Source organism: Psittacula echo (assembly GCF_963264785.1).
Source record: "Psittacula echo genome assembly, chromosome: 4".
Taxonomy (NCBI): domain Eukaryota; kingdom Metazoa; phylum Chordata; class Aves; order Psittaciformes; family Psittacidae; genus Psittacula; species Psittacula echo.
In genome coordinates this window covers 29,970,429-30,114,607 of record NC_137738.1, presented here as the reverse complement: position 1 = coordinate 30,114,607, position 144,179 = coordinate 29,970,429, and the positions used below count along the sequence as shown (strand labels likewise).

The window sequence follows — 144,179 nt, the reverse complement described above, 5'->3', positions numbered from 1 at the left end:
AGCTTAAACATAATTTCAAATAGCAGGTGGTAAAACAGGAGATGTTTATGTCTAACACAGGCATAGAGCTGAGTTTGGCCATATTTCTGATGAAAGGGGTATCCATGTCCTAGAAAGAACTGGTGTAGGAGGAACAAAACAACTCTTACAGCAAATCAAAAAGGTTGTCAAGTAAGAAGTATGGCCCTGGGCTTTCTCTGCTTTCCCTCCATCTTTACCTCCTCCAACACTGAGCTGTGGACTTCAGTCCAAGAAGAAACCTGTGATACCAGCCCCTTTGATATCACAGCACAGAACCTGATGAAGGAACTGGATGGTTCTTGCACCTACAGCTTGTGCTCCTGCATGATTCAGAGAGCAGTCTTGTGCTCATGCTGATGATACACACAGTGGGGAGAGCTACTAGTAACAGGGCTGGGTGGACCACATAAAATATCTGGGCCTGCAGCTCCCTGGGTGGTAAACTGGTTTCACACAAGGAGCAGATCTATTTAATTACAGACACCAGGCACCCTTGGTCACTTCATACGTAGCTGTCATTACCCAGGCAGGCCTGGAAGAGCATCTGTTCTAATCAAAACTGAAAGGGGCATATTCTCGTTTTGCTGCTCGCTTTGGTGCATGATCCAAAATCAGCCAAAAAATTTGCTGGAGTTCGATTCCTCTGAGCTAGTTGCCCTCTGCTCACTTTATACACTGTGGGAAGAAAGAGACATGTTAGGTTAGATACGCTTCCTCTGCTCCCGCTTGTTGACACGTGTGAAACAAACCATTGGTGACAGGCTGCTGCTTTAATTGCCACCTTTAAAATGGGAAAATAGTGTTGCCTGTCTCCACCTCCCAAAGGTTATGTAAGATTTAATTCATCCATTCATCTGCTCACTCCTCGTGTAAATGGCTTTAGATTCCAGAAGGGAAGGAAATTAGTGGGTATGCATAAGTTCAGGATAGCTCACCCACCCTTTGTTATGATGCAGCTCTTTGTGATCATCTTTTAGAGGAAATCTTGTGCTCAAATCTGTGCTAAACTCAGCAGGAGTGAAAAATCTTGCATCACCTAAAAAATAATATGCTCATTCCTCATAAGTGTTCATGTTGTTAGCTCTGCTTGCCTTGAGATCTCAGCTGTAAGTAAAAACACTGCAAGAAGAAAAACGAAAGACCTTTTTGGACTCATCTGTCATTTGCATTTTCGGTGTTGCACTCTGTGTGCATTGAAGCTTAGATATTTTCCCTGAAAGTCTATTTTGCTCTGGGGAGTATGCTTTTTTCCTGCTATGTCTTCATCTTTACAGCTTGTTGTGCTCTTCCACTGCCAGTCCAGGGACTGCCTGAGTTCCAGCAACACCGAAGTGGTGCTTTTGCTCTAGCAGCCTCCCAAGGGCCTGGTGCTGTCAGGAGGTTGGCACTGGTAGGACACCTCCAGCAATTCCCCAGAGGAAGTGTTCATGTCAGGAAGCATTTGCAAATGTTTCTTTTTCTGCTGCAGCTGGTGGTAAGTTCACAGGCACACTGGCAACTGGTGAAGCCAGGGGAGGCACTCGCTTCAGTCACACCAGCTCATGCCCCTTTCTCTGTCTTCCAGTCTGGGTGTTTTCTCTGCCAATACAGGAAATATGGCTTAAGCTGCCATGTGGGGAACTGCAGGGTGCCAGTGGTTGCCCATCTTCCCAGCTGCCCTGCAGATGCCAGCCGGGATGCGCTGAACCTGAACCCATGCATCTGCTCAGTCCTGAGGTCTCCCAAGGGAGCCAAGGCATGGGGACAACATGTGCCTTCTGTGAGATGTCCAGGCCCCTTGCTCCGTGACAGCAGGTGAGTGATGTATATGTACCCAGGTACATATACTTCACAGGGTTTCTTTGGACCTTTGTGCAAGGTGCAGCTCCTTCCTCCTCTCCCAGCACTTAAAAAGAAGGAAAATAACAGCATCATGCTTTTAATCGAGGCAATTCTGCATTTGTGTCAAGTTTTACTGTCATTCCTGTTCTTAGTTCCTTATGATAGTCACCAAGCTAGACCCTTCACCACACACATACAGAATCCCACTGTCTTCACCAGGACCCTGGCTGGTGCTCTGGGTATCGGTGCTATCAGAAACACAGCAAGGATGCAGTCACAAGCCTTTACCCTATTATAATTCCATGATATGGAAAGTTTATAACCACTATTTGAAAATGCAGTGGTAACATTATGCTACTTCTGAGGGTATCGTTAGGCTTTTCTTCTAGCAGGTCCCACACAGTGTAGTTAAATTAACTGCAGCGAGGAGAGGAAGCACATACAGGGTCACAAAAAATGGCCGGATGTGGGCTCAGGTAGACTGTGGGTCTTTTGGCTTCCTGTGTATATGACTGACTGTGCCTCTCTGACAGGATCCACTTCTCTGTGAGAGGAGGTATGTACTGCTTGGGCACAACTTGCCTTTTATAGGGCTGGGTTTTGGCTCTTGGCAGAGCTCCTAGAGTTTGTCTTGCTCCTGCAGAGCAAGCTCAGGGAGCACTGCTAATGCACTGAGTTTTCAGGAAACCAAAATCTTTTCAGCTGAAATTACCACTGAGGAACTTCCACTACCAGGCAATATAGGTTTATATGCATGTGTATTTAAGGTACCACTGAAAGGAAGTATATTGACATGAGGAAAATGTCCCAGGAAATTATGATGCACACTAACAATGTTCCAATTAATTAATGATAAGTGACATAGGAAGGAAACGTTTGGTGAGGGACCATCTGCTCAGAGCTGTGGCAGTTCTGCAGCATGGGGTGAGCCGGAGCACAGGAGCTGTGAGTAAGCGAGGGCTCCCCACTGCACTTTGACGCAGGTGGCTCTGTAGCTGTGAAAGGAGGCTTTTGAAGGACATGGGAGTTTACTAATTAAAAAGATAAATCTCTTGAATTGCACTCCTATAATTACATTGTCATTACAGCAAAAGCAGCTAAATTAACTTACAAGAACATGGCTTTTTCCTTGCCCCACTATGTTTACATACACATCCCTTCATGTAGCAACCCTTTGACTGCTTTTCTGGCTTGCTTAGTACCATATGTTTCATCCTGTACACTCCAATGGGCAAATCTAGTCATTTTAATAATCCCAATAACTACATCACAAAGTCCAGAACATTGATTTTGGTCATATGGTGCTGTGTCTCCCCAGTGACTCGGGAGTCTGACTCACTGCCTGAGCTCAGATCACCTGTCAGAACTCATCTTTTCTCCTTAAGTCATTGCATTTGGTATTCTTCTGCCACAGCAACACACTCAGACCTTTACTTCTTTCAAAGCTCAGCCCTGATTCCCCACAACTCTGCAGTGTGCCTTGGAATTGTGGTGCACGGCTTTTTGTGACAGTGATTTAAGTGAGGCTGGTTTGCACCATGGGAAGCAATGCTGGTTTGTACTGAAGCTGGGGAGGGAGGAAAGGGAGGAAAATGTTCAAACTGGGAGCAGAGGAAAGGAACAGTAATACTAAAGCTCCAGGCTTGGTATTACTTTGAGAAATGCAAGCATAGTTAATAAAAGCCCGGTTTCTCCTCCTGTGCCATTTGAGTGGTGTCCTCACTGCTGTCAACCTGTGAGCTGGCAGGAATGTGAAGGGGCTGTGCCACAAAGAGCAGTGTGTGGGATGGAGAAATGTGTTTAATATCAAGTGCTAGGAAAAAAGCAACTGACTTCCACTGAAAAATATACTTGAGACAATCAACAGCACATTTCTAGTCCTCTTCCCTGCAAAGATAACTTTGAAAAGCTTGATAGGCTTAAACCATTATTTCGTGCCACAAAATGGTGCTAAACTAGGCTTGGCCCAGGATTTTCCTGTAAAGTAAGGTTCTGCTGGACGATGCCAAACCCATGCAATCTCTGGAAGAGCTGGTTTAGCAGTGGGCTGCCAGCTCACCTAGCGTCTCCCTGCAAGCCTATGGTTTCCCAAGGCAACATCTTCAAATTTCCCCCACTGGAAAAGACCCCCTGCACTGCGGGTCTGGGGTTTGGCCATGAAATAAAAGAGCCCCATGGACCATGGCTGAGGCTGAGGCTCTGAGGTCCAGTTGGCTTCGGCCAGCTAAGGCAACTGTTTATTGTTCCTGCACTGAACCAACATTTTTCTCCTCAAGGCTGTGCAATTTACTGTGACCTCAAAACTCAAACCAGGCACCAAATTTATTTGACACAAGGCACAACCATCACTGGTTGTCCAACAAGGGACAGGCTTCAGTGTGCCTAAGCACACTGGGAGGCACACACGCTTGCACTCCCTAGACCACAGGCACAGGTACTGATACCCAGCGGTTGCTGCTGTGATGAAGCCAAGAAGAAAGCTGCTAGAAGGAGAAAAATGAACGGAAATCATCCATTTTCCTCCCCTCCCTCCTTCACATCACACCAGTAGCACCTCAGTCCTCATGTCTGCTGAGCATGATGAGGAAGTGTGCTGCAGCAAGCTGAGTCAGATGAGGCCTCAAGGGGAGAAGGAAGATGCCAAACCAAAGCAGAATAAAATGCAGAGGAAAGGGAGAAGAAGACATGGCTGGTCCAAAGACATGTATGTACTCCCTTCCCTTGAGGCACATAGAGGGAGACTCCCCAGGCAACGGATAGCTGGTGGTGGGGCTCTGCCTGAGCAGGACACCTGTATCCAAGTTGCCCCTCTTTCTCAGCAGGAGCAAGCCCTCCAATTCATACTCACTCAGCAGAATGGTGCTGCCTGCCCCTACTTTCCAGGGCTGCCGGTGTGATCCCACAGTGGATGCAGCATCTGTGGATGCTCAGCATGGTTCAACTGCATCCCTCAAGCCAGGAGAAGGGAGCTCCCAGCAGTTATGGAGCCATGGGGAGGGTGGACACAATACCTTGGAGGCTCAGCCACTGTGGAGCAGTGTTTCACGGATGCTGATGGTTGTCTGGCCAGAGCTGAGCTGGAAGAGACAAGCACTGCCCCGGCAGAGCCAAGTAGTACCTCCCAGGCAGCCAGGCAGCCCTGAGAACAGCAGCTCCAGCTGTCTGCCACTGCCATTGACAGCAAATGAGAGGCTTGGGATTGAATCCTGCCTCCTTATCTCCTATGAGCAGCCTTCTGATGCAGTGGAGAGAGGAGCCCTTTCAAAGCCTTATTAAACTACCCGGGGTCACAGCCTGTAACAACATGAGGGGTTAAGAGTCACATAAATTTCCAATTGCAAGGCTTTTAGAAGCCTGGCACTAAGGAGGAGCCCTTCATTTCATGTAGCTTCGTGAAATAAAACATCAGTGCACCAACAGCTCCAAGCTCTTGGGACATTTTTGCAATTCTTCCTTTTCTTTCATGAAGCAAAGCAAAAGGAAGGTGACTCCTTTTGGTGCTATTTGGCTGGCTCAACATCCAGCTGTGTGTCAGAAATATCCATAGGTCAGCCAAGTCATGCTCATACAGAGGAGACACCCTCACTGGCTACGCTCTTTTATAGGCATAGGATCTTGGTCCCAGAAGGCAGGATTTTATCCCTTGCATAACATGCTGTTAATAATCAACAAGGTCAAATGCTCCACTGGGATGGGGCTGTGGGTTAATCGTGGCCTTTGGTAGCCAGGTTTCAAGAGGAGCAACACCACTTTGTGCCCCACATGTTTGTCTGCAGGAAATGTGGGTGGATGGAGAGGAGAGAACACAAGGGAGGAGAACAAGGCAGGCATCAAGAGGTCACAGTTCAGAAGGGATCTGAACCTACCACACATTTTTTGTCATATACCCAGCTCCAAAAAAAACCATGGGCAAGTTTGATACTGTCATTCATCAGTTTGTTCTTCAGAGGATTCATCTGCTGCGAGCCACCCTGGGAGCTTCCTTCAGATGGTTTTATTCCTGACTTCAGGATAAGAAACAAAAGCTGAGTGTTCAGCTCCGCAACTGATGGCAGCAAAGGCATTTTGTCTTGAGTGATTTTTACCTAGCCCACTGTCTGCCAGAGCTTCACTTTGTGTTCAAGGATGGCAACTGCAAATAATTTCTTCTTCCTTGCAGTTTCTTCCTACTCAGGGAACAGGATTATCATAAAGAAGAGGAGAGGGATCACCACCTTTCCTTTTAACTGGTGGTGTCGTGGTTTAAGCCCAGGCCGTAAACCAGAACCACGAAGTCCACTTCCCCCCCCACCTTTCTTCCCTCCGCTCCTGGAGGGACGGGGAGGAGAATCGAAAGAATGCAGCTCCCACAGGTTGAGATAAGAACAGTTTAATAACTAAGGTATAACACAAATCACTACTGCTACCACTAATAGTAATAATGATAAAGGAAATAACAAGCAAGAGAATACAACCGCTCACCAACCGGTACCTCACCCCCACCCTGCCATGTTCCAGCCCTTCCGGGCCACTCTCCGTTCTACCTCCTAGGCATGACGTGCTGTGGTATGGAATACCTCTTTGGCTATTTTGGGTCAGGTGTCCTGTCCCTGCTTCCTCCCGGCTTCTCCTCCTCCCTGGCAGAGCAGGAGACTCACAAAGTCCTTGGTCAGGGTAAACATTCTGACCCACAACTGAAAACATCAGCTTTATCATATTATTCTCAGGTCGAAAGTCAAAACACAGCACTGCACCAGTAGAAAAACTGACTGCTACTGCTAAACCAGGACAGGTGGCAAAGTCTACACGTTGCACACTTCATTGTCCTTCAGTGCCCATGATGAAAATAGATGTATGGTAGAGGTATGAAGCTTTTCAGCACTGGAGGTGTACAGGTATCACAAACTAGGTACTTGTTAGCACAAATTTCAGTACCCCTGTTTTCAGGAACCACATAAAGAAATCAAACAATAGCTGTGTGAGCCTGTCTTCATATTTCTTCTCCATAAGTGCATCTGAACAGGTTAGCAACATAGACCAGCACAAGGCTTTCAGCACTACCTATAAGTAACCCGGAAATGCAAAATGGTTCTGCTCTACTTGTTCCCTACCTGGCAAAGCAGAGAACTTCATAGTTCCTCACTCTGCCACTACGACATACTTGTATGCAGTCATTGTATCTCTGAATTGCTGGTCAGCTCTCTTCATGAATCCCACATTGTTAGCACATATGGATACAAAATAAAAGATGGTCTGGCATACAGGTGGAAGTAAAAGAGGCAATCATAGGTGAAAAGTCTGCTGTATGAATAGAATGGAAATAGGATACTGGGCTGAAAGCTGTCACTGAAGGCATCATTCTTACAGATTCTTCGTTCCTGCTACCAGGTGTGAGCCATGCTCCTGATTCCAATGGGCTGGGGGGAAAATAAGGTGCTATTCAGAATGATAAAGTGCCCCAAGGCACAGTCTGCTCCCTCGTTACCTCTGATCCTTAGAAGACCCGCTCTGCAGCTGTCTTTGGCCTGGTGGTGATGCTTTCCCGTCTGCTTAGCTCTGCTACCAAGCTCAGCTACCAAGCCCAGCTACCAAGCTCAGCACTGCTGATTGCTGTAGGCAGTGTCAACACCTCAGTCAACACATCCCCACCCTTTCCCAGCTGCTCCCCCTACCCACCTGTGTGGAAGGCTCAGGAGCCAGGAATCAGAAGTCAAGCAGTTCTAGTAAAGTCATCCTTCAGGGATGTCCCAGTCCCATCACATAAGAGAGCTGCAGAACTAACCACAGTGCCTGGTGGTTTGCACAGTGGCTGAAACCAGATTCACCCCTGTCACAGACTAAGGTGAAGGAACTCTTTTCTAAGGGAAGTGCCCATGTACTGAGGTATGTGTATGCTTCTGTCAATACTCAGACAATGTTGTTACTGTCAGTCACAAAGACTGAAAAAAAGGAGGAGAAACAAAGGTGAGCCCTTCCATGCCCAGCACCATTCAGTGAAGCAAGCCATGCATTTAAATATAGCTTCAGGCCTGCATATTCTCAAAATAGATTTTTACTTAGAGCATTCCTTCTCCATTTTTACTTCATGTATTTTTTTCCCAGTAACCCTGGCAAAGGTGAAGGAGTGATGAGTTCACGTGCCTGTCATGCTATTCTGAGCTGTTTCAGGGACCTCTTGGAGAGAACACCTACACTAAACCTTTGCTTTTTATCCTATTGTTCTTGTGGGTTTATTCCTGAAATGTGTTTATGGGTTACTCCTAAAGTAAGAGTGTGTCTGCATTGCTGTTGTGCAATAGACTTCCCTATGGGCTGATTTGGCCAGCACCAAGCTACACAGTTTTCATTCTGTATGGTCACAGATCACGAACATCTTGATAAGCCATTGTGCCTTCTCTCATTAAGGTTTTTTAAAGACAGAGTACAAAAGAGTCTGGGATGTGTTGGAGACCTATGTCATAACTGGCATCTTGGGAAATAAAAGGCTGGAGGCAGAACTGGTAAAGTTTCTCTGTCTTGAGTTTGTGAAGGCAGAACCACACAGAGCTGTCAGGCCTTCACCTAGACAGCAGCAGCAAGCTGGAAAACTTTTTACTTTTAATATGTTTGCTGCAGATGTGCAGAGCTCAATAATTAAGAACAATGCCATAGTCGAGATATATCCACCAAACCTTGGTTATTATAGGTGCTTTTCCTCAATTTAAATTCAGGTGGATCTATATTTAACAGGTTTTTGTATTATTGCTATTGTCACACAGAAGTTCTTGGCAGCTGCAGGGATGAAGGAGAGCTGGCTGACTGAAAGCAAGAAGGTGTCTAGCTCTACTTCTGCTTCCTTTCCTCCTAGCTCTTGCTTCCCCTCCTGCCAGAAACCCACACACTTCTCTCTGGGGTGAAGTACACTAGTATTGTAAAAACTCAATCTAGCAGAGAATACTAGGCCTTATAAAATATATTTTAGATATATTCTAAGCTGAACTTGTAGTGTCACTTATTCCTGAGATCACCTCATGCTTCATGGTATAAGCACTTTTTGACTGCTGATTATAATTTTGACAAATACTTTAAGGCTTTACATCCTGAAATTTTCCATGCTCCCGTGTCCCTTCCACAGTGAAGGAGAGCTTCAGCTAGAAAATCTTATCTGTTTTTGGAAAAGAAACCCAAAACCCAAAACAGCATAGCCAAGCATAAATATTCCACTGAAAATTACCTATTTTTGGTTTGGTTTAAAGAACCACAGCAGCATAGTCCAAAGTCAAAGCCTAAAACCTGCAGCAGGAGTTGCCTTTTGTCAGGGACAATTTTCATTTTATCATTCCCCTTAAAAGCTGCCTCAGTTTGACCATAATGTCAGCTTGACAAAGCTCATTAAAGACTGCTAGCTGCTTGGTTAGTTGTGGGCAGGGTCTGGCCCAGGGGGAGGGTGACATTCCCACTGTGGTGGGTCTGTGCTCACAGCAGCTTTGGCAACCAGTGGCGAGCCCTGTCCTCCACAACATCTGGCTGCCTTACGCCACCATTGTGCCCCGTGTTGAGTCCCCTGCCCTTCACCCTGAGGCCCCAGCAGGGCAGATGGGACAGAGCTCCTGCACAGCAGGCTTGGGGGCAGAGCCCCTGTACCTCTGAGACTCTGGAAGAGCTTAGGAGGCCCTGCAGTGCCTCACAGACCACAACATGTCCTTGGTGCTGTGAGGGGAAACAGGGGGCTGGGCTGTGCCAGATGACCCTCAACTTCTACGAGCCCCATCCTCCCCCTTACCTCTCCAGTTACATCCTTCTTTGTGTCATTGCCACTAAAAATGAGAAGTTTGCCTCTCCTGGTCTCTCCAGCTACCTTAATGCTAGTGTATGAAACAAGGCCAGGGTGCGGGCTCAAATACCTGCCTTTAATCATCTGTACACAAAGAATTTGCATGCTTCTTGGTCCATGGCCAACAGTACCTGTGCACAGTTCAATGACATATGTCAGGGATGGCTCTTCACAGGCAAAACATGCCCAGAGACAGGAGAAAGCTTTGGTGGGCAATTCAAGCTGTGCTGTATCTCTCAGAGCAGGGAGACATCCCCAGGCTGCATAGCTAAAACTTCAGTGGTGTCACAGCTGGGTGTAGGCAAGGAGAGGCTGGGATGGTGCTGCCCAACTCCAAGCAAAATGAGCAAGGAGAGATACTTGGGATCAGGAGCAAGCGAGAAAGGAAAATTAAAGATTGCACACTGCACCACGTACATCTGTCAGTGCAGAGAAAGGGAGTCGGAGCATAAATTCCAGGTACTCAAAGTCCACAACATGCCTGCGTGCTGGTTTTTCTGTTTTTATTCCCCCCTTATTAATTGAATGCAGTCTTTGGAGCCATTCACTCAGGCCCTGTATATGGACATCTTGTGTGTGCATCATGGCTGGGTAAAGAGGGAGTCTCTTGGTGAAGAAGCTGTGTAGTGGATGAGTGAGAGAAGGGACTTGAGGAGGAGGACCAGTTTCATGGGGGTTAACTGATCTCAGTACTGCCCAGGAGCATTAGATGTTAATGCAACCTTTGGTGCAAGATTCCTGTGCAAAGCTGGGTAAATCAGCCTAAAGGTCATTATAGTTTCTTGTTTTCTGTTCACCTAACTTGAAATTGGGGCTTGGTTTGCAGCAGAGATAAGCCCCCAGAGCTACAAAGCTTTTCCTCTTGTTTCCTCTTCCTCAGTCTCACACGGTTGCTCTGGAAAGAATCTAATTGATGTCTGAAGTCCTCCCAAGTCATAGTGACAGGTCCGATAAAAAACCCCTGGGGAAACAAACAGCTTCCACTTAACAACAGTGCTTACACAGCAAACTGCAAATAAGGCAAGGGGGCACATTCTGAACAAAACACCAGCCAGCTCCTTCTGAAGCCACTTCTGTGTTTTCTGTGCACTCAAGCAGGCAGGTGGATGTAAAAGCAATTTAAAACTTCTCTTCCTTGCAATGCCTGCAGGAAATTTGACAGCGATAAGGAGGCTGGTGCTCTAGGCTCCTGGCTTGCCTTGTTGATGGATGCTTTCTTCCTCCACTCCCTCGTGTATTCAGATCCATTGTTTGCCTCATCTACCACTTTGGGGCTGGGACTCGTCAGGGGATGGCTTGTGTTGATACCACTCTGAGCACAGCAGGAGCCCCAGCCAAAAGCAGGTTTCAGAGGTTTCAGTGTATCCTAAATGACTGGGACAGTATAAACATGTATACAAACCTCATGCCAGTCTTCTCTCACTCTTGTGTAGCTTCTCTTCTCCTCCTGTTTTCCTTCTTTGTTAATGAGGCTGCAGTTCTGCAATGTTGTAACTCGAATCATCTCAGCACTCTGGCTTATAGCCAGTCTGGAAAAGAGCTGTGATGGGAGAGCTGGCAGGGCATGGGGCTGCAGCAGGGCAGGGTGGGCTCGGGAACAGGGGGCAGATCCTTGTGCTGCTCACAAGCAGCATGTCGTAAATTCCTGCAGTGAGATTCATGTCTGACAGCTCAAGGAAGATTACATGTGGGCCTCAGATCTTGGCCCAGTAAAACTTAACATCTCTTTTTATCTTCAAAGCACTTCATAAACGGCAATGAGTTCACCCTTATAATACCATCCAGAGCCGGGTGGGGAAGTTTAAGGCTCAGTAGGGACAGAGCTGGGCACTTGTAATTCAGGCTAAGGTTCCTACAGCATTCGGTTGCCCCTGAAATGCCTCAGTGTGAAACAGATTTTCAGATGGGAGCTGAAAGTAGCTCCAGTTCTGCAACGGGGCTTTGGCAGTGCCTCCTCCCCTCTGCTGGAAGATGACTTCTGGGGCTATTTGTCTCCAGCTCAGATTTGCACAAGGAGGCAGCTTTGCTGCCTCTCACAGGGGCCGCCTGTCCCTTCTCAGGGACAACTCCTAAGGCATTTTCCCCTGTAGTCTTCCCCAGCTCTCAAACTGGGAACCTCTTACCTACCCCCCCACTGAGAGGCACTGACCCAGCTGTTCTGTGAAGAACTTTATTATGCGAGTGCAGTGCTGACACCAAAAAGTCCTCACAGCATGAAAAATGTGCCCTCTGGCCTCTGCCTCACCCTGCCTTTGTCACTTTAGTGAAAGAGCGTTTCCTCTCTGCCACTCATCAAGCTGTTGCACCAGCAAGGCAGAACCTCATTGTTTCTTCCAGTTTCCTGCAGCCTATCTGCCTTATGCACGAAAAGGACTGTCACCCGCAGCAGCCAGGTACACAAAAGGGCCCATGGTCGTCATGGGAGCTGCATTCCCACCTCTGTCCCCTCTTTCAGCTGACAGGACACTGGCAGCAGGAACATCTCCATGCCAGAAACATCCAAGTTAGGGCATCAAGTGCTCTGCAACCCCTCTCCAGCTTGCTTGCACCCCGAGGAGGCGCTTTGGATTTTCTGCCCTGCGCTGCTTGCTGTTCGCTGAGTTAACTTCTGTCTCTTTCAACAACCTGTTCTTTTTCCCACTGCCTATGTGAGTGTGTTTCTACAAGCGTATTTCCCTTCACAGGCTTTAGAGCTTCCTTTCCCCCTACTTCTGCCTTCCTGCCCACTCCTGCCAAGTGCTCCCCCAGCCTGCCTGTTGCCAGCACTCTTCTGGTAGAGCTGCAGGTGGCACAAGGATTAGCTTTCTTTGCTGAAGAAGATGCCATGTAGCAGAGACATTCCCAACCCGTGCTCCCCGGGATGCTCACTCAGGCAGCGTGGGATGTCACGCTCTGTTCACTTTGCACTGAACGGTTATGGGAAGGAGAACCGTGTCTTCCGCTGCCCACACACCCAGCACAGGGCAGCATGTTCAGGATAAGCCTTTCTGCTCTCAAGTAGCTCATGGGGAAACTTTGCCTTTCCTTAGCAAGAAGAGCAGGATGTGTCTTGCAGTGGCTTTGCACTTCAGACCAGGAAAAAACCCACAGCTGAGGGATGTCAGTGGCAACTCATCCCTCTACAGAAAGTGGCTGGAGACCTGCTGGCCTGGAAGAGCTCTCAGAGGCCCAGGCTCTTACAACAGTGCTCTCATCTGAATCAGTGCTTCCCCTTCCAGGATGTAAAAATCTTGCTGGCTGTGCTTAAATAGGGCACCTGGTTTTCTCCCTCGTCCCCACGCTGACCTAATGGCGGTGAAGCAATTTCTCTTCCACTCAGTATCAAGACTCCTTCCCCTCAGTGTACAGCTTGGCAGCTGCTTACCAGTGCTGAGTACAGTATTTTTGCCTTTGGGAATGATAATAACTTCCAAATTATTTTCCATTTTCGGAGTGCATCCTGAGTGTGCAGCCCATCTCAAGGCTCCCCACGTAACACCTGGGGCCATTATTTCCTCCCTTGCTCCCCAGACATCCCAAGAGCCTCCTCCGAACAAAACCCCAGACAAACAACCAGGGAGGCTTTTCAAGAGCCTGTGCGTGCTCTGAAGTGGAAACTACATTTTTGCCTGCAGTTCCCAGGGGGTCAGGGCATGAGAGCTTTTGCAGTAAAGAGGAGAGTAAGCTAGGGCACACAAGGGTCTGCTGGCCCTTCCCAAGAGAGAAAGGAAGGGAAGACATCACCAGCAGCTAAGCTTCAGTGGGACACAGCAGGTGGGATGGGATTTGGGAATATTGCAGTATGGGCACAGGTACAAAGCAAAAGGGGAGAGAGAATGCCAAGCATCACAGCTTCAGTAGCAATACATGGGTCCAGCAGCTGGAGAGGGTCCCATATTTTTTGGGCTGCATAAAGTAACCATGCTGTAGATTTGGGAGGAATGGGACTGCCAGGTGGAGAGACCTGCTTTCCCACCACAGCAAGACCAGGGAAACAGCGGCAGGAGGCAGGGTCCCCCTCCCCTTGCAGGGATCTCAGTGATGCTCTCAAGCAACCACCTACAGACAGCTGTACTTACTCTGCTAAGGCACCAGCTTAATTGGTGAACTGGTTGTTTATCTTTAAGAACACACAGTTGCCCTTCCTCTCCAGCCTTATGTGAAGAAACGCAACAGCTCTGATCTGACCCAAAACACTTTCCCCCTTTTATCAACAAAAAGCCCTCCCTTCGCAGTTCCTCTCTCTCTGCCTGCCTTAGTTTGGTGCTTTGTCCTGGCAAGCCAAAGCAAAAGTCATCTGTGCATAGCCCCACAGGGAAAAAATTTTGCTGGTGTGCCTCATGGTACTGCATTCAGGCATCACAGAGACCTCTGCCGATGCCTGTCATGACGGCTCTGCTTTCATTCAGCCCATGACTTAGGGACAGACAGATTTTGAGAAATATTTAAAACTGCAGATAAGAAGTGCAAGTTTTCTTGACAATGCCCTAGGCACCCTCCTGCTCCAAATCCTTGGGTTTCTAAGTGCATTTGAAAATACTGGCTCAGAGATGTTTAAACAACAGCAGTAATCCCCCCTGCCCTAACCAGCTTCCAGGCGTTTCTCAAAGTGACCCTTGGCAGCTCCCAAATGGACTGAAATGCCATGCCCAGGCTCAGATTTTTAAGGAAACAAAACAGCAGCTGAGAACATCAGTCACAGCAAAGTCTGTTTTGGCAACACAGAGAAACTCTGGGTTAGGTCATGTGCAAATGGCACATGTGCAATTAATCCTTTAGTTACAGGCTGAAATTTGTGTATCATCTCATGGAAAGAAGACATATTCCTCCCTCCACCTCCCCACCCCAAATATTTTAAGAGCTTTTAAGTTAAAACAGAAGAAGGGGAGAGCTGATGTGAAAGGGTTATCACCATGTAATAAAGTGGCAGTCCTTTCATGTGTCACATGTCCCATGTGAGAGGGTGGGGAGGAGAAGGGGAACACGGTACAAAAAGTCTCCAGCAGGAGCCTACATCCCCAGACACAGCCAGGAACACACGCATGTGTGTCTATACCTGTGCATAAAACAGTGGCAGGATCCAGCCTGTGCTTACTGTTCCTCCCAGAGGTACTGTTACAGCAGCACTTGTAACCAGGAAAACTCCATGGCTTTAAGCCAACAGAGAGACGGGTGGTAGTGGAAGTCAGGCAGGAGGAGTGGGATCCCGTAACAGGGGAAATGGTAGTTTTGTTTTTCTCTGTCTTTGCAGAAAGGCTAGCCTTGCACAATGCAATGAGGTTTTCCACCTCTTTCCTTTTTCTTTCCAGTTTTGCTAGGGCAATGGCAGGACCACATTACATTTACGGGAATGTCTATTACGTAGCCCCTTGTGCAATCAGGGAGGCCAGTGAAACTGCTGATCCATCACTTCTCCTATGTGAGGCTGACACCTATACACTGTCATCAACATTTTCATGGACAACGAGGCCACTGCAAGGAGCTGGACTGTGCCAGGAGTTCACTGCATCCCCACATCTCTTCTTCTTGAACACTGAGAGACTGCTGATAAAGACGCTGGTTTTGCTGGGAAAAATATTCAGGTCACAGTGTCTTTGAGAGTCCTGCTGCAGACCCTCTACTCCGAGGTCCCACCATTGCCCTATGTGATGGGCTCAGCAGTGCTGTGCTGTCTGGGTCTTGCTCCACTCATAGCTTGATAGCAGCACAGGGGGTGGGCAGGTTCATCCCGCCACATCCCTCAAGGTGTTCATCTGTCGGAGGCTGCAGCTGTAGCCAGCCTCACGAGTGGGCCCCTGGCCAACACCATGGTTTTGGTGAGATCACTGCCTCAGCAGGATCAAAATAAAGTGGCTGGAGGAGAAGCATAGAAAACTGTAAGATTTGCTTCCAAGAATAATCTCCTTTTATGGCTCTTCTTTTTTCTTTTTTCTCTCTTCCTTTTTAACAGAAGGCAAATATCTATTAATGGCCAGTATCTATTAAACTATTGTAGCAGATGTGAGCCAAATATACATGAGAAATCCGCATCACAAGACTATTACGAACAAATGCTACTTCTGTCTTGCTGTTCATGAAAGGTACACATCAATGTTCCTGCATTATCTTTCTGCTATTCAGGTGGGAACCCTGTTTTTCACCCCCAGAGCACTCAAATACACAGCATGGCAAAGGATCAGGCCTGTGGGAAGTGCTGAGAGGTAGGGAGGGAGCAGGGAAACAGGGTTTCCGAACCCCATGGGATCTGCTGCATGAAAAATGTGTCTCTTCCAGTCCTGGCAGGACAAGGACAAAGGAATTGGATTGTTCTATGGGAGAATGTAAGAGAAAAATTCTGAGTAAAATCAGTGCTCTGTCATGGCACATCCTTAAGGTGAGTTTTCTGTTTCATTTTTTACTTATTTATTTTTCACTATTCAAGTTTAATTTGTGTTTCACACCTACTATATGGCCCCAGCGGTGCCATTGCTCTTCCTGCTGCAGGGATCTGGCTTCCAGCACCCACACACCTACAGACTTGTCCATCCTAAGAGCCACATGCCTCTATGGCCCCACTCATGCACAGGGCTCCTGGGAAAGATTGTAAGTCACCAAGCACCCCATGGGGCCACCAAGTTCCCCACCAGGGAATTGGAAGCTGAGTTGAGTAGGGACCTAGAACAAGCCCAAGGCCAAATGCCTGATAGGCAGAATAGTGACTCAGCAAATATCTGATGTGCATAACTCAATAACTGCTGTTTGGATAATGATGGCTCATCCTTGCGGTCTCAAACAAAACACCACTGAAGCCTCACAGAATCAAATTAGTGTCTAGCTTTTCTAGTGCCCAGCTACAAAAAGATCCAAGACTGCTGAAGGCTGGAAGGACATGGTACTGCAGCCCAGAACTCCTTGACTGAGTAGTTATGTGTGTTTAACAGTGATTTCTGCCATGTGATTCCCATCAGAGGAACAGGCCCCTTGGGCTGAAAGGTTCCCAAACACTAGGCTTCTAAGGTACATCTCCCATGAGACTACATGATCAGTAGTACAGCAAAGGGAGGCGTGGTAGTGTCATCAAAAGGGGGCAGAAGAATAAGAGATGGGAAAAGCACCAGTCCCCCACCAGCTCTGACAATATCTATATTCCCTCCTGTGCCTTGGAGGTAGCACCGCCTTGGGCCAGCAGTAACACTCAGATTTGAGCACTTAAGGTTGGAACTCACCTGTCTCATTTTAGGGGTCTAAGTTTTAGTCTTAGCTAATCTGCATGGGTGCCCTTAACAGCTGCAGGAGAACAACAGGCATTGAATTCTAGAAGTCAATATATGCCACCCGTTTTGGTGACCTGTTCTATGAAGATGACCCTGGGTGGGCTGGTGAGAGGCCAAGAAGAAAAATTTTATTTAGAAAGAAAGATTATTAGTCATAAAATAAGTCCAAGAAGCTAAGAGGGCCTCCATAGGTAAAAGAAAATCAAGCATGGGCTGTGTCTCTGAGACCTCCATTTGTCACTACCAGCAGTGTCATGAGAATGTGAGTACCTAGTGACAAAGTAAGCTCTAAATATTGGACTCTTCTTCATCTCCTCTAAGTTAAGGAAAAACACCTAAATCACTGCAAAATCAAATTAATAACATGGAAAAGAGAAAAGTTTTCCGTTTGTTCTGCTTGCTAAAACCCTGGTGATACCTGCTGGGTTAGTGACAGACCAAAATGCTCTCTGTCTTGGGAAAATGGCATCACACAGCAGCCAGACTTAAAGAGAGCAACATCTGTAGGCTTAGGATTGCCACTGCAGTCACACAAAAATGCACAAGAGAAGAAAGCCATCAGTAAGTCTTCTTAAGGGGAGAAAGGCATAATCCAGGCCAGCTTCTGAGGTAGCTCAGAAAACCTGGCAGCTGTACAAGGAAAGTGAAGAAATTAAGAGAAACACCAGACTGCAAGGGATCAGCTGCAAGAAACACAAACCGCTACGAAAATCTTCTCAATCCTTCTCTAAATAAGACCTTGGGAACAGAGTTAATCTGTATAATATTGATCTAATGTAATAGTGTTGCTGCTCCTGAGTCTATAGGCAGAGAGGACTATGCATGGGACCATAAAAGAGCTGTTGTGAGTCCATAGCTGAACCCAGGACATAGCTTAAACCACGACAATAGCTGTCACAAGGCAGAACATGGAGCATCTCCTGATCTGCACACCACTGAGATGCTCCTTGAAAGAGCTGGCTCAAGAACTGGAGATGAGAAAAGTAAGGCTTTGAGTACAGAGATGGAGCAATTTCTTGTCACCTTGAAGGTGGTAAGGCAGCAAAAGCTACTCCTTAATATTCCTCCCTGAGTATGGACTACTAATACTCACTTTATAGCACAATTTGGCTACATTAGCTTTGCCCTCAATGGACTGCTGCTTGAGTGTGGACATCTAGGCAGAACAGGCCACCTGCCTTTTTCAGTGGTGACATGGTCTTCTCTCCTTTTACTGAGAGCTTCCTTTGTCTGCACCCTTCTAAGGATTTGTGGTACAGGATATATGGGCTTTCACTCCAATGGGAGGAGCAACAGGTGCTCACCACCCTCCATGGGGCTGCACTCACTTGCGCCTCCTATGTCCTGGATGTTTCTCCTCCAAACCCCTCCATAAGATGCTCAAGTACAACACAGCGACTTTAAAGGGTGACAGGGAACAAATAAGCTTTTGATTAAGACAGACAAGTCGAAACAAGCGAAGCCAAGAAAGGAAGAGCTGATGGGTGAACAAAACCAGTGGAATAGAAAAGCGTAGGTAAAGCTCATGCTGTAGTCAGACACCACCTGACTTGTACACCTTTTGTTCCCATGCTGCCCAGAAAAGGCCATTCCCTGGCACGTCACAGCTACCTGAAGGCTGCTGTAATTTATTGTGGGCTGCCAAAAGCCCAGTGAAGCAGCTGCAGCAGCTATTACTGCAAAAGAAAATGAAACCCTGTGAGTGATGTTCCCACTGTCAGGCAGAAAGAGCAGGGTAGGGAACCAGTGCCTGCTCTGTGGCTTTATGGGAACCAGTGTGGCATTTTGCCATGACTGCAGTGATAACCATGAGCTGTTGTCTGCGTTTCAGTTTTTAAAATAGCAGATATTCAGCTTCTGGGCTGTTATATCACTTCGAATGCTCTCACGCTTGGAGGATGCTGGGCTGCAGCATCTAGCCAGAGACAGGTCCTTCACACTACTTACTTACCCCAGCATGTCAGCACAAGTGGCATAAGGAGATATGACTCATACTGAAATTGAGGTGTTTACCTTAGGGGAAACTGTAAGGACAAAAAAACCTCAAACCAACAATAACAGCAACAAAAAAACCCCCCAGATTTAGAAAGCTTTTAACACCATAAATGAAAGGCAAGCTCACCACAACAGAGCTGAGGGTTAAGTGCTGGCTGTGGGAATGTCCCTGGAGGGGAGGATGGTGTGGCAAAGGCAGTGTTTGGAAGGACAGGTGCGGTGTTTCCCCACCAGCCCCGCAGCAGGCAGACCCAGGCAGGATGCAGCTCTGAGCATACAGCTCTGGCTCCCAGCAGGCTTCTCCCACCCTGGGGATGAGTGAGGCAAACTGCATAAACAGTTTCTTGGGTGGAGCAGTCAGCTAGTGATGATTTCAGAGTAACTCAGAAAGCTTTACCTTTTTTCTGCTGTTCCCAGGATGTCAAGGATCACAGAGCCAAAGTTTTACTTGCCGTGACTGTGTTAACTCTGGCCAAGGAAGCTTGTCTGTACCTCTGGCTCTGGATATTAGCAGCTCCTTCAAGTGCTCCAAGGATGCCCTGCAGAGCTCCCACTGATGCTCACCTGCTCCTCACCACTGGTGCGGAGGTTAAATGCAGAGAACCTGCCCATGTCCCTGAACTCTGCTGAATAGTGCTTGGTTTTATCCCTTTCCTGAGAACTTTCTTTGCTGCCATTAGAAGTGCTGTTTTCCCATGAGCACAAACAACTTCTGTTCTTTCTGCAGGAGAGCAACAAGCCGTGCCTGGCAGCTCTCCAGGGCCAAGAGTTGCTTCACAGAAGAGAGGCAGGCAAGACAGCAAAGGTATGAGTGACACTCCAGCCATCACACCCAAGGAGGAGAGGTCCCTCTGGGCCTCGCTTCGAAGAAATAGCTCAGAAAACACCATAGAAGAGCACGACCAGTGCCCTAGAAGGTGCCTGGCATCTCTGCAGAGGCAACGTCAATAGGAAGGAGAGGATGGCTCGGGAAGAGCAGAAAGTTTTTCACACTGTGTTTAGATGGTACTTGATGCCTCTATAGCGCCACATTTAAAATGTTCAGGTCTCTGCAAGCTGTTAATGAGCTTTATGCCATTCATTATTGCAGCTTTCCTTTACAGCCAAACAAACACTGTTGTGAGTGGGCTGCATGCGGCACCTGAGGAAGGTGATGTGCAGAACCATGTTGGCTCCTGATGTGGGTTGAGCCCACGGACATGGCAGTACCTGTGTGGAATCATTGTGCCAGAGCAGTGTGGCAGATTTCAGGCTTGCATTCCTGGCCCTCAGACATCAGTATCTATCTCTCCTTTCTGGCAAAGACTCAAGGCTTGCTCAGGGAAAGCCTGGGATGAACTTAATGCTGCCATAAGTGCCACCACTTTCTTCCCCACAGGTTTTGAACTCTGCTGAGGCTCAAAGCTCCCCAGCAGCTGGGGTAGCCAGCTATGGAGGACTGCCTGACGATCTTCCTCTTTCAGTGCTTGCTTTTATTTGTGTATTTATGCGCATTTTCATCCCATACTGGGTAAAAGTTGAGGTGTCTTTGTCATCAATTGAGAGAGGGTGAGGCTTTGTACAGATGCTGAGAGAGAAGGAAGCACAGTTAGACTGAAGGACAGTCAATAGCAATTTTGAAGAAAAACAATAACAATTTCAACCATAGCTGACATCCTGTTTGGAAAGACAGCAGGAATATTCATTATGTTTTCTGCCAGAATGGCCAGGTCCTGGTTTATTGATGTTATTTTGAAGATGACAGAAGAGCATATTAATGAAATGAGAATACCTGAAATGAGAATCTGGGCTTTAAGAACAGCAGTTGACACATTCTGAGGGACAGAGTGATTGAAATCAATCATATTTTATAACTCACAGCAATCTCTGTAAGCAACTCGAAGATCCACCTGCCCTACTACCATCAGTTTTCCCTCAATGGCTGCAATCCAGCTGCCAAAGGCAGCTCATCTCAAGTTATCCTTGAAGTAATGGTGGCAAATGAACAAAACCATATGACCACTCCACCCCATCATCCTGGCTGTTGATGTTGATGCTAAATAGTATAAATAGTATAAGCCTCAATATCAATCCTTGAAGACAACTGCTCGTAACAAGTTGCCAGTTATACTTTCAGTGGTTGACCCTTTCACCCTAATGACCCAACCAGAGGAAGCTGTCTTGATGCTCTCCTCTCTTCTTTTCCAATTTCTGTTTTCTTCCATGCATAGTTTTTTACCTGGTTACTATTGCATGTGAAGGTGGGGAAAACGACTGACAGAATGTGCAAATGTATCCCAACATCACAGGTTTTTCCTTTAAAGTAATATCTCCATTTGTATGTCTGGCAGCACTGCCTGTGCAATTCCCTTCTGGTTTATTAACACCATCAGCAGGAGACATCAAAAATTCCTAAGAAATACAAAAAACATGACAGTTATCTCAGCAGGTACCAGCCTCACATGCAAGGCACATATTCTTCTCTATTGCTAAAGCCAGGAAGAGGCTGATTAGTTCTTACCAATTTATTTGCATAAATACACACAAAGATCCCACTCAAGAGACTCAACAAATTACATTGTTGTTTACCAGTGGTCCAAGGGCAGGAGAACACCACCCCCCCCCAGCACAGCATAACTGAGCTCTGACACACAGAGGCCGTCTAAAGCATTCAGCTCCATGCCACGCAGGGTCCCACGCTTCCACTGAGGTCATTAATCAGTGCTTTGCTGTCATGGTGATGTGGGACAGAGCTGAGGGGAGAAAGTGTGAGATCAAAGGTGCCGATTAGTGCACGAGCATGGGGTACGAGCTCCTTCCCACTGTGATAGGGACTGGGGCTTCATTCTTGCTTGTCTGTTTAAAATGTTGACTTGTGCTACCCATTCATGCAACACATGTCTTACCAGATGCACTGGTGGAGCTGATGGTGATCTGAGCTGCCTGCTGTCAGGTGTACAGCCACAGCCTGAGCTGTGGCACCGATACTCCACCTGTGACTCCTTTTGTCAGCAAAAAGTGACAAGGACAGCATCTTTCTAAATCCAGAGAGATAAGAACCACCTCTGTAGTCTCATGTATTTGTGTATGGCAGCTTTTTACCATATACAGTTACCATGCCTGCACTTATGAAGTGCAAAACATACAAGTATTAAGCACAAGCATTTTGTTATTTCCACAATTTTTTTCTCAGCAAAGATACACCCATCTTATATCAGGATGAAGTCAGAGACTTGAAGGAATTAATTTTCAGTCCACACTGTGCTCTGAATCAGTTTTGAATAAGCAAAGGCTTCTTATCCAAGGTCCTCACTCTGGGCATGCAAAGAATCATGCGGAATACAGGGATGAAAGTCTCACCATGCCTGGGCTGGTGTATGCTCTTCATCCAATGTGGTCAAACACAACCATCTCCTCAGCTGTGTCGGCTTTAGTTGGCTTTGAGGCAGCATATTGGAATGTGAAAGTACTGGGATCAGGAGAAGATACGTGCAGGGATGTGAGGAAAGTAATGCAGACATCAGCACGCTGCTGCAGCTGCCGCAGTTCAAACCTCAGCCAGCTCAAATGCACACGCCAGCTTGCTCACATACTCAGCCTGAGAGCTCATCTGAGAGAGGTGTGTAATTAATTAATTAGTCAATAAAAATATACACTTGGTTATTGTTTGTTGGTCTGCAGTCATCATACAGAGCTGTATTTACCCAACACCACTAGAAAGCCACCACCAGAAGACCTGACTCCACCCTGCTGACTGCCAGCCTCAGCAGAGATGGCATCAGCTGTAGGGACTTCTGCACACTTGCATGACCAGCTGCTCTGCCTTTTGGGAACTGTTGAACCTGTCCAGACCTTTGCTTTACAAAGATACTTCTTTAAGACATAGATCTGTTTTTTTCAAGCAAATGGATGCCTTGAAAACCACCTGGAAAAGTAGTGCTCAGTCCATTCTTCCTCTTGCTGTATTGGCAGAGGGATGGCAGATCATCTTTTTCCATCAGCAAGAGTTTAGCAAAGTGGAGCTAATCACTCCTCTGCCCAGTGCTCCTTTTCCCACCTGCACAGGAGGATCAGCTGAACTGATGAGCCTGGAAGCTCCTTGGAAGATACAGAAAAACACGTTACTTCTGTGTCCCCATGCTTCACAACTGAGGCTGCAGTAACAAAACCTTTTTAATCCTTCCCATTATCTTTACCTTGAAGAATGTTGTAATATTCCTTAATAAGTTTTAATTTAGATAGGAACATGCTCCTGAATGGAGTTCTTCTGATGCTTTAATGTACTCACTCAACTGTAATATTTAGGAAACTGGGTTTTATATATCAGCAACATATACCTCTAATTCAAACTTAGTGGAAAGGGGATCTAAAGTGAGTTTCTGAAGCTGTTCAATAAATGCAGTTAGGACCAAAAAGAAGTTGTTAGCTTGCTGCGAAATAGCCAGCCCAGAACTTGTCCTTAGAAGTTCTGAGTTCCCTTTATCAAACCCCTCAGCGAACAGGAATTTGTTGCATCTTTCCAGAGCAACAATGGTCATCACCTGTGCTCAGTGTTTTCTGACGATTTTATTACGCCCATGGTAGCATTTTTAATATATGACTCAATGTTTTCCATGACTTTGCTTCTGCCTCATCAAATGGAGTTGGAGTTGATTATATTATTTACGGTTCAAATCCAGCCAGAGTTTTCAGTGTGTATTGCATGAACTTGGTACACATGATTTCCCCAGTAATGAACTAATTGCTTTGGATGGGGCATGCCTTCAAGCATAATTCTTGGAGTGTCTCTGCCCTCTTTGCAAGCCTCGTCATACATAAATGTGCCTTGTCATACAGATGAGAAATTGAAGATGTTTGTACAAATTTGGAAGAGAGATGGCAAGCTGCCATATCATCTCTGGCTGTAAAGCACAGCAGAGGCTTAAACTGACCACAAGTCATCGGACCTGAGGCAAGAGAAACTCCTTGGCCCTGTTTGACACTGGAGGTCAAACTGGAGACAGCAGCTGTGCTTAATTTGAGCCCGATCATTTATGAATCATCTAACTTACCCTAAGGAGAGCCAGACCTGGTCAGTCTGCAGAGGGAGAGTCTTTATAGACCAACATGAGTGACTTGTGGGAGATGACTCTCTCCTGCTGAGAATGCAGATGTCCTGGTGGAGATGCAGGCAGCACTGTACTGAAGAAAACACTAAGTTCAGCAGACCTAGTTGTCTGTACAGTCCTAAGGAGAAATACTAGACCTTACGGTGTATTTAGATCTACAATGTCTTCTGCCTCTGTAACACCAAGGTAGGACTAAATCAGAGCCCAAGTCTAGCACAGCTGATCTTAATATATGTTTATGTTGGGGTCACCACTTCCATTCTGAAAATAAAACAAGTATCGTTTAGCCAGTGTACATTTTCCAACATGCCCATTTTGTGTGTCCATTACACCAGGTGGCTAAGGAGCGTGGCCAGCAGTGCCCTGCAAACAGTCTCCTGCTTTTATTTTGGAGTGCTTCAGGTTCTAAGATGGTGGCTTAAAGTTTTTAAGTCTGCATACCTACTAACTCCACCCTGACTCCTGTTTCAAACATCAAACCAAATCCTACTCTCTACCCTTCCCTCTCTTTTAAAAGGATGATTGAGAAGATCCTGTACAAGCTGAAATGGATGGAGTTTTCCTGGGAGAGTTTTCCTGGGAGAGTTTTCCTGGGACAGTTTTCCCAGCATCTCAAGGGACCTAGTTCCTGAGAGCTGGCCGGCCTGAGAGGCAGCAGTCTGCAAGGGTGAATAAATCCTCATAGATTAAGAGAATAATATTCTGAATCAGTGAAAGAACAAAAAGAAGGCCTTTAAATTTATTAAGTTGCATGATAAATTGTACCTGTAAGGGATTCACAGTGATTATAGCTATTATCTCACTGGTATCTCTTCAGGTATTATGCAGGAAGCTACTTTATTAGGAAGAGAGATGATTATTTTTTGAGGTTATTCTGTTTGTTTCATCCACTTCACATACTGCATGCTGGTAAGCCATGTTGAAGAAAATTGTTAGTGTTGTACCACAAAGTCATTAAAAGTTAAAACAAGACACAGAGCAGCCTGTCCTTATCTGTGTTATTTCTGCACTTCTACTTGGCCTACCACTGCACTGTGGGAGGAAAAGATCCTGGGACAAAACCGTGTGTGACCAGACCACAACACACCCACATCTCCAACAGGGCTGAAGCAACCAGAACTGGTCAGTCCTTTCTTCTGGGAACCCTATTAGGTTAAACATGCAGTTTTCTACATTTTTAAACAGAAAAGGCTTCAAGCAATTCATTTGATTAGACAGCAGTGAGCCTCCCCTCCCATGCCCCCCATCTGCCTCTGTGGGGCTGAGCTCCTGTATTTGGAGCCAGAGTGATGGTCTCCGGACCAGAACACTGACAACAATGCCCTACTGCAGCAAAGACTGCTACCTCTAAAAGGCAACTCAGATGCTCAAACCACAACCCAGCTACCTGGAAGGTTTGAGAGTTGTGAGCAGGCTTAGCTCTCTCTTCATCCTTCACCATCCCTTGTGCCTGCAGGTGCTGAAACCTGCACCTTGCAATGGCCATGTTTACTTATTATTTTGGGATGCTGCCAACTTTGGAGAAGGTTAATGAAGGAAAATAACATCCATAGCAATTTATAAGTGAGCTAATTCTAGAACAGATTTTTGTGGGTGAAGACCAGGTATATCTGTAGATCAGCATCTCTCCAGATGTCAAATTCTAACCATCTGCTATTGGCAATGGCAGAAAAAAAAAAAAAACCATCCTTAAAAAAGTAATCTCTTGTACAGGAAAGCACATAGCAGCCCAACTATATAGGGAGATATCAGCTGTACTGTCTAAACCAAAACTTAGGAAACTGACTGGAAAAGCACCTCACAAAGCTCTTGTTTTATTTGAGTTTCTGTGTATCAAGTACCAGGCAGAAGAATGATATGAAAACCTGTCATTGAAAAGTTACTTGTTCATTTTTAAGAACATGCAAGTCAAGCTGGTGAATGTCTTTGCTGGAATACAGACATTAATCCAGGGCATTGTCATGTAGATTTAAATCTTTTTATTGCAGCCCACTGGCTCTTTTCAGTAGCCTTCTTTTGAATTACCTCTGTAGCAGTGCACTAAGTGCCAGTCAGCTATGTCACCTAAACCCTGAATAGGCAGTACTCCCACTTGAGTGGCAGCAAAACCCTCATGTGGTCTAAAGGGATTTTGCTGCTGCAAAGATGTCTGAGGACTGAGTCCACACATCTGAAATAGAAAACTGGAAATGAACTCTTCAGGCTGACAGTGAAGAAAAGAAAAAAAAAAAAATAGGAAAAAGAAGGAAAAAAATGTTCCTGTGAACTGTACATCGCTGAGCATTCAACTGTATTTTTAGCAAGGATTCCTATGACTTTTGTGGCCAGACATACCTTTGTGCATGTTCTCCCCCAACACATACATACACAGATACTCAACAGCATGCTGTATTTTTCTGTAGTTGTCAGATCCCACAGATTACAAATAACTTTACTAATGTATTATTACTGCCATTATTCAAGCAGCTCCTTCTTTAGAAGTTATGAAATATGGATCATGAGAAGAATCTGAATAAGCACATATTTTCTTTGTTATGTTAATGGCCTGGCTGGAGTCCATCAAAACAGGCTTGTGTGTGCGGCTGATTGTTTCATTTCAGAACTCTGGATACTTTATACATACAGGCTAGAAAGAGGGAACTCAGTGTAGATCTGTTCATTTGGTGCTACCTCAGCCAGGACAAGAGCCTTGTCTGAAAACTGTTCTTTAATCAAGACATTCTTGCACTAATGAAAATAATTTCATAATTGGCACTTGGAGAAAAATTCTCCAAGCAACAGGCAATGGGAGAGGTGTCTTGGGATTTTTCTATAAAATAGCGTATTTCTTATGTTTATCAAAGCCTAATCCAGTGATAAGAGATGATTCAGTAAAGTTACAAGATCACATGGATGAGCCAGTTACTCTAAAAAGTTCTAGTTCCTGTGATGTGAAAACTTACCCAGACAATGAAAACACAGTTAAAGCACAATCTAAAGAGATGGGTCACATTGCTAAAGGTTGCTCACTAAATCCTTTCCAGGGATGCCCACCACCTTGGTTTATGAAAACTGATGTAAATAGAATTTCCTCCAAGATTCAGAGCATTTTTGGCCTGATTTGAATAACACAGCAGAATCATTTTTCACACCTCCTGTTTTGGTGACCTCACTTGGTCTGCATCCAGGACTGTAACTGTGTTTTCTCAGACCCTAAACTGTTATGAATCTGGTAAAAAGACCACCATGAACAATTTTTTCCCAATAGGGAGCTGGGCAGACTCTACAGCTGAGGCCCATGAGATGCTGGTTGCATTCATCTGGATTAGTAAAAGAAACTACCTCAGACAATCTCTGTTGACACACGTGATGTTCACCTCTTCACGTGCACTTGCAATGAACCATAATAAACATCTGATCAGAGCCTCCTGTTCCCAGTGCTACGGGAATTTAGGCTGGTAAGCACACCAGCAGCCTCCACTTCTTCGTTTTACTGACATGGATTGGAGCTTGTGAGAGCCTCCCCACTGCCAGCCCTGACACAGCAGCACTGTGCACAATCACACAGGATGCATGGAGCTTGAGCAGCCAGAGCACTGAGCTCCCTCACTCTGTGCAGTGATCACATTTCACATCTGAACTGGACAAAGTGCATTTGGGTTGAGTCTCCTGTCTGTAACTCCGCCTTTTGCATCTCTTCCAAAACTGACAACAAAAGTGCCCACTAACATTAGTTGTGATATTAATACCTCTTAGAGACTAAGTACCTAATTGGAGTATGTCAACATATTGCCTCACCACATCTAGGCTACCAAAAAACTTGCTGCTCAGGGAGGAGTTCAGGGAGGAGGAGGAGGGAGGACTGCTGCTCTAAGCATGTAAGGTACAAACAAACCCCTGAATCCTCTTTCCCTGTCCTGTCCTTTATTCTTAAGCCAGAAGTAGTTTCTGTCTTTCTGAGCACAATGCTAAGTCATCAAAGCTCTTATGCCTGCCAAACTGCTCACTGAAGATGGAGTTCCTTTGAGCAGTGCTCCTCTGGAGCCATTGCCTGCGCAAAGCACAGTGCTGACACTACACCTGGTAACCACACAGGAGAACTTGATCCCAAGGATTTACAAGCTGTGGGATCTGGCTTTATACCCCTGTCTGATGTCTGAATGTGAGTGACCTTAGATCCAGGATCCCAAAAGGAGGCATTCCACCTTGGCACCTAAGATAAGCAGACACAAACCCTTGAGCTATAATAGTGCAAACCAACTGATGAATTCTCTCACACAAAAGTTTCAGAAGACATAAATACAAAACTTTTGTATTTACTCACTTTGGGGCTGGCCAGAACTCATGTGTTTAAGGGAGGCACCTGGAAGTAACAAGGGAGAGAAGAATTGAACCCAAGTTAGACCTTTTACCCAAAGTAAATGCTGTCTGCTATGCCAAGACTGCAGCTTCACCTGCCACATCCTGCCTGCCTGCCTGCCTGCCCTTTTCTTCTTGCAAGATCCCAGGCTGGAGCTGGCAGAGGCAATCGAAACTCTCTGTCTGAGCCATCCTAAGGGTGAGGAGCTCTCTTCAAGGGAGTTATCCTACTCAGGGAATCTGGTAGTCCATAATCACCAGACTAATGTTTATTGTAAATTAAGGCAGAATCAGCCAGGCAGAAAACTCTGGTGGCTGAACATTCCATGCATTATAAATAGGAGTTGCCTCATACAACATGAAATAACCAGGAAACAATAGGATGTTCCCTGCATTGTAGGATGTTCCCTATGAAGACTCATTCCATGCACCTGAAGGAAGCACACACAGTAATAGTATCATATAGTTTACGATCAATGTTTGGGCTTCAAAGACAAATTCAGCTCCTTATTCTTGGCTGCTCTTGGGTGAAATTGAGCTTGGTTTTCACTTCCTGCACTAGAGAAGGAACAAAGCCTCATGCATTGTTCATTTTTTATCAGTGGGGAAGAAAAATAAACAGATTTCAATTTAACATTTCCCTGGGTCCCATTCATATCAAAATGCCATTGAGCCTGTTAACAGATTGAGACTTAATGACATACTCAGACCAATGGAACCACACAAATCTGACTCAAGGTTTCTCCAGGGTCAAAAGAGAGTCCCAAGGACCAGGCTGTCAGCAGAATGTATGATGGGGATGACAGTGATTTTGGTTTCCAGGGTGGTCTCCCCATCTTCTGCTCAATTTCACCCAAGTCCGTCTCCCAGATCTGCCTGTCCAGGGTTCAGGCACAAGCAGATAAAACACTAAGACAAAACTCACTTGAAGACCACTGCTACCCCAGCTGTCTGCAGCTTAAAGCAGCAGAAATCAGCTGCTAAGGGAAGAGGTATACCTCTGGAGACAAGTCAGATGCCTGACATTAATGAGTTCTGTCACTGGTTTTTAATACTTACAACAGAAAACTGTGTTGTAACCACCACCGCGGTGCTTGAGTCACATCTGGACATAGCGATCTGCAGGTTGGGTACTCCTGGGAGATATAACATCCTGCCCCACCTGGGATGGGAAGCCACACAGGATCACCAGCAGATGTGAAAACACATCAGTCCAGAGCTCCAGGAGGGATAACTGAACAGAGCCTGTCACTTGCATGCTCTCCCTCACCTCCCTGTTGCTGTAGCTGACATCATGCCTCCCTAAGCACTCTCCCCCCAGCTTTTAAAAAAGCTCTAGGCATTCACAGCCAACTGTCTTTGAAGCTCCCCTGACCTTCCCATGCATGTACAACACTTGCAGGTGTCTGAAGTGATGAAGTGAGTGGTCTGCAAGTGTGAGCAGCCAGGTCAGGAGTCTTCACTGCAGCAGTTCTACTTAAGTGGTATGAAAATGGCATTCCTGCCAGTAAATACCATTCTTCCTCGTTCTCCACAGGGAGATCACAGTCTCATCACATTTCTAAGGATTCTTCATATTTTTTCCTCACTTCTCTTTACGTCCCAGGTATCCAACCTTTGCTCATTCATAAAAAACACTGAGCAAAATCACACTCAAGGTAATGAGTATGAAGCTTTGCTCTCCCTATTTGCTACAGTCTATAACTTTCTAATTCCTCCTGAATGACAGCAACAAGAGAGGGTCTCATTTTATTTGCAGCCATGTGTGGGGTAACCCACATTCCCTGCCAACCATTGGGGTCTTCACAAAATGCCCTTTAGTGTCTTCAATCCCTGGCCTAAGGACAGAGTTCATCCAAGTCATAAGCAAACACAGCATCAGCTCAGCTAAAAAACAGATAAGCACCTTCCAGACAGGCAAACTGGAGGCAGATCGCATTGCAGAACATCCAGTGGACACATAACCATGACTCTGTGCTGAGGAATCTGCTATCATTGCCCATCACTGGCTCTACTGGTTTATATCACTTGCCAGCTTGACACCATATCTCAAGAACTGATGTGGTGTATGAAGAACCTCAAAGTCATAGCAAACAAGGATGTACCCAACTCTACCACACTTGGTGGGAGTTAGGCAGGAAGGACCAGACAGTTCAAATGCTCCTGCTGTACCATGTGCTACATGGCTTCACATTACCTCTCAGGATCAGCACAGGGCCCCTCAGATCTGGAGATGACAAATGTGGCAAATTTAGCCACTCAGGACGTGTGGCTGCAACTGCAGCATGAGAAGCGCATGGGACCCTGCCCCCTCCCTCAAGATATTAATGGCAAATGTGAAGATTACACCTCAGTAAATCTGTCTGATCATTCACAGATTCATAGAGCAGGGATTATTTTTTCAGTTTGTACTCTCCTTTATCTTTGAGTGTCCTATTTCTATTGTCAGTGGTGCTATCCATGAGCATTTTTAAGGCCTCAGGAGATAAAGTCATTCTATAATATCCTACACTCTTTAAATCTAAAAGGACGTTTTATATATGGCTAGGGATTATTATGAAACATACACGTCTGGTCTCAAACCTAGTCTTGGAAAACTCTCGTATACCTCCCCTAAAGAGTAATAATCAGCTATAGACTGGAAGTTGGGGACAGAGTGTTTTTTCATTCTGAAAACAGGTCTCTTCCGTGAGACTAGCAATGTGTATTCCTACTTAACAACAAAATCTGTTGTGGTTTTTTTTATTTCACTGTGAAGCCAAAAGATAGCATTCAGGCTTCAGCTGGTTTGGTTTTCTTCCACAGCACAGTCTGAAACAGTGTTCTGAAAAATGGAAATGGACATTTTCTCAGTGATAATCAAAGGAACTCATAATTTCACAGAGACCTTGTGACTTTGTCATCTGTGTATAACGAAGAAGCAATAGAAACAGCATGTATTCTGCTACTGATGCTTTCAGTGTGTCAACCTACTCACCTATATGTACACCTAACATTATCCTGTGCATTTTGGATCAAACAATATTATTTAGCAAATCTATGGGAAAAGTGTGGGACAGAAAAACTGAAACGTGGTATAATCCTAATAACTCAGTAATCTCACATAGTTCTTATCACAGTCTCTCCACTCATTTGATTTTGCTGCTAAATCCTGCACGCTTTCTCAGGCTACTTATCCTTGCAGGCTGGAGGTCAGTTTGCAATCAGAATGGCAGATTCTTCTCTGATAGCATGCCCAATGCAAGGGAGATTCCCTGCCTTCAGCAAGTATTTTAAATGAGATTATTGATTTCACTTTGCAAGCGAATCAAAGTAGATCACCTGACCAAGAGCACTGGGATTTCATTTGAGGAATAAGGACAAAAGGTGAAGGTTTTTCTGTGGAGTGATGAGCAGAGCAAGCAAAGAAAGACTCCTCTAGTTTTGAAACTCCCAATTCTGCCTTGGACATTGCCAGAGAAAACAGGGAGTAACAGAAACCGCAGTTCTTTTTAGAAGCTAGCTGAGCTGTAGTTGTTTAAAATGATGCAAGATTTTCCTTAACACATTGACCTGATACAAGATTACCCTCTCTATGTTGGCTATCAGATCTAGGTGCTAGCACCTTCTGCTTTAGGTGCAAAAGGGCCTTCATCTCTGAGTCTATGGAGCATGTGGAAGGAAGGCAAAATTATCTGAAATACAGGAGAGCCCCAAAAGGAAATTCTGCTGTGAGGTTTGACATATAAACTGTCGCACTGTCTCAAAACATCTGCCCTGGGTAAGCTACTGGAGAAATACATGTAGAAGAAGGAACAGTTACAGGCTAAGCGCAGTTTTGCAAAAAGTCATTCATTTTGGAAAAACCAATACGGTCTCTTCACGGGGGATATGCTTCCATAATTACTGTTAGATTACGGGTCATTTCTACCCCACAAGCCAGTGCCTGGCACCAGACTTACTTGGGGGTAACAGACTGTCAGCAAACCCCAAGATGCTCTGCCCCCAGGTTTCTGGAATAAGTGACAAAACTCCAGGCTCCACAGAGCTGGGCTGGTTTTCCTGCTGCAGCACAGTTCACATCAAATGCATGATGCTTCCTCCTGCCAGACTAAAGGCAGTGCCTTTCAACGCCTGTTTCTGTTTAGTGAATGCATGCAGTTCTCTTCAGGCCCTGAAGAAAGGAGACTAAACTCAGCAATACAGCAGCACTGCCTGCCCCAAGCACAGCCCCCCATTTGTAAATCAAAATGACATTCCCAGCCAAACTCTTCCATAGTTATAAAGGGTAGAGGGGGAGGAGCCTTCAACCTCTCTACAGATTGGTGGCTGAGGCACTCCAGCCTGCTGGGATTCAACATACCCCAAGCTGCAGCAAGTGAGCCCAAAGCATCAAGATGGAGAGGAAAGCAGAGCTGTGGTTCCCCCAGCTACTCTGTCTCTTGAGAGCCTGGCTCTGTTCCCCAACATAATTTCTGTCACCTTGAAGAACAATTCAAACAACTCCAGTGACATGATCAACAGAGTATGAAAAAGATCCAGAGGGAATTCAGTATGTTGGTGCCATGGAGGCATAAATGCACTCACTTTTCTCAGTTGTTCCCATACTCCGCTGCCTCCCATTGCAGACAGAGGGGCTCTGAGCACCAGCTCCCCTTGCAGTAGCAGGGAAAGCACAACTCACCCTAACGTATTTTCTGCAGTTGCTGCGTTTGGCCACTGATGGTCCCCTTTGGAGAAGGCAAACCCAGAAATATTTCACTATTTCACATTGCTGTGCACTAGAAATAACACCCTCCACCACCACAGGAGTTAATTTCCACACACAGTCATTGGGTTTTGACAGTTTCAAAAAAGAAAAAATATACCTCTGTGTAGTGTAAGACAAAAGCACAGGAAAAAAATCCCTGTTATTGTCTACAGTTTTGTTTGATCATGCTTCTGCTTTGCTACTTATGTCATTTACAAACTGATCATAACAATGAATTCATTTATCGTTTACTTGAATAGTGTAGCATACTGAGTTTCATTAGAAGTACCCAGAAAACATTTCTATTCAGATAATCCTTTATGGCCTTAATGTTCAAAGATCAATTTGTTTCACAAGATGAAACAGAGGTCAGAAATTCAATGCAATATGACAACACTCTGTTATTCCATTTATTATTATGGCAACGTGCACTGGTACCACAAGTGTTAAGACTTGCATAAACATTCCAGTTTTAAATCTTATTTTTAGAGACCTGCAGCTCAGTCATAGAGATTTGCTGTAGGCAGAACTTGTCATACAAATATTCAGCCTAGAACCAATTTTCTTCAACATGTTTTAACATCTTCCAAAACAAACAAACGCCTCAGCACTTTTAAAAACACAGTTCTCTGTATCTTGATCAAGACACAGAACTTGATTCAACAATGAGCAGCTCTAGTTTGAAGCTAATCTAAAGTATAATGACATTAAGTGAACTGAGTTACTCTAGAAGTAAACTAGAACAACACATCAGTAGACCAGGCTCAAAGTCTTTCTTTATTAGGTACCTTGTTAGAGCCTCCACTAGATTCTGCTTTAACAGCAGCTTGAATCCAGCTGAACACTGCTTCCCATAATAACTTGTCTGAAAAGGATAGACATCCTGGGTTATAAAAATCTGTTTCCAGGTATATGTGATCATATATAATTTGCTGAGGCATGCTGCAATGCTTCAAACTTGTCTCAGCCAAGATAAGTTAGGTAGGTTCATCTCAAATCTCCTGTTCTCATTTAGTCAACATGAAAAATCACCTTTGAGGGATCATACCTTCTGTAGAACACAAAACAGGACTGAGTTCAAATAATCCAAACACTGATCTTGCTTGCTAGCTAAAGGAGGCCAGGACGTTTCTCATTTTGTTCAAGATGTTCATAAACATTCATTTAAACATTAAAGGCAACAGAAGCAATGAACAATGAAAAACTCTGGAAAACAGACTATGCTGCAGAGCTCCATACCTGAGCTCCTTTTTCAGTGCTCCTTTCCTGATGAAGAGAAAGAGGCCTGTCACTGGGTGACTCTCTTCAGAGAAGCTCTGTGATACCATTCAGCTGAACCACCCTTTGCAATACCTTGTTTTCTTTCTTCAGCTTTTAAGAAAATGTACATGATGGAGTCAGACACAGGAGGCTTCATCCGGACAGATCTTCCTTGGGAATCTGTAGTAGAAAGACAAGTGACAGTCTGCTACCCAGCACCCTTCTCGGATTTGCAGCAAATAGCAACATCGTGTTTGAAAACAGTCTCAAACTAAAGAAGGTTATTTTCCTTTCAGTAACCGCACTCCTCAGGGAAGTTTGAGCTAACGTACATCTCACAGAAGGCCTACATCTGTGTTTCGTACTTCAGCTTCTGCCCAACACCAACGTTTTTGACTGTGTCTATCAGGACCATGTGTGCGTCTGTGGATGTCTTTACCCTTGTTGCCATCTCCACGGATGACATAAATAGCAAAGCATCTCCTGCCCTCAAACCATAGCCAGGCAAAATCCCAGACGTAACAAAAAGAAAAAAGTATTGCTGCATCTCCAGGGAGCATTTGGTTTGGTGGGAAAAGGTAGGAAAGTGGCAGGAACTAGTTATGCTGCATGTCCCTGTATATATGGGGTAACTAACCGTACTGGTAAAGCTTCAATTGGAAAACTATTCAGTTTTGGACTTCCAGTACAAAGTGAATGGTAATAAAGTGCAGAGAGAGCAGCGGGGTGCTGCCAAGATGGTCAGTGCCATAAGCATGTGGCCAAAAAGGGGCAGCTGAGACAACTGGGCTTGTTCAATCTTGTTTAGTCTGATAAAGAAGAGACTAAGGGATGATTTAATAGCAGTCTACAACTATTTGTAGGGTGTTTACACACATGAAACAGCCAAAATCTTGGTACTGCCAGATGATTACAAGGGGCAACAACCACAGACTGCATCTTGGGTGGACATTAGAAAAAACCCCACATGTTATTGGGGATAATACAGGGTACCCATGGAGGTTGGGGAATGGCAGCTCTCAGAGGTTTATAAGACTTGGCTAGATAAAGCCATACATAACCTGGTATGGTGACAATGCTAGTTCAGGAGGTTGGACAGGAAGACTTCCAGACATTTCTTCCAGCCAACATTTCTGTCACAAACTATAAGTCCTGTTAATTGACAGTAACTGAAACAGCTTCAAAAGAAAATGTGATTGCTCACAGGGGAGGAAAAAATGTCTATGTATGTATGAAAAATAGACTCTGGACCCTGTAAATCCATACAGCCAAATGAGGAAAATGCACTTAGAGATGAAAGAGAGCGTTTACTTTTCTGGCAATGTTGCCTTAGTAAGTTTAAGGTCATCAGATAATTTTAAGAGAATAGAAGCAGCCTCATTAAAAAAACAGAGTACTCCCTATTACCTGCTTGGAGTTGGAATATAAAGCCACAAACATACGAAGTTCATTGAGGAGGGCTTTTTAGAAAATACAATACCTGATGCATATTGGAGGTTAAATATACTTTCAGAGGGATACCCCTTCAGCTGTACAGTCGACTGCTTTGGATGCCAGAAAAGGTACTTCGTACATATTGAATATGACTCCTATGTTTGCTTCCAAAATAACCTAGGAACCTTGAATTTATTTTCCTGCCACTAGGCAAAGGTCTCCAGTCAAGTTTTGAATCATCTCAAGGCTTCCGTGATAGTTTTTTAAAAACTAAAACCACATAAAAAATAAAAACTAATAGTATTTATGCAGTGAGGAGCAGCTGGCCAAGGAATACGGCTTCCCCCCCAAAAGAGCTGAAATTTCTTGTGCTGCTTCTCCCTGTAATGACTTTAATGAGATAAAGCTGTTTACATTTTTTTCAAACCCACTTTGTTTCCTGCATTTCCAGCTGCGATCCACGGTTTGTGCTCAGTACTGGTAACATCAGATTATCCACATTATCATTATATGACCACAAGCTAAGGTTTCGAAAACTTAGGTAAGCAGGAAGGATAGCATCTCTTGTCTTACGTAGAATCATAGATAACAAGGTCAGAAGGGACCTCACAGATCATCTGGTCCAACCTTATTTGGCAAAAACTTGGTCTAGACAAGATGGCCCAGCACCTTGTGTCTGCTCACTGTTTACTCCATGCATGTTTTGTGTGATGGACAGTTTAAAAGGCCACAGGAGGACAGCAGAAAGGCAGGCTGCTTTGCTCTGGCATGGAAGCAAGCAGCGTGGTGCAGCACATGGAGCAGGAGAAAGCCACTGGAAGAAGGAGAGCAATAGAGAGCAGGAAGCCTGCAGGCTGGCTGTAGACTTGAATGAAACAAGAGACTTGCCTGTAACAAAAAGACACACAAATAACCTGCAAGTTGCTGGGGAAAATGACACTTTCCTTGGGTGTCAGATGGGACCATGCAATCTGGGAAGCTGCTCAAAGCTACATGGTACGAGCAAGAGGAAAAATCTAGCCCTCATAGGCAGAGAGCAAAGATTTAGTTGTGAACACCAGGAAAAAAACCCCGTCTCCACAGAAGATCAGAGTATCTCTGTCAGCAATTACCTTGCTTTCATCTGTATACCCATCAAATCAAGCATTAGAGGCTGGACACCCTTCTGATATTTCAGGCATATTCCCTTCAAGGAAAAGGTGCAGGTGTATCTGTGCCTCTGAGCATCTGAGATTCCTGTCAGCACAGTTTAGCAATTTCACTTCCAGTCACAACACTAAGGGGTTCATACCATTAACAGTAAGTGAGCATTTCCATGTCACTTGAAAAAAATGCAGCTTAGGTATTCTTGAGAACTTTCCTAGAGATGAAAAATACTGATTTTTATGGATGGAATTTGTAATATTTCTTGTAAAACGTGTGGGCAAGTCATTATTACCATACGGTTAGCCATTCACTGCAATGTGGCTTGCCATCTGCATGGCTTGTCAGAGAACCTGTGGTGCATTCAGGAATTATACACCGGCCTGTTAAATACGCAAGCCCACTTATTTCTCTCTAGGAGAATTCTTAAAGCATCTCTACAACATTATATAAATATTGTAAAGGACACTCATTGTGCTATCTGAAGACTGATTTCACTTTCTCGCCTTAGATTTCTTTCAGAGACTCTTCTATTTTATGTTTGGTTTAGACAAAAAAGAAAATCAGCAGCTGATGAACTCTGGGTTGCTCTGCAATAACAAACTAGAACAGACTGGGGAGGAAGGTACCAACACAGCCTGAGCAAGAATTCACACTTCAAGAATCCAAGAGGATTTTATGCATGAACCTTAATAAGGCTGTTTACAGATGATGAAACTCTCCCATCAGCATCCCTTTAAAGTTTCTCTGTATAAATATCAACAATCTTGCTGGACAATTGGCGAGACGTTAGGAGGCTTACTACATGCTGGGCTCTGAAGCTATCTAGTTTTAAAAAGCAAATGACTCATTTAATAGATATGGTTCTGTTGAAGGAACATTCTTTAGAGCTTAGTAAGAAGTTTAAACCACATTAACATTAGAAATCAATGAGCCAAAAATCTGGATCACTGAGGTCATGGTTAGTAAAGACAGTCTTAAATTTTATTCTCATATCCTGTTTTTTGGTCTAATCATTTGACCTGATTTTTAAGCATGATCTGGATGTAATTCACCATTCCACACAAAGACACTGATTCTTTTTCTCATATTTACTCTCTTCAGTAATTTCAATAACATTGAACCTGATTTACACAGGAAGAAATGAATACTTTTGCTGATATTTTCCAAAAAATCATCCACCCAGCCCACAAAGCACAGTCCAATTTAATGGTGTCATTTGGAGCTTTTCTGTCTGCATGATACACAGCTTCTGTTTGCTATGTGACATTAAAAATACATAGGAAAGAGCCCATTGTTTGCTTTCTCCTTTGAACGGCAGATTACTCATTCCTCATTGTCTAAGCCAGTGTAGACTGGAATTGATGGCTGGGTTTTCCCTCATTGGAAACCAGGTTGTCTCTGGTCTGTATACAGACTGAAAGCTTGATAAACAGATTTGTATATTAATTAGTGCTTATGTTTAAGATCCACTATTCATACACAAGCATTTCAGCAAACAGGCTTTGGATCATTCAAGCACTGAGCCACCTGAAGTTCTTTTTTAAGCTTCCTGACAGGAGAAGCTCAGAAAAGAACAAGATGGGATATTTATGTCTTTAACCCCCTGGCCCCTGTATTTCCTACAAAATGAAGATATTGCAAGTCTGAAGGAGCTTTTTAGTTTGTGCTTATTTTTACTGAACCCCCTACTGAGAAACTCAGCTCTTAGAAAATGAAGGGAAGACCAAGAGTCTAGGAGCTGTGTGGGAGAAGATAGGTAGCTCAAATTTGGGCAAAAAAAGCTTAAAGTTGCAGTAGTGCTATAATATACTTCCTGGAGCACTGCTCTTTAGCACAAGAGAAAAACATTTCTTGTTGAAAAGAAACACTGCGTCTTGGGGTTGTGAAAGAAACATCTATTGTCTTGAATAAAACATCTAGGTAGAGGGAGAAATATAGTATCGATGAAAATGCAGATATCTCAGATTTCCACAAAAAATTCTTCAGAAATTATTATCTATCAACATTATGCCTGAAATGAAAGCAAGACTACGGTGTTAGTGGTAACAGGAACCCCAGATGGCTAGACTAGTATTCACTACTGGACAACCCTAGGGTCACTTATTCATTTTATTATTAACAGCTTTGGTCACTCAAATAGTCATACACTTTCATCAGTTACAAAATACCGAAAGATGAAAACCAAAGATGAAAAGGAGAGAGCTTCCATCACTTCAAATTTGGTTTCAGTATAACCAAGTCCCATTGCTCAGACACTAAGCCATAACAATCCATGTGCTGCACACTGTCTCCCAAATTCCTGGCCCGGGCTAACTCATGACAGAAGGTTTTTACCCATGGTATTCTCACAATTGCCTTCTGGATTCGAAGTAGTATATTTACAAAAGACAAACAGGTTACATGAAAATTTCCTATTTTATTGAAGTTCTAGTCCTTGGACTTAAGAGTCATCTGTCATCAATGAAAGCACAACTCGTACATTGCCATGATTACTACTGGTGCACTTTGCATGTCTCGCGTTCTGACATGGTGTGGTTTTGCCTCCTTACTTTCTATCATCTGTCCTCAGATACATTTTAAACACCTCCAGCTCATGTCTAGGCACAAGGACACCTGAACTGGTATCAGCTGCATATTCAATAATTTTTTTACTTTTTTTTTTTTTTTTTTATTTAATGATATTGATCAGAAAATGCCCATCTACTGTTTTTCAGCTTTTGAGATTTCAACATTTGTATAGGAGGAACACAGGAAACCATGAAATAGATTTATAGCCTTTCTGCAACACTAACACGTTTGTATCATTTGTATTATCCATCTACCAGCCCCAGTTTATTCCATGAGCATAAGGTCAATATGACTACTACTAGAATAATTCTGTGCTGCTATATAGGAAAGAAGCCTTTAAATATCAATGGTTAGTGAAGGAAAAAGGCTCATGTTAAGAAAATTGAAGGACACAACAATTTTCCTAGAGAAGTCGATAGAATAAATAGGATTCCAATCCTAATATGTTTGAAACCTTCAGGTGATTTCTAAAATGGAAGGCTTGGACAATTTGGTCTGTTCAGTCCATTCTCCTGCTGGGTCCCCATAAGTTGTTGCAACATCCAGCAATGTTGGCTGTCTGAAAGGAGAATCAAAATAAACCTAAGACAATGTCCCCTCTATCTCCTAGCCCATTTTATTTCCTCTCTCTCCCCCCTTCTTTTTTTTAATTGCTTCCCTGGTGAAGGCTTTGGAAATCTGCTAGTCACAGTTATTCTGGAAATACACATTCTTGCCTGGTTGTTATGCCCATGAGTCAAAACTGATTCAGAAAGCTACTGCTGTAGTAAGCCAATGAATGACTTCAGAGTCAGCAAAATAGCAAAGATTTACATCGCAAGGCTGGATGAGATTGTCCCTGCCTCGGCTTTCTGTTCTGCAGCCTCTGTGAAGAACAACGTAGGAGCAAAGGCAGCAAAATGTTTAGGTGCTGCCTCTCTACAGCTTTGTCTAAAACCACACAGGCCTGTCCAAACCAGACATGTACTGCAAAAATCCTCCCTCTCCCTCATGTGCCATTGGATTCTTCTTAAGAGAAACACAAGTGAACATGATGAAGTGTGAGGAATCAAGACAAAAATACAACCTGCGTGCATAGAGAAAAGAGGTGAGATTAAGAGTTATATTCCTGGCAAACTTATTTCTGGCATTACTAAGGAACACCTCTCCTCTCAGTTTGCACAACCTGCTCCCAAACCCACAGAAGCAAGCTTTTCTTTGCTTTCCAGTTGAAGAACCTTCTTTTTCTTCTAGTCTTTGCTGTGGAAGAAAGAAGCTGGGGTGAACAATAATATCGTTTTGGTGATAATAAATGGTTTTGATGGTTTCAAATTGTACAACACAATTCCTGAGTTTCACTGACTGTCATGTATTAAAACCAGTCAGCACAGAGAGCTCAAGAAATGCTGCAACAACAACATAATGCACATTGCAATTCCTTTTTTCCAGACTGAAAATTGTTTTCCTAAGCAACTGCTCCACAATAAGCTAGTTTGTATTACAAATATTTTAAACATTTTTCCACATATAACTGGATTTCGGGCACGAAAAATACGAACTACTGTAAGACTTTATATTAAACTACACGCAGAGGATGTAGATAGCTTCTGCATAAAGTCATATGGTGCCTAAACGACAGTATGAACAGAAAAATACAAAAAATTATCCTTTATGTTTGATCTAGTGGTCTCAGAAAAAAACAAATTAAATAAAATACAGTGCACATTGCAAGAAATGTCTCAGTAAAGAGCCCTTCAGTAAAGACCTACACAGAAATTAGGGTGCCTCTTTTAAGGCAGAAGCAGAGTATTTTGCAGTTTAGCCATGATTTGTATTTGTCCCTTTTACAAAAGTAAACTCCCACACTGGCCCACATGTTTGATTGCTGCACCTCAGTACTTCACAGCATGATCTACAGTGCTGGGAAGACTTTGTTGACATCTAAACCACTTCCATATTACTGTTTTAATTCAGATCACAAACACATCTTGAAAGTGAATTTCCCAGTCATCTCCACTTAGTCTGCTTTGGTTCATAAAGATTGGTCTTGCAGCACAGAGCTTCCAAAGCCAAGCCAGAGCCCATCCAACATATGACTTCAGCCACTAAAAGGTGTCCAGTTATAAGACCACAAGAAAGAGTCTGAAGGACCTCCTCCCACCCCCAAAACCTCTAACCAACACTCTAAGTTTTCCTAGTGCTTCACACTTGTTGCTTATGTACTTAGCTTTGCCTCCACATGTCTAAAACAGGCATTTGTTATCAAAATGTCTCCAAGAGGATTATTCTTAAAACCAGTTAATTAAAATGTCCAATTAAATGTCCTTTACCTATGTGAAAACTGTATTATGGTCTCTGATGAATATTGCATTTGAGACATGACATTAAAACAGTAGCAGCCAGACTAAAAACTTAGTCCTGTGGTGGATGTTACTTAAGGAAGAACCATGTACCTTGAACACAACCGCTTTTGTCAGCAAAGGGAGTAACAGATTTGCAGACAAAGTTTTCTGTCACATTTGGAAATAAAATGTTTTCAATTGGATGAGAAAATAAGCAAAATAACTGCTGAAAATACTTCAGTGTAGTGCAGGTAGTTACAATCACATTTGTTTTCAAGAACTGAGCAAAAAAGAGCTAAAATGAGTGCTGGTCTACAAATTCTTACACAAACCTAATACCGTCCCTTCAGAACAAGCTGATTATCAAGTTCATTTCAGTTGGCACGGCCTTCTGAAGCCATGGATGAACCAGTCCTCACAGAAACATGTTCACAGACAAATTGCTCAAGTTGTTCAGTGCTGTTTTTTGGCAAGGGCTCCAGCCAGATGGGTTTGCTAATGACTCCTGTAAGGTGCTTAATTCAGAATCTAGTGTGATATATGACTGCCACGTTTAATTACTCTGTTAATGCAGCTTAATGGATATTGTTTGGTATGCAAAAGTCAGAGTTTTTGATGAAAAATACAAAGGCAAGCTAATCTTTTTCATTTGAAAGCCTCTAATATCTGCCCATGTGAAACCTTTCCCAAGAGCAGCCATTCAGAACAGGTGCTACAGCAAAGGCAGACATTTTTTCAAGTCACGGAACATTTCTGACCCAATGTGCAATCGCAATGGACACAGAATTTTACTTGCATTGGTTGAATATATTTTTTAACTATCCAACAATTTTCTGTAGGTTTGCTTGAACGTATTCAGTTGCTGAAAGTAAACTGATTTTGAACTATTGTTTTTTTCTCTCAGTAGGGTAGCTTAAATGTGCTCATTAGCTTCATTTCATTTTGCAAAACTTTACTCTTTTGGTGTAGACTCAGTACTATACACAAAGCATCTCACACATGCTAATGCTGCAATCAAATCTGCAATTGCAGGCACAAGAAGATGGCAAGCTATTTGCTGCCACAACTGTTGTAAAGTAATATGAGAAAACCAGACCCCTTTTCAAAACTATCTTTAGGATGTATTTTTCTGTAAAGCTGCTTTTTCTCTACGTCACATATCAACGCCTATGAACAGCCAAAACAGCTTTTGTTTCTTGTCCCAGGAAGCTACCTCCTCAGTTATAGGAAAGGACACACTGAAGAAATTAACTTTGATAACACTGACAATCCCTCATTGGCAACAAGGGATCATAAGAGCAAAGGGGTCACACTGTCTCTGGATTGAGAACCCAGAGTGGGCTGTATGGGAACCTGAGCTATTACCGATGACAGTGATTAGACATGATAAAGTAATTTAGGTTTAGATTTTTAACATTTATTAAAAAAGCAGGATGTATGTTCATTTCAAATTAAACAGTTAAAAATGTTAAAGCATACAAACAAATCAATTGTGTACTAGCAGCATCCAATTGTTAGAATTTTCTAGAACTCCTCAGTACAGTCTTGGCAAGCTAAAAATATTACAACTTGCAACCAACTGACCTCACCATAGTGCAGATAAAACAAACTTTATAAAAACAACAATTTAAGGTTAAATAAGCTTAAATAAAGGTGTTAAATACAAGACACTTGATCAAAGCTTCTGTACAAAGATAAACAAATTTGGCATTGTACAATTGATTGGCTGGCTCACACCATACATGATTCCAATAGTTAAGCAGTCTAACTGTTTGGATGAACATCAACTATACAAAATTAACTGAAGTCGGAAGTGGGCTAACCCCAGTGAGCCATTTACAAGGCATGTCTATTTTAGAAAATCAGAACACTGTTTATATTCAGGCACCATTTGTTCCTGCAAATAAATAATCTCTAATGTATCTGCATCCAAACTAGTGTTAAACACATCAGTGCTAACATTTTATAAACACAGCTTTGTGACTATTCACTATACCTCCATTCTTATTGCTATGACAATGTGGACTGTGGAAATAAAACTACTGTACATACAAAAAAATAGAGCACCTTTTAAACATTAAAGTATATGTCTGGTTATTCTTTTTATCTTACAATACTGAAGCCCAAGCTAATGTAAATTGCTTTAACATCTTCACCAGTGCACCTGAAATGCAGGAACTAAAACCCCAAATATTCCTCTTCAGGCAAGCCCCAGCAAGAGCATCTTCTAAAAATGTCTAAAATGACACTAAGGATTTTTTACATTCATCTGCACACAAACAAATATCTGCTATTCTCTGCTTTCTTCATATGAATTTAAAGATGAATTACCACAGTTCTCTCTCCTTTTCAAATGAATCAAGCTGGATAGAGAATGTAGCAGAAACACCTAAAATGGATTGTGAACACAGTGAAATTATTACCCCGCTAATTCAAAAAAATGCAGCTGTTACATTGCTCAAATAAGTATTTTCCAGGGGCCCCATCATTAGGATTTTTTATCTATTGTATTGAAAAACCATTCTGTAAATTTCCTCAGTTGAGCAGCTGCTGTTTGAGACTCCTCCTGAAGTCTCATGTTATCTTGTCTCAGATGTTGTACCTCTGCTTGGAGAACTGCCTTGTCCTGTTTTTCCTGGTTAACAAAGATACAAGTTGATTAAAGTGAGTAGTCATGATGACAGCATTTATTTTTGTGGTTAATATTTCTGTGCAAGTCATACAGCTATATTTTGTTGAGCTCCCTAACCCGTTCTGACAACTACTAAGTTAATTCCCCAAATAGCCTACAACCACTTCATTCATTCTGAGAAAATACTGTAAGCTAAAAGGAAAACTGGATGTTACTTTAAGTATAAAAATCGTTTTCTCCATTTAACAACAACAAAAAATAGTGCCTTAAAAGGATAAGAAGTTTTTACTTATTACAAGTCATATCACAGTATCACAGTATGTTAGAGATTGGTATGTGAGAGCCCAAGTCATAAGGAACTGAATTCAAATACGTGTTAAGGAAGAAAAATATCTAATTTCATAATTTTCCCTTACATGATTATTTTTTTACCAAATCAGGCTCATTTCTACCAGTCTTGGCATTGTCTCCAGCTTAGAAATTATACAGCAAATGAGACACAGAGCAAGTCATTGTTACAGAATCAAGATACCGCAAGGCAACAAGGATGATGAATTGGATTGTTAACTACTTCAGATTACTGCCTATGTCCATATATCTATCCTCTGTTACATCCAAGGTACAATAAATGGAGATAAAGTGCCTCATTCTTTCTGGGGCATGACTACAGGTAGGGTAGGCATTCTGGAGTAAAGACCCATAAACTACTTTACTTTGCCTCCGGGCAGCTTGTTCACATAGCCATTCCCGCAGGACCTTCTAGCACCTCTGTGTTGTGATCAACCACTGGGCTCTACCATTCATTAATTACACTGTCTAGTTTAACTAACATACTTTTTTCAAGTCCTTGATGAATTCAGCATAAAAATATAACTATTACACCTGGAGAGTAGTAATACTGATAATGATCTTTTACCTTTCTCAGGTCGGTTTGTAGTTGCCGGAGAATGACTTCTAGCTGGTTTACTTTTCCTGTCAGAGTACTCGGAGCATGTTCCCTGTAAAATAAACCACTGCCTTCACTCTCAGTTAGTTAAAATCATTTTCTCCCCCAACTTTTGTAGAGTAACACTTTCAGCGACAGCAAAGGGAACAAATCAATTTAGACATAGTTAGGAAAGCAGAGACAAAACCAGCATCAGCAAAAGACTATTACTGAACACAAACCCACTGCTACAATATCTGAAATGTGACACTGCCTCTCAAATTAGGCAGAAATTACAATGATTTTAAGAAGGCATGTTTTCAGAATGATTTGCACATACCCTCACTGTGCAAGTCATATTTGCTGCTAAACAGTGAGCCAAGCACATTTGTGAACAAGCTGCTTTCCGATAAGGACTGTACTAATCTGAAGCAAGCTACAGCAGCAATTATTGTCAACCAAAAAAGCTGTTAAGAGTTCTTTTGTCTGGCCTGCAGTTGTGTCATTTCCAGTAAAGGATAAACCTATGGCTTTATGAAGACAAATATTTTGTTTAAAGGTCACAACATGAAATATTGCCACAGGTTAATCAAATGCATAACTGAAGGAAAACACTGTGAATAGCTTCCATTTCCTGTATAGCAATGAGCACTGTGGGAGATTGTTTCATACATGTTATAGGTGAAATTAGCCATGATGTGAATCATTTTGTCTGGAAGACAGAAATTTTATATACAAAGCTGAATCAGCTGCTTCATGCAAGTGCACAAATTTGATAGATCTGTCGATGCTAAAAATGGAACGTCTTTAATAGTCTCTTGCAATTTTTACTAGGCCAGGGAAAGACGTGGACTTAGAAGTCATTACAATAAATGTGCTTTACCATGTAAGTAAGTTAATTTGTGTAAAATTGGCTCAAATTAAAATGTGATAGTCTAGCAAGCAAGAAGAATTTTCCCTCCGTTTCTTGCTCTTCCATTCCTGCAACTGAAGAGCAAATATAATAAAAAACATGTTTTTTCTTTTAAAGAAGTGTGCTAGTGGACAGATTATACTGCTGAATCTGTGTGTTTAACAGGTATATTACTCACAGCAGGGAAGATGGGGAAAAAACCAAACAAAACCAAAACCAAACAAGCAAACAAAGACAAACCAAAAAAACCACCAAACAAAAACAAAACCAAAAAACCCCAAACCAAACCAAACCCCATAAAGACCAAAAAGAGAATAATTTCTCACAGAGCACTAGCAAGAATTTTAAGAATTGGACAGTTTGGCATTAAAATTTCCTGCAGTTCTCAGTTACAGGTTCTCTTCATTAATTTACCTCTCTATAAATGAAAAATTATGGATTTGCAAGTAGTTAATAGTTGAAAAAGATAGGTAGGAAGACCTGTTTCAAGCTCTGAGCCATTTGCTGCAGATCAGGTTACTTCATACTATAGAGTTGAGCTGCTATCATCAGTTCTACTCAAATGAAAATAAAAAAAAAAGCATGACAAATTATTATTGCATAGGAAGGATACAGAGAAAAATCTGAGTAGCTGAAACTCTGCATCTAACTATAGTCTACATTAGAGGCCTGTTCTAATGAGGGCGCTCTATCTGACTATACACTACAAACTTTCTAGGTAGAACTGCTCAGAAACTGATTCCAGGAAACAACATTTTTCACAGTTAAAGACGTGGTCAGTCAGGGTAACAGGTCTCCCATCAAGTATCAGTGAAACACGCAGACAGGCAATTTGATGTGCAACACTAGGAGAAAATCTTTTCTTAAGAGATTTTTTTAAGAAACACACTTTAATTCTAACATACCCAGCAGCCTCAAGGAAATCTTTTCCATCTGTGGGACTCTCATCCAAAGGTAACTCTTGTGTTCCTTCCAAACCCTGAGCTTGCTGCATATCATTCAAGGTGCAAAAAGATGCTACTCTCTGATCTGCAAAAAAGTAACATAAGGATACATTTAAAGCTGGACATATATACAAAATAAAAGACTATATTACAGCCATTATCCTGGTTCAGTTAGAAAAATGGATGTATGTTTCTGTATCACAGCTTTGAAAATAATCAGCAGAAGTAAAGTTTATTTCAACTAGTTGGCTTCCCCACATCTGCATCCAAAGGCAACCCCAAAGCAATTATTTTTTGTGTCTATCAGTGGAGTAAGACAGATTTGTTTGGACCAGTCAATGCTGATATGAACAGTAAATCGGTCTTGATGAAATCTGCAGAAAACCATTTGAGAATTCAGGGCCACAATCAATGACAATAATTCCACAAACAGGTTTGCATTTCCCATGGACTTAAACCCATCAGATTCCTCAGAAATCTGCACTACTAATTTTGTACTGTTTTGCTGTCTCAAGCATTTGCAGAACCTAATGGTAATCTGCGTACTTGAAAAACAATAAATTCACACTCTTTTCATCAATTGAGTTTTTGCTATATATATTACTAAGGAATGCTATTATCTACATTGGATTCCACTGGAACATAATCTAACAAGCACAGATGTAATTACCTATGGATATACAGTGTGGTTGCCAAAATACATCAGTCACCACATAATAGAAGTATGCCATGCAGATCATCATTGCACAGAACAGGAGTAAATGATGCATTCATTAGGATTTAATTTGTCTTCTTTAAAAAACCAAAATATCCATATTCTGTGGAGATTGATTTAACTTATTTCTGTCAAACAAAATTCCATTTCTGTAGGCTTGCATAAATTCTGGCGACAACATGCCTGCCTTGCCCTTTCTCCCCTTGCTCTACCACCCCGCAGGCCCAAAGCTTGCATTATCATGCAAACGTGCAAACATAGGAAATATTAAAGAAAGTTTACAAAAGGCAAAAGTCATCAATCCCAGACCATCACCTAGAAACGACGTGTGATGACAGAACGGCCCAAATTCTTCATCTGAGTCAAAACCTGGAATAAGATTTAGAATGTTCCTATAAACAAGACAGTCCATCTCCACTGAAGCAGCTGTGGCCCTCAAGTACAGTGCACTCAGTGGGATATTCCCCATGCAACCCATGCTGGCTCTCACTTGAAGCCTTGCAATGCCATTTTTACACAACACTTAACTTTACAGCGAAGCATGAGATATCATGCCCCATGTCTTTAACAGTAGTACCCAGTATTGCGACACAACATGAGAACTTGGCATGATACCTTAAAGACAACACTCCAAACTATTAGTGCTCAAACAGTGAATACAGGCCAGATCAGTTTAACTAGGAAGGAAATTTTGTTTAATAAGTTCTACCAAATAAAAATAGGAAATCACTAGAAAGCTCTTTGAAGGGATTTTTTTTCTAAATGAGTAGTTTTAAGGAATAGCAAGGAATGAAAATTCATTCAATAATATAATGAAAAAAAGTTGCATGCAATTTTTTGCCCAATTTTAAAGATCACAGATCATTTCCCCTGCTTTTATCCTTATTTCTGGCTGCTGTCACATCTTGGCAAATGTGAACAGACTTTTTCATAGTGCTGACAATATGGTAAGAATTTTAAACACTAAAACAATGACATCATTTACAGATTTAAAACTTTCTAAGTTGAATAGATTTAGTTACAACATATAAACAAAAAATAGTTTCTCAGGTCAAACACACTATGTAGGCCAGAAACAAGACAGTGTAAGCAGTTTGGAGTGTATATCTAATCACTAACTTCACCTTTATACTGTTCACCTTTTCATGACCACCACTTGTTAGAGGAAAACAAAGCCAGCAACAAATGTTTTGCTGTTGCTGTTTTTTCTATGGCAAACAGTTGGTTACATGGGGCATTGTGTCTCAGAGGCAATTCTATTATAATATAATAAATCTCTATTTTTCTCCCTCTGCTGACTAAGCTTAATTAAAGAGAATTGCCACTCGTCTGGTTTATTTTGTCAGTTGAGAAAACAGTTTGTCAGCTTGATCTCCCCAGCAGTATATGAAAGCATCTTTTTCTTGACAGATAAAACCAGGTGCAAAACCAGGTACATGCAGCTGTTAATGAAATCACAGGGTGTCATATTAAAACACAATATTTTAAAATATTTTTGCATTATTTCAACCCACAACAAAAATATAAAAAGATGATGTTTGCAATGAAGTGTAATGTGTGCATTAACTTCTTCTTCCTTGTATAATCCCTAATGAGTTTCAACTCCACAATTTAAAAGTAACAACACTTGGAGTAGGAAATAAATTGTTAAACCTTTTCTATTTTCCTAGTATAACTTAAATATATTTTTCTGATATTCATATCTTTCTTTACAAAATAGGAAACCATATTCTCACATTCATCAGGCGAGGAATTAAGTCACTATGTGGCCAGTAATAACTAGGGAGTCTCCAATGATATATGATTTAAGTTCCTATCTTCCTCTTCAAAGAGTAGTTAGCTCCTCAGTTTTCAAAAGCCACATTAGTGTCAAAAGCATTCTCTGAACAAGTTAGCTAGTAACACGTAAGTCTCTGTAATAAACACTGTATCAACAAGATCCTGGACTAGCAAAATATTTTGCCTGCTCTCCCTGCAAGTATTCATGCTTAGCAAGTTTCACCAATTTACTATTTAAATAAGAACTGGTTTTAAACCTGAGTTGTGGTGAAGGTTGAATTTGTACTTCAAAGCGCAAAATCTTCCTGCTGATTTTTGGTTTATTTGTTCTTAACAGAATTGGCTTGACTCTATATTCGTGAAAATGAAATCAAAGCTACCTTCCACTGACAGTTAATCTTTCAAAAGAAAAATGAAGTGTATTTCTGGCTATGATGCTGTACATATAAATTCTGTTTCTTCCAAACCACAGGGACACCTCCTATTCAGTTCAAGTGATATGTAGATACTAAACAGAAGAACATGCACGTAAATCTCAGAGCTCTCATTTTTATCTGGGACATCCTTTCCAAACCCCACAGAGGACTCGTGCATAGAAAAGTATTTACAAAAACATACTCGTGTTTATATTAAAACTTTAAGCAACAGTTGACTTGTTTTTGGTCTTCCTAAAATTCATGTCTCACTTTAAAATGATACAATTGTACAGTTGTAACCAGTAGGAATTTGAATCTGGTTTTTCATTGTTCCAGACTACTAACAGAGGCCAGAAAAAACTTCAGACAATTTTGACGTACTGGAAAGCAGAAAAGGCTAAAATGAATATAGCGCATGAAGCTGATCTCTCATTATTAATAAGTCAAAGTCTATTCACAAACATACACTGACATCTGCACTGAAGCAAAAAAGTTACACATGCATGAACTAGAAATGACCAAACATTAACAAAATATTTTATCTTTTTTTTTTTTCTAGCAGTTTAACACACTAATTTGATTAAAATAATTATCTGTCTTGCTGAATGCTTCACTTCTTTCTCATTATGTTATGCGTAGCATTACTTGCATTAAGCTATAAGATTTTTAAATGAAAGATTAAAATAATATTAATTATAGTAGCACAGATGTTTCTGCAAAGATAAATTGGCAGTAAGAAATACTGCATTCTGATTGGCACTTGTAGACGTTCATAAAAATAACTTGGATAAAAAGTCAGAAGTTGAAACCACCTGTTCTAATGAACTAAATCAGAGATATCAGAGGGCTTTTTGTAGGCTCTTAATGCCCACAGATTTATTTACCAAACACTAAACAGCTTTTCTAAAGCACAATAAATCCAGTTTAAGGAAGCACAAATGGTAAAAACTTCTATTTATAATAACAATTCATATTTATGTTTGGTTCAATTCTCTTCTGTAATGACAGTAACAGATAGGGACTGTATTTGTTGCTTCTCCTTTTATTCCCCAAAACATCAAAAAGATCCAAAATTAGCCACCAGCAAATAATACACATATTGAAAGCCAGTCCTTCTTCCCTAACCTGGAGATCTATTGGAAGGATAATACAAAAACATAATTAAAAAAATGCATTCTCTTCCATATTCTTCTCTGAGTTTTTTTATTCTCCTTTTTCTATTTTGGCATTCCAATTTATTCTGTAAATCCCCATATCTTTATCTTTACTCAGTTCAACATACTTGCTTTCTTTTTTTTGCTTCAACTTCTCATTTTTCACTACAACTGCCCTCCCTAAACCCATACCTCTTTTGCTGTACAGTCATATCCAGTTCTATCAAATTTTAATGTTTGTTTCATGGAGGGATACAAAAATATTACAACAGTGTATTTCCAGCATGTCACCTGGTCCTTGGTTACTGCCTCTCTGCTTCTCCCACCAAAAAAAGAGAAGGGGACTGGAAGTATCCAATCCATGCATGAAAGAAATGGAAGGCTACCCCTTGCTACTGTCTAAATGCATGATAAAGATGACCTCTGGATAAATATCAAACACTATGTCCTGTGAAGCGAAGACTTAAAATAACATTGCACTGTGTTCCAGCTTATGGACACTGACCCTCAACGAACACAGCTCAAGCAAAACTCCTTACTGATGCAGCTTCTGGATCCTGTGGAGTTAACACCTGCACAGCTCACCACTATGAAGACCTGCCTTAAGAATAACAGAGGATTTTCAGGAAAACTTTGAAGTAAATATTCAGCTTCCTTCAAAAGATCTTGCCAAGCAAAAGCAGTGAAAATGACATGCTCACAAAGTGGAAAGCATTATCATAGAATCATAGAATAGTTAGGGTTGGAAAGGACCTTAAGATCATCTAGTTCCAACTCCCCTGACATGGGCAGGGACACCTCACACTAAACCATGCCACCCAAGGCCTCATCCAACCTGGCCTTGAACACCGCCAAGGATGGAGCATTCACAACTTCCCATCATACTTTCAATTAAAAAATAAAAAATACTGGCTTACTTCACCCTCATAGACTACAGTTTAAACCCTACTGCTCTACACATGACCAAGGCTTCAGTTCAGAAAAAAGCTAATGCTAATTAATAAACAACCGTCAACTGTTTATTTGGGGGAAGGGCAGGGTAGCTAAAAAAATTAGACCAGTGTTCTTGTTACACCCATGAGTAAGCTCTGAGTACAGATAATGGTAGCAAAAATCTTGCTACTATATTTAATTCTTAATCCAATTAATATCAATATTATAAGCACCTAAAATATTTTAAGACAGACAGATGAAGGATTGTGAGGCCCACATTATGGAGGTTGAACTGATCAAAATATCTAAGTTGTGAATACACAACCTAGAGAGATCACAGGAGAAATTCCCTGACACTGGAATCAGATTGGTAATTCTAATTAATCAGTATTAAGAAAAGACCTTGTACAAAATCTTGTATCCAGGTTCTATAACAGAACACAACTTTGAAATACCAGGTCGGCAAAGTCAAACTAGAGAACAACTCTAACACTAACTTCTTCAATTAGTATTAAAAAAATCCTATCTGGTTTGCATTCTTTTTTATTGAAGGTTCAGGGGGGTGAAGGGTGTTTATTTTGGATTTTTTTTTGAGACTGCCCTATATAAATGTGATCACATTTTCACCCAGTTGAATAGAAAGATCAAAGCAGTTTTACATTCAGAAGTGGACAACCTTTAGAATCATCCACCCTCTTTTCACACTGATAATAACGCAGAACAGCAATTTCAAGCTATCTTTAAATAGTAAGCTGAAGCAACTCCCCAGTCAACAACATTAAAAAACACAGGGAAGCTTCATCTGCTAGTTCATATCCAACATATTCACTCTCAGTGATTTTTTCATGACATGCCTATCAGTTATTCTTTTTAAATGACATTCAAATTGCAAGACATAAGAGAGGAAGTTGAACAACGGCTTAAAAATTCAATTTCTTGTAAAAAATCAAATTGCAGTACTGTGAATTTAGTCAAAACATTTTATAAATCCTCTAACATACACAGATGTCTCTACTGCAGTCCTAAACAGAAAAGGATTAAATTCCTTCATACAAAACTAGATTATTATTTACAACTCAAATTCTTATAATACTTAAAAAAACCAAAAACCAAAACAATGAACAATATTGGTTGATATTCAAGGATCAGCTGCTACAAGCTCAGGAGTGTTGAGTCCTGACTAGAAGAAAGTGCAGCAGGAGGGCCAGGAGACCTCCATAGATGGATAAGGAGCTGCTGAGGAAACTTAAGAAGCTTACAAAAGGTGGAAGCAAGCACAGGCAGCCTGGGAAGAATACAGGGATGCTGTCTGGGAAGCTAGGGACCAGGTCAGGAAAGCTAAGACCCAGTTAGAATTAAACTTGTCTAGGGATGTTAAGGATAACAGGAAGTTACACTGAAAATAAAAGGCAGACTAGGGACAACGTGGGCCCTCTCCGGAAGCTATCAGGAGAACTGGCTACCCTGGATTTGGGGAAGGCTGAGGTTATTAATGATTTCTTTGCCTCAGTCTTCACTGGCAAACACTATGACCACATCACTCAAGTCTTGGAAGGCAGACGCAGGGACTGTGAGAATGAAGACCCTAGGCCCACTGTAGGAGAGGATCTGGTTAGAGACCATCTTAAGGACCTAAACATGCACAAGTCCATGGGACCTGATGAAATCCATCCGCGGGTCCTGAAGGAGCTGGCGAATGAAGTTGCTAAGCCACTGTCCATCATATTTGAAAAATCATGGCAGTCAGGTGAAGTTCCCGACTACTGGAAAAAGGGAAATATAACCCCCATTTTCAAGAAGGGGAAAATGGATGACCCGGGGAATTACAGACCAGTCAGTCTCACCTCTGTGCCTGGCAAAATCTTGGAGCAGATTCTCCTGGAAGGCATGCTAAGGCACATGAAAAACAAGGAGGTGGTTGGTGACAGCCAGCATGGCTTCACTAAGGGGAAATCCTGCCTGACCAATTTGGTGGCCTTCTATGATGGGGCTACAGAACTGATGGACAGGAGTAGAGCAGTTCATGTCATCTACCTGGATTTGTGCAAAATGTTTGACACTGTCCCACATGACATCCTTGTCTCTAAACTGGAGAGACATCAATTTGATGGGTGGACCACTCGGTGGATAAAGAACTGGCTGGATGGTTGCACACAAAGAGTTGTGGTCAATGTCTCAATGTCCGGCTGGAGACTGGTAACGAGTGGTGTCCCTCAGGGATCGGTGTTGGGACCGGTCTTGTTCAACATCTTTGTCGGTGACATGGACAGTGGGATTGAGTGCGCCCTCAGCAAGTTTGCCGATGACACCAAGCTGTGTGGTTCGATTGATACGCTGGAGGGAAGGGATGCCATCCAGAGGGACCTCGACACGCTTGTGAGGTGGGCTGATGCCAACCTTATGAAGTTTAACGATGGCAAGTGCAAGGTCCTGCACCTGGGTCGAAGCAATCCCAGGCACAGCTACAGGTTGGGCAGAGAAGAGATTCAGAGCAGCCCTGCAGAGAAGGACTTGGGGGTGTTGGTCGATAAGAAAATGAACATGAGCTGGCTTCAGTGTGCGCTCGCAGCCCAGAAAGCCAACCGTATCCTGGGCTGCATTAAAAGGAGCGTGACCAGCAGGTCGAAGGAGGTGATCCTGCCCCTCTACTCTGCTCTCGTGAGACCTCACTTGGAGTATTGTGTGCAGTTCCGGTGTCCTCAACATAAAAAGGACATGGAACTGTTGGAACAAGTCCAGAGGAGGGCCACGAGGATGATCAGGGGAGTGGAGCACCTCCTGTATGGAGACAGGCTGAGAAAGTTGTGGCTGTTCAGCCTGGAGAAGAGAAGGCTGCGTGGAGACCTCATAGCAGCCTTGCAGTATCTGAAGGGGGCCTATAAGGATGCTGGGGAAGGACTCTTCATTAGGAACTGTAGTGATAGGAGACAAGGGGTAACAGGTTAAAACTTAAACAGGGGAAGTTTAGATTGGATATAAGGAGGAAGTTCTTTACTGTGAGGGTCGTGAGGCACTGGAATGGGTTGCCCAAAGAAGTTGTAAATGCTGCATCCCTGGCAATGTTCAAGGCCAGGTTGGACAGAGCCTTGGGTGACATGGTTTAGTGTGAGGTGTCCCTTCCCATGGCAGGGAGGCTGGAACTAGATGATCTTAAGGGCCTTTCCAAACCTAACTATTCTACGATTCTGACAAACAACAAAAAATTTCTATCTTGGACTCAGACCATCAGTTCTTCAGCATTATCTACAGATATCTAAGGTTTTTCCAGTTAAAATGCAACAAGTGAGTACTCATCCTCCCTAGGACACGGCTGACCTCAAAATTTTTATTAACATTGAAAAATATTCTTCAAGTACAAAGTTACAGTTAGTCATTTACTGATCCACATTTATTTTCAGTTAAGATGTCAATAGCAAATAGCAGGATATTCCCTGAGCAATGAAACATAGAAATGCATGGGAACTGTTGTCAGATACTCAGTGTCACAGTACTTCCTGCCAGCTACAACAGTCAGAAATTCTAGGACAGCACAGCGACCTAACTGCAACACCCCTCAGAAACAACAAAATGCAAGCATTTGACTGTATGTATTCATATATACACTCAAACCAACATCCCCCTTTCTGTGTTTATACATTATGTGTAGGTTTAGCTCTCAGAGAAGCAAATGAGATTTTTTCTAAGTTAACTTGGTCTTATAATTTAAGAATTGAATAACATTGGTCTATGCCTTGCACCCCAAGTTCTGCTACCAGAAAATATGGTGTCCATTTTTGCTGTTTTTCAAGGGCTCATAATGAAAACTGAGAGGGACTGCAACATCATCTGGACTACAAATAAAAGTTGACAAGCACAACACAATAAACTCAGGGAAGCGTTACTTCCAGTTTCATTTTAAACATCTAAATTAAATGCTTTGAATCTCTCCTTCAACTGATTTATCCAATTGATTACAGAAGGAATTTAGGCCCATAAATGGATGAACTGTATTAAGACAGATACTGAAAGTATCATGAATACCCCAAATTTTCAGTGACAATATTCCACACTGAATAGAAGTACTGCCAAAAGAACTCAAAGGCTACGGAGGCAGACACTGAATTTTTGTAATTCAAAACGTGGCTATACATTAAAAAAAAAAAAAAAAAATTTGTGCACCGAACATTAACCTTTATTCAAATTTTCCTGTTACCTTCAAACGCTCGTGCAGCATCTACCAGGTGAGACCAGTCTAGCCCTGTGGCAGTGTCTGGCAGGGGCATCAGGCCAGGATCATTGAATTTGGCTTTATCAGATAAGGACCCATCTGAGAACCAGAATTCATCTAAACAATAAACACAATAATTAGTCTTCCTATAACAATGATGTACAATTAATTTTGCAGCTATTTTAATGAACTGTAAAAAATTTGTAAGCAAAGAGTGCTTATCTCATTTCTCTTGTTTCTGTCTTTTCAATAGTTCAATACTCAGTATGGGCAGAACAATATTTAAACTTCATCAGAATAAGATGGGAAGGGTTTCTAATGGTTTTTTTGTGCCAGTTTGCACATGATGTGTTCTTCACATTTTCATGTGAATGCTGTGCGAGTAGGCAGCATCCATTGTTAAAGCATACCGTATTAAACCTGAGCACTGAGCAGAAAAGTTGCTAGATACACAAAGTTACATTTTTAAGAAAGCTGTGAAACAACATACAAGATGTGTACATGCAGAGTTTTATCCTGAAACTTAAATAGCTCAGTTCCAGAAGCAATTTAAAAATATCACCTGCTTTTCTTTTAATGCATTTGTAAGTTCTAGACTATATCCAAAACTCACTTTCATATTGAAAATATTACCCTATTAGTTTAATATTTGTAGCTATATATTTGAGAACATAAGACTTGTGTGCCAATCTCTAAGCTCCAGAATGAGCTGCAATACATTGCCTGCTGTAGATAAAGTGTATATTAACTGAAATGTATACACTATAAAGTTACTTCAAACAGTTTTCAGTCATGCAGTCTTTTGGAAAGGTACCATGAACATGCATGTTAGAGGAGATGCCAATTTTCACAGTTATCTTAAACAGTTTTACATTTTCTGTATTTATCCATAACAATCTTCACTCTGATCAATGCAAATGCATTAAAATGAACACTGCTGAATGAGCACACTGAGGTTCTTAAAACTGAACATAAACCAAATCCATTATTTATAATCACATTTCATCTTAACCATAATGCTAGTGATACAATATTGTACTGTTATTACATAGTATAGCAAGGAAAAAAAAAGAAATTTTGCTTCAGACATAGCTACTTCTATTAAAGGTTGAAATGGTATTTTTTCCCCAAATATTTCAGAATGAAATTTCCATCTAGGTATTCCAGTGATTCAACTCTAATAGGGAATACTTTTTTTTTTCCCTCAGGAAGAGACAAAATTTAAAAAAGAAAAAAAAAAAGAAAGGGTAAAAATGCATTTATACAAGCAGAAAATTTATAGTTGAAGAAAATGGCATCTTGTCATTGTCTTGATACCAATAAAAAAAGAACACCAAAGTCCATTTGAATAAAAGATTTCTGGCCTAAAAATAGAAAAGCAGCAGCCTGTTACACACATTCTACTGCATGAAGCAACAACCAGAGCATATGATATGCTTTGCAGAAAGGTTGTTTTTTGTTTTTAAGAAGCAAAATTAGGAACATTAAAGTAGGTTTGAAATCCTCTGTCAAAAATTAGGAGTCCCACAAATCAGAAACAATGCAGAAGAGGTAGAAATCCTATCTACTGTGGTATTTACCTTGTTCTACAATTTATATGAAAGATGCAGTATTGTTATACTACTATCGGAAGTGGCCTGAAAAACCGATGTAGAAATGTCTTTTTAACACTCACTCTTGTATGCAAAAGTGGATGTTATATGAAATGGAAAGGTAATATACAAATATATTCTAGCCATACATCTGTACTGAGATTTTATTTTCAGTTCCTTATAAACATATATAAAATCTGAGCTAAGGTTACCTTGGGGTGCAAGTACACTGCAAGCTCAAGATCAGAACAGTCTGAATTTTTGTATGTGACCTGGGAATTATAAGAACCTTGTTTATGCAAGTACAAATGTTTTATACATCTCTGTTGTGGAAAATAGACAGAATGCCTGATTTGAAAGGCTGGCAAGCCAGCTTTTGGTTCTAGACCAGCAGGGAGGCCCTAAGGGACAGCCCTTGCCTTTGTATGATCAGCCTACAGAAGCTGATTGTGAAACCTGTCAGGAAGATGCCTGTTCCCAGTGAGATTTTGCTGGTGTTCCAAATTAAATTGTAGGAGTGATATATTCACCAGTAGTCATCCTTCATTATGCATTGTCTTTCTGAGAGCCTTAGGGTGGATCCTATTTGCTCCTGCATAAGGCTTGACAGAGCAGCTCAACTGCAGAAAGCCTGCCAGAGTAGAGGTTTGAATACTGATAGCTCTGAAAATGCAAGTGCTCCTGCTGATGGCTGAAATTATAAGCAGAATAACTGAACACGCATGAGTATGCCACCGCAGAATAATTCATTTTCATTATTACATTATGTGCCCTTGTGCAGGGGGGGAGAGAAGGGAAAGAAAAATTAAAAAGGGGAAAAAAAAAAGAACAAAATAAGGAAAAAGAAAAAAAAAAGGGCTCTCTAATGATATAGGCCTCTTTGTGCCTTTGAATTTCAGAGAATAATGTTTGTATTTCAGGAATGCTCTGGGTGAGATGAATTATTTCTAGCCTCCTGTATTTGCATTTCTTCTCTGCTCCCCTTGCCTCACTGCTGCCTCCACTTTTCTCTGTATGTCTGCCACATCAGCAGCTGCAGGCTGTCTGTTGTCTTCCTTTTTCATTTGTGCAAAGGTGGCAAGTTATGCCTGAGCAAGCCCATCTCTGTGTGTTCAAGAGGATATGCCTAATCTCATAAGCCACTATCTTCATAGCCCACAAGATTGATCTTGAAGCATCAAAAAATTATCCCTTATTTCCTTTGAGAAAACAATTTCAGTGTTATCTTTCAGTTTTAAAGAGTATTTTATTTGCTGTACACCTTTTGGCACAAAATGGTTGATCTTGTGGTTTCTGGTCCTTTCAGTTATGTCACTTCCTACACTTAGGGATTTTCTTTATTCTTATTATTGATACATAAAGTGTAAAGCATTTTGAAGAGTCCTTATTTTCACCAAAATTACGTGGTCAGTTCAGTTTCCAACAGAGCTCCTGAAATTGACTATCATTGATCCCATATAGCTCTGTATTCAAAGAGTAACTAGTTATACTGAAAGAAGAAAGATTCACCTGACTTAACCTTTTCTACTTCCAAGACAAGTATCCTGCTTCAGTTGGAACTGTTACTTTTATGCAGAGGCTGTACAGCATGAAAAAATACCTGCTAAGTACTCCTCACTTACTGTGCTAAAACTAGACATATCATTTAACAAGTAGATTAGCTCAAAAGATGCTGCAGCAGAATGAATATATCAAATTATATGCAGACATAAATCCCAGTGTCTGCTTCCTGTTCTTTCCCGGAATCAGCAGTTGTATCTCTATAGTCCTCTTAAACAACAGCTGCCTCCCAAACCTTTCCCTTTTCCAGTACTACCTAGGGTTGCCCAAAGTCTCCCTTCAAAGATGCCAGCCTGTTAGTAGAATTTTGTATGGACATATGTTCACATTACGGTTAGAACAGTGAAGATGTGATCCCAATAACTACTTTTCCCTTCGCTTTTGTTATTGAAGATAGTCTCATGTTCTGGTATTCACTGTGTAATGAAGTAATATATATACTTCTTCAGCTGCATTGAATTACTGACTCAACAGCCTGTATTTGCTTACTGAAAAACTGACTTCCAAATGGTTCACTTTGCACATCATTGATGCACAGTGATGCTCTTCCATCAATATTGCTTTTTATCAATGAGGTTAGTTTTGGATTGAAGTTAACTGTGGTTGCAAGCCAGTTTTAAGATGGACTTTCTTCTTACACGCATACAGTTGCACTCCCGGCAACCTTCTCCCTATGGCATGTAAAATCAGAGAACTTTCAGAAATTGCATCATTGCAAAATAGTCCCTTCCTTATGACCTTCTTCACTGCAAGAATCCTGCACCTTGCTCCTTTCCTCACAGCACAGTACAACATGCCAGTGTATCACTTAGGGCATTTTTATCTTTCCCTTTTCTTTTTGTGCTTCATAATGGACATAAAGGAGTGGACCACAGTGCCTGCAATGTCAAACTACCTCCCTGTGTCTTCCTGGGTTTCTGACTTGTGTTAGTACACTAGTTTTGTATCAGTGGTTCTCATTGTTTTCATTCTTTTCCTGCTAGTTCAGCTGCCATGAATTTGCAAGATGGGGATAGATTTGTACCTGCAACTGCGTATGGCATGCTAGAATCACTCAGCATGAACGGCACTGTCTCAGTTAGGGAATTGTTAATGTCCCCAAGGTAAAATTCCAGAGTTCTCAGCTACACGAGTCCGCCTTTCTGGTTTAAGTTAAAAATAAGATAAAATGAAATAAATCTTCCTACATTTGTGCACTGTGTGCAATCAAGAGCACTCAACTGTCAGAGCCTGCATTTCAGACTTTACTGAAAGAAACTCTTTTTTCACTTCACTTCCCTCAGTGATAAAATAAAAAATCCTATAGCTTCATTTTCTCATCTTCCTACAGTCAACATCACACATAGTTAAATTTTCTGTTTCCATATTTCCATGGCTGTTTTGTCTGATAACTCTGATTTCTCAGTAAACTGAAATCCTTCAAGGTTGCCTATTTATGCTTTGGTTTTGATGCTGCCTTGCTTACCTATTAATCACACTCTTTTCCTTGCTAGAGGGGTCTCACGAGACTTGGTGCTGCCACAATATTTCATGTACTCCATGCTGGGTAATAACATGCAAGAATGTATGTATCTTTCTAAAATTAATTCCAGCCAAACCCATGCTATTTCTACTGACTTCGGTACACATCAAACATCAGTAAAATTAAAATGTTTTAAGATCACAAACATGTATTTTACAAAAGTCATTACTATGACAGTTAAGAATCTTGATATCTGAAACTGTAACCTCAAGCTAAAATTATAGATATAAAAAACCCCTCTCACATCACCACTGCTATAGAATGTAAATACCTATGCAATGATTACAAAAACCTTCCTAACAAGAGCCAAAGTTAATTTCTAATATGAAGATACTGACTAACCTTATTTTGAAAATAAAGGTGGGCAAGTCATGATGTGCTTATTTTCAGAGTGTAATTACAGCTAATCAATGAAAAGCCATCATCAAAGATCCTGTATCACTGGCATTGAAAGGCACTTTTATAATACAAAACCAAGGCAGAAAATAGAGGTAGTATATGAAAATATCATCACCATATCAGCTCCATTTTGACTGACAGGATACTAGTTTCATGTTTTTTCCCAGCTACGTGTATAAATAACTTCCTGTATCTAAGAAGCAGCAAGAATGGAAAATAAGGTGTCTAAGACAGAACTAACACACAAACCACTAAAATTTCACTGCTGGAGAAGCAGTATACAACTTGAATATACGCCATTAACTGTCAATCAATTGTGTCAATCTCCAGAACAAAAGCATGGTGAAAGCTTGATGCCATTGCACATTTACCTTTACAAGAATGGCTCTAAAAACACAGGCCTAACATAGTAAAAGAGAGAAATACAGTCAGGATGCCTGACTATATATAACTCCCTTATAGACTACAAAATCTACCAAATTAGTCTCAAATGAAACAAAATGGGTCTTCATTATCTATCAGTAAAAGCAAAAGAACTTTACATATTAAATTTTTAGTAAAGAGTTTAATTCTGATAGAAGTATATTTTTAGAATGGCAAAAGGTACACCAAGCATGCATTCCCATCTGAAGCAGGAATTCAGCCCTTGCTTGTGATACCAGTTTAAAATTAACCGGTCGTTAATGAACACTACTTGGCCTCATAGCTGAGGCCACTATAACTAGAAAAATGTTTTGTATATAAGGCTTACTTCTGAAAGTTAGCAAGTGACTGCTGCTTCGTGAAGGACACAATGAATGACAGAGCGCTTTTTATTACTAAGTCGTCTGTCTGCATTCTCTCTGGACATGTGCCTACAGAAGTCCTTAACACTTAAAGAAATTCACCCACAGCTTCCTAAGTATAGACTTCATAATTACTCTACTGTTCCTTTAAATTGTTCTACTGTTCCTCTACACTGCAGTCAGCTGTGATGCGATATTAAAGTAGGTAACAAAAGGTGTCTTTTTTTTTATAACTGTCCCATTCCCTCCCCCCAAGATTGGGTGTCCTCTATAGGTCAGCCTAAAATAATTGAAAAGTAAACAGATATAGCATTTTCATAAAAACAATTCATTCTTCTTAAGTAAAAATACGGTTATGTAGCCTAAATATAGGTATCCAGATGTGTAGATCTGTGACATATAAGCATGTATATTTTCCAGGTTTTCTTTTTTTTTTTAATTTTTATAACAACAAACTTTAGAATTCACCACTCCATACTGGAATTATTGCAAGATAAGCATATAATAAAGATCTCATTTACGGAGACCTCATAAGTAAAGAGACACCTTCATAAAATAGTTTTAACTTCACATCCTAGACTACTTCTTTTTCTGACATTAATAATGAAGTGTCATTTGCAAAGGTTTTCTAACATAAAAAAAAAAAGTATCAGCAAATTCAGTTTTGAAACTGGAGGCAACAATTACAACTATTGCACATTTCCATTTAAGATGCTACCAAACAGAAGTTGTCCCGTTTAGCTGTTATTTGAATGTATGGGTGAATATTTCAGTAATTCGAATGTACATAAAAATAAACAAAACAGGGCAGCTGGCCTTAATTAGGTCACCACTGGAAAATAAAATTATAACAAGAAGTATCTTCAGACAAATGTTTGTTGCCTGTCACGGGTCTCATGAAAGTATTTCGTGCAGTAAAGAGAATGCTGCCTCCAAACATGATAAATCTTGTGTTGATCACTGTGGCAAGCATAAGCACGTACTGCTGACCAAATGCTCTTTTACCAGGCAAACTAGAATGATGACATTTCATAATTTCTTAATATTTGGTGATTTGTTTATTACAAATATGCCAAACTCAGCAATGACAGCAGCAATCACTTACTTCTCAGATTTCCCATGCCAGGAGTCAGGCTCATTCTGGGAGGCAACGTGCTGTGATATGGTGGAGTAGTGCTGAACAAGATATCATTTGGCAAGGCCTGGTCTAGCATTGAACTTCGAGAGCTAGCATATGAAGATCCTCGTCGGTTGCTACATATACTCTCATCAGATAAGGTACGATAAAGTGTCCTTCGTGGAGAAAGGTTTCCATAGAATGAAAACTAAACATCAAAATACGAAGATATAAGAACATATATTACTGGTTAAATAATTCAAGTGATCACATCCCATCATCAGCTCTTGGGAGTATTTTTCTAGGCAGGCACTGTGGAATTCTTGAGCTAATAAAGAAGATCAGAGATTTCTCCCACCATATCAGATCTACTGGGGCCTCAAAAGAGTTACTGAATTGGATTTTCATATTTCCTCTTGATATTTTGGAACATATCACCATGAATGAATCAGATACTGTGTAGTTTTATTAATTCTGAATTGTTAAATGAAACCTCCATGGCCTTATGACAGCAATGTTTTCCAGAAATATATATAAGGTTACCAACTCTGTCAGCATTTATTCAAGTATATACATAGAACTGTTTGATTTTTATTTGAAATGACTACACTTTAACGTTAAACATTCTAAATTGATATATCCTGCCATATAATTCACTGGATGACAAAAGCAATTTGAGATACTACATCTCTCCAGATATCATGAAACAGCTTTAGAAAACAGGATAACAGAGTTAAGTGAAAACTGTTTATGCATTTAAAAAAGTTACTGAAACCACAACCAAATATCTACAGCAAACCAAGATGTTGTTGTACTCTAAAACTGGGCCTTTCCACATCATATGTCATTCTTCAGTACTGCAAATCCAGTTATTCTTCACATCTACATAGGTCAGTTATTGCCTTAATTATTTTAACTGGTTTGTCCTGCATTTAGCAATTTAATGTCTTGTCCTGTCCTGTTTCCTTTCTGAGTTGCACACTCCTTATACAGAATATATGCTTAAGAGCAGTAGCTTTTTAAAACAGTGAATATAGCACAGAATTAAACATATTTGCATTGTTGTATTTCTGACAACTTGCTCACTGATGAATACTTCTACACCAAATACACAGAAATGCTCAATCATGTCACAAGACACGGTCTTTACAAAATAATTTAATACACTTCATAGTGGCAGTTCAGGAAATCATCTATTTTGAGAATAATACAGGACATGCTCAATTGTTAGAATGCTTAACTACATCCCAGAGAAAATTAGGGGAGATATTCAGATTCCAATCTATGAAAGCATCAAAATACTACCTCAGTTCTAGAGATTTGCCTGAAACAGATATGGGCCATAGGAATAAACATAACCTAAAACTTTATTTTAACACATATGTAAAATGAGCAATAGAACAGGCATAAGCAGCATCCCTAAATGACTGGATAGAGGACACACACAGCATCCTTAAATGAATGTATTTACAGCATTCTTCTATAAGCAGTGATTAAAAATTACCAAAAGACCCTGAGTTTAATTAGGGACTACATTGGACAGAGGGTTAAAAACCTTTACCGTCTGAATCAAAGGGTCTCCAGTTCTCTTTGCTGGATATTCCCAGCAAGCATCTTCATGCAATTTGTGGCTGTTACTTAAGTTTCCTCAACATTATATTGCATCTTCTATCTATAAAGATTGTTCACTAGCCATCCAAACATGTTGAATGTTAACTGCTGGAGCTTTACAGAGTTTCCCTTCAGAGTGCAATAAAAATTAAACATTACCTAGAGGGCTCATTATTCCCTCAGCTACACAGAAGTAAAAACAGAACCAAAGAAAAAACGTGATTTGGTTCTATAGAATCTTACATATTCAGAAAACTCCTTTCTGACTTTTCTGTTAAAAGCAACTGACGCACCTCTGAAGGCATAATCAAAGACTATACTGCCGAGTTCTATGGCTGGGGAGCCCCTGTGAGTCAGGGCCCACAGCCCCTTCTCAGTGAGCTTTTGTTTGGGTGTTTTGCAAGGGGAAGGGGAGAGTAATTTAACTCAGGATGGCACACTTCCTCAGACCTTGTTATTTCTTATTTAGGAAGCCAGAACCATTGAAAACTCTTGAAATCATCACAAAAACCTAATTATCAATCAAATTACAAAAACCTCTAGGACATTATTCATGAAAATTCAAACACATGTAATGTATACTTAACATTCTGCATGTTAAAAAAATATATATGATCTGAATTTTAAATTCAACTCTGCGCTTAAGAGGATTCCCATGTGTTACTTTTGTTCAGACATGATGATTATGCTATTTAGCACACTGTATAAACACGGTGGGTTTAGGAGAGCGTAGAGTTAATAGCAAAGTGTGACAATTATCTCAAGTAATTTAATTGCTTTGTGCTTTATTCCACATTAAGCACAGAATTCAGAATCATTTAATACTTCGGGGAGTAGTGTATTTTAAGTTTCTCTATCCACTTTTAAGTATTACTGATTGTCTTCATACTATAAAGATTAGATGTATACTCTCCACTAGCACTTGCAATTATGCTTTTTGAGCAATTGCCACTGGTACCCACATAAAATCATGTTTTAGAGTTCAAACAGAATTGTTGGTACAGGGCAGGGGAAAGCAGGCTACTTTTATTCATGTGCCTTAATATCATATTAGATGTATAAATTTAGGCATCCAATCCTGAAAATGTTACTTTTAACCTTTCAAATAATAATTAAGTTGCTCAACCTGCACTTGGTTCTGCTCAAGCTAAGCAAATATATATTTAAACAAATACCGTATTTCATACAGAATCATCAAACTAGAAATCATTTCCATATTGTGGGAAATCATATTTTGGGACTTACAGCCAGAATTTATAACAAAACCATGGAATATACTTTGCTTATACAAAATGATACTGCCTTCTCTATACCAATTTGGGGAATATCAGAAATTCATTTATAAGTTAACTTTATCTGAGATACAGAGAGTTGAACAAAGTAGCTAACCTTTCTTCGCCCCTCCTCCATAGGAAGACTGTCTGGCAGCATCAACTTCAGAAAATCTTCTTTGGACAAGACTTGCTGGCTTTCAACAATAGCATTCCTCACAGAAGTTTGGAGTGGACTCGATGCAGACACAGCATCAATATCATCATACACTCTGTTGAGACAATTGTTGTTTTAGCAAGAGAAGCAAGAGTGTTCTTGGACTTGAAATACTGCATTCATTTTCTGTCACAAAGTAAAAACTGTTAGAATTATCTCCTGACACAGCACACTTTTATTTAGAACATTTTTTTCTATCATTTTCTATTTATGAAACTGCGGATCCAAAATAAAATTCTTAAACCACTGAAAAATCAATTTTAGGAATTCTAAAGAACAATTTAAAAAAGCAGAATGCTTGCTTTTCCTACTTTGCCTCTTTCTGTTTTACACACCATACTTCTCTATTGTTAAAGTTGTATTCATATCAACACTTCCAATAGTTCATCACAAAATGTTTTAACTTTTACTTCCTTAACAAACCAGAAAATCAATATTTTATAGTGTGATAATGTATCCAGCATTACAATCTGGCAACATTACTATGGTCATCAATGGCAACATTTAAAGTGTATAAGTGCATTGGTAATTGACTGTGCCATTTGCCAAGTGAATCAGCAATTTCACAAAGCTCTTTAGATAAATAAAAAAGCTGTCTTCCTTAACTACCAGCATATAAAAAAAATCTATTTACAGTCAACAAAAGACTAAATGAATTATTATCTTTCAGCTTCCTTCCAGTGAGAGAGAAAGAATTTTAACAGGTTTACTTTGGAAATGCAATCGAAAGAACTAGAGATTCTCAATCACACAGAACATACATTCGAAGTCATTACTTACTGCCAAGTGCAGCATAATCAGTGACTCTGTCTTCAGCAGAGAGGAAACAAGCTCTGCTACAGTAAAGTGTAATTCTCAGTGAATTATATCCTATAGTGGCACAACATTCAGCAATTGACCTGATTTTCATCATCATTGCTAATTAGAGATGTTAATTTATTTCAACATAATTATCCTCAGAGAAATATTTCTTCTCTGTGATGTATAGAAAGCTTTCCTAGAAAGAAAGAGGTGAAGCAATGCTGTACACCATGGAAAAATCTGAAAATATTTTCTGATATAGGAACTGTTGCCATATTAAATTATTTTTTCTTAAATAGTACTAGCTCTTGAAGATACTAAGTTGCTGTGGCTTCAGTTTAAATACCATGATTAATTTTTAACGATTCCATTCAAAACAAAGAGATATGTTCATGAGTCTATCAACTTCAAAATGCAGAAACTTGTGGGAATCAACGATTCCACCTTTTAAGTGAAAATACTACAACCAAATATTTCAAGCAACTAAAACACTTGAGGGGTGTGTGTGTGTGTGTGTGTGTAAAAATGAAATCACCAGTACAATAACACAAAGAAACAAATAACCAAGACACGAAGGTAGTAACATCATCTGCTTTTGAAAATTAGGAATTTAGGAGCTTAACTTCAGGATCGTATTTCATAGTACATTCTGGTTTATATTTTTAAATGTGAATGTTGCCATAAATATACATATATATATATGCAATATGAGATATCAGATACAAATAGCCCACTCCCATTAAACAAAGAGTAATCCCATATTAAACATTTGAAAATCAGATACTGCATGCCGATTTAGGAGATATACAGGGTTGACTGATTCACTGATAGAACTGCATGGCTTAAGCACAAAAAGAAAGCAAGGAGGTTATCTGAGAAGAAGAATTTGAAGCTAACAAAAATTTAAAGGTTAGTTTTAAACAGCAGATTCAAACATTACTGCTGCAGCACTGGGAAAGCACCATCTCTGTATTTAAAATACTGCTTCTTTTCCTTTAAGAGCAAGTCTTTTTCTTCCACCTAAGATGAACACATATCTCATGAGTAATTCCTGTGTTAAGCTGTACATTTAGTTGTCTGTTAGAACTGCTCTGAGTATTTTTGTCTAAGTAACACGTGCTACAAAAATATGTAGCTTTATTGAAGCCTCCGTATTTTGTAGTCTCATGAAGAGAGTCAGATATACCCACACTTAATCTTTTTCTTGTGGGGTTCTAACTAGCAGTTTGTATCTGTTCATTGAAAATAAAGTTAGAAAAAGATACCAAAGAACCACTGAAATATCCCCAACTGGCACTATTAAAAAAAATTACCTACCACAGATGACTGATACGTTTATGGTAACCTCTCTCATCTGTAATGTATTGGTCAACGTAATTCGCAACAAGGTAGTAAGGTTTAATACAGAAACATTTGGAAGCAAACTTTTTTTAACTGAAATTCATGAAGATTTGTAGAAAAGGTCTTTAAGATGTTAATAAAATTGTAAATTCACAATTGTCTCCTAGAGATTCAAAATGGAAATTCAGGATGTCTGACATAGCCATACACACTTTCAGCAAGTTCTGTCAGTTTGCTTAATTTGACAGATGGGAAAATGGTGCAGCTGGATAGAACAGAGGAGATAGCATCCTACGCAGTTATTGTCTTTTTTGTTTTGTTTTTAATGTACCTTTGATACATAAAGGTACAGAAAAAAACCCCAACCCAAACATTTAAAAGTGAAGAATTTGTAATTTTTTATTTCTATCCTATTTTAAAATTTATTTTCATTGCCCTTCTTCCCCCAGTAAAATTAAACAGCTCTTACTCATGGCACTCAGAAACTTCAGATTCTTCAGGTGTAGGACTTCCTTCTGATTTTTTCCACCCAATGACATATTTACTCACTGCTCCTTGTCTGTGATAAGGTTTTGAAACTGACCCAGAAATCTGTTGGCTACTACTCTGCGACACTATATAGACTTTAGAGGTGTCTAGGGAGCCACTCTTTTTAGAGCAATGTGTTGATGGGCTTCCAGAATGATGTGAGCCACTGAAAAAATAAAGAAAAACAGACAAAAGAAAAAATGAAATTTGTCATACAATAAATTAGAAATGCTTTACAGCAATAATTCTGAAGTTTTTTTCAAGGTTAAAATCAAGGTAGCGATATTGGTACAGTAATTTTCTACAGATAACTTCCACTAGACCAGGTTGCTGAAAGCCCCATCAAACCTTGCCTTTCATTCAGTAAAGAATTTAATATTAACAGAAGTAAATTTGAGTTCAACAAAACCAGTCCTCTGGATAATTTTAATAGCCTCTTCTATTATGAATAGCCTCTTCTATTTCATTAGAAGAAACTAATGAAGGCTTTTACTGAAGACTCTCAAAATTATTTAGAATTAACTAAATCAAACACTTCCTTGAAGAATGAATTTCTTCTTTTCATCTTGGAGGTGAAGTAAGCAAAACATTCAGAAACCAAGAGCCTTACCTAATATCAGAGGCTGAAACCTGAAGAAGCCTCTGCTTTCCTTGTTGGTTTACAAACACAAAACACAGTGCTATCTTTTAATTTAATCCCAAAAGCACTGAACTATCTCACAGAGGACTAGAAAGCGCTGCTGAAAGTGTATCAGACATCGGTACTTAGCTGCCCAAGCAGCGTCAGGTACAAGCAATGCACATGCATAGATGTTATTAGATCAAATTGAAATGCCTATTGTGGAAGAGAGTTGAATGAGTAAGGTAATGGATTAATAATTTTGGTCACAGCTAGGATGCACATTTAATCTTAAACCAACTTTATTTTCTTTCTTCTCTTCCCAAAAAAGTGGAAGTGAGATTATGAGGGTTGCAGGGAAGAAAATAATGCGAGTGATGTTATAAGCATTTTTGCTTGCTATCATTGCAAACATGCAAATAAATTATGTAATGACGTGGTGCAAGACCATAATTCAGTTATGAAAAATCAAAATTTAAAGATGAAGCAAACACTGAAGGACAATGTAAAATATGTATCAGATCAACAGCAAGGACATTATCCAGAGAATTTCAGACTTTAATTTGTAACTTAGTTTCAGAAAAATTGAGCATCCAACCTCATTCTGTAGATTTTAAATAAGGCAATATTTTTGAAGTGAAGAAATAAAATGCCTATAAAAGCCTGGTTTTAGATAATGAGCTGAATGCAATGGTTGGAACAAGCAGTATACATTTTTAGGATCCAAAAGATGTTCTATATAAGAAACAAAGCAAAACTAAAGGCAACAAAGCTAAGCTGTTTCATCTACAGTAACATGAAGGTATTTGATAATTCATGTGCATAATTAATATAAAATAGGAGAGATAAACCCGTTCATAACAGAGCTGTGAGAGAGTGTTTTGCATGGCTCAAGTCAGTCTTGCAGTTTGACATACTGTTTCCCACAGCAGGTTTAATTCCATAAATCTTATTCAGACACTATAGTATTAGTTTCTTCAGAGGCTTCTTCACCTAATGATGTTAGAGAATCAGGCCAGTATCTTTCAACCAACAAACATCTTTCCTGTGCATTTATTTTTTTTCAGTAAACAGAATACAATTTTAATAAATAAATGTTGAAGTTATAAATCAATGACATTCCACCAGTCTATGGGCTTGTGTCTTGAAGTTTTACATTGTTTAGCTACTGCAGAACAAGTTTACTATTTAATATTCACAAAATAATCATGTATGAATGCCTCAATAGTGTTAGCATTTCATTATTGAAGAAATACAAACTCAGTGTCTGACCAGTCAGAAAATATATATAGGATTCAGCAGTAGCTATCGCATGCTTAAATGTTAACTCAATTTTCTTATGTTTATTAGAACATGTCAATATTGCAGCATCACAGCAAAATGAGATATTTTTAATACTGGATGCCTGTGGATGCTGTATAGGTGATGCCAGGTTTAAACTCGATTGCAAAATTATTTATCACTCCAATGTAATTTGAAAGATATGTAATCAAAGTTTAAATAAAAAAGTTGGGTCACATAAGTCTTACATTTTTCTATAGTAAAAAGATTTGGCTCACAAATTAGAAGAGGACCATTTAAAACCACCGCTATCACCAAAGTGAAACTGAGCAATCCTAATGTGAGTCATCATCTCAACAGTAATTACTATTTTGGAAATACCTACATAAATTCACTTAAAATCTATGATTTTTTTTTTTTTTAATTATTGTTAATTATTCCATAAAAAGTTGATTCCATAGAAGAGAGCAGCAGATTACTTAATGGCTCCTGGCACTTTAAATATGACAGCTGCCACATATATGCTGAGAATACACATTCTAGCCATTAGAAATCTATTTCAGCTCATTATGATGAAGTCCTAGAAAAACAGAGCTAATTTTTGGCACTTTAGAAGTGTAATATATAAAATATATAAAGGCACTTTAGAAGTACAATATATAAAATTAAATCTCAACACACACAAAGCAAAGTAAATCTGGAGCTTCTGCATTATCATAGGGGTAGTAAAAACTTAATGTGAAAGCATTTACCTAGTTTTCACAATAGTCTGTACTATTTTTTATAACTTGTGAAAAAAAATATCTAGAAGTCAGCGTAAGTATATAAGACTAATTCACTTATGTCAAGCATACTAAGAAATAAGGATAGAAGTTATTATTTGATTATTTTCCTGTGCTGATTGACATTGAAAACAAGAAAATCAGAAGGAAATAAATATAAAGAATTTTCTTCCATCCTTTACAGAATAGAAACCTTAACACATAGACCAAAGGTTCAACTTCAAAGTCACCATAAAATGGGAATTGGTAGATAAAGGCAACCAGCTGTAAAAGTGCACTTTCAAAGTTTGCTTTACAACAGATGTACCATACGGACATTCCATTGGTAACAAAAAGAAGAGATGAAAAATAATCAGAATTCAACAAATAAAATTGTGAAGCACACATCACAATAATGTAGATTAGGGAGGATGTTATGTAATGCAGTTTCATTATATGTAAAAATTGTATATCACTATTTGTAAAAATTGTTCATTGCAGGTTTTTTATTTCTCTCAGCATTAACTCCCAAGTAATTTGTTACATTGTACCAAAACAAAAAGGTATTTGAAATAATAGGTGCAAACTTCATTTTTACTCAGGAATGTTTCCAAACTTTAAAAACCTAAGCAACGTGCACAAGGTCACATATAAATTTCCATCAGATCTGGGAGTAGGGCTAGGTTCGTTTTTTAAGCACCCATGAAAAACGGCCTGAAAATTGCTCAAATAGGCATTTAAGTACAACCAAAAAATCAAAATCAGTGAAGTGCACCTTCAAAGACAGGCAAACAAAAAACCAACAATGTAAAAGAGTTCTTTGTATGTTAATCTATACTCCACAAACTCTGATTTATGAGAAACACGTACCTGGAATGAGAGGAGATCTCACTTAGGTCTCCCATACTGCCTTCAGCTGTATGACTAGCAGAAATAGCAGAGGCATAGCTATGAACAGCATAGATTTTAGCTGGATCATCATCTGGCCCAGCAGTTTCGGAAGACTCAGTCCACTGCTCAGTACGACAATGTACTCCAGACCTGCTGCCAGCAAGGTGCAAAGGAGCCAGAAGAGGAGCAGACATGCAGGGAGCTGTATCGATTCCACTGTCAGTAGAAGCCCCTTTTATATATGTTAATCCAAGCAGCTCGGGATCCATCAGATCTCCAGAACCAAAGTGTTTTTCATCACTGTTACTGGATGTATTACTGGATAGGGTGTTGCTGCTGGAGTGGCTTGAACAGCTTTTGTCTCCAATCTGAACAACAAGAAAACAAACAAAAAAAGACCCTTCTCAAGTTAAATAGTAAAATATTTATTTTATATAAATTACTCAATTTGTGCCATTCAAATACCCTTTCATATTTTTTACACTATGCTATAATATAACTGCCGAGTGTGAAAAGAGCTAATTATACCACCAGTTTCTATGAAATTAATTGCGCAGCTGGATAGATACATTAAAGGTTGATGTCACCGCAAGTAAAAAGCTCTCGTTCCATCTTCTATGGCAAATCTTATGATCGCACTTGAATTTTCTGATTGTAAGACCTGCTTAACGTTAAAGCTAGAAGCATTGGTAATTATCTGTTTAAACAAGTTCTATTGCAAATCTGAGAAACACAAAAGACTGAATTATTGCTGGCTTTTTCTCAGTGTGGGTGAAATATGCAGCTTATTGGATCAAATCCAATTGGATGTGTGGATAGCTAAATTGAAACCAATTGTGACTTATGTGTACCAAATAAAAGTAACTTAACTCACAGGGCCTAATCTAAGCATGGCTGTTGAAATGGAATAATTATGTCTGGCATTTGTGTCAATAAAGTTGAGCTGTTTTGAGATTTTTTTGTGTGTTTGTGTGGTTTTGTTTTGTTTTTTAAAGACATTTTAGGTAGTTGGATTAATTTATCTATATGACAGAGCAGCCAGAATAAGGACAGATGGACTTCTATTAGGTAGAATATAAATGGGAAGGCTGACAAACTTTTTTATGAGATCCCCCCCATAACAAATGCATGTAAACATAGCTGCTGCACACACATTAAAGCAGTTAGACAAGGCAGCCTTTCGAAATCATACTTCTATTCCATACGGAAATTAGCAGGCCTCAAAATCTGTGAAAATTATTTTCCAAAAAAAGGGGAGGTTATTTGCATTCATTCTAACCTTTACAAGACGGCTGTTACCTTAAAAACAATGGAACAATTGATACAAATACAATGAGCAGCGTTTTTAAGGAGAGACTTTGAGAAAGGTGTCTGGAGAACACGCATGTCGCTTCCTACTGTAAGTGTAAAATGGAACCAAAGTGGAAAGAAATGGGGAAGGGGGTTCAAAGGCATAAAATTAGCTTCAGAAGACGTATTTCACATATGAACCTTCCTAAAAATTTCCTATATGTTGCTGAATGTATATGCTTAGGCACCTTCCTGACCCTGTAAGCAGAAGAGAAACTGGACGACAGCTAGTGATAAAACTTGAACTGCTCAAAGTTCTCTGTGGTCACAGCTTAGATGAATTTATTCATTTCCTTGTGCCCCTCTCTCTCCCCCCCAAACCAAAACCAACAATCAAAAAACATCCAACCCCAAAACCCAGCAGGAATATGGTATTTATCCCAGGAAAACAGAGCAAGCTTGAAGATAGCCAGTGAAATACCCCTCTATCCTTCTTCCCCCAAGTTAATATAGAAAAATATTAGTTAACATTGATATTGACAATATATTGATATAAATATTAGTTGATATTGACAGCATAGACTTTTTCTAACAGTTAAATATTTTACAGAGTTCTTGTACATTTGTTGTAGCCCTCATTGTGAACCTCACTGGCTGGCAGAGTATTATGGCAAACTGAGTTGAACAGAAAGCGGATGCACAAGAGAACATTACAAGGTCCTTTACAAGGTGATGACCACTTTTTTTTTCTGTTTTACTGCATTTAACAACAAAATAGTCTCATTTTATTTGTATTATCTTTGCAATAATGCTGGTTCTTTACACAATAAAGCTCTTTTGCACCTGCACTACACATATGCATATGCAGGCAAACATAAACATGAGCCCATTATGAAATTTTCTGTTCTGATCTCCACCATCCTAAAAGCAGGAGAGCTGCCATTAGTATAAAGCTCTGACTGAAGTTAAGCAAGCTCATCATTTAACTTTGATATCAGTGCTCTGTTTAACATTAATTGTTACATTACTGAGTCTAGCTGTCAAGTTTGGCTTAAGGTAAACGGGGGTATTTTTGTCCTCATGTGCATCATTCTACAGCATGATTCTGTTTATGATAATTTTTTTGAGAGGTATCAAGCTAGATTCTCATAAGGTATCAATGCACATAAGATGAGAAACTGGCCTCATATTCTTACCAATATAAGTCTTCAAATGGTGTAAAGTCCTACTGCATAGAGCAGGTTTTTCTATGCAATAGACACACAAAACCCAAGTAGACTGCATATATCATTAGCATACTTTCTATCACCACATAATGAGGATTTTGCCCTTACTGAAGACAAAGCACTAACCTAGGTAGATCAGAAATCTGTTCAGCATTCCTGACATAAAACCTAAATTTTTATAGTGCTTATTGATAATTATACTACATAGGTATTTCACACAATATGACAAGTGGTATCTTGAAGAGTTGTTTAGGGGTTTTTAAAGGATATGAAATACTTTACGGATTAAGCTAGCCAGTATAAATGAAGCTGTAAATACAGAACTGAGTATAGACTATACTAGTTTTATCTCCTCAGTGCCCCAAACCCAAGCCCTCTTGGGAGTTCTTAGTTTATAAACACAGATTAAGCATACTCAATTCATCCCACACTTAGGTGAGCACACTCTTTGCCTCCCAAAATACAGTTTTCTTCATAAATTACTAAAATGTATTTTTAAGATTTATTTCTTTAGGTCCAGCGTGGGGCTTTTTGGTCTTTGGTTTGGGGGTTGGTGGGGTTTTTTTTAAGAGTTTTGAATGACTTCCAAGTAAGAGACTTACATGTGAAAGCTTGTTTGGTGACTCCTTGCCACTGCCTTCTTTCTGTAAAGCCCGATCTTTGTAGGAGCTCAGGACTTTGGTTGATGGTGCATGCCACTTGGTTTCTGTCATAAATAATTGTGTTTTAATTTCTGAATGTGAAAAAGATGAATACACTTGTACAAATCAAAAAAGGCACATGGCTTAGCATTAGGTTTCAAACTTGTACACTATTTGGAATCAGAGACATGTATCTTTGCAGAATTTGCTACGATCTAGTTTTTCAATGATAACTAAATGAAGTTCAACTTGCTTTTTATCATTCATGAGGCTTTCTTAAGTTCAGTAGTTTGTTCCAAGTGTCTAAATATCCCACACCTTATTCTTTTAGACTGCCTGTAACCAACCCTGCTTTCACTGCTCTATTACATGCTTTTTGCAAATCAAACCTCAGAAGGCGATTGCACTTCAATAGGCACTGCATTGTAAAGAACATTTTTTTTTTATGATACTGTGGTTCTGTATTACCAGAATGTCTAGTTCCTTCCAAAGTTTCCTCTCGTTCTCTGCCTCCTTCACACTCCAGTGAGCCTGAACCTTGGTGATGTTCATGGAGCAAAGGGGACTGGCACCTTTTAAGGTAAGCAGAGAATTAGGCTGTTTTGTTTTTTATCCCTGTAAAACTAGTTACATGTTGAACAACAACACCTTTTCTCTTCAAAGCAAATATTTTATGATTTGTTTAAACAATCAGCACCCCCACACACCAAGCAAGTACAGTAACATTTCCAAAGATGGCATGGGAATATTTACATGCAATTTTTTCAACAGTGCACTGTTGTATTTGAAGTGTGAACAGCACAAAATGACACTGAACTTCAAGAAGAAATGAATTCTTGGGGCTATACATCCAAAGGTTTTTGCAATGGAGAAATACGATAGTGTATACTGCTTTATGAAGTAAGCCCCACAAAGTAATTCTTCAGCTTTGCTTGTTTTCACACTTGGAACACATAAGCTACTACCAGATCCATTGCTTTGTATCTTATTGCAAAAGTTAATATCATTTCACAAAGCAACACACCAAAACCAAGGTTGCTTTTAGAAATAACTGTGCTGGCAAAATGACACAGAATGCATTATCATGTGTTTACTGTCAAAAAAATTGCTATAGTTTTATTTAAATTATTAGCACCTATTTAACTGCCAGAGATTTCAGTGCGTATTCTGAAATTCCTCGATGAGTCTCCAAGATATTGCATGCATATCTGCTATATCATGCTATCTGCTATATCTTATCTACAATCATGCCAAAGCAATATTAAGCTTACAGACAAAGAGTCAAGCTGATGTTTTCAATATTCACATTTTTTCTGAAAAGTAGCTTCTGAAAGCCACATGGCAAGTCTGGAATGCTTTTATGTTATGCTATGTAGATACTGCCATAGCTCAACATTTTATAACAGGAGTGTTTTCACCAGCTATATTTATACAACAAAGTGATATATTTAAAGTAATTTAGAACAGATGTCTCTCATAATATTCTTACAACATGGACAGTATATGGGGATAATCTTTTACACAGATAGCTAACTTCTTGAATTTCAGAACCAAGGGATTAATAGTGATGTAAGAGAACTATCTATATACTGCAACACCCTTTTAGGGAGAAGAGACCTCTGAAAGAGTGCTACTTCTCTGAGGAGAGATGCAAGAGAATGGATACCACCGGAACAAACATAGTAGGAAATAAAACCTTTGAACACCATAAAGATAATTTTTTAATCAAACATCCTTCCACTGAAGTAAACGGAGGAGATATTATTATTTTATTCCAGTTCTGAGTTGTCTGAGTTACTTGTCAACTTATGGCCTGTTCCTGGGAAAACGAACCCCAGAATTGCTTGTTATTTACCTGAATTGGAAAATAAAAATTTGGTCCTAAAGAGTTAAAGCAGTATGACTTTAAAATGATTACATTAAAGATCAATAAACCTGTACGTCTTAAAATATACTAACAGAATTTGCAAACACAGCTAACAAATAAAACATTCACACACATTTTGCTTCTCAAAGAAGATGCATGCGAACTATAGCAAGATTTAAAAAAATTAAAAAATCACCAATACCCATCATATCCCACTTGCTGTCTCCACTGGCTGCTCCCACTGGGTCCTGGGTCACTGGAGGAGGATTGGTTGCTTGGAGAACTTCTGTAATGTTAACCAGTCATTAACAGTGTACTGAGATATTCGTGGGGTTTCAGATTTTAACTGGACTGTGCTTATTTAATGAAATACATTCACTTTTACAAATAATGTAGATGTGTATGAACACATAATTATATTCATTTTGTGGATTTACAGTTTTATCTTAGTTTCATAAAACTTAAACAAGTATTTTTAAAGTATATTATTAATTTTGTCACTAATAAAACATTTCCAAATGAATATATTAAAATAGGCACAAAATTAAAATATATATTAAAAAGGCACAAAAAGAGAAAGACTATGCCAAATCCTATTTTCCTTACATCTAGCTTTACTTCTGAACAAGTGGAATTAATCAGGCGTCAAAGCAGCCAGATTGAGTTTCCAAAGTTACATGTGGGATGCTAACATGATGGACCAGAAATGATTGTTAGTTGCTTTGCATGTATTCAAACTTAGTCATTTAGAAGGGGTAATACCAGTACTTGTTTATTTTGTCAATTCTTTGACATAAAAGAGCAGTAAGGAAACATCTGCATGAATAGTATTATTTTGTACTTAATCTTTTGAGCCTCATGTTACCTTCCTGTACTTCACGTCTGAGTATTAGTCTATGACTACAATAAACGTCCCCTCAGCAATGTTACATAAATTCCCTGTATTCCTCCCCCCTCCCTTTTTTATTTTTTTATTTTTTTAGAGGCTATATGTAGGACTCAATGTATGTACTCAGAGAAGAGGTGAAAAGAGGTAATCTTGGATTTATGCACAACACTTTCCCAAGGACAGGACATTCATTAACCAGCTTTACTGTTCAGCTTGAAAATTTTGAAGATATTAGTATTTTGTCTAACAGCCAAACACATACACAGTAAGTAGACAGTGTAGTGCCTAATTTCTCAGCATGTCCCTCTCTGGTAAGTATTGTCAGGACTGAGCCTTTCTCAAACAAGAGAAATAGTCTATAAGCTAAAGTTGAATTCAGTTGCATTTTTTTGCTTCTTATGACAAAGTCCTATGAAATTCTTGCATAGCTTAAATGAGCCATCATTAAGGAATGGGTAACTTATGAAACTATGTGTTTCCATCCTCCCTACTGATGTTCAGGACATTGTCCTCAAATCCAGGGCATTGTTTCATACTATCCCAGGCTGAAGAATGTCTACATCCCAAGCCTCTCATTTGCTCAACAAGTGTCTAGCCATTAGCCTGCTAAACAAATTGTGGCTACAAAAGGAGAACCCCAGAAATCCAGTCAGTGAATGCCTCTCACAGCTCCTTTAAAGAAGAGTTGCAGCTGCCTACTATCAGGAATGGATTCCAGGCTCCATGTGAAAGAATGCAGTCACCTGCAATCATGCCACAAGGACTAAAGTGCACCAAGACTTCTTGGGGAAAAAGAAAACCCAGAAGAGCAAACCTGACTGAAGCTTCACTCGTAGGCACTTGCTATGAGTAGCACAGAATTAGGCATTTTGTAAAAACTGGAGTAGAGCTCAAGGATACCTTGTATTTCTTGGAGACTAATTAGAGGAAACTCCTGGATCAACACAAAAACATTTGGATTGCCTTCTCAAAGCACTTAACCCTCCTCAGGAGATGTACTAGGTGCACAGGTGTTCTCCTTCCAGTTTTTAATTTCACTCCAGTGAGCAGGCACTTGTTACATGTCACAGTAGTTTAACTTGCGACTTAAGTCTTCTACTATATCTAGCCCACATTTTTGTTGCTTCTTTCTCTTTTTATTTCTAAAAACAACCATTTTATCACTGAATTCACTGTTAGCTCATTTTCAGATCAGTTGCTATACTTTCCCTTTTTTACCAACCTACTTCTCCCCACCTGCATCCTTCAATTTGTCTAAATTTATTGGGTCTCTGACCCTCTAAAATCTCTTCATCGTGTCCCTAGCCTGAGTACACACTTTTATCCCTGCAAGACCACTTATTAAGTACTGATCAACCTTACCTCAACCTCTTTTTCAAGTCAATCTCTCTGCTAAGCCATCAACTATACTTCTTCCCACATAGAAAGACCTTGACAATTAGGTACCTTTCTTTTCATGTTTCAAGATGCACATGTTCATCATTTTCCTCTCTTTTCATTATTTATACTCTGTATCACATCTTCCCCAGAACAGCACTCCTGCATTACACTTGTTTTGTTCAAGCGATACAGGAGTTTCTTCATGGCAAGAGATAACTTCTATCTTAGCAGTTTTTTTCACATACTCCGCTGAGCATTGTGAGAAATGCAGCTTATGTTTGTGAAGTTTTTTTGAAATGAGTATTATGTTGGAAAGCCAGCCTTATCCCAGGTGTTACTGAAAATTTCAGTAACAAGATATTAGGAAAAACTTAAGTCCTATAACGGCAAATACATGCTTACAGAAATGCACCTCTCCTTTTTTCATGAGATGAGAAGGGGGGCAGAGCAGGAGGAGGAGGAGGAGAATACAAATGATCAAATGGTCATAACTGCGAGTCTGCATTCCCCAGACCATGATATATGCGTATTTTCAAGTATGTACTACTATCACCTGTGTGTATTTCAAATAGTGCAAAAAGTCACTAATTCTTTGCTACTGAATAAAATAGTGTAACAATAGTGGTATTTTATGAATTCATCCATATTTTTTTAAAGCTATTTAAGGTTACTATTTTAGATTTTCATATCAATTAGATATTTTCACATGGAGTATTTTTTTCCTTGGAAATTAGAACTACATCACCCTACGGAAAAAGGGCATAAGCAAAAATAATTGCACACAATAATGGACAGAGAGTTCTGCTCAAGACACATGGTTTTCCTAAATAATCTAAATAATTCAAAGGTCAAATGTATTTACAAATTTTTAGCTTTAAAAATAAATTTTTATCTTATGCAGAATCATCATTTAATTAGAACAGAGCTAACATTTAAGGATACCATCCCATCATCTAAGGAGGTGTTACATATTCAAATCACAAGCTCTGCTTTGTTTAATTAAAAGCAAAGCAAAGCATAAGGACTGGTAATGAGTTACAGAACCCTTTGAAACTATGCCAATAGCTTGGTAAAGAGATTAAAGAATAAATTTTTAAAGGAATAAGTGAATTTTATTTACACTCATTAATTGTTTAAATAGGCTCCCAAAGGATGGGGGACAGGACATTGTTTAGATCAAAAAGTAACAAGGCAGTTTCCCACTTCATTGATCTGGGTCTAAAGCGAAAGGTCAGATGTCCTCAGCAGTAGCATCCTCAGTACAGTCTACTTCCATCACAAACAACTAAAGTCACTTGTTTCAAGTAGACAAACTGGGCTCAGTGAATGCTCTTTAATATGACCTCAGAATTAAAATTACTGTAAAAACTCAACAAAATAAGGTTTAAAAATAAGTATACTAAAGTTCTAGAAAGGAAAGATATCTAAAGTAAGGAACATTAGGAAAATGACAAGCATTAAACAGAGAGTATATTACCTTGCACCATCTGGCAGTTTTCTATCAAAGGAAGTGCTGCGAGGAATGGCTGTCTGAGCCTGCTGGAGAAGCTGCTGGCACTGCAGTCTGTCAGATGTTCCTAGGATTGGAGAGGCACGAGAGAGAGGCTGCCCAGCGGGAGTCGGCACCCGATGCCAAGTGGTATTCCTTCTGAAAGGGGTTTTATACTCACATGGGGTGCCTTCACTGTCAAGTTTGTATTCCACCATGGGTATACGACAGAGTTCTGAACAACCCCTGTGGGACAAATGAAAACTCTGATCAGTCTCACTGGAGGGAACAGAAAGAGAAATCTTGCATCCTACAGACAGAAGTATATGCATAGTTTTCTTCCAGGTGCCCAAAGGTGTTCATATACCATTGTACAACCTTTTGAATGCTTCAAAACTACCATGCCAACTGGGTAGGAAGCATTTCAAAATAAAGGATTTGATGTCATGTGCTCAAAGGTCTTTGAACTCTCTCCTTGCTCTTCAAAAAGGAGAAAATACTAGGTTTTTATAAATCACTCTGCAGCTTGAATTGTATGTAATAAAAAATAGTAGAAACAAAGCATTCAGAAGTCAGAAAACGGCAAGTTTTTCCAGAATAGCTTTAGTTTGTTTAAATTTCATAAATACATTTGTTGCTTTGCATCAAATTAAATGTTTCTTAGTGGGATTGAGAACTTTCCTTTAGAATCCCAACCTGTCCACACCAAATGACAGAGCATATACATTGCGATGCAAATGATTAAAGTGTCATCTAAATATTTTTCTATTTATTTTCAAAGTATATTTTCTAATGTATCTCTTCTTGAGGGTGTCTATGCCTGGAAGAGAAATGGGGAAGTGGAAGTAAGAGACAGTCCATAAACAGTCTAACTTATAACCTCTGCTTCAAGCTTACAGTACAGTTAAATAGTAACAGTATCGCCAGAAAGTATAAATTCAGGTAAAAGTAGTGACTGTGTTACCCAAATGATCAGTTTGTCTGTCAGATGTTTGTGGCAGACTCAGGCTGGACTTGAATTAAGGGTTACTGTTTCAGAAATTAGTTAATAGAAGCTTCACACCCACGTTAAGCCAGCAGTGATTATCGCTGCAGATATATTCTCACATACTGTCTTCATTATTTTTTGATAGGTAGTGTGTACTAAATTAGCATCTATAAAGAAAACACCCTGAATAATTCTAATGTGATGTATTACATTTAAGTAAGAAATACTGAAAATTTGCTTCTCTGTCTCAACTACAGCTCTGCTCTATCCATTAAGCTGAGTCTTGATTGAGATTTGCTTTTGTTGAAAACTCAGTATTCACCATTTTCAACTAAATTAAAATCACCTAGAGAAAGTGTAAGAGAGTGCATATAAAGTGTTTACAGTCTTCATTCTGAAAATGTTTTGGCACAAATTACTTATTACAAATAGCTCAAATGAACTGCATAGAATCTCATACATCAGATTACTGTGCCCTAAACTTTCTCAGCAAAACCCCCAAAAGAACATTTTCATTGTCAGTGTTCTAATAAGCAAATTAGAAAAAAATAGTAAATAAAAATGCTAACTATGTCATTCAAAGTTGTTGAAGAACAGATGTGTGCAACTGCAGCAGTTACACTCTAGATACTCTGTATACGCCCAGTCTGATTAAGCCAAACGCTTCAGGCTGATGAATTTTGTGGTACTGAATAAGAAAATTGTTTATCCTGTAGCATTATCTGTCAGTGCTTGATGGCACTCACACACACAAAAAAATTAAAGCAAGAACTATAAACCACAGAGGATAAAGCACTGAGAGTGCAGATTAGTAGCCAATGCAGGGTAAAAGCCACTGTGATGAAGACAAGCTGAAGACAGGTCACTAGAATGCTCCACAACACAACACAGAATTCCTGTTTTTTCAGGATTATTCTTTGATCAGAAATATCAGCATTAAACACACCAGCAAAATTTGACCTGCGTAAACTCTGCTGATAAAGCATAGCTGGACATGCTGGAAGCACCAGAGAATTTCACAATAATGATTTTCTGGTTTTAGCTTCCCTATGTAGGGAGCACAGCCCCAATAGCCCCCTCCATCAGACAAGGAAATGAAAACGCCAGAGTTACTCAGACCACCGCTTCAAACTACCTCAGTCCATGCATTTATTTTTTAAAATTATTTCACACTTCCGAAGAGCACAAAACCCATGTTGGGCTCTTAGAATCACCAACATGAGGCAAAGGCTGAGTTAAACAAATTGCACAGAATTGTGCAACTATTTCTACCGTTGAACCATACACAGAATACATTTCTCCAATGCAATATTTAACTCCATATATTCCTAGACCATTCTCTTTATACAGTTCCCTCCCTGTTCACCGCCTGCAACAAATAAGACCAAGATATATGAGACAAAAGCCTCCAGCAGTCCAACCTTGATTCATTTCCAGAGCTGGTCCGTGTTATGTGAATGCAGACAGTTGTTAAAAGAAAATCTAACCTAAGATTGACTATTCAATTAAAGGCTTTCATAAAGCTTTATATGCAAACCAAACAGAACAAAGAATGACAGATGACATAGCAAAGTTTATATTTGTTTAGTGCACTTCATAATTTTTCATGTGGCCATGCAGACATAGTCTGTCATTACTTGATTAGGAAGTTGTGCAATTATGTAGGCTCCAATTTCAATCATCCTGCTGATTTCCTGGCATCGTTTCACTCCCTTCTTCATTCCTATAGACCTTATGTGTTAGAAACAAACCACCCCCTCCCCAACTTTTATTATTAAGATATTGATTCCACAGTTTGTCTTGGTAATTGAGAAAACCGTAGTGTATAATTCTCATTGTATCCCCTATTAGACAACCCTTCGAATACTGTAGGGTCCTGTAAAAATACCCATGGGTTTTGAAGGCAAAAGGGATGGGTACTACTATTTAGTTTGACTCAGCTTGCTAAATGAATAACTAAAGCATGATATAAAAACAGCGAACAACAATATTTCCCACAAAGAATAAGAACTTAAAATTTTGTAAAATGTTATGTCTGTTTGAATTATGAAAATGCATTCCTCTGGCAAATGAAGAAAATTATTGAGGACACTGTTCCTATAAAAAAAGGCTTAAAACCAACCTTGTTTCAAATCACTATAAAAATCTAACAATGTTACTTTAAATTCAAAAAGGAGCCTCGACATGACTGCTGCAACTAGCTCCTCAAAAAATTCACAGTTAAAATAGACATATTTTATATGGCTTCCTTTGGCACATTTAAACCGATCAGTTCAACATTTACATGAAAAATTATGCTTCATTACTTCACAAGCAGTGTCTAAAGAACAAATACCGGAGTATACTGAGATATGTACAGTTATAATTGCAGCTACCTCCTATATCAGAAACAAAGAATCAATTACTTTATGCCTGAAATCCAACATGGATCCCTACCCCCTGCCATGGATCAAGCTTCAAGTTATCTTGCATTTAAAAAGTCACAAAATTAAATGGAATTTCCTATTAAATACTTAAACTTGTCCATTAACTAATTTCTATTTACAATATTGTTACTTATTCCACTGGATGAAGAATACACATTGGCACTGGTATTGAATGATGACTTTTAATTCACTTTCTAATTTTGATTTTTTAAAAATTCACTTTAAAAGAATATGTAAAGACAAATCTGTATTTTATGGTCTGGAAAAGATATTTAAATTTATGTTAAACAAGTATAGGATATCAAACATCTTTCCCGATTACATATTATCGTAGAATAGTTAGGGTTGGAAAGGACCTTAAGATCATCTAGTTCCAACTCCCCTGCCATGGGCAGGGACACCTCACACTAAACCAGGTCACCCAAGCCTTAGTCCAACCTGGCCTTGAACACTGCCAGGCATGGAGCATTCACAACTTCTCTGGGCAACCCATTCCAGTTCCTCACCACCCTAACAGTAAAGAATTTCTCCCTTATATCCAATCTAAACTTCCCCTGCTTAAGTTTTAACCCATTACCCCTTGTCCTATCACTACCATCCTTAATGAAGAGTCTCTCCCCAGCATCCCTATAGCCCCCCTTATTACATCTAATATTACATTTTGAAAAACAGACTCATGTTATTTACCAAGCAAGAGTGACCGAGCATTAACCACACATTAGAAATGATAGCACTTCCTGTCCTTCACTATAGTTTAGTATTAATTAAATCAAACCTACAACATAAAGCACAGACTAATATCTTTGATTCAAAAGCCATATTATCCTATTAAAAATTTGGTTCATAAAACCTACTTTGCAATTACACACAGCATGACTCTATGATACAGCAGGTCATGACCGCATATTAAATTTAAGAGTCCACTATAAAAATCTGCAGTATTCAAACATTACTACAAGGAGCATTCTTGTATGTTCTGAAACAATTATCAAGCAGGCCATTAAACTTTTCAAGCTACGTTAACCAAACCTTTCAATATTAATTAAACATTCCATAAAAAGGTTCTGTAAAAGGCTCTGTGAAGGGCCTACCTTAGGCAAGGATGCTAGTTATAAAAGGTAAATATTCATCTCCATGGAAAAGTTAGATGCTTCCATATACTATGATCAGCAGTTTGCCATGTCAATTACTACACAAAAGCCACCTTCTCTGTTATATCCTACCACTATCTGCTGCTGGGTATGACTTTGGTATTTGGTCCTAACTATCTACAGATTTCATGCATCATGGACAATTTGTTAGGGTAATAATGAAACTAAACTAGTTACAATTAAACTTTAGTTCAATGCATCACACCTCTGAACCGCTAAGGGGGATGTAGGGATAGAAGAGTAATCATTGGTGTATACTAGTTGAATTACATTGATAAATAATCTCTTACTATCAACATTTCAATTTAAAACATTTATTCTGGCTCAATAAGGAGTCTTTATCTAACAGTACAGCAAGGAATTGCATTTTTCTAAACTCAAACTTTGCATTTGAAAGTAATCACTTATATTACAGTGCTTGTTTGTTCTTACCCTACAGTAGTTCCCACAAAGTGTCACAATGAGACTGAGGACTCATCATGCAATCTATTAAATCCACTTAATAAAACATAGATTAGTAATCACATAATTATAGGGAACTTAAAGTAAGAATTTAGTAGCTTAGTTTTGCTTAGACTCACTGAGTAGTTCAGTAGGACATACATATATTTTCCCTTCTTTGACACTCTGAAGTGTTTCTTGAAGGTAACCTGTTGACTCCACTGACTCCCTATATTAACTTCAGTTCAAGACACTGGATAAAATTCAAATGGTCTAAGACAACTTTGCTAAAAAAGTCAAGACAAAAATTCCAAGTTCTAGGCAACCTATTGACAGTAGTCATACTGCATCAAAAGAGATGTCATTTGAAAAACGGTATATCAGTTTTACTTTACAATAATTTCATAGCACAACAGATCTATGCAGTTGCTTATGGCAACCTCAGATAAGGCTGTTGCCCACTATCACTCCTGGTTAAGGTAAGTAAGTGAGAACTCCAACAGTCCCTTCATAGAGCTGATGAGTTGAAGCTGACAATCCTTCCATTATGAAGATACACTCATTGTCCTTCTGATCTTCGGTACTATCCAGTTTTAAACAGAATCTTTGTACTGGTGAGCTGACAAACAATTTAGAGGCCTCCTAAGAGCTTCTATACCTGCATTGTTATACAAAAAAAAAAAAAAAGACTAGAGAAATACAGACAGGATGTTGGATGAAAGGAGCTAGTCAGGAAATAAGAGAGGAGAAAAACCCCAAACCAATGAAGGTGCTTGGCTTACTTGCATGATCAGTATGGCAGTAAAAAACCTCTGCAGTCTCTACCGATGGAAACCAGGACACAAGCAGAGCAAGTCACATTTCCAAATCCCAGAGAAGAGAACAGCTACATCAAAAGACAACAATTGTGGAGAATATAGGCTTGAGAAGCAATTGGCAAGAAAGAAGAATTACAGGGAAAAAGATAAATAGGAAAGATTTTTGTGACATTAAAGAGAAGAGCCTTCAAAATTCACCATAAAATTTTAAGAACTGTAAAACCAATGACAGGGATGTAAAAGTTAAATCATGCTCCAACTTAAGAAATGGAAATGAGGAGTAACAGAGAGGACAACTGAAGCAGGGTGAACAGTACCAAATGAAGATCTAAGTCTTTGAGCTCTGAAAGTTCTGAATTTGGAATGAATCCTGATTTTGAAGTTTTCTTTAAGATACTGGAGAGAGAATTAAGAATAAGACCACACATGAGGAAATACAGGAAAACACAAATGTTTCCTATCAAAGACACCCAAGTAAAATGTTTCCCAGAGAGAGAGATTATGCAGCGTCTACCCCTTGAGTTTTTTAATCCCTGACTGGATAAAGCCTTGAATAACCTGGTTTGGCCTCATATCTGAATCCATTTTGAGCAAGAGGTTGAACCAGGTAATCCCCTTTCCAGTTTGAATATGACACCATGAAGCCAAAAAGTTCTCAGAGAGGTGAAGATCAAATCACTTGCAATTTCTGCAGAGATGTTGCACATTCCAAGCCCAACATAACTAAAACAGATCCAAAAAAAGGTTTTATATAATAGTAGGTGTATATACCCCAAGGTATTTACAATGAAAAACTGCTGATCCAGAATTGAGCATGCAGTGTGTTAAACTTCAAAATGGCCAAAATGTGTGCTTCTCTTGATTTTTTTTCAATCATGTTAAATAATTGTCTCCATAGAGACAATTGGAGCTTTGCCTGGCATTTTTGTTATTTTCTGCTTGACTGTGACAACTATACACGTAATAAACTTTAGCAATTATAACTAACTCCTGCTATCAGTTCATTCATAATTAAATGTATGAAAAACTCAAAGCTTTCTTACTTGGATGAGATATATGATAAGCATCAGGGAATAATTTTCAACTTTGTATCTTTTTAGCTTATAGCTCTGTCAGACTATTTCTGGATGGAGACCATATGCCACATACATTGCCTAGATTTTCTTTTGTTTCAATGCAAATCAAAATACAAGAAGACGCTCATGCAATAAAATTTCAGCTTTCCAAGGATCATAGTAACACTGCATAGTAACATGTAGTAACACTACAGTAACATTGCACTTATGAAAGCCTGACTCTCTTAAATACAATGAATTTAAGAAAGACATTAAAATGCAAACTATGTCTACTAGCAAAGGCCAAGTTTATACATCCACTTCTCTGAATACTATATTGGGAAGAATAAAGCTCAGAAGAATTTGTAAGAGACAGAAAACATTTTTAATTTTTTTAAAAAACAAAAATGTCTTTTCCTCAGAAGAAAACCATGATGTTTTGGTTATTTAATGAAAAGACAAAGCAGAGTTCATAACATATTTAACATGGGAAAGAGGGCAGCCCATACATTATGCCTAAGCACTATTGTTTGCTGGTGCTGCCACCCTTTCAGGGGCAGGAGGACTGGCAAAGACTTCATGGTGAGAGGGAGTCAAAAAGTCTTACTGTGACACTGACCTTCTATTAAGACTTGCACTTATAACAGCCTAAGTTGAAATCTCTGCTTCTAACCAGAGTTCTGACAGAGTTCATTTTTACCAGGGATCACTATCAGGCGAAATCATACTGCATGTCTCCTTCCCTGAAGTAATGATGTTATAAGTAGTACAGTAATTCTGACAGTAAAGTTAAGCATTTTCTACCGTTTCATTTTTTGTTGGATACAGAAGATTAACTCTTCTAAGTGATATGGCTTCCAATTAACATAATTGTATTTTCTTAGTGCTAGTTCTTCTGAGTATATCTAAAAACCATCATAATCTAGAGTTTTCAGATATTTGTAGCCTTCTTAGTTACTAGCAGGGGTAGTAATTAAAACCTTTGTTACATCCAAATTCTACTTAACAACCAAAAGTTCAGTTTCAGGTTTTTCTGCTTTAACCCGCCTCAAGTGTTGTTAGTCTGGCAGCATCCTGCCAGCAGTTCTAGACCTGACTTCTTTCTAGCTCAGACAGCTTAATTAAAAAAAATGAATAAAATTAATAATCTGAAGGGCCCTATGAACTATCCCACTAGCTTGTAGCAAACACTCTGGGGAGAAGATCTGAATTCCTCCTCAAAATAAACCCTTCCACTTCCTACAAAAAAATTTCCAAGCATTCTCTACTCTGCTGGTTATCTGTTACATTAAAAAAGCCCTACAAACACACCTGTCTAATAAGATCACAATCATTTAAGAGGAACAAGCATCAGAACTGGAAAATACAGAAAGTCATAATCCCCATTTTATTTGTGAGACAGAGTTTGCAAAGTTTAAGAGAATAAAACAACTTCAAAAGACATGCCCACAGGCAGTTTCAGTCATAGTTACTAAAATATTTCTATTTTCCAAATTGCCTACAACAGCAGTAAAAAAGTATGTTATTTGTTCAGACCAACAGGTAGAAACTACCACTGCTACATATCTTGAGCTTCTTGTTTCTCACCCATCCCTGGAAATTTTGCCTAAAGTTTTGTTTGTTTGCTTAACTTTCTAAGAACTGTTTCTTAAAAGGTTTCGTTTTACATATAATGGTAGTTGAACTACAACAGAAATATAAGTTTCAATGCAGTAAGACTATAGCAGAATCTTCTGTTTAAAATGGATTTAGAAGTACCTGAATTCCTCAATTGGATTTGACTGAGTAAGGATATGGTGCTCTTAAGCATTACTTTGACACCACCAGTAGCAAATCAGAATGAATACTATTACTCTTCCTGTTAAAATGTGTATAATTCTAGCTGCTGCACTGCAGTACTAAGTGATATAATAACAGAAGAACAAATCAACAGTTCTGAAGGTAAAGATACAGCATAGAAATAAATATGACACAAGGATACTGATTTGGATCTGAATACAATGACCAGCATGTGTTTTCTAATACTGCTTTGTAATTTGAATAATTTATGTTTTAAATAGCAATTTCTTCCTTCTATCTAAATATCAGTCTGGTGCCATGCAAATAATTATGATTTCTCAATTTGTGCATGATTATTTAATTGCTAGAGCAACTGAAAACAGCAGGAGCTTTGTCTCCGGTTCATTAATTTTACAGGGTAGTAAATGAAAGGCCTTATTCCATGACTGCTTCTGCATATACTGCTATCAAGACTATAGGTAGAATGATCTACATTAAGTAATGGAATGCATTTCTTGAGGAAAATTTTCCCCAGTAATTTCCTAATCACTCTAACACTCCTTTGTAAGCATCTTCAACATTAAAATAATTTATTTTCATGCTGAAATAAATTAATACAAGACAGTTCACACACATACACACACAAAAAAGTCATTGTTAATAGTTCATTACTAATATTCTCAGTGTATGCATGTTTATAACTTTTGGTTTTCTTTTAAAATATAAAAGGCTGATGGACTGAGGATGATTTGTGGCTGAGCTGACAGATTAAGAAAACAAGTTAAGAACTTGATTAAAGGTCTCCACTTCAGCAGATATTTTTCCAAAGGACTGGGACTACTTTGGAAACACCCTTGCACACTTGAAACTCATTTTCATTTGAAGAGTATAATTCCCAAGACACTCCATGGCATCATGTCCAATACATGTAAACACACTTCTGAATTTGATCCCAGCAAGGAGCCAGTGCTAATAAGCAACCTTAAAAAAAGTCCTTGTTGCTTTGTATTCCTAAAATACAGCAGACAGAGCAAAGCAGAACTCTTTTAAGCAGCAGAAATCTGCTGAATATCTCAGTACATGAAAGATGGGTATTAATAAAATGATACAAGGGTATTTTTCAAGAAGTGGTAAATGCTCCATCCCTGGCAGTGTTCAAGGCCAGGTTGAACAGGGCCCTGGGCAACATGATGTAGTGTGAGGTGTCCCTGCCCATGGCCAGGGAGGGTTAGAATCAGATGATCAGAGCAATCCCAGGCACATCTACAGGTTGGGCAGAGAAGAGATTCAGAGCAGCCCTGCAGAGAAGGACTTGGGGGTGTTGGTCGATGAGAAAATGAACATGAGCCGGCTTCAGTGTGCGCTTGCAGCCCAGAAAGCCAACCGTATCCTGGGCTGCATCAAAAGGAGTGTGACCAGCAGGTCGAAGGAGGTGATCCTTCCCCTCTACTCTGCTCTCGTGAGACCTCACTTGGAGTATTGTGTGCAGTTCTGGTGTCCTCAATGTAAAAAGGACATGGAACTGTTGGAACAAGTCCAGAGGAGGGCCGCAAGGGTGATCAGGGGACTGGAGCACCTCCTGTATGAAGATAAGCTGAGAAAGTTGGGACTGTTCAGCCTGGAGAAGAGAAGGCTGCGTGGAGACCTCATAGCAGGCTTCCAGTATCTGAAGGGGAGCCTACAAGGATGCTGGGGATGGACTCTTCATCAGGGACTGCAGTGACAGGACAAGGGGTAATGGGTTCAAACTTAAACAGGGGAAGTTTAGATTGGATATAAAGAAGAAATTCTTTACTGTGAGGGTGGAGAGGCACTGGAATGGGTTGCCCAGGGAAGTCATGAATGCTCCATCCTTGGCGGTGTTTAAGGCCAGGCTGGACGAGGCCTTGGGTGGCATGGTTTAGTGTGAGGTGTCCCTGCCCATGGCAGGGGAGTTGGAACTAGATGATATTAAGGTCCTTTCCAAACCTAACTATTCAATGATTCTATGATCTTTCTAACCAAGGAACTAGAAGTTCTTTCCAACCCTAATCAGTCTATGATTCTATGAATGTTTGGGGTTTGTTGGTTTTTTCCTTTTTTTTTTTTTTTTTGCTAAAATTATATTTATATTCTTGTAAATGTATGTCAATTCTTGATGCAACTGATTCTTGTAGAAACAAAGATGAATGTATTTTCGTATCTATTCACTGTGGAAAAACACTCTGTGGCTGAACTTGAAACCCCAGATTATGGCACTCAAAGTAAAAATTTTTTATAAACTACCAATATCTCCCATGAGAAATAAGGCTGAAACACAGAGGAAGAAAAACCACCTCAACTGCCACAAGATCATAAGCTCTGTAGGATGAGTCAAACTTTCAAGGTACTTATTTCAACATCCAAACCTACTGTTCTACAAATGCCACAGACTGAAGTATCGTTTCTTAGAAGAAAATCTAAAACCAGCTGTGAAGGGAAGCAATAATTACTGCAGCATACATGCAAAGCTTTCTCCTGCTTTTGAACCATCTTTCGTCTACACATGTTCAGTGTATAGATCAAGGATTGATAGACTCCCAACTTTGAAGGGAATATCTATACGTTTTGAGTGTTATTTGATAATTGTTAGAGCTACTTGACAGTAAAAAAGTTCTCTCCTGATGAGCTGGCACATGTATTTTAACTGTTTCTCACAGATATGTGTTGGAAATCACCCAGAGAATTCAGTCTATCCTATATAGCCATGTATGGATTCTTCAAGGACAGTGGCATTTCCTGTCAAATGAAGGTGAAATGGATTACAGTTCTCCAGATACTCCTGTTTTACATCCAAAACTACTGCCTGTAATTTCCTGGGTAAACCTGGCACCACAGTACGAGAGACATGAACATACTTAGTAGGTTGAGAGAGATCCTCCTTCCCCTCTACTCTGCCCTGGTGAGACCACATCTGGAATATTGTGTCCAGTTCTGGGCCCCTCAGTTCAAGAAGGACAGGGACCTGCTGGAGAGAGTCCAGCGCAGGGCGACTAAGATGATTAAGGGAGTGGAGCATCTCCCTTATGAGGAAAGGCTGAGGGAGCTGGGTCTCTATAGTTTGGAGAAGAGGAGACTGAGGGGTGACCTTATTAGTGTATATAAATATATAAAGGGGGAGTGTCACGAGGATGGAGCCAGGCTCTTCTCAGTGGCAAACAATGATAGGACAAGGGGTAATGGGTACAAACTGGAACACAAGAGGTTCCACTTAAACTTGAGAAGAAACTTCTTCTCAGTGAGGGTGACGGAACACTGGAACAGGCTGCACAGGGAGGTTGTGGAGTCTCCTTCTGTGGAGACATTCAAAACCTGCCTGGACACATTCCTATGTAACCTCATCTAGGTGTTCCTGCTCCGGCAGGGGGATTGGACTAGATGATCTTTTGAGGTCCCTTCCAACCTCTAGCATACTGTGATACTGTGATACTTGAGTAAGTCCAGCAAAGGGCTACAAAGATGATTAAGGGATCAGAGCATCTGAAACACCAGGAGAGGCTGAGAGCACTGGAATTGTTCAGCCTGGGAAAGAAAAAGCTCAGGAGGGATCTTATCAATGTGTATAAATACCCAACGGGGTGACGAGGAGAAAAGATGACAGGGTAAGACTCTTCAGTTGTATTCAGTGAAGGCACAGGAGGTAATGTGTGCACGTTGAAATACATGAAATTCCACTTAAGTGTAAGCACAAACATTTGTTACTGTAAGGATGACTGAACACTGGAACCAAAGTTATGGAGTCTCCATCCTTAGATATATTCAGAACCCAGTGAAGATGTCCTTGAGAAATCTGCTATAGCTGACCTTCCTTTGAGCAATGGGGTTGGAACTCAACAATTTTCAGAGGTCCCTTTCAATCTCAACTATTCTTTGTTTCTATGATACTGCAAGATAAGACACTGCAGATGGCTAAGACAAACAACTGAGTAGGAGACAAGGAGACGGATTTGCACAAGTTTTAGCTAGTAAATAGCTGTGATAGATTTATCTCCTTTCTCCAAACCTCTGGTAATTTCTGTCTTTCTGCCTTCTCCTCATTCCCCCCCTCATCAATAAATTTTACAAACAATGTCATAGGTTGTGTTTGTCAACTGAAACTCCAAGACTTGTCACATGATATCCATATTGCTTTCTGTTTGCTTTGTTTAGATTACAAACATTAAGAAAAGGCAATCTCAAAACTGTCTGGATATCAGATCACTTTTAGGTTGGGCAATCAAAATCACTAATATATTTTGTGAACACAAAGAGGGAAATGAGGAGCTTTCTTTTTCAGTGTGAAGTTGATATTTGTGAGAAAGAGGCATTAATGAAGATTTCTGTTTTATGCTAGAGATGAGACTGAAAACTTACACATAAATGCTTTGGTGTTTTTCATATTTTAGAATAGAAATAGCCTAAAAAAACCCCCAAAACATTTTCCTTAGTAATTAGTCACATAGATTTAAAAATTAAAAACAAAAACAAAACTAAAACAAACAAAAGCAGCTTTTGCAGATTTTTCCCAGTTTGGTGGCACTCAGAACTCTTCCTACACATAGTCTGAGTGCCATGTATCATGCTGATCCAGGATTTCAACATTTTACTTCTAAAAATGCATCAAAGAAGATACAAACGATTCATACAGTATGTATTTTTCCATCAGGGCCTATAAAATACACATTTTTACCTCCAGTACAATAGGATCTGCTCATTAGGCTCATATTCTGTAAACAGCTTGGAAATGTATACCAAACAAGTCAGTGAAAATTCATACCCAGAAGCAGATGGTGAGAATAGCAAAGCTAAGCAAAGTGAGGCTTAATTGCAAATTCTATCCAACTAAGCAAACCAGTGGTATTCTACATTCACAGGCATTTTCTTCAGAAAAGAACCCAACACATCAACACGCAGGTTGAGGCAGGGGAGAGCACTTCTGTGTCATTCATCAGGCCAATGACTACTTGGAGAATTGCCACCAATTAAACAGTATTCGTGTACAGTTGGCACCAACTTCATAGTGCTGCATGCTACGTAAAATTTTATGGCTTGTTTTCTTGCCAAAAGCAACACATCTAATGTTTTTTCTGTTAAATTAAAAATCAACAAGAGATTTAAAGTTGGCCTTCTACAAGAAGACAAGTAATTCAATTACTTTGGTACAGTTCTCATTTAGAATGAGCCAAATTAACAGTGCCTAGAGAAGGTATATGAGAAATAAAGCCACATTATTAGAAAGTTTTAATTTTTCCTGCTTTTTCTTTACCTCATAATATTAAAAAATGGGAGAAGAGCAAAAATCTTTGTCACCAAAAAAGGAACACCAACAAAAGGAAATTGCATTTCAACCCTGAAAACATGTGGTACATTCATTATAATAATATTTATTACAGTCTTTTCCTGAGCATGTGAGCATTTATTTCATATTGAACAAGATTTCTTTGCTTTAACTGATGATTTCATTGTTGTAATTCATTATTTCATATGACTAAATAAGATGCTTGCAGAAAGTGAGGAAGACTCTAAAAGTTGGTACCATATCTGTCCAGAACCCAATATTTCACTACTTTTGTTAAAATTTAAAAATTTTAACATAAGAAAAAATAAACCACATCTTTTTCAATAGTCAGGAATCAGAGAAATGTCAAAGACAGACAAGGCACAGTTCTCAGAGAAGGATTTTCAATTTTCAAATTTAGTATTAAAACACAAAATTGTCCCGTGGAAGAAGTCAAATCAGCTTTCATAACAGCTCAGTCATGATGCACTAAAGTTTACTCTTTCAGAGGCATATAAATATAAATTTTCCATTAAATTTCTTACAGGATCCATTTTATCTTCTATTGAAAGCCAAGAGTGGTTTTGGGAAAAAGATTGCTTTAAAAGCCTCAATAATATTATCACTAAACATGAGAGGTAATACCTACTTCCTGAGGGCCTCCAGTAAAAGAGCCATCATTTAAGCAACACCAGAGAAAAAAACCCAAACAGATACAAATGCCATATTGAGAACTGTTGCTCATTACCTTCTAGGTGCTCCATCCTCGTGTGGTTGAATAATCACCACTTTTACTGTCACCGATGTACGTAAAAGGTCAATCATTTGTTCATGAGTCAAAGTTGCCACAGCCACTTTACAGATCTCAACCAGGCGGCTCCCTTGCCGTAGGCCTGCCTTCCATGCAAAACCAAAGGGCTCCACATCTGCCACTATCCCTTCAAAGTTCACATGGAATCCAAGTTGGCCCAACCCATTTCTCCGAAGGGTCATTTCTGTGGTTTCACATCCTCTGGTCACTATCTAAAGAAGTATCAGATTGTTACAATAGTGTTAGGACATTCACCTCTTTGGGGACACAAACAGATCTGTTTTCAAACATAATAAAGGTGTGTATTCCAGACACAGATATCTTTAATATACTAATACTGATTATTTAAACATTTGTGGTTGAATTAAGGTTTCTATATAAAACAAAATTAAAAAAACATTTCACAATGCTAAAATTCTTACATCCCCAGAGCAAGCAGCTGGCCTTTGTCAAGTTCCTTCCCCCTTGCCCAACATTCACACAATACCATTTCCATCTTATTGAAAACTTAACAGCTGCTTTAGTTTCAAAACACAAAACAAGCAAAATACTGTCCTGTTAGTTACTTCACTCTAGTTGGTGACTGACTAAGAGTGTAGCCATTTTTAGTTCAGCATTAAGACAGTTTTAAACTTGAGATACAACATGAGCCAATTGAGTGAAATGATTTAGCTTTCGCAGCTTTTCTTCCTCAAGAACACAGCAATGAAAATAATTTTGATTTTGCCTTGTAGTCAGATTCCTAACTGCCACCGTCTCCAGATGTGGACATCACAAAAATGGGGTAAGAGCTTCCATGTGACTGGGAAATTTAGAAACAAAGAAATTACTTTCTTCATATTCAATGAAAAGTAAATCTGTCATTATATGGAACAGCTAACATCCTTCAAATTCAGGCTTTGCTAAGGAGGCTTATTTCTACATACAACATAACAAGTCCTCAACAGTTTTGCCCAGTAAAACATACTCATACAATAGCACATATGATGGGATACTGCACCAGACTAAGGCTAAATTTTAGTCCAAGCTTAAAACGTAAGCTTGAGAGTTACCCTAGCATTCCCTTCTGTCAGTGTCACCAAATCAGGATGTATTTTAGCTGTCAGTACAATTTAGAACAAAATCTTAACCACCGTGAAATATTATAAAAAATCATTGCTCATAATGCCTATCATTCAAAGATATCACACTGCCCTATAACACTAGAGGGCAAATATTGGACCTTTAAAGATACACACATTACTCAACTTAGGCATCTGATTTAAGGTGCCCGTTAGGAGGCTACCATCTTGTATAGCCCATTGTGTAAGACAGGTCTTTGCAAAAGTTGTCTTATAGCTTGAGCTTAATTTAGGAGGCTATTTTGGAAAAGCCATTCTCCCCTGTCATTGTCTACTTGAGCCAGAGTCTGGGCAGCCTAGCTCCCTTGTTCATTGTGTGCTTCCCTAATTCAGGACTTCATGGAGAGGGAATGGGACTGTGCAGCTAGTGAGATGTTGGTGCTGTGACTGAGTGAAGCTGTCACAAACCACTTCTTTCACTACTCGAGTCAGAGGCAGTTGATGAGTTGCAGTTTCATGGGAGGTTTGAACTGATCTAAGACCCTATCACCGCTACGTTGTCCCTTGTATCTCATTAGCACTTGTGCAGCTGTGCAGACAGATCAGAGATACAATACAGCTGAAAAATAGGCTGCTTTTTAAAACAGTGCTCCAAAAGGGTGTCAGAAAGGGAATGGATGGGACTGCCTCCTTCACTGGCAACTATTCTGAAAGTACATCTCCACCATTGACAAAGGGACTTAAAAACCAGCAACATTAAGCTGTAAGTTATTTTCAGTTTCCTTTTTATGCTTCCTGTTTAATAGTTTCCTTTTTATGCTTTCTGTTTAGACACATCTTTTGTCCAAATCTGTTACAGAGTCAGAGATGAGTGGCCTAACTTGTACTTCCTACCCAATCCAGTGGCTGACTGAAGAAACTTTGGAGCATTTGTGTAACTTACACCAGCAACTTGGTCAGTGACCGAAAGTCACAGTTTTGGGTACCTTAGTTTTAAAGCACTATTGCCTTTATAAAATATTTCTATACTTATATCTGTCACTCAGCAGAAAAAAAACAGAACTTGCACACACAAGAAAAAGATGCCACAAACTCATGAGCAGCTGTAAGTTTGCTGATCTGAGGGAGCTGGCCTACGCTCATGTGTTTAACCTGTGATAAACTCAAGGCAATAAAATACAGTTAGCCCTCATTCATCAGCGGCTAATCTTCCATAAGCTGTGAAACACTGGAGAAAGACCTCGCAAGAATCTGATATTCTGAGAATCACTGCATGGCAAATTTAGGCTGCTTAAACTGCAGCACTTTGACTTCATAAGTCAAATAACCTTCCAGTTATTTCTGAAGATGTAGGCTTCAAAGTTAAAATGTGAATATTATTCTTGAGGTGTCCAAAAACTACTCTGGAAGTTTTATTTACAAAATCATGTTCTGAGTCTTCCTATCAGGAAAAAAAAAAAAAAAAAAAAAAAAAAAAAAAAAAAGGCAGCTATTTCCTTTGTTGCTATTCAGATCTGAGGTTTTGGTATCTTTTAGAGGCTTTTAATTTTAAACAGAGCTTTCTTTTGTATTTATAACTGTACATACAGTATTAGAGTGATACGGCATGCTGACAGCACTAAGCTTTAACTTTTTCTTATTTTCTGGAGCCCTGAGGTTTATCTTCGGTCATGACTAATTTTTAAACAAGACTTTCATAATTTGTGAACCAGATATGTGAAAAATGAGTTTTCACCTCTTCACTGGTTTCCCTACGCTTCTGTGGCAAGTTTCTAAAATATATATAAAACTTAGTCACACAGTAAAAAAGAACACGCTATGACAATAAGGAGCCCAAATGACAGATGGAATTTTATCCATATGAAACTACACAATATTCTTGGGGGGGGGTAGGGGGACAGACACCTTTTTATCATTATGTCACAATTATAGGATACAGCAGAATGAATGCACAAGCCAAAGTATATGGATTTCCCCAACTCAGAGCACTCAACATCTCTTCTTCAAGTCAGTTAAATAGTCAAAGGTTAAGAGAGAAGAAGATAAACATTCCTGCCAAAGATTCATGTATTCTCAATAGAAAAGATTCCAGGAGATCAAGTCTTCCACAAGTTTATCCCCTAAAAAGTGACACTACATGTTACATAGTAATGTCACATAAAACATAGTGCTGCTCCACTTCTAAATAGATCATTCTGTTTATTCGGTTGCTGTTTCACTGAACAAGAACTATGCATGAACTAAGAGCCAGCTTCTTTGAATGTGCTTAATACAGATGAAATTAAAAGACAGAAATCCTTCAAGTCCTATGAAGAAGGTGAATTTTTTTGTAGTATACAGGCTTCTAAGAAAATTTTGTCTACTCAGATTCTTGCCTAGAGGTCCATTCAGGGATTTTGTTTAATCTTGTATCACTCTGCCATTCTCTGATATCCTAAAGATCAGAACCACTGCTTTTTCTGTCCTCAAGCACAGCCCACCAAGATAATCTACAGTTTGCTTTTGCTGCCCTTTCTACTTTATATAACTAGATATTCTCCCCCACAAATAGGTCTGATTCTAGACTGACAAATACCATCCCTTTTTTTAGTCCTGAACTGATTTTTTTCGTCCAAACCAAAAGCACAGTCTCTGTTTTTCACATCTTTGCTTTATCTGAATATTCAGATAGGTTTCCTATTCATCTGTGTGATTTAAACCCAGACAACAAAATATAGTTATTTCTTTGACAATCTTGTTTAGTTAGTCACAGGTTTTAAGAAATGTTTTTACTAGTGACTGAAAAGGGTTAATCATCTGGTCACTGAAGTTTGATATTACATCACAGTTTGAGCTTTCATCTTCAGCATCTGCTGGCACATGTGGTTGTTGACCTTAGCTGTGTTTTGAGTCACTTAAAAGGTTTTTAAAGTATGCAGATGAAGCATGGAATCAGAGTTTTAAATGCTTTTTAGTGCTTGTAATGGTCACCTCTGAGCTTCTATATCAAAATGTAGAGCATGATACTGAACAATGCTAAATGCGACTGCAGAACTAGGGAGGCCCTAAAACATCAGCTGCAATACAACTGTTCCAGCGTGAAAATGGTAAGCATAATGATTTCTTTCAGTACCAGGCATTCTAATATAAACAATATTCAGACCACCTAGATAATTTAAATTAAGATCAAAGAGCAAGGTGTAACCACTTCAAATGCATCAACAATTTTACCTTGGCATTCCTGTCAGCTTGTCTGTACTGACTGAAACAGCTCCAGTACAGTTGTGCTAACAGTGTCATCAAGTGTCTGAAAAACTTTAGCTAGACAGCTGTAAAAACTGGCATTAATTGGCCTAGTTCTCTTCACTTGCCACAGTTGCTCAGTGTAGAGGAATAAATCAGCAGAATCACTTACACAATTTATCTGCTAATGGGTTATTATAAAAATTTAGAGTATATTTTTACATTAAGATTTTGTATATTTCTAAATCAAAGTGTATTTCTACCTACAAAGGTGCGATTTGAGAAGAGGCTACAGCAAGAGCAGACAAAAGCTTATCTTTTCAATCCTGACACTGAAGTCATCTGTGGCCTTGTGCAAGCGTATCAGATTATTGGTTTCACATTCCTCATCCCTGAAAATGGGTTGATAACAGTTATCTCACATGCTCTTGTAAGGATTATCGTTTGTAATGCTCTCTGAAGACTGAAAGCACTCTCAAAGTATAAACATAGAACATTTCTAATTATATCTCAAAAGAGATGTAGACAAGTAACTCTTCATAAAAAATCTAAAATTTGGAATTCCAGTTTAGAAACTGTACTTACTTCAAGTCTTTGAACAATTTCTCTGATGTCTTCAGTACAATTATCTGCTGCAGACAGAAGAATACATTCTCCTCTTTCATAAAATATTTTGATGCTCATTAATCCAGAAGTCCATCCAATAACGTCTCTGCAGGAGCAGTTAAACACAACATTTTTTGATTCCTTTTCAATCAACATGATAAACTCATTGGAGATTCCAAGAAGACATTCAATGTCAGCAGACTGGCCAAAATCTCGTGCAATCACATTCCACATAATTGCTCCAACACTGAATAGATGTGCATCTTTCCTTGGTTTGACTTTTTCCTTTTTTTTTGCCCCTAAAGTAATAAAGCTAAACTTTGCTGAAGTATCCACGGTAGCTGTGGTAACAAAATTTTCTGCCAGATCTTTCAAGTATTCTTGACGTGTCCTTGTGGCCATGGCTCGGAATTTTTCTGACTTATGTGCCGCATTTTCAGCATTAATAACTTTGGCTAAAAGGAAGTCCCTAAAGACGGCTGATTTGGGGAAAGTTACTCCTTTGGGAATGGGTGGACCAAACGGAGGCACATCTTTTGATCGTGAAACACCAACACTGGAAATAGAAAGAAAAAAAAATCAATGGTTAATTCCTAAAAAATGGTCAGGAGAGAAGCAGAACTGTGACCTGGGCAGTCCACTTACACAGTTCAGTTTAGCTTTGACAATGCAATTTTCAGATATTTAAACACATCAAAGAAAGCTGATTGGGTTGTCTGTTTTAAATTGGCTTTTTTCTTCTAAAGATATAAAAGATATTACAGATATATCTTCATAACATAAAAACTATCAAGGATGACTTCTTAGGGTGTCACTGTCTGCTTTCTTTAATGGAACAAATATAAAAATGCTTTGTGAAATATAAATGAAAGAAGCTTTTTTAAGAATTTTTTTATATAAGTGTATAATTTTCAGTTGTTACTCAGTTGCATGATCTTAAAACTAGAAAACTATATAAATAAAACCAGAATTTACTTTAATCCTCAGACATTTTGCTGTAATGAAGCCTGAAGACAAAGTATTAGTGAAATGAGTCTAGAATGGGAACATTCAGCACCTAAGTTGTGTACTCTGTGTTAATAAAGTTCCAAAATACTTGTAATCGTTGATATATGCAGTTCACAGAAAGATGTAAAATAGGAATATTTTCTCACTGAAAACTGATCCCTACATAATGTATTTCAACTGAAAAAATGTATTTCAAAATACTGTGCAAACTACATACAGCCACTACAAGTTTGACTGAAATGCAGTCACATTTGGGATGACAGACAGACATAATTTAGTAATAAGACTGTAACTTATGAAATGTCATATATTATTAAACACAAAAGAGAAACTGAAACAAAATCAAATTGTAAAAGATAGCTTAAGTTCTAAAAGACAGCTAAGAGACGGGAACATGACCTGACCTCATGATGTTCTTTACTTTCATTCTAAACAATGAACAAGTAACGTGTATACATGCTAAACCTGCACCATTATGCTTCAAGTCCTTGTCATTATTTGCACAATTCCCAATCAGTTCAAAACTATGCTTCCACTTGCTGGAATTCATGATGCAGTAACTTAAATAGGAGAGTTGAGAGCATTCGAAATTTGAGATGTACTTATACTCCCCAAAAGTCCTCATTCATATACTTAGAGGCCATGACTCATCCTGCTGTCATATTGTCATACTCAGGGATTTATACAAGTTAATAGCCTTCTGGAATACTTTATTTTAAATCACTTTCTTTGAAAATTAATTTATATTGCTATGTCTGCAAATCTTATTTTTATTAACTTGTTATATCCCAATTTTGTGCCCATAAATCAGCAACACAGAGTTCTGCACATACCCTTTTCAGTCTACAAACAGCCCCGTAACCCTAGATATGTGCAAGGGAGACACTGGGCTTTCAAACTCAAAGAAAATGTAGCAGAAATTTAAAAACTGTATACATAATATCCCTAGGAAATACAAAATTGCTGAGGCAGCTCCATTCTAGTCTTAAAACCAAACTTATATAGTTATAAGGCTCTACTCACCTATAGCACACATTTTCAGTGCAAGGATTATGCACTTTGACTATGACAAATACATGTTGAAAGTGGGAACGAATATTTTTTGGAGTAAAAGGAAGTGCTCCTGGCTCTTGGAAGACAATGGTAACTATGTCATTTCCTATATGCCTTTTCCTTAGCAGCTAGACAAGAAACATGCATTGAAAAATTAGTTATAAAAAAAACTAAATCACAATTTCTTCATTTTAGAAAACAAAACCAAACACAAACACACACAAAAAAACCCTACCACCAAAATAAATGAAGCTTAATTTTTCAGATTAATTAATCATATTCTGGATAGCTACAGATAACATTGAAATGCACTGCAAAAAGATAGGGAAAGGAAATTGGGCTAAATTCACAAAAATACTAGAGTTCTCTTGCATCCCCACATTAGTTCTGCATATTTTCTGCTCATTTCCCTTTTATCCAATGAGAAAAATATATTTCCCTTACTATAATGCATCACTTTAGTAATAAAAATTACATCACTTGACATTTCTTACTATTCAAAGAACTGTCTCAGTTCCCTCTTTACAGTGTAAGGTCTACTTCTATATGAAAAATATAATTCTGCTTTTCTTTCTCCCTAAACATTCCTTTTCCATGTTGCATTTTTATTTAGAATTGTCCTTAACATTATCTTTCTTTTTAAAAAACAAACCCAGATTATAATGGATACTCATCACGAATTTTAACAACTGCATACTTGAGAAACAGATCTGAGACTCATGGAGAAACAATACCTATTAGAAACTCATTAATTAAAAACTTATTCTTGTAATTGGTAGCTTTTATCATCAAAATATATTGAATGAATAATTTAAAGTACTAAATCATTGTTACAGGCTAAAAATTAATAAACACTATAAAACATGTCCAGCAATAAGGGACCACTTCTCCCTCTCCATCCCCCAAAACTCCCAGCAAATCAACACAGTAAAATGATGTTACCTTTCCTCACAGAAGTATGCTTTACACATGTTTTTACACCTTTTTTCTTAAATACCTTTGCTTACAAAACATCCATGTGTATTACCAGATGGAAAAAAGTATTCTAGCATGTGCTACATTTTAAATATCCACCCAAAGACAAAGAACTTGCATTGTCAACCAATAGCATACAGACACTTAAAGCTTTACCTTAGCTCATGTGTAACTAAAAGGAATACAAGAATAAATTTATTTGAAAACCTTATGACGGAACAAATTTCTCTAATCAAGCTGATTTTACAGAGCACAATCTTTCTAATTAAAGAGTATTTGTTCATATTTTCTCAGTTCCATTAAAACTTAGTATTTCAGATACTAACAAAAAAAGCAAAGTTACACATGCTAAAGCCTAAGAATCATGAGTATGTTTCATTATATGTCCTAAAATAACACAAATGATGGCATTCTAAAAGTAGTAAGAAGGGCCAAAGCCACAATATTAAAGTACGCGTATATCTGTATTATTCTAAACACAATCAACATCCCAAATGCAGATTTGACTTTGATCCCAAATGCAAATAAGACTTTTAATGTAACTTTAAAACAGATATAAGAACAGAGAATAGTACTTGGTATAAGTCATGTGGCTCAGTCAATTTTCCATGTCTTTAAGACTATAATCAAAATAACTGGCTATTTGAGCAATTTAAGAGACACAGCCTGTTGTGTACAAATTACTATGTGGAACTGTGTGACAGGTGTACTTCAATTTGCTGAGCTACTCAACCATACAATTAAATCATAGTAATGAAGCACAAGTTCATGTTTAGAGGTTGTTATTATCTCACAGGTTGGAATTTACACCACAATTAATTTTTTAAGAAACCTTCCAATTATGAGGTACAAGGTGATTCATTTCTGTCTTTGTTATATAACTAACTGCCCAATTACTCTTTCTTGCCATAGTGGCTCATGCCTATGCATTTCCACAGAGCAAAACTGCAAAAATTAGAAAGCAATACCCCATTCAAAGTTAGATTTATTTCTCAAGACAATTACTGGTTTCAAGATTATTTTCTGCTTTTGTATTCCTCCTATGAGGCTCTGCTTGCCACCATAGGTTGCTTAAGCAAGAATAGCAGTCATTTAATAAGAGGTTAGTTTTAGAAAGGTTTGAAATTTTACTAGTAAAAAAAGGCTTTTCAAAATTATGACAGTTTCCATATCCTATTCATAAAATATTTTTCAGGAGCTTAAACCTCAAAGAGGCACAAAAAATAGGAAATTGTAAGTCAGGTCATCATTTTCAAGAACCTTACCAAGCTTGTGGAGATCTTAGTGACTTCTTCAACATTTTAAAATAAAATCAGTGTAACACAGTTATAAATAACTGTCATGCATAAGTGGTCAGTGAACTTCAACACAATGTAAAGGCAAAGCACAGTTGTGGTTGAGTGCAGAGTATCATAAGGCAAAGAACTTTAAAAGGGAAAAGTCTGGAACATGGAAAGAAGTGCTCTGGATAGGATAAAGGAATAGGAAAAGAATAGTGTATTGAATGGAGAAGGAGGGAACACACTTCCCTTGGAACTGCGAGGTAAGGATAGCATACTGAAAATGAAAAAGGAATTGAAGGAAACTGGAACTAAGCAAAAGAGATTTATAAGAGACCCTTCTCTAGTTTCTACTCTGTAACCTATACTTTCCTCCCAGCTTTTACCTCCTAGGGTTTTGGTGGGTTTTTTTCCAGGTTCTCAGTTTCCCCTTCCTCTCCCATTTTGAGGTCTGCTCAGATTTGGGGGTTGGGGGGGGGTGGGGTGTTTGTTGTATTTTTTCTTTTTCTTTTTTCTTTAAATCTGCCTTTCTAACATTCTAACATACTCTAAGGAGCCTCATGCCAATGCAGAGCACAAGAGGAACTCTTGACAGGGTACACAGATTACAGAGGATTACTTACAGTAATGAGATGTCAAACACTTTGACATCATTCTAGTATCAGCCTAAATTAGCAAGGTAGAATTTGAAATTGAACCCAATCAAGTACAATAAGCAGCCAAAAGGAAATCATTGAAGATTTAAGTAAAAATATAAGACACACAAAGGGGAGTCTGGTAAGGAAAATATGTTAGAAAAGCAGAATCTGTTGGATCAAAAATATTTATGCCAAATAATAGTCACTACATTAATTTTGAGATTTTAACTACTCAATTCTTAATTTCCAGATATGCATCTCTGAAGAAAAGTACTGTCTTAAAACAGTGTATTTACAGGTTATGCACAGCCATAAAAATCTACTCACTTCTGTGGAATTTCAATTGCCTATTCAAATTGTGAAACAACATGGAATTCTTGTTGAAGTAGCAGTGAAATTCATAAGTGAAATAGCAGAATATTCTTCATTCAATTAAATAATGAAATATTAAGAGTCACATAAGAAAATATTCAAACTTTTTTTAGTATATTTCTGGAATAAGTGGTTTGAAAAGTATAATTTTTCTTTCAGCGGCTAAGTTTTTAGTCACTACCAAAACCGGAAACAAATAGCAAAAGATATTTCATCAGATCTGGTTAAACTGAGATTGGTATAACCATATCTTCTTATTCCAGCCACTTTAACAGTAGCTTAAATTCAACAAGTTTAATTATTGCATATCTGATTTATTTTTAATTTTTCATCAAACCAGGTGAAAACTGATTATTTGAACTGATTTGGACTGACCAGGTCTGACCGCGTGTACACAAGCAGAGTGCAAATGTGTGAATGGGAAACTTGCAAGGGAATGATTCGGAAAGGGACATCGCAAAGGTAAAGTTTAAACGGGAAAGCCTTGAACTGTGATTTGAAGAAAAGGCCAGTAAAGGAAAAGAAACTGGCCACACCAGGGCTGGTAGTCTCTTCTGTCCTTTGGAAGGAGCAGCTGACTTTAAAATTCCCAGCCTATGTTGCAGCCAAAGTGAAAATTACCTTGCTCTTTGGATCTCCTGCTGGCTCTAAAACTAGAGGGATGTCCTGATCAGGGACCAAGCAGGGCGTAGTTATGTCCTGGAAGAAGCAACAAACAATTCTGGTGTGGCCTATTCTTGGCTCACAGGTATTTGGAATATAAGCAATGCTCAGCGCTTGCTCACTGAAGGCTGTAGCTGTAGATGATGAGGAGTGACTCTATACCTTGGCCCAGTAATTACCAAACAAGGGATATGGGCATAGGATGTAATAATCTCATCATGAAGTACATACACAATATGCTAGCAAAAAATAACTACTGAATGTGGGTCTTCATTGCTAACATAACCTAAAAGGAAAATTACCATGGTCCCTAACTTCCCCTTACTTGGGTATGTAGAGTTAGTGAGCCAAACCCTGAAGAAACAAAATTCATATTCCACAGCATCTGTAAGTCTCTCTCTTGAGCACAATGGATGAAACTGCATTTGTGGTCTTCAGCATCTAAAATGTCTCAAGGAAAAGGACCTAATCAATTTTTGTCCTAGCTTTTAAGAAATAACACTTGATATATTTCACTCTTCAGTAGGTATTTTGGAACTAAACTGTAAAAGAAAAAATTACACCATGATTATTGATCCCTTTTGCACATTAAGGCTGGCTAAATTCTTCTCATTTGGGTGTGCTTGTCATGTTTCCTTAAGACAGTGTCCAGGCTGTGGAAATACTGCTAGATCCCAGCACCTTAAAAAAATAATGTGGTGGGTCTTCAGTAGGCATACTACTTGAACTTGGAAAACTGCCACATTATTTTGATCAAAGGAAGTCACGAATAATGTGGTGATTCTACTAAATATTGAACCTGTTAAAGTGACAATGAAGACAGCTTACTAAAACACTGTGGAAAGGACTGCTTGTTGCTGGGGAAAACCATGGAGTTAAAATTGGGGATTTTGCTGTACACAAGAATCGGCACCTAAATAAAGAAAGATACTTAAGGAAATGATGAGACTGAAAGGAAGGCACAGGAAGAAATGAAAGGACAGTAGTAGGGGAGTGGCTGAGCAACACAGCAGTGAAGCTGACAAACAGCAAACAATTATGAAAATTAGTGGATCACGGCAAGAGGATATTCTATTCTCACAAACAACAGAAAGTCATGAAAGACAACAACAAAAGTAATAAACTCCCAGTAAGGCCATATTTACTGTCAGTGCCTGTGATTAGCTATGAAAATATTTTTTCCTTTTAAGACAAGCTCATTCAGTGTATTATACCATATTAATAGTGTACAGTTTTCCCTAATTACATGTGCTACCCAGTCAAAGATTGTTATGATTGATTACAGATAGAACAACTCCTAATGTGTTTACTAAATTAATCCTATATTGTAATAAGGTGTAAGTGAAAGTTTAGAGAAGTGGAACCATCTCTAATCAGTGATGATGAGCAGACACCTTGATTGCTAGTTATTGGCACAGTTGAGTGTGTGTTGCAGCTGAATTTTGTCTGCTGAAAGCCACACATTTTAAGGTGTAATCTAAACATTCATATTATTCACAAGGTGAAGAATTTCTGGCTTCTGATTCCTAATTTAGTTTCTAAACCCTAAGTGTAATGAACTAAAATTTGCAGTTGTCTTAACTGTTCAATTGAAACAGTTCTTCAAACAGAACATTAAGCACTATTTAAAATACATAAATACATTATACACTTTCTTCCATTTCAATTTTGATTCATCCTTTCTCAAGAATTTTAATATTTTCTTTTATCTTTTTCTGGCTGCTTTGACACATCTTTCTTTCCACAAGACCTACTGATAGGGCAGACATCAAAGATACAACTCATATATTGTTTAACAATCAGTAACCACCTTTTGTATGCTGTTCAGTAAGAAAGTGAGATAGAATCTTTATTTCATGACAACCCTCCAAAATTACTGAAATCTTTGTATCTTTCATAGCAATGAGAGAATATTCTAAAACTCAATAAATCCAACACTTCTTTCTGCAGATGTAGAAAAATGCAGATTAGTAGCTCAGAAAGTTACAAACTATTATCAGCGTGACCTATGAGCAATTCTGCTTTAAGTGTTAATGTTGGTATATTACATCAAATGTGCTTGCACTTCTCAATTCAGTCACAAGAAATATCCAAGTCAGGCAAGACAAAATAACCTTACTGGTGCACCACACACTTTGGATGCTGTGCTGCTTTTTAGCCATCCTTAATGCTTTAAAGGTATCCTGAATTATTACCTAAACAAAGGGAATTCACCAGAAATAAGCACACTGCAGTTTTCTGCCTTTCCAAGCAGAAACCTTGAAAGATACAGTTAAGCATTTATTACCAAGCTGACATATTAATAAACATTTTGAGATCTCTAACATAAGGATTAAGTGGAACAATTAAAAAAAAACTTATTACATGCACATTTTAACCATAAGACTATTTTCAAACTTAATTCTATTCAGTGTTTAAGACATACATGATGTAAGTCTAGTCTAAACTGAAAACAACTCATTCACCACAAGCAGAACTACTTTTTAATAATATCATGAAATGGGGGAGATGATAGGATAAGTTTCTTAATTATAAAGTATAAAAATCATAAGATTCCTAATGCCTTCTTTTTCAAGGGAAAAAAAAATACAATTGAGTCATACTTCCTACAGCGCAACTCAAGTTTTAAATCAGTATTACTCAAAAAAAAAAAATAAACCAAACCGAAAAAACCTCAAACCCCTCAGTGTCAAACATTTACAATGTAAAATGACAATGAAAAGTTAAAAAAAACATACCTGTTGCCTGTTACTGGGCATGTATGGAAGCATTGTTGATACATGAAACATTAATTCATAATCTTTATAGGTAGTATAGAGGGAATGAGTTCCTGTTGAATCAGCTGAAAATGAATTTAATTGCAGTAAGGTCAGTAAAACAGAACATTCATAGCACTTTCTAGGACACCACTCTTTGCATACTATGATTTAAATTAATGTAATTTAAAACTTTTTTCAGCAAAACAAAATTGATTTGGATCATCTAAAGATCTACTCTTTAGTTTCATATTATGAAATAGAAGGGTTCTGCAAGAAACTGCACGAGGTGTTTGCTGTCTGTGAGGCATAAATGATCGAACTTTAAATTTATTAGCATTTCATGAAAAAAAGAAGAGACTGTTAGCTACTTGAGTATAGCTTTACATAATACATAGTTTCCTTTTTTAGAACACTAATAAGGACAATTGACTAATCCCATACTTTATTGAAAATAAACTGACAATGTTACTTCAAATCTGACATTAAAACACATACTGCAGATCAGAAATTTCAAAAACATAAGATACGTACATTGTAGTACAATGTCAATTTTCAGGACTTTTCAGATCTCTTAAAATTATTGAAACAGAATCATAAAATAGTCTGGGTTGTAAGGGACTTTAAAGATCATCTAGTTCCAACCCCCTGCAATGGCCAGGAACACCTTCCACAAGGCTAGGTTGCTCAAAGCCCTGTCCAGCCTGGTCTTGAACACTTCCAGGCATGGGGCATCAACAACTTCTTTGGGCAACCTGTGCCAGTGTCTTCACAGAAGAGGTGCTCTGGCCCTTTCTCTTTTTTCTTTTTTTTTTTTTTTTTCCTTAAGGGTCTGCTTGGGTTTTTTATTAGTTTTTTGTCTTCTATTTGGAGGTTTATTAATAGAGTTAGCACTTCAGAATCTTTACAGCAAATTAAATGAGTTTCAATCTGCAGTCAAATTCACCATTCAGAATACAATCTGAATCCATACATATTCACCTTCTTTAATATGTATGGATTATCTGAGTAAGCAAAATTAACTTTAGAGCAGGAGGTTGAGAACACCCTAATGAATCAAAACAACTGTCAATTTTTCTTCTCTTTTTCCATGTTCACTCATTTTTTAATAGAATTTTATATTATCAACACCAATAACCATTTTCCAGCATTCACTCGCACACACTGTTTAAGGTTTTGAGGTCTGGTTTTGTTTCAAATAGAATTTTATTCCAAAAAGTAATTGATTGGCCATGTTACTTCTCCAGCTAAAAGTACATAAACACATACAATTAAGTGTAAAACAGCAACCATATTCTATTTGCAGTCCTAGAGCTGAAAACATTTGTGTGTGTGTATAATTTTGAACACATTCACATTACAACTGGCTTCATCAGTTATGTTTACACAATAATAAAATTCATTTCCTTTCTTAATATTGATGCAATATAAGTTACAGTTACATTAAAAAAAGGGAGCATAATTTCCAGTGAAGTTTCTTAATTAAATGTTGCTTAAACAAGCAAACATTATCATACTCCTCTTAAAATCTTTGCTGAAAAATATAATTCCATTATAATCTTTTCATGGCATTTTAGAAAGACAAAGTTTTGAAGAGACAGGAGGAGAAAACAAATTATATTGTAGAATACATGTATCTGCCTAAACTACACTGCTCTCAGCAACCCTACTGCCTGAATCCTTTTGCAACTAGTTATTAAAGTTAATTTAGCTTGAACACATACTGCACAAAACAGTCCTTTAAAAATGCACTAAAGAAGGGCAGAATAGAGTTCGTAGTTAATATATTCCGTATGTTCTTCACATTTTCACCAGGTCTGGCTTAGATGGAGTTAATTTCCTTCAAAGCAGCCCATTTGGTACTTTGTTTTCTAGATGTGATCAAACCAGTGTGGCTAACACACAGTTTCACCAATTGCTGAATGGTGGTTGCACAGCATCAGAGATTTCTCTTTCCCTGGTGTGTACGCTAGGAGAGGGCAAGAGTTTGGGAGTGGACACAGCTAGGACAGTTTACTCAAATTGCCCAAAGATATATTCCATATCATATAACATCATGTTCTGCAGTCAAACTGTAGTGGGGGCAGTTTCCCCATGGTAGCTGTTGCTCAGAGACTGGCTGGGCATCAGTCTGCTGATGAGAGGTAGAAAGTGATTGCCTTTGCATCACCTGTCTTTGTGGGGCTGGGTTTTGTTGGTTGGTTGTTGTGGTGGTAGTTTGATTTTTGGTGGGTTTGTTTTGTTTGGAGTGTTGTGCGCATGTTTGGTTTTATTCCTTTCTTTCCTTCATTTACTGAACTGTTTTAATCTCAACTCACAAGTTTTTCTTGCTTTTGCCCCTTCGAATTTCTCCCCTACTTTGTTGTGGGTTGAGTGAGAGAGAAAGTAAGTAATCGGTGCTTACCAGACAGACAAGGCAACTGGCAACAACATTCTACATCCTATAGTCCATAAGAAATGGACCAATTAATCCCTTATCAAAATATTAAATAAACAGACCAAATTAAAACAAAAAACTTTTTAAAGAAAAAAACAAAACACAGCTAGTCAAACATTTGGGAATATAAAAACTTTATAAATGTGAACACCACAAAAACTGAGCAAGAAACATTATGCCTACCAAAAATGTAGCTACTAGAGATGAAATCACTACACTATTCCGAACCTGCAGGCAGTCTGATCAATGTATTATCCAATTATAAATATGACACACTATACTACTTGTTGTGCCATGCTATTTAAAAAAAACAAGTATAACAAAAATATTATAATTAACACAGTATTTTTCATTTAATATCAAACTGAAGACTATATCTTTGTGAATTCTCCTAATTCCTTTCTGTAAGTTACAAACTAAGCCAACATATTGTAACAGGTCAAATTCATTAATGACACACAGGAGTAGTAAAACATTAAAATGATGTTATCGAATTATATGTACACAATGCCAATCAGCAATGTACGTTCATAGTGAAGCATGAAAAATGTAGAAACTGAATTTGCTTGGCAGAACAGCATATATTTTCAGATGCAAAAATTACTAGGTGATACTGGGACATGCTCTGATTGGGGGGAAAAAGCAAAACCAAATAACGCCTTACTCCTTTGAATTTTTCGTTCCTATTTATCAATTCATCCCAGAAGTCTGACATCCACAGTGCACTAATAAGTATTTCTACACATTAATTTGAAAAATGAGTTATTATTCTGAACTGAAATAGGATGCAATAGTCTCTATCAAGCCTGAATTATTAAAGTGAAATAAGCATGGATATAAGCGAAGCGGTAATAATGCTAATAAAAATAAATGTGCTGCTTACACAGGTTGACAGGACTACAGAATTGCTGTTTTTCTACCTTGTAAGTCATAAATTGAATCTGTCATAGGATTCAGCTCACTTTTTTCACCATTTCCTATCACTACTACAGATGGAAAATGTGAAAGATTTCTTGAATTGAAAAGCTGGTCTCCTTTCATTGTAAAAATATAAGGTTTTATCATCAACTTCACATATCTCAACTCCCTCTGGAGACTGGCTTAGGAACAGCTTATCTTCACCTGGTACCAAGCACAATGTACATGCACAAGGTAGTTCCAAAAATTGTACCATGAATCATTAAGTCTCTCTCCTAATGCTGTACAGGAGATGACAGGCTATCAGGGCACTACCAGTTTGATAATGGAAGAGAAATCCTTCAAATCCTTCTATGCCTACGACACCAATTAGTGTTAGTGTTTAGTAGTTAAAACTACATTACACTATGAATGAGTTAAGTTAAATCTAATGGCAGTGAAACACAATGCTAGTAAAGAAGTATGTCAACATATCATTGACTTTGATAGCAACATTTGAGTTCCTATTTTTGCTACAAGCCCCAACAAATGTGTACAATTAAATATTATACTATTGCACTTAGGGAAATTGAAAGACCTGAGTAAATGGCAGTAACAACACAGTGGTAAGGTAGACAAATGTTTATCAGCTGCTGAATGATACCATGCTTAATGTGCCTGTGTGAGAAACTGTGAAACTGAGAAAACTTGACCCTCAAATATAAACATCAGTATGTATGCTGATTAAAAACCATAAAAATTTAATAATAATAAGGAAGTAAGGAAAACTGTCCTTTGTCATGACTCTGTATTTTTGAAATAAATTTTTTGCCTTTTTAAGGGTAAGACGTTAAAGTATAGCTGGGAAATTTTGAAATATATAAAAAATATCACTCACATAGTATGATTCTGACTGAGTGCAAACAAATGAAATAAGTTGTTTTGATTTTCAGTTCTACTAATGCCACAGGAAAAGTAAGTAAACTTTCAGACAAGGTGTGATATATGCTTTTATCATAATGCTTCATCTTCCTCATTTACCATATAATCTTACTAATCAAAACCCAAAGTCAAGAGCATGAAAAGACAGGACAGGATGTGCAGTAGATCAACTAATTATAGCTTCTGCTATAGATCAGAAACATAACTTACTTTTATTATCTAGCTGAGCCCTGTATTTACTAAATCCTTTTAGCCGTACTCTCTGGCCCAGCAGATCAAGGAACTCTTCAAAAGCTGGTCCTGCCATCTCATTGTTATACATTTCTTCCTCTGTGCTTTGGCCTGCTTTGCAGTAAAGGATACCAATTTTATGTTGAAAACTCAGCTGAAATAAAAAATATAAATAAAGGAAAAGAAAAAATACAGAAGCAAAGTCAATAACAGACCAAATATTAACAATTAAAATATTAACATTGTTATATTCCCTGGCAGAATATACCTGAAAGTGAAAAAGTGTTCTGATTTGAGAAATTAAGTTACCACACAAAGAAACCAAAACAACCCACAACAGTAAAATCTGTAACAACTATCCAGAAAGAAAACTGGGTTGACACTATCCAAACACAGATTTTTATCTGTGCCCATGAAGGCTTTTGACTTAGTTATCTATAAAAGCACTCTACTGCACATTACAGTATGAGAACTTTTGTGTAATTATCAACTTTTTGTGTAACTGAAAATTTTTGTATAGCTATCTTCTCTCTCAGATTCATAAGAGTGAGCTTATTTTCCCTTATTCCTGCCACTTAAAGTGCAGTGCAGTTCGGTTAAAACAGGCCCTTAGAACAGTAATGTCTGTTAAGTGAAATATTTTGCCTTCCCCATAATATCATCCATTGTTAAAAAATTATTCCCTATTTTCGAAAGTATACTTCTAGCTAGGAAACAGATTTTGGTCAGTTTTGTTAAAGAAACTAATGTCAATTCTAGAACATTAAAAAGAGAAATTATTTGTATGAAAAAACTGTATAACAACTAAAGAAGTATAAAAAGAGATGATTATTTCTTGAGTATTGTCTTATTTTCTTAGCTTTTATGCATACTTAAGATGACAAACAGGAAACTGCCACGTGAATGGATTAGTCCTATTATTCTTAACTGACACCTTTTAGAGCTTCACAAATGACAGAGAATCAGTCACACACTTAAGACATTTATCTATATTCATAACTCAGATAAATTCTCTTGCTGCAGAGTTCTCTTAACAAAACTTCAGGATTACAGTCTAGAGTATGCTTTGCAAAGATGGTATATATTCCTATTACAGCAAAGGTGACAAGAACAGTCTGCTTCACCTTTCTCATAAGTAACACATGGTCTGCCATGTTAAGTATAATGTAAAACTATTGTACCATAGACTTGTTATTGCATCAACATTTTACCACAATGGTTGGTTTTTTTTGAGGAAAAACTACACGATGAGAACGCTAAAAGGTTGATTCAACAAAACCTACTTATATAAAAGAAGAAAGTGTAAAAAAATATCATTCCAGACTTCAAACAATCCTTAACCTTCCCTCTTCGATAAATGCTGCATTTATCCATTTTAAGTGGAGAGCTGTATATAAGGGAGCTGCCAATAGTCAATTAGAAAAATAAACAACACAAAACCAAACGCAAAAAAACCACCAAACAAAAAAACCCCTCCATAAACAAACAAACCAGTAAAAAACCAAGAAACAAAACAAAACAAAGAGAAAACCACTACTCAAATCCTCATCAACCCTGGAGAAATAAAAGCTTTCACTATGCTTTCACTATCCTAGACTTCTATGTTTTCATAATGCTACTGCCTTTTTAAGCTAGTATCCTTTTTTGTCTCCCATGCAATTCAAGATCAAACTTGACAGCATTCCTGGTTTAACTATTTAATTTCATACACAATCAACACAAAAAAAATCCTCAAGATGGCCAAGAGAATGAAGATTTCTGAACGCCATAGATATACTTGTTAAAGAGTCTCTCACACCCAAAAGGTAAATGTATTAAAATGAAGTAACAAGGAAATGGTAGACTATTAAAATCAATAGCAAAACACTTCATAACATCAATTGCGCCAAAAATTCTTTTTATGCTATGAAGTTAAGCCTATCAGTGGGGCAATTTCCTCTCATTTTAACCAGTACAAACAGGCCTAACTCCATGTTTTTAGCAGATCTATATTCATGCAATGCACACTCTGAATTCGGTCTAGTGGTGTAGAAAACCTACAGCACAGCAGGAATAAGACTAATGTATGATGGCAGCCCTCCCGCCTCTCTGATGAGCCCCAATCTATCCCCTCCCTTTGACAACCACTTTATGTAAGGGTGAGCCCTTGTGGAACATACTTTGGTAGGAGGCCACTGATCAGAGACCAGTTAGGAACAAATAACAGACTCAGTAAGGACAGGAATGAGGAATGGTGCTGCAGTCAGTTTTCACCTTGGCAGCACAGAACTAGGAGCTGTGACAAAGTTTGGATGTGGAAGAGGAAGGACGACCATCTGAAATAAAAGGAGATTCTGGGTTACAGAGGCACTTTAGGAGCTGCTCGAGTCAGACTCCTGAACTCTGGAGCATGGCAGGGTTAAGATACTGCTTGCTCTTCTCATTTCCTTTTGTCTGGCATTAGATACTGTCAATACAGAGTGCTTCCTTGTTTGGTTCCCGTTTTGAAGTGCTGCCTGGAGAGACTTAGGTATTTAACAAAAGGTTCCAGACTGCATACTAGTGACTATTTTATTCAGTGGAAAGCTAGCATGAACATTTCATGGAGGAAACTGGAATACAACTGGTCATATAAACATCAGATTACAGGAAGCAGTGCTGGTACTTGACACTTCCCAGCAAAGACTTAAAATGATTGTGAACACACTGCCACCTCTACCCCAGCTCTGTGTCAAACAGTTTGTCTTAAACCATAGAGAATTTAAGTTAATTTCCTTGACTTCACATTAGAATTGAGGTGTAGAGAAGTTAAATGCTAACTGAGACAACAACAAAAGGGGGATAAATAATAGTAATGAATAATTTGGGCAAAATATTCAGCCTGGAAATACGCAGTCATACTTCTGTGTTTCTAGGGACATCAGTCATTCCCGAATTTGTTCATGAATATCAATATAATTCCAAACAGGAGTGAATTATTCCTCTATCTTCCAAAACAATCTACCAAACACATGGTTTAAACTTTACCCTAGCAGACACTAAAGATGAAGATCTGAAACTCCCCACCCCAAGGAAGAAATCCTGCATTCTCATTTCCTGGGCAGGTACTGTAAACACTAGGCAATCATGTCAAATTTGATTCTACCAACACAACTATTCCTAAAAAACGCAGCAGCAGCAATATCATTTGCAGCAATCTGAACCTCTTACCCATGTGCTTGGAGCACTCATGACTATGAAATTAAAAGACTTAAGCAAAAGAACTCTCATACCAAGATGACATGGACTGTGCAGAAGCAAGCAGAAATCGAGGTACCTTTAAAAGTAAATGCCTAAGAAAGAAGTAACTAAATGAGCTTTGGCAGGATCATTTCATCTGGCACATTTAACTGTCGCAGAAAACTATCAGAATATTTAAAACTGATAAAGTTTGACAGCTTCGAAACGGTACCACATGTTTATTTAAGTCTTTTTAAGTAAATAATTACAAACATAGTCCTGATTACATTATTTTTAAATTAGAAATGTTACATTTAATGTAATACTGAGAACAATTTAATAATGTGACATCAGAAAATAATTTCTAAACGCATTTAGCTAGTTGTGTATGTGATACGTATTAAAGGTGTACAGCAATCCTTTCTGACTCAAAATGACTATGTTCTAGTCAGAATCACTCACTAGTGAATCTTGCTATACTGTTATCTTCTTATACAATATAAATTCTCTATCAATATAGATTCTTTATCATGTAACAACAACTTGTTGACTTTCATCATGAGAAGATTTGAGAGTTTATCCGGCAAGGAACCTCAAGAGATAGACACCCAATAGCCACTAAATATAGTGCAATCAAGGCTCCTAATTTCTTTGGGCTTTTTGTAAACTTCAGCCTTTGACCTAGAGAGAAGGGAACATTCCCAGAGAGATGTGAAAGGAACAAAAATCTATATATACAACAAACAATCATTAGCAGAAACAGGGAGAGGAAACTAGGGGGACATTAAAGATAGAGGTTAAAAATACCCACAAATGTCCAGGTTATACATAAATAATTGACTTTTCTTGTAAATTTACAGCCAAATCTAATGCTGATTCTCATATGCCAGAATAAATTGTGAAAGTGCAGATTCTTAATACATTCAAATTAGGTCAAACATCCAATTTGCATTTATTTTCTACTGTCATTTTGGAGGTAAAGTTTTAGCCACACGATTCCTCCATAATCCATACTAGATTTCACTGAAAACTACAAAACAGGTAGAAAATTAAATCAAAACACTGAAATAGTCTTCAGTTTGCTGAGGAACTATGCAAACATTTAATACACCATAATGCAAAATTAACATCATTCTGGTGACCATACTGATCCTCTAGATCATTATTCATATTTTTAAATTCATGACACTTCAGCCAATCATCACCTTCAGCTGCCAAGCATAGCTCTGTTTGTATTTACTTGATTAATAAACTGAAAGCACAAAGTACATAAGAGGATTAAAGCATAAATGGATCTCATGCCAGTTCTATGCACAGCTTTCTATGCTCAAGTAATTATCTCATAATAAAGCAGCACATAAGACACATTAAAATCACATTTTGCTTGGTGACAGCCCACTTCACAACAGGATTGTATTTTCAGACTGATCACCCAAAATAAAAAGAAGTGGTGTGTACTGATGTCAAAATTAACAGTTGATGATAAAGGAATTACTTTGGTTAGTTCAATGGACAATCTCATTTCCAATTTTTGGGAAATACTTATAGTGAGTTGGAGAGATATTCAGGTCAGGTCAAATAAAGTAGTACTCTATACTGCTTAGAACATCCTGCTCCTCTGAACAGTGAATATAATTTATTAGATTAACCTAAACTCACTCTGGTGCTCAAACTGGAAAGACAGAGAGCAGCAGTACATCAGGAACTCTTAGACTCAGAACTAAGTGCTTCTGATTACCCTTTACCTGTTTTACCAGATCAACTGACACACAGAAGAGAAAATAAGGACATTTGGCAAAATGAATTTTCAATTAGAAGTCCTCCTCGAAGTCTACAGTGAACAAAAGTAGTAAAATATACATACAAAACTAAATATTCTACCCCAAAAAAGCAATTCTCTTCTTCTGTCTATATTTACTTGATTTTGAGCAACATTTTCAACCACAAGAGAAGACAAAAGAATTCTAATCAATGTTAGACACAATCACCACATTCAAAACTGAATTAGCATTAAAAAATAATTATACCACTGTCATAATTAACTGGATCCATCAGCTGATTCAACTCCAACAGATAGACACTGACTTTAGTCTAGACAGCACAACCTTCATTTTAAAAACCCATTTTTTAAAAACATTGTTTTAAATTTTGATTTAAAAGCCATCACAAGCCTGTCCTTCACAGAATATTCAGATGCTATAAATTCAATCACTAGTTTTGAAAGAAGCAGATTCACTATAATGAACCTAATAAGTCTCACCATTTTCCTTCCAAATATAAGCCATATGAATATTTCATTGCCAAGCAGTTATTTCATTAGTGTTAATCACAATTTCGGTTGTTTGAACCCAGAAGCATTCTATTCTAGCAAGATTACTGCAAGTTAATGAGAAAACATTATTGCAAAAAAACACCCAAACTTTTAGATATAGAGATTTAGTTAAATCCTTTTGCCTCCTTACCTATACATAACATCAATAAAATGTTAGATGTATTTTCATTTGCATTCAGCATGTGTACAAATATAAGTGCAAATACAGATTGTGAAATCACTTCTTGCCAATGTTAAAAGCTCAGTTATAATCTTTCTCTCACTCATCTAAAGAGAATCTCCATAGACCAGATTTTGATTTTTCCTAAGCTGCAGTGTATTTTAAAAATAATCTGCTTAGAAAAGCAAACCTCATTTTGTCAATGAAAATACACAACTATCTCCAAAACTAAGGAAGTAAATGGTTCACATTAGAGATCCATGTTTATTAAGACTGCCTGCAAAATTATTATTATTATAAGAATAGTTTTTATAGAAAAGTCATGTGCTACATACCCCTTGTTCATCCAGTTTAAGCAGCTGTTCAGGTACTTTGGGTGAACTGGAAGCCTGCCTCAGGCATTGAATGCTCAGCTCTGGTATTACATACTCTAGTACCTCTTTGAGAGGCAGACCTCTTGCTGTGCCATGCCGAGCAGTGGATGGGATAGCATCTTCTAAAATTGCTCCTCTAAGTGTAGTAAGCTGCAGTAAAGGTAAAACACATCAAACATTTTTAAAACTAAATGACTTTCAAAGGTATAAACTTCAGGGTTTAGCAAAAGCTTGGAATACAAAGGGAAAAAACAGATCCCTATTTTTAACTTTTTAACCAGTGAAAAGATTACTAAATAACTTTTAAAGAGGAGACAAGGTCTTATCGTCTCAGGGACAAATATATTTGCAGTTTAAAGAAATTCACTGATAACCTTATTAACTTATTCTAATTCCTAAGACTTACTTTTTTTGAAAAAAATGTTTAAAGCAGATGGGAAACTAAAAATTGTTAATTTTAACGCCATACTACCCTAGCAGACACAGAAGCTCAATATGGTGTCGGACAGATGAGGTTAGCCACAGCTAATGGCACCTTTATTTAACCTGTCCACCTATTTTTTAAGCCATGTAGCTTTATCTTCATTGGATTTGGTAAAGAGAGAGTAATTTCTTAGAAGTGAGTCAGCTGAATCACTTTTCCACACATACAGACACACCTTTATTTGCAATAAAAGAAAAACCTAACCTTATATATATGAATGAATGTATGTATATCTGTATAACTGTATATATATTATTATATATTATATATGTATAATTGTATATATGTATGTATGTATGTATCTGTTTCTATATCTGTAAAAGCACATGAGCCCAGAGATATCAGGTCTAGCTAACACTTCTCTATGTTCAAATCACAATAAAAGGCAATAGTTCTAAGAATATGAAAATGTATAGTTATATAATATATATACACAATAACATAGTGTACTTTCATACGAATGAAAGCTAGTTGCTGTGATACAGAAATTAGTTTGCAAGATATATTAATTCACTTGAAATAGAAGTTATGAGACATGTTCATCCACAACAAGCAAGCAGTTCTTACAAGACGATTATTGTTATCAACATATTAATACTACTTCCACAAATCATGTATGTAGAAGTATAGAAAACCATCTCATAGAAAAAAGCTTCTAAGAAAGTATTTTGAAACAAAATACAAAATACAAGTAAGTCATAGCACTAGCTTTCATATTTCCCCCCCCCATTTCCTCTACACTTCTTAATCTTTTATTTCTGTCATTAGAAACTTAACATCAAGCAGCTTGATCCAAACTTATCTTCAATTTTGTTTTTATCATCCATTCCCTGGCTTGCCCCCTGCAGTTCCCTTCAGCCAACTTACCTCCTTTCGGATGCTTGCTCAAAAAAAGAAAATTATTATGCAATACAGAAGAGGAAAACTTTGTTCCAGGAGTAAGGTACTAATAGTACAGGAAACATCTTTTTCATACTAACAGGTTTATTTTCAAAGTTAGCAACATATCCACAGCCAAACATCTAGCATCCTAAGTTCCAAGTTAACTTTTCAGTTCCTTTGCAGAATTACTGAAAGACCATTACCTCACTTGTCCTGAAAACTATACGATAGTTGAACTGAGATCCTTCTTTCTCCTTGGCATCTTCAACCTTCTCCCTCCGGATGCTGACTGCTACAGGTCCAAGATTTTCATCTATTCCAAAGTAGTTCTGATGCTCTTTTGCACAAGAGTGAATGAAGAGAGAAGAAAATAATGAAGTATGAATCTCCTAGAAAATGTTCAACAAATCTCATTACAAATTTCTGCAGCAAGGAAAAAAAAGATTGAGCTATGAGATCTGTAAGTGCACTGTCTTGTGATCTTCTGAACTGCACAAGAAGTACATAAATTACAAAATGCTCATTTTGATGAGCAGTGATCACTCATGTAACTCAAAATACTGCAACTACTACTACTATGAAATAATATTCTGTTGCATTTTTTCTTACTGTGAAACTAACCATTTTGCTTGATCCTGTAAGAAACTACTTTGGAGAAACTATATCTACATAAAGTCTTCAAAAAAAGCTAAAAGTCTTCAAATGAGATGCTACGCAGCTTTATTAATTTCATTCAATTTATTCTTATTTAAAGCTTTACATTCAAAGCAGCAACTCAGCTTTAACAAATGACAACTGAGACTAGTTACTCTTCAGTCTGTGATGAATAGTTAAATTCAAACGTTGAGCCAACTGGCCCAGTCTAGGAGAGCAAAGCCCTACCAACAGAAAAGAAAGATGAAGTTAGAGACTATTTAAGCAGACTAGAGACACTCAAGTCGATGGGACAAAACAGGATGTATGTTGAGAAAACTAGCCAGTGTTACGGTTAAGACCACTCTTTACTGCCTTTGAAAGGTCATAGTAAGTAGTTACAGCCACCTTTAAAAGGGGCAAGAAAGAGGGTCTGGGAAGCTATAGACTAATCATCATAAACTTTAGTTCCCAGGGAGATTAAGGAACAATTTCTCATGGAAGACATTTCCAGGCATGTGAAGGACAAAAAGATGCTTAGAAACAGCCTGCATAGATTTGCCAAATGCAAATCATGCATGACCAACCCAGTTGCTTTCTACAATGAGATGACTGGCTTTACGGATGAGGAAGGAGCAATGAATGTCACCTACTTGTACTTTAGCAACGCTTTTTACACAGTCTCCCACAGTAACCATGTAGCTAAACTGAAAAGACATGGTTTGAACATGTAAATTACAAGGTGGATATAAACTGGCTGGACAGCTGGTCCCAAAGAACTATGATAAGCAATATGAATTCCAGTTAGTGGCCAGTCAGTAAAAGGTTTATTGAAAGTTGGAAATGGAGCTGTTACTGTTTACTATATTTATGTTACGTTTACTATGTTTTAAAATAGCTAAATGATGGAATGGAGTCCTACAAATGTAGGGTGTCTGTGCTTCATTGCCCACTCTTCCCTTTCTCTGGAGGCAGCTACTGCTGAGATGGGACAACTGAGCTGCCTGGGAAGCAACTCCTAACCCAGCGACTCTTTCAACCTGACATGGTAAAACAAACTGTCCCCTTAGACAATCTGAAAAAAATGGACTGACCAAAATCTCATGAAGGCCAGCAATAGTCCTGCATCTGGAACAGAGCAAGCTCATACAACAGCACAAGCTGGGGACCAACTGCCTTAGGAACAGCTCTGTGTAAAAGGACTGAGGACCCTGGTGAACAACAGGCTGCACAGCAGCCAGCAGAACCCCCTGCAGAGGTGAAGGCTAACCACACCCTGAGCTGCACAAGCCAAGGGCATACCAGCAGGTCAGGAGAAAACATTATGCCTTTCTATTTGGCACTTTTGAGGACACATAAGGAGCAGTGTCCAGTTCTGGACAGAGTGGGACAAGGCCAGCAGACAACTTCCAAGACAGTTATGGGCTGGAGCATGTAATAGATGAGGAGAGGCTAAAAGAGATGGGCTTGTGCAGCCTGGAGAAGACCAAGTTAAAAGAGGCTATATACTTGCAGGACCCCATTAGCTGATGAGGGCTTATAGAAAAGGGAGAGCCACTCTTCTCCAGGGTACAGAAAGAACAGGCAAGCTGAAACCATCACAAGATGCAGCCCCCTCACTGGGGAGAATCAACAACAGGAACAGTTTGCAAGGAGAGTTTGTGAAATCTCCATCCTTAGAGATGGTCAAATGCTGAAGGAACAGTTAAAGGGAAATAGGTTATGAGCAACCTATTCAGAACATAACTTTAAAGACAGCTTTAAATAGGGGATTAAACTGGATGACCTCAGGAATGTCTTCCAATCCAATTTATGCTATAATTCCATATTTTAAACAGCAATTAGGTAATAAACTTCTCCTTCTAAGATTGCTTGGATTAAAATACCACTTTGTGAGCATTTTTAAGCTAGTTTTATACTTTCTTTTTAATGTATTCACAGAAATGTATAAGGAGGTTTTTATGAAATGTCTTTCACTGAGAAGCCATCCATACTCTCAGAATGGATACTAAAGTTTAAGTTATCGCTACATAAATTACAGTCGTATTTGTCAAATCAAGTTTAAATTAAGTTTCCAGAAGCCTTTCACAAATCTATCTGTAAAGTTTGTTGGTGGTTACAGTTCATCTCCTGGTGGAGAGAGAAAATGAGGAGCAGCACATCACTACTAGCATCCTTTTTTTTGAAGGAACACCTGTGATCAAAGGAGCACAGACATTTAATTATTCACTCATGCTCACCAACTGTATTCATTCCCCAGTCTAAGCATTCTACCTGAATAGATACATTACATCTCATGGATTTCACAGTTTTAAATTAAAACTATGAGCCTTTATGGGAAAATTTATCAAATGGAACAGGATTTTACAGACAAGAGTGAGGGAGGAATTCAGAGGCCACTTTCAGCAACTTGAAAAACTTCCCACAGTCGCATATTCAGACTTTGACAAAAAAGTTAGATTTGTCAATTAGGGTTTCTATAGCCTTCCATTTTGGTGTAAATCTAGAAAAGGATTATTACAGTTACTAGATTTCTCAGCTGCAGTATTACTGAGCAGAAAAAATGCAAGGTTGGCAGGTATCTGCTTATTTATTTACAATATGAAAGACAAAACCAAGGACATTGCTTATGTACATTAAAAATAAAATAGATAAAACAGTTTCAAGAACGGGAGTTAAAGTAACTTAAGCAAACTAAAGAATAGGTACTGATATTCTGGGATTTGAGAAAAAACATTTTTAATTCAAGACCCTTTTTAATTTCATAAAGTACAAACTCTTTAAGCTCATTTAAATGTATTTATGTTGATTTAAAAGTATCAGCTGGAGAGAAGAGAAGGGATGAAAATAAATGCTATTTTCTAACTGAAAGAGAGACGGTAAAATATTCCCTTATTTCTACTTTTCCATTTTGAGGAATAATTGTCAACTTTTCTTCTAATACAGAAGTCTTATTTATACAAATTGAGTTAATAACAAAAGCTTCCTAAGCCCATACATTTCTTCCAGGATATTTCTTCAGTTTCTTATCAGCAGATAAATACAATAGCATATTAAGAAATGATTGCAAGCATCCCTCAAATAAAAGAAGCAGTAATAGTCAAGTCTCAAGGTATTATGAGGATAATTGCAAAAGGAGAAAAGGACAAATTAATGATAATAAACTCATATTTCAATTATCCTTTTTAAAAATCAACATAGCTTTTTTCCCCTTCTCATACCCTTTTATCCCACAAAAATATAGTTCAATAAAGGATACCATTAATAAATCAAAGCCATCAGATAAAATAAAACATTCTAGCTTTTACAAACCTACACTGAAAACTGAGAAGATATTTTCCATAAACATTAACATATTTTACATCAGTTTTGTTGGATTTGATTTTAACAATAGTTACAAAGCTTATAAATATGCAGTATAAAACTAGAGCTCATTTCAGAAGACACTGAATTCCAAATCTCTTATTTCTTGAAAGGAAACGGAATAATTAGTGCTACACATGCCAGGGTGTTTCTTCCATGCATCTTAAAACAGAAATAAAACTTGTATGCTGACAAGTGCCAATTATAAAACTGTGAACTAAATCAAATATTCAGAAAGTTATTTCTTTTTCATAGGTATCTTGTTAAAGGCAAAGAAAATCGTGGCATTACATGACCCTGTATACAAGTGACTATTGTTTGCTACATTTTTATTTCATTCTTCCACAATTATTTTGCTAAATTCAACTGTGCTATTAAATCTACAATTCAATGAACAATCAGCTAGGAGAGCTCACTGTCATGGAAGAACATCAAGTAAGACTCAGTATGCATATAAATGTCATTTTTTCTTACATGGGTGATCAGCACAGCAGCAAGATATTTTGGTACCCAACACAATGAACTTCACTTAGGAAAGAACTGTGTTTGGCTGGAAGTAATCTGGAGATTCCTTACACGCTTGATCCCTTGAGATAACAGTATTGAAAATTAAGTTTTTAGTTCCATCATGCACTTGCCATGACTTGCTATTTGACTCCTAAGGGCCACCCAATACAGACTTCTCTCCTGTAGGTTCTGTTACAGCTCTATACAAAGATAATGTGGAACAAGGCATGGCTTATCTATCAGTGTAAAGGTGAGACAGTAACAATTTATTACTGGGTATTAAATATATCACATTATATATACTTTAAAGAGCTCTACCTACAGAACAATTAGTAACAAGAACAATAACGATTCAAGTTTCCTAGTATTATATTAGGTGGGACAAAACTCTCAGATGCTATTTCTTAACTTTTTATTACTATATCAATATAAGCATTCTTTACTTTTAGTCAAGAGATCATATATACGTAATATCAGAACAGAAGTTAATTAAAACTAATTACATTTGCATAAACTTTCCAGAAAGGTCATTAGGTTTGGTTATAGGATATTATCTAAAGTGGTTTTGAGCAGTCTTTGTATTTTCTTCTTTTAATCTCCCTGACAAGATTTGTCTTCAAAAAATACACAGCGCTTCAGAACCTGTAACTCATTCATGATAAAAGCACTTCACAAGGAAGTCCTCTTTCATTTGACTTTTTCCCTTGTCTCTTCCCCCCTCCCCTATCCTGCCAGCATCTTTGTTCATTGACAATCTTCCTTCCATTTCTGTCTATGCCCATCCTTTCTTCTGTCTGCCCCTCAAAACATATGCCACCCTTTTGTTACAAGTTTCCCTCCATTCTCTTTCACTCTGACTACCTGAAAACTATTTATCTTTCGCGATCTGCCTAGCTTAAAAGCCATTTTGAATGGGTGAATTTACTGCCCATTTCTTGCTTAGCTCTAGGTCTTTTTCTCTTCCTCTTGTGTGACAGATCCAGATTCTTTTCTTCCTTGCCTTTTCAATACAGCATTTTTACAGCCAGTATGTTCTAGGTGTCTACCATACTGTGAAAACAAGCACTGCACTGGATCCTCTTTCAACTCCCCTGTGAAGGGTCACAGGAGGAAGGAGTACAGTACGGTGCTTATTTCCTGCTGTTCAAATATAATTAGAAAGCAGAGGAAGCATGACTTCAGGAAGACTCAGACAATAACAGTCTTTTAAGGACAGAAGCGGTTTCCTTTAGTAACAGCAAAAAGACTGAGCTGTAATTCATAATACAGGAAGGACAGAGACAGGTATTTTGGGGTTCTGCCCACAGAAACAGAGCTTTCACACATTGTATAATGCAGTACTGAATACAGACAGACAAAGTAGATCATGAAGTGGGAACAGTTTATCTGAATAACGATTCAAGACAGATAATTACTGGGTTGAGAAGAGTACCCTTGCACTTTGCAGTGTGAGCGTTTCCTAAAAGAATAGAGTAAAAGGTTAAGATAAAAGCATAAAATAACCTTCTTAAAGCTGAAAACCTAAATATCATCAGAAGCTCTCTGTTCAAGGAGTACATATATATGCATAAAGCATGAAAGGCTACAAAACAGACAATTGAAGACAGCAGAATCTAAAACAAGGGAGTCAGAAGTTTCAATAACAAAACCTTCTCTTTTGGAGGCACCTTCTAAGAAATAATTTCTATTTTTGGTATCAGTATTTCCAGTGCATTTACCAAACAAAAATACCTTCTTTTCCTCCTACCCACTAATAAAGTTTAGTTCAGAGAAGTTAGTTTACGTACTAATTTAAACGACCCCACACTTGTTGAACCTACACAAGTATTGCATAACTTCATACATAACCCACTGGTTGTTGAATATCCCTCTGGGACAGCAAGAATAACAAGTTTAATTTTAGTAAAGTTTCAGGTTCCCCTGTAATACTTTTATGTCTCTCTACAGAGAAGAAGAAAATGAACAATCTTTACTAAGCAACTTAAATCTAACACATGAATATCTTCAAACAGCTACATTAGAAAAATTTACCTTTTCCATAGAAGAACTTGCGGTAATAATATGCTCCAAGATCAATGTGTTCTATGATGTAACGCTTCACTTTCTCTCTGTGAATGGACTGGTTTTCTCTTGGTACTTCCAGTACTGAAACACCAGCGTTTGTGCAATGGGAACTCAGAGAGGACTCAAAAGAACAACTTTCACCTGAAGAAAAAGATGCTGAATTCGCCCTAGAAAGTGCAATCCGTCTATCTCCTTCCCCACCAGTTTCGTTCCTGAAGTAAGGGCAACTCAATACTAAATCATTGCTTTTCCCATCACCCTCATCAGCATCTAAATTCTCTTTTGAATTGAGGTCCTCTTTGCTTCCCAAAGGAGATTCACAGTTTCCTGTTTGGCCTGCTGGCATCTGAGTTTGTGATGCAGCTGAAGCCCCAGTGGTTATATTTTTTCTTTTTCCTACATTTACTCTGGTAGCCATTGCTTCATTTATATTAAACAAAACGCTCTGAACATCATAATGTGCAAAACATTTCTGACAGTTCCAAGAACGAACATTTCTGTCAAGTCTATCATCCAGATCAGATGAAAACTTGAAAGTTTCATGCTCACTTTTAACTGTTCGCAATTTTCTAAATAGAGACGTTTCTACTGCTTCTGATTTTAGCCTCCTCTTGAAAGATTTCTCCCTGTCTCGACCCATAAGTAGGGCACTATCCATATAATCCAAGCCAGAAATCCTGACAAATTCTCCCCTGGAAATCTGTGCAGCAGCATGTAGACTTGGAGAAACAGTAGGATCACAGTGGAAAAACTCAGAAAATCCAAAGGGAGCAAGGGTTTTATGTTCAAAATTTTCCACTCGGTATCCTCTTAGCATTGCAAAAAAATTTTCTCCAGACAAGCCTTGTCTATCAATTGAAGAGGTACTGCCATATTCTCTATGAAGAGCTGCTCCAGTATTTGGGTTAACAGCATTCTGGTCTAAAACATCTTCAGCATCAATATCACTTATTGTCACATCACTGTTGCTTCTTTGCCTTATGGGATGAAGTCCCCTTTGAGGGGAATGAACAAAAAGATCTCCAATCGAATATTTTCCCTCTGTAAATTCCAATTCTAGCTCTTCTTGCTGTCCATTACTTTGGTCATTTTGTCCATTTGGAAGTACTGAGCCAACACCTTCATAACTGGTTGGAGGTCTATTTTCCCAGGCAGCTTTACTCAGCTCTTTGGAACAATCCTTTTTAGGAGGCCATTCAGACACCCTTGCTCGAACACCCATTTTAGGCACAGCTGGTGTACCATTTGTTTGATTATTTTCAGTTTTGCTAGATGCATTTGAAGAAACAGGAGGACCCATGCTACCATTCAAAGCTTTAAGTTTTCTCGCAAAATAATCATCAGATTGCATGCTTCTTGAAGACTCCCTGAACTTTGAGGAAGTTCTACTAACTTTGTGCTTATCTTCTTGCAAAGACCTTTGATCACTCATGTCCAGTCAGTGGGAGGTGAACCACTACTATTGCATAAAGATACTTTTATTATTACATTGTCTTTTATGGGCCAATAAAATGCAATACAAAAATACGGTCACAGTCTTCTCAGAAGTGCAAGCAGAAACCTCAGTGTGCCATTTTTGTACAACTTCTGTCAGGACAGCAATCCTAAAATATTTCCTTCAGATCAGACGCATTCAGTTCAGTATTAATCCAGACAAATTTCTTTTATCTGTTCATAAAAAAAGAAAAAGAAAGTGTATTAAAATCTTTATAGTCAAGAATGAAAAAGTTACCAGTGTTGCTTACACATATACAACATCCCATTAAACTGGAACAAATGAAACTTGCTTTGTATGCTTTTCTATCCTCTGCCTCCTTAAAACCCAACAAATGCAATAATCCTGGTTTCCACAGGATGTGAATAGTTTGAACCTCCGTATCTCTCATAGTCTAACCAGTACATGCACACTGAATAGCACAGCAGGTTCTGCCAAGCAGAAGAGGCACACAATTCATTCTGCGCTTCCTTCAATGCTGACAGCAACTTCGCTGCTTATTCTCTAATCACAAGGATTTGCATGAAACTGGCCAAAACAGGAGTTTCTGGGTCAAGACTGCTACAACATACAAGTAAAATTCATGAAAAAGATACGACCTTTGACAAAGTGTTTTGTCCCATTTAAAAGAACATTTTAAAGATAAGTAATCTCTCCACTACGATTAATTCAGTGAATAAATTTCACTTTTTTCCCCTCTCTCTCTCCAAAGGGGCCTTACAGTCCTTTCTTTGACGTATAAACTATTATTTGGCTGTGTAAAACAGTTGTGGTTGTTTCTGTTACATTATATTCCTCTGGCTGGAAACCTAGATTGTTTAACTCAGTTACTGCGCTAAAGAACAAGTCTGTTGTCTTCCACAAATAAGAGAAGATAGTAGCTCTATTGATAAGTGTTGATACAGAATTGGAATTGTTAGGATATAAAAATATTCTTCAATGGCTTCAATGGTCTTTAAGAATGACCATGACTCATGCTGCAAAGATTCGTTTGCAGGCAGAGCCCATTCTTTAACCCATTGCATAAAATTAGACTAAAGTAAGAGACAAGACTCTGCGTTATGTAGGCCCTTTCCAGCTTTTGTGCTTTGAACAAAAAACCCAACATAATGATCTTTTGAGATGCTGCAAATAAGCATAACATGCATTTATTAGGTAAAAAAAAAAAAAAAAAAAAAAAAAAGGAACAAAAAACAAAAAGGAAAAAAAGGCAGGTCAAATTAGCCTGGAATATGAATTCTCCTTTTATTTCAGTGAAGATATATGGTGGTAAGAGGAGCTCAGAAGAGAAGTGGTTTTTCCCCTATATTAAAAGTTTAAGAAAAAAAAAAAAACAGGAAAAAAAGGAAAGGTGGGGAGGGAAGACTAAGGCAAGTGGACAAAGAAATAATATAAATTAAACTTGACAGATTGCTTTTCCTGCTTGTCAGAGAACAACACAAAATTGTGTTTGATACAGCAAAATTTAGGACTCTTTTTCCACACTGGGTCAATAAACACAAGTTAGAGTTACAGTTGCATCACGATTGACACGGTTTCTATGTGACTTACTAGGAATGGGTAACAACATATAATTTCAGCTCACTTTCACTACACGTGAATTCCTCAGAGCACCTGTTTGATGGCCAATTAAAACAAAGGTTTTGGTTCCTTATGGGAGTGTGAAAGATTGTTCAAGCAACTGGTGTGTTCAGAGAAACAGTACTTCAAAAGTGGTATGCAGAATTTTCACACATTGACTTATGAAAACACAACACAAAAAGGAAAATATCAGTCACAGAATCACAGATTGGTTTGGGTTGGGAGGGACCTTAAAGCTCATTCAGTTCCAACCCCCACGGCATGGGCAGGGACACCTTCCAGTAGAGCAGGGTGCTCCAAGCCCCGTCCAACCTGGCCTTGAACACTTCCACAGACTGGGCAGCCACAGCTTCTCTGGGCAACCTGTGCCAGGGCCTCACCACCCTCACAGTGAATAATTTTCCCCTAGTATCTAGTCTAAATCTCCCCTCTTTCAGCTTAAAGCCATTCCCCTTGCCTGTTACTACACACCCTTGTAGAAAAAGTCCCTCTCCAGCTCTCGTGTAGGAGGTCCCCCTTAGGTATTGGAAGACTTGGGTCTCCCGAGAGCCTTCTCTTCTCCAGGCTGAGCAACCTCAGCTCTGCCAGCCTGTCTTCACAGGAGAGGTGCTCCAGCCCTTTGATCATCTTCGTGGCCTCTTCTGGAATCACTCCAACATGTCCTTCTCACTTGGGGGCCCAGAGCTGAACACGGTACTCCAGGTAGGGTCTCACAAGAGCAGAGTAAAGGTGGAGAATCTCTTTCCTGATCTGCTGGTCACGCTCCTTTTGACGCAGCCCAGTATATGGTTGGCTTTCTGGGCTGTGAGCACACGTTGCCAGCTTTATTTTCAGGTTTTCATCCAGCAATACCCCCAAGCCTTTCCTTCATAGGGCTGCTCTCAGACACATCAATATGCCTAATATTTGTGGGGCACAAGTATTACAAAGGTGAAATACAAGAAAATGCCTATGGGATACACATTAACATGGGCAGCTAACAGATTGGTTTTTAATCATCTCTTAAGGTGCTTTTTATGTAATCATGTAAGTGTGAGAAACCTTTGCCAACTAAAAACACTGGAAGAAAACTAAACTATTCCAGAATCATCCTTTCTATTTCTGCAAGAATATAAATTAGTCAGAATACAGAAAGGTCAAATTCACATATCAGGAAAGATATTTAGCTTCTTATTGAAGATTAATTCAATTTTCCTTGAAATTATGGTGAATTACATTTTCTAGCCTTCTTGACTTCTCCTACATAAAAACCATTCACAGAAGTCATTAATGCATGCTTTTCTTAAATAAAAAATAATCTCTTACAAATTGAAAAATACATTTGAGGTCAGAAAAGCCTATACTGCAAAAATTCCAGCCCTTCTGCTAACCTTTTTTCTGTCATAGGCATTTCTGCAAAAGTAATGAATTGAATCATGAAAATAATCCAGGTTCAAATTAAATTGGGGATGAAGTGGTGAGAAACAGGAGAAAACAACAACAAATGCACGCTACCATCCTTTAATTTTCAATTCAAACCTACAATACGATTTACTGTTTGGCCTCACAAACAGCTGTAGTTGTGGAAGGCGGCAGAGAACCTGGAGGCTACAGGAAAACAAGACTTAGTGGTAGCTTAAATACTTGAAGTATGGCATGAGTATTTTAAAATAAAGGCATGCTGCAAAAGGTAGTATTTAAAGAGATAATTATTTTTCTTTACAGAGTAATGCCAGTGTGACTGAAGACCAAAGAAATGCCTGTTTTGGAAGTGTAGATTGACATTTAACTTGAAATACTAATACTTGAAGTATAGTATGCAGTATATGCAGTATGAAGTATATGCAGTATATTTAAGATACACTAGTAAATATTCTTTGGCCTAATTGACAAAAAATGACTGGGTTTAATATAAATGACCATTCAAAATTCCTGTAAATCAGTACAACAGCATGTTTTTGTTGACAGCTGACTCATGCTGAGGGATAGCACTGTGTTCTCCCATATGTGTTATTCTTTCAGGTTATTTTCTCTCCACAGTAAGAACTTAGCAATATTGTTGCTAATATACATTGATAACTGTTATTATAAAACTGACTTCAATAAACTATTCCTTCCACAAAGAATGCTGCCAATACGACCGTGAGTATTCTTCTTTTCAGACCTGCATAGTTCTTCCAGTCAAGTTCTTCACTTTTCTCTCTTTCAGTCTCATCCTAGCATTTAAGAATGGAATCACTGACAGATACAGTCAAAAAAGAAAAGCTGGATGCCTACCCTGCTGTTGTGCTCCTGCCAACCCTTCCCACTAAGGCTGCTGGATGTTATGCAAATAACTTAAGTTCCTTCCACACAGCTACAAAGACTTCCTTCTGAGCTCAATACAGCAGCTGGTTTGTTAGCTACAGTTACAGTTCTTTAACATGGAATGATTCCAAGTTTCCTGGGGACCTGGATACATGCCCACAAATGTTCCTGTGCCAGTAGTAGAGCAATGAATAAGAACTGTACTATTGGACTGCCCTGTCAAAAGGAGGCTGTTTGGTAACGCTGCTTCATGTCAGCCTTGATAGATGGAAATGAATTATTTAAAAAGTCTTTCTGTGATCATGTTGTTGATCAAGACTTTGGAAATCTGCCCCTATTATTATGTAATGTTATCATCCTAAAAAGAATGCATAATTTGGATAAGAGCATTAATCTCCAGCATTTATCAAGATGACAATTCTATAAACCATGACTCCCAAACTCTACTAATCTTAAAAAATGGCAAGTGAAATTTGATAGAATAGGAGTACAGGCAGGAATAGTATGCCAAAAGCTGAAGATGAGACATTTAATTTGCATTCAGTTGATTCTACACTGCTTTTTCTGTGTGCTCAGAGTCTGGTTAGTTTCCAGTCTTCAAAGAAACACATAGTAGGGTAGTAGTGTTATGTATATCACCAGTATAGAAGCAGTTACACAATGGCTACTTTATGGGAATCCAAAGTTTGCAAGAAATTTCTGCCTTCAGGCCAATACTTCAAAGTGCAATGGAAAAGAACAGTGCAAAGGAGAAATGTACATGGTAGGTAAGCTTTCTGTATTTTCAGAAGTCCTGGACCAGATAACTCACTGAACAAATCTGTCACAAGCTATTATTTCCTATAAGTAGAGTTGAAATTTGGAAAAAACCATCTTTTTTGAAAAAGAAGAAAATCATACAGAAAGGTTTTTTAATGCAAGTTCAGACTCGCTACAGTTTGCTTATTTTTAAAAGCAGACTACATTAGCACATTTTTTTAGATTTACATATTTTCAGTATATCTATTAATAGCATTTATTTCTTAATGATTCCTAAATCAGAACTACCCATTTTTCAGAAGCAAAATTAAGGCTATGCCTGGTTTTCAAGTCATCCTACTTATTTGTCTGTCCAAGCCAGAAAATTCTGGTCACACTGAACTGTGATATCACATCATATAACAGTTGATTATGTCACTAGGAGAATTATTACTGCAGATATGAGTATGAAGAGGAAAAGAAGTTCTTCATGCACTTGTTTTCATGCAAATGTCTTTACAAAACCATGATATTTAGGCATAATTGTCTTTAAATAGAATATTTCTTTCAAAGTTCTCCCTGAGGCACAGTGAATATTAAAGGATAATACTAACTATAATTGAGCCACTTATTCAGATTGCAGCTGTGGAAAATGGATTGGAAATAATACAATGAACAAACTATGAGCACAGCTCATGAAAAAAATGGTTCAAATTATTATACATCAAATTTACAAATAAAGCTATAACTACTACAGTATGAATGGTTACTTCTCGCATGCATATTTCAGATACTTGATTAATATGCAGACGTAGACAAGAGGCACATGGATGGGAAGCCTCTTATTTGACTAATGGAAATACATACTAGCTGCTGTGTAGTGAATATTTGTTGCACACTTCCTTATTTGTGCTGTATTTCTTCACCTTTAGTCTTTGCTTGTGAGAGAAATGCGAGAGTAGAAACTGGAAAAAAATCCTTTGTTGAAATGCCATATTACAGAAATGTATCCATAGAACAATCCACCAATAATCATACCACAGCTTTGCTGATTTGGGGGTTGAGGGAAGGAGCCGTAATTAAGAGTGACAAAAGCCTACATGATTCCCAATGCTGGTTTAAGACCATCATATTTCTTACCAAGACAGTGCAACCACACTGGTTTGAGACTGGTGCAAGATGTGGGATTAAAAAAAAAAAAAAAAAAAAAAAAAAGGAAAAAAGTAAAATTAAAAAATCTTATTCTGTTCTTCAAATACAGCTCCCTTTTCCAACAAATAAAATGGCACATATGCATAAATATTGAGTCAGAGATACAATGTGCCATGTTGGAGCAATGGATTTTTAGAAGAGAACTTTGAATTCTACTGCTGTTCAGTGCTGTTCAATGAAAGGTGGCTTATTTTTAAGTATGAGAGACCTCTGATCATAACTGCTGTCCTTCATTTGCACACTGAGAAGAATCTCATCATCATCTACAGGAATAATTGCATAACATCTAACAGTAACAAGCAAGACCCCTCAAAAATATTCGACTTGTGTGTGTTTGTCTTTCAGTCAAGATTCCTCACCTGTCATCTTGGCTTTTCCAGAGAAAATAATTTTAAAAATCTCATGTTCCAACTACTAAATACTAACCTCACTACTATTAGTTGTGGTTGGTTTGTTGGGTTTTTGAATGTACTACAGTCATTTATTAAAAAGAACTAAAAAAGCAGTTACAAAATACAGTTTTTCTTTGATATAACTCGATGTACCAGTGTACACCTATCACAAAGTTCCACCAGCTTCCCTTTAACACGTTACTTTCTCTGAATATTTGCTCCTACACATCAAATCTCAATTCATGCTTTGTTTCATTAAAAAACACTGTTTAAGTGTTTCATCAGGTAACCCAGGTTCTCTCTTAGTGATTCTCAATGTTTTATATAGAGCTATTACTGACTATAGCATTACTGTCACTGATTTTAAACTTTGTTAGAAATCACTTTCTATTACTAAACAATATGCTCAGATAAATTTGTGACTGAGTGCTTTAGCACTTTATTTTCTTAGAACATTAATACCAATATTTTATTGATCCATTAGCACAAGTTTTGACAGTGAGATGCATTGAGGCTGATTTGATCTCCAGAAGAAACTGAATATCCTCCTGTTCTTACAGTTCTATTATAAACAGTTCAATTATGCAGCCTACACAGAGTTTAACTGTTAACTAGAATTAAAAGTTACATCTCATTCAGTTTGAACCAAATAAAATAGCAGAGGGGAATCACAATTATATTCATATCAACAGCAAAACTACCACTGACACACATACTGAGAATCTTTCATTTTTACTCTTCCAATTCAGTTTAGATCTTTTTAACTGAAATTGCAATTAAAATAATAACATATAGTAAAGCCTACAATGTAATGTAATTAATGAGGTAAAAAGGAAACTTCTATTAAAAAGGAGAACCAAACTCATCATAGATTATTATTAACCAATACCAGTTTGGGGCAGTCTTTACTAATTGCAAATAGAAGCTCTATACCTGTCAGCCACAGAAAACTTCAAATAAACAGAACCCAAACTGTCTTTGTTTCCTTTCATTCTTTCAACTCATGAATCTAGGTGTCAAAGGGCGGGATAACAAAAAGAGCCCTATTTACTGAGCATTAAATAATCTATTTTCTACAGGGAGGCTAAAATCACATCCAAAACATAGTTTACATGCATGCACACTATCTCTTCAGGACAGAAAGAAGTATAGCAGGCCGGATGACTTTAAGTCATTTCCCTACCTTAAAGTAGTTAGATGTACTTATCTCTGTGCCTCCAACATTTCATAGTAATTACACTTTCCTTGCGTATATATTCATCCTTAAAAATACTGATAATGCAGAATTTGAAGCTTCATCTTTGAGAATGAAAAGTCTTCAACAAATAACAATACAAGTATGTCATAAACAAGATTTATACAAAGAAATGTCAGCAGATAAACACAAGTAAAATTTGTATAAATCTTTATATATTCATTGTAGTTCAAGAGTTTACAAAGTAGGGAGTAAAAAAATCTGATTTCATGACATGTACTTTTCCTCAGCTAGTAAAACCTACTCAGTAAGAAAGCTTAGATTAGACAGAGCATAAATTATTCTGGAAGAGTAAAGATGATTCAGCTACAAGAGTGAAACACTGCGCTGACACAAGGTCCATTCAAAACAAAAATAAAAGGTAATTTTCAGTGGTCTTCTCAAGCCTCAAGCTACCTGGACAACCTCTGAATCTTCAGTAGAAATAGCACTGTCTACAGGTTCAGAAATTGTCATATGTCCACTGATTGCTGAATCACCCCTTCCAGCTTGAATGCACGTATTCCCATTTAAATTGTATAATCTGTTACTATAGGCAGGAACTATTTCTACAAGAAACCAAAAAAACTTCTGGGGTATCTGAAGAAATGTTTTTTTAATTAAAGGCTGATAGGAGAGATGCACTAGCATTTTTACTGTTATTTCACCTTTGCAGGTAGAAACTTGGAAGCAGGTTCAGAGGCTTCACTGAAGTTGAGTAAGGAGTCACATACCGCAAGAGGAGAAATCGCTCAGCAAGCGAGAACAAGATGGCAAGCTTTGACTTTTCAGAGTCAATATGTCACAAAAAATCGTAAAAGGCAATACCACTTTTTATAATTCTCCTACAGTGAGGCCCAAAATAAAGCTTTTTCATCCACTTAGTGAAAAAATAAAACAATAAATCCATTAAACAGCTGAGGTTCCCCATTCCACAAAGTAGATTTCAGATTCTGACACAGTAACTCAAGACAGCTTTTGAAATGAACAAAGCCATTTGTAGCCAGAACAAGAAAGTTCTTTTATGTGTTTCTATTATAACTGTGTTTCATAGTAAAATGCTGCTTCAGGCAGAAGCATAGACTAAGTCTGCTGTATTCATACTGGAGAGGGCAGACTATTTGCACTCTCCTAAGCACTTACTCGGATTCCATGCTGTGATCTCACGTGTTGGGTATCAGCTCCAAACAGCAAAACACTTAGTACCAGAACAATATTAATACTACTTCCATCAGAAATACTCTCTCAAGTGAAACATATTGCATATGACTTCTAAGGGCATCTAATTTTTTGAAGTAGAAAGGAAGAGCCTCCTTAAGGCAAAAGATGCACCCAATACATCCATCAGTGAAAGAGATAGCTAAAGAGGGTGCATAAACCAGCTTGAGTTTGAGAAACAAACTCTATTCCATTCCAAAAATCTTCTGTTTTGACAAATCATCTCTAATAAAACCATTAGTGCCCAATGGAAACAGACATTCCAAAGTGGATTCAGTGGTATAAACTTTAAGGACTGTGATAACTGAGAAAAGGCTGAACTTTCCTTCTGCTTATGCTCATGAGAAATGGGTATGTCATCCTAGAAGCTAGTTCATGTCTAGAGGGGGGAAGTAAGATCTTACATCCACTTCATTATTCAGATTCTCCTTTACTTCAATAATCTCACCCATCATAAAAATAGACAACAAAAAAAAAACCCAAAACCAACCCTAAGAGAACTAAGAGAACATGCCTCCCCACTAATAAATAAAGGAACAGTGAACACTACCTAAGACAACAGATGGAGTGTTCAAAACAATCTAAATCGTCTACCAAGATTTCTCAATACTGAATAGCTTTGTTAAGAGGCACATTTTATGGAAAAAATAGAAATTTAGCTTGCTTTTGTTTCTTACATTTCCAAGAAAGTAAAACACAAAATAAGTTTTATGCCATGTCATTTGGTAGTAAAATGGCTCTGATGTCACAGTCCTGAATTATTTTTGGTAGTAATGAAGTGATTGATTAAAGTAAAATTTTAAAGAAAAAAGAAACATTAGCATTTATCTTCATAGGGGCTTTTTATGGAAAACGTTTTAGCTTGACCTTGGTTCACATCAAAACCTTTTAAAGAAGATATTTTACTATGAGCAGAGATTTCACTTTTTTCTATCCATTCTCTCAAAAGAGCAAAATTCCATATAGACCAAAGAGACACTGAAACCTGTGGTGACCATCATACACTTAATTCATACAGCCTTACTACATAAAAACAATTTTGTTCTTAAATGTTCAATGTAAATTTGGAAAGCAGATTTCATAATACTAATGAAATACACTAAATATTTCGGTAGTTACCAAATAACTTCGTACATGACATTTCCAAGCACATTCCATTGAGCCTGGACCACCTGGCACTGAACAATACAGCTTGGACAAACAAGCACTTCTCTGAGACAGACAACCTACAGGCTGGTTCTACAGCTTTGTAGAATCATAGTTCTTTTTTGATGAATCAAACTTTTCCATATAATTCTAGATTTAAACAGAGGAACAGTAGCTGGAGTGAGAGAGCTGCTAGCAGAATTTGTTCTTCATTTTTCAGCAGTCCACTCAAATTCAGCAGAACTTGACAGCAATAAAAAGTCACTGCCATCTGTTCAGTGATCATTTGTGTGCTGGTTTTGGCTGGGGTAAGGCAAATTTTCCTCATAGTAGCTGGTATGGGGCTCTGTTTTGGATTTGTGCCGGAAACAGTGTTGATAATTCAGGGATGCTTTAGTCACTGCTGAGCAGTGCTTACGCAGAGTCAAGGCCTTTTCTTCTCACCCCTTCTCACTAGTGAGTGGGCTGGGGCTGCACAAGAAGCAGGGAGGGGACAGAGCTGGCATAGCTGACCCCAGCTGTCCCAAGGGATATCCCAGACCATATGGTGTCATGCTCAGCACATAAAGCTGGAGAAAGAGGAAGGAAGGGAGGGACGTTTGGAGTGATGGCATTTATCTGCCCAAGTAACTGCTACATGTGATGGAGCCCTGCTGCCCTGAGAATGGCTGGACACCTGCCTGCTGATGGGAAGTGGTGAATGAATTCCTTGGTTTGCTTTGCTCAAATGCACAGGTTTTGCTTTACCTATTAAACTGTCTTTATCACAACCCACAAGTTTTCTCACTTTTACCCCTTCCAGTTCTCTCCCCCATACCACCAAGGAAGAGTGAGTGAGCAGCTGCTTGGGGCTTGCTTGCCAGCTGGGATTAAACCATGAGAATTTGGTATCTTATCTAGAATCAAGTTGCTGTCAAGCTAAGAAAATTGTCATCAATTATACTCAAAAGTATCGTAACTGGAAATAATATTGGTTACAGCTTTATGAAAACCTTACTCAACGCTTTCTTTTGCTCCCCCTTCAAAAGAAAACAAAACAAAGAAATAAAAAAGATAGCTCAATCATTGTTCTATGGTCCTTTAGTTTAAGTTAAAGCACATGTCAGAGAACATTCTGGAAGTGTCCGGCTGAGAAAATATGCCATATATTTTCATTTTAAACTGAAAGAAAATAACTGTCTTCAGAATTATAGAGTAGAAAACACATCTTTCAAATATTCTGAGCCCAATCAGCAAGACTTCACTTTCCTAAATTGAAAAGAAGACTTCCTGTTGTATATATGCATTTTTCAGACAAAATTATCATCATGACTGTGGTTAAGGAATGCAGATTCAATGTATTCCTTCCTGTTAGAGAGATATTAAACATAGCCTCTATAAGCCTTTCTTGACTCTTAGCATGCCGACAGTGGAGTAAACTGGCCTTTAAAAAGCTACAATCATTAAAATAAGTTTTTAATAATTCAGAAATCTTATTTCTTTGCAACACTTTCCCCCAACGCCCTACTCTCAGTCTTACTTCTTTCTTTGGATTCTGAAAAAAAAAAACCACAAACCTTGTATGAGGTGACACACAAGATGATGGTGATATATGAGATTGTAACCACAAACTGTCACAACCATCTTTCTAACTGTACTGCTTTGTGATAAAGGGCCAAAAGGTAAACATTTTGGAAAAATAAATCTTAAGATGAAAATATTGAAATATTAAGTAACTTCATAAACAGTAATTTATCTTTAAATAGCTCTCTGAATACTAGTAGGAAATAACACTATTAGGAAGTATGGAAAATATAACCATGGTCCACTATTGGTGTGTATGGGGAATGTTAATTATAAATTCACATTCATCTGGAATGGTTCACTTTCACAGGGCAAATTTTGTTTCAACTTTTTTTTTTAAATTGTGATTCCATAACACCCCATCCAATAAGTCAGACACTGAATTTTGATTTACCAAATTCTGCTCTTTATGTAAATAAAAATGCTCAAATAGGAGAGTATAATTAACTGATCCAAAGTGTTCACACACAAGCATAATAATGCAGTGTTTGCATTGCAAAAATCTGCCTCTGAATTTTGTTATTGGTTTTGATGTAGCACAAAGTTTCTGGTCAGCCAACACACTGGTTATCATTCATACAGACTGCACAATTCTGGGACAGTTTTTATATGGTGTCAGTTTACACCCTCCTTGTTTTCAGGATATTTGCATTATAGAAACTACAGATCAATTTCAAATTCTGAATTTCGAAAGGAACAGTTACATTTGCTAAGTCTACAACTCTGAGAAAGCTCATAATAGATTGTAGGAGAAGCTATGTATTTGACATATAACCTGAGTAAAACACATTCCTTCTCCTTCTTAATGCACACCGACCTACTTGACCAGTAAAATCACCAGAGTATTTTTCCCCAAAATTCAGGGCATTATCAAATAAATCCTATTTTCCTTATAGCCTAGAGAAATATTTTCCCCTAAACCGAACCCTGACAGCATATTTATCAACAAATTATAAATTGCTGCAAAAGGTCTCAGCTATTTGTGTCAACATTATGTATGACCCTTTAAGAAAAGTATATTTATGTATGTAATTCATAAATCATAGAATAGCCAAGACTGGAAAGGACCTTAAGATCATCTAGTTCCAATCCCCCTGCCATAGGCAGGGACACCTCCCACTAAACCATGTCACCCAAGGCTCTGTTCAACCTGGCCTTAAACACCGCCAGGGTTGGAGCATTCACAGCTTCCCTGGGCAACCCATTCCAGTGCCTCACCACCCTAACAGTAAAGAACTTCTTCCTTATATCCAATCTAAACTTCCCCTGTTTAAGTTTTAACCCATTACCACTTGTCCTATCACTACAGTCCATAAAGCATTTTCTAAAGAATCTCTCAGCTTTTTTACATTTTTAAGCAAATAATGTACATAAGAATAATAAAAAAAAAAACAGTACCCAAGCAACCAAGGCAATTAAAGATGCACTAAAATATCCATCCAGTAAGTTAATACTTATTTCCACTGACATGAATGAAATACGATCTTGTACAACTACAAAAGTTGTCTTCTGTAATGCAAAAGGCAATAAAATCAAAATAGTCAGGGCCTTACTAACTATCAATTGTGATACATTATTTTTCACTTAAATAACAAAAAAACACAGCCCCAAAGATATCCAGAATTTTAGTAAATGCTTATGTTTCTATGCAAGTGCATAGTTCAAAGCATAGGGGTGCAAACTTGGTAAGTAATCATCTAAAGTCGTATTTAGAAAAATTAAAACGCTACTTGCACTTCAAGAAGGTTTGACTCCATGCAGGCTGCATTGGCAGTGACACAAATTAGTGAACTGTAACAGACTGCTCTGAGATTGGTGATGTAGGAGATGCACCAAAACTGTTTCAAGGAACCATGTCATTCCACTTGAAAGAAGGTTGCACGGTTTTTCTTATTAGTCTTATTCAGGAACCTGCTCATATTTTCTCTCCAAAATGTCAAGCCTTGAAGGGAAAAAAAAGTGCCAAAGTCTCATGAACTGCTGTTTCAGAATATAGCAGCCTTTCATCACATCACTGATTAGGTTGTCCACAGTTCACTAGGAAGATTTCGTTGTGCAAATTTATGTTTAAAAGACAAATAACGCATATACAGTTTTCCTTTCATTATAAGGATTTATTAATTTACCATAAAAGTGATAGTGTGCATCTGCATGCTATGTTTGCTGCATACACGAGGAACTCTTTGTGTCTCATAACTCCCATCCATATTTACTACAGTGTTTTCCTTTTAATGCAGGATTCTGGGTCTCTTATTTTTATCTCACATCCTGAGGATGCTGTGTGCTTCTCCACTTCCTCTCTTCTCTATTTCCATATACTAGGAGTCACATATGCAACAAATCATATATGATTCAGGCAACCATTTGTCTTCTCAGATACTTACATAATGCTCCTTTCAAGGAGAACAAGCCAGATAGTTTACGTGTGTTAGGACCATGACATCCTTTGGTTTGGAATTTGATTCCATCACAGATAACAATTATTCAGGCATAGCTATTCAGAATGTAAACAGACCAATAAGGTAAATTAAGATGCCAGGCAAAACTAGGATGGTAATGGTTGTCATCAACCATTTATTTAACTTGCAGGCAATTATGGAGACAGCAAAAGCTAGCTGCTTTGCTAATCACCAATCAAAAGCTCCCACAGATCCACACTATTCTTTCTATTTTGCACCCATATCAACTGGTTTCTGCTTACTGATGCTTAAAGCCATCCTGGAAAACTCAGAATTAATCTGACCCCCTGTTTAAAACCATCTGTTGGTAACAAGTGATCTGTCTGGTCCTGGTAAGTTCAGTCTCCTACAACTCTTGAAATCAAAAAGAAACATCCTACATCATTGTCTTTCCACAAGCCACTCTCTTCCTCTTTTATAAATATCCTTTTCCTTCTCCTTTCCAAGGTCTACTACCGTGACAGAAGTCCAGGTTTCAAACATAGCATTTAAGCTCAGCTGACTTTAAAAGCATGTTTCTGGTTTAGCCTTCT

At 38.5% G+C, this 144,179-nt stretch overlaps 1 protein-coding gene across 2 annotated transcripts; it reads right to left on the bottom strand.

Moving 5' to 3' along the window:
• Positions 1-44,232: 44,232 nt before the first annotated feature.
• SIPA1L2 (signal induced proliferation associated 1 like 2) lies at positions 44,233-129,931 on the bottom strand (the record flags this gene model as incomplete). Of its 2 annotated transcripts, XM_080616042.1 has the most annotated exons (21): positions 128,290-129,931; positions 121,959-122,092; positions 120,351-120,539; positions 114,305-114,479; positions 109,801-109,904; positions 103,105-103,262; positions 101,053-101,629; positions 96,122-96,396; positions 81,429-81,686; positions 77,885-77,968; positions 76,284-76,387; positions 75,777-75,880; positions 72,638-73,026; positions 69,048-69,272; positions 66,338-66,491; positions 63,326-63,545; positions 56,348-56,479; positions 48,189-48,242; positions 47,120-47,243; positions 45,293-45,374; positions 44,233-44,379 (listed from the first exon to the last, which is right to left on the bottom strand). In XM_080616042.1, the coding sequence occupies exons 1-21, from the start codon at positions 129,752-129,754 to the stop codon at positions 44,233-44,235; spliced, it is 5,154 nt and encodes a 1,717-aa protein (XP_080472168.1). In that variant the 5' UTR covers positions 129,755-129,931. The 2 variants fall into 2 exon arrangements, with proteins under 2 accessions (XP_080472168.1, XP_080472169.1); XM_080616043.1 differs by lacking the exon at positions 48,189-48,242.
• Between the last annotated feature and the right edge of the window lie 14,248 nt (positions 129,932-144,179).